This window comes from Gopherus evgoodei, chromosome 5, assembly GCF_007399415.2.
Source record: "Gopherus evgoodei ecotype Sinaloan lineage chromosome 5, rGopEvg1_v1.p, whole genome shotgun sequence".
Classification (NCBI taxonomy): domain Eukaryota; kingdom Metazoa; phylum Chordata; order Testudines; family Testudinidae; genus Gopherus; species Gopherus evgoodei.
The window spans coordinates 144,681,210-144,825,388 of record NC_044326.1 but is presented as its reverse complement, the minus strand read 5'-3'; the positions used below and the strand labels follow the sequence as shown (position 1 = coordinate 144,825,388).

Below are 144,179 nucleotides of genomic sequence, written 5' to 3'. Positions count from 1 at the left end.
ATGGCACACGAGCCAATTTTTAATGGCACACGGCTGCTTGCTGGGAGTCCACGTGCCATTAAAAATCCTGCCCGGCACGGCAAGCCGCGGGGTCCGCGATCCAGGGCTGGAGCACCAGGCCAAGTGCAGTAAGCTGCCGGTCCCTCTCCCGCCTTCTCCCCTCCTCTGGAGCCCTGCTGTCGCACACACAGAGCTCTGGGGGCCAGGGCTGCACGCTCCTGCGGGGCAGCGTTTGGCTCTGCGGGGAGGAAAAGATGTTCCCCGCTCACCCGGAGCCTGGTTGCCACTCACGCAGTGCTCTGAGGGGCAGGGCTGTGCACTCCCGTGGGCTAGTGTATCTGGCTCTGCTTGGAGCCTCATGGTAAGGGGTCCGGGGCTGGGGGGGTGGATATGGGGTGGGGGCAGTCAGGGGACAGGGAGCAGTGTGAGTTGGATAGGGGGTGGGATCCCTGGGGGGAGGTGGCTAGGGGCAGGGGTCTCTGGAGAGGGGAAGTCAGGGAGCGGGGGGCGCGGTGGATGAGGCATGGGAGTTCCGGGGTCTGTTAGGGGACAGGGGGTGGATAGGAGGCAGGGCAGTCAGGGGACTGGGAGCAAGGACGGTCCTGGGTAGGCAGTTAGGGTGGGTGGGGTCTCTGGAGGGGATGATCAGGGGACAATGAGCTGAGGGGGTTGGATGAGTCGGAAGTTCGGAGGGGGGGCTGTCAGGAGGCAGGGGTGTGGAGAGGGGTTGTGGCAGGCAGGGAGTAGGAGAAGGGTTGTATGGGTTGGGAGTTCTGGGGGTCCTGTCAGGGGGCAGGGAGCGGTTGCATGGGGCATGGGAGTCCCAGGAGTCAGCCTGGGGGTGGAGGTGTGGATAAGAGTTGGGACAGTCAGGGAACAGGTAGGGGGTAGTGTCCTAGGGAGGCAGTCTGGGGACAAGGAGTGAGGGTGTTGGAGGTTCTGAGGGGGGCAGTCACCCAGCCCTCTGCCCTGAGTCCTGACCCCCCACACACACACCCCAGGCCCCTGCCCTTGGCCCTGTACCTCCCTCATACACACCCAGACCTCTGCTTGACTTCTTCACACACCCCCCACGACCCCAGCCCTGACTCTGGCACCGCCACCCATACCTAGCCCCCGCTCTGCCCTGACGCCTGCACCCCCCCCACATCCCCAGCCTCCCCACACCCGATGCACCCCCCACATCCCCACCCTCATCCTGAGCACCAAATGGGAGCTTCTGCACTCCCCCCCCACATTCCCACATGCACCCCTCGCATCAAATGAGAGCTGCCCAAGTAAGTGCCCCACACCCAAACCTCCTGCCCCAACGCTGAGCCCCCTCCCTCATTCTAGCTCCTGGCCAGACCCTTCACCCCCAGCCCTGTGCTCAGTGCCCTCCCACCCTCAGCTCAGTGCAAAGAGAGGAAGAGAATGGGCCCGAACCAGGGAGAAGGTAGGTACCCACTGTATGTGGGCAGCGCCCGGACCACAGACTGGCAGCGGGCTGAGCTGGTCCGGCAGCTGGGATCCCGGCTGGCAGGAGCCGGCAGATGGAACTGCTGAGCGACAGCAGGCTGAGCCACTCAGCCCACTGCTGGTCTGGGGTCCCGGCCGCTGGCCCCACACAGCCCACTGCCTGTCTGCGGTTCTGGCTGCTGGACCCTTGCCAGCCAGGGTCCCGGCCACAGGCCCTGCTCAGTCCGCTGCCGGTCTAGATGAACAGAACACCAGACCAGCAGTGGGCTGAGCGGGCCGGTGGTGTAAGATCAAGATTTTAATTTAATTTTAAATGAAGCTTCTTAAACATTTTGAAAACCTTGTTTATTTTACAATACAACACTAGTTTAGTTAATAATATATAAACTTATAGAGAGAGACCTTCTAAAAAATATTAAAATGTATTACCGGCGCGCGAAACCTTAAATTAGAGTGAATAAATGAAGACTCGGCACACCACTTGTGAAAAGTTGCTGACCCCTGATCTATACAGACATAAGGGTTTTCCAGCTGTGTCTATTGATAAGTGAGTTCTTGCCAGACAGGATGCGATCAAACTAAGTTTCCTTTTACATCTTCTAGGCTCTTCCCTTTCTCTGGAGGTGATGGGAATATCAGGACAGGATTGTATTCCTAATAGCCCAATAGCACCTTATTTCAATGTGACTAGTTTGGAATGTGAGGATGTGACCATGCACTTCCCAGCTTATGGCTGCCTAACTACATCTTAGCTGAAGGCCTTAGCCTGTCACAGTAAGAGAAGGCCATTACACAGAAAGTGATTTTGATTCTTTCTTTTATACCTCTATAACTAGCTAAGTGATAAGAATACACCTAAATTCTTAAAGTATAGGCCTTTGCAGACAGACCTGAATATCTATATCCTAACACATGTCTACTCTTCGGCTCAGAGCTTCAAAGCATCTGCTGTTGCCCATATCCCATTGAAGGTCCATAGAAATTAGGTACTTAACTACCTTAGGCTCCTTTGAAAATCCCAATCCAACTGACACAAAAATTGGGGGAGTGGTCAATTATATAGAGCTCCAGTCACTGATACAGAGTGATCTGAATTGCTTGGATGCAAACATTTTAAAATGTGTTTTAAAATGTAAATGTGTACATCCAGGAACAAAGAATGTAGGTCATGCTTACAGGATGGGGACTCTATCGTGGGAGCAGTGACTCTGAAAAAGATTGGGGATCATAGTGGGTAATCAGCTGAACATGAGCTCCCAGTGTGATCCTGTGACCAAAAAGTCTAATGCAATCATTGGATGCATAAACACAGGAATCTTGAGTAGAAAGGGAGATTATTTTTCCTCTGTGATTGGCACTGGTATGACTGCTGCTGAAATACCGTGTCCAATTCCATTGTTCATTATTTAAGAAGGATTAGAAGAATGTTGATGAATTGGAGAGGGTTCAGAGAAGAGTCTCAATAATGATTAAAGGATAGAAAACCTGCCTTATTGTGTTAGATTCAAGAAGCTCAATCTAATTACCTTAAAAAGAAGAAGTTTAATTGGTGACTTGATCACAGTCTGTAAGAACCTACATGGGGAACAACTATTTAATAATGGGCTCTTCAATCTAGCGGAGAGAGATATAGCACAATCTATCCAATTGCATTAAATTGAAGCTAGACAAATTCAGCCTGGAAATAAGGTGTACATTTTTAACAGTGAGAGTAATTAACCATTGGTAGAATTTAGCAAGAATCATGGAGGATTCTCCATCACTGATGATTTTAAAATCAAGACTGGATTTTAAAAAAACAAACAAACAAAGATTTGCTCTAGGAATTATTTGGTGCTGTGCAGGAGGTCTGACTAGATGATCACAATGGTCCCTTCTGGCCTTAGAATCTGTGAAGTTTAGATACAGCTCCATTTAAGCCATTAGGCTTTAAAAAACATTCTAGCTGAACCAAGTTCCACTATTCACAATCTGTCCTCACCCTGTCTCACTAATAATGTCTGGTTCCATGTCTGAGGCACAGGATGTTTGCATGTGTAGATGTGCTCGTTGTGTGTCCAATGGTGCGTGGGGAGTTCACTTGCCCAGGGTTTACCTGAACCCCTGGCAGCATTGGGGCTGTGCTGAAGAGAGGGCAACGACTGCCCTCCGTGAGCTCTGTGCTACATCAGAGCAACACTTTGTCTGTCGTGTGTGTGTTTGTCTATACAAAAGGCAAATCTGGCTTAGCCACTGCCCAGTTCAGAGTACACTCCTTTGGTTTGTGGTCACTGACAAAATGCAATTACTTAGTATGGATGGATTAGGTGGTCAGCATTTCTGACTTGTTCGTGACATCACTATAAGGGCTGAACTGAGGTCTCTAGCAGTGAATTTCCAAACTGTCAAATGTTTGGGTTTCTTATTCAGGTAAATGTGATTCAGAAACTCCTGGATTTTTATGGTTGTTTATTTACTAATTACATCATTCTTGTGAAGAATTTTGCCCTTTAGTTACTGAAACATAATCTCAACTTTAACTACACTTTAACACAGTGTTTGGTGCAAGATGATCTCTGTGTCTGCAAAATCATTTCTGAGACATATTAGAAATGGAATATGGCTTTCATCATGTCTGCTCTCAAATATCCAAGTAAATGGGAAATGAGACATCCAGCTTCACCAGGCCTCTTCCCATTCATTGCTCATCAGACATTCTTGCAGTGAGAGGGGATGACGGATGAAACCAGGAAATAATTTCTGCAGTTCAGAGGATGATTGTGATGCGTTCCCTGGGGTGCAACCTGGAACTGGAGTACTGCTGAGCCCTCTGGCTTACCAACCTGGGCTCCCTCTCACATTGTGATGCTGTGACAGCTGCAAACTTCTCCAGATACTGCACTTACATAGACATCCACAGGCAGGGATACACCCCACTGAGTTACATGAATGCTTCTTCCAGCCCCTCATGAACCAACGATAGAGAGACTGCAACTGATTCCCACCATCTCCCCAGCCTAGGACCCCAGAGCTGTACTGTCCTGTCCTGGTCAGAAGCCTGAGCAGTGTAAGTTTATTACTCAGTCTGCCATGTCTACAAGGGAAAGTGGATGTGCACCAGCATTTGTACTCTAAGCAGATTTCCCAAGAACTTCAAGCAACACACTGTTTTAGGTAAAATATAAAACAGAAAAATAGATTTTAAGTGATTATAAGCAGTAAGCATAGAGATCAAATTTGGTTACCTAAGAAGTAAAAAATAAGATCACAATCTGAGTTCTATAAACTAGGCAGTGTTTGAATCAAGCAATGTCTCAACCTAGTAGACAATACAAGCAGGTTACAGATGTTCCAAGTAGATTTCCTTAATAAACAGGTTGGGAATCTCCTTTCCAGCCTGGAAGCACTTCCCCAGTTCAGTCTTTGTTCTCCAGACACATATCAAGGTTTTAAGATGTGGGGACAGTTAGGTCAAATGATGATGTTGCTTCCCCTCCTTTATAGATTCCTCCAGATTTCTGAAAAAATCTTTTGCTATGATGAGAGTCAAACAGTGTCCATAGTCTACGTTCTCCCTCTGAGAAGCCTTCATTGTATACAGATCCCGTGATAGTCATTGTTAGTGTGGCTTCCCCTTAATGGGCCATCCATGCTATCTTGCTTCTCCATTGTTGTACCTGAAAGGCTGCTTGTGGGTGTTCCCAAACTCACAACATCTTTCAGTAACACATATAGCAGTGCTTCACATACAGCGACAGCACATACAGTCCAACAGGATATTAATGTTCATCATCAAGCCTTGTAAAATGATACCTCAGAAGGTGGTGAAGCAGTGGAATGGGTTACCTAGAGAGGTGGTGGAATCTCCTTCCTTAGAGGTTTTTAAGGTCAGGCTTGACAAAGCCCTGGCTGGGATGATTTAGTTGGGGGTTGGTCCTGCTTTGAGCAGGGGGTTGGACTCGATGACCTCTGAGATCTCTTCCAACCCTAATTGTCTATGATTCTATCATTCTAAGGCACACTTCGTACAAGACATATCGTAATTATATGACAGTGGTAAATATGGGGGTCCCAAGGTGTTGCTTTGGGGGACAAAGCATCATGTTGATACAATCCCCAGATCATCCGGTAGAACAATCTTATGGAATGGAATCTAAATGTTGTTTTTCTTTCTGTTTCCCATCCAGGTGGATGTGACATCCCTCAGGAGCAGGTGGGTTTGTGAATTGCGCTGCAATGTGCTGGGGAACTCTGGGGAAAGCTCCCTACCCCCTGTGCATCACAACGTGAAGAGCTGTGGACAGGGTTGAAGAGTCCCAGATACTAGATCATCTCCCACACTGTTCCCTACTGACATAGGGGTGTTTAGTTTTTCAATTGAGCCATTTCAATCCATTAGGGAAGGTGGAGAATAAAATAAAGGAAAGGGATGTGTTAGATGTGCCTGTGCCATTTGGAGTTGCCTTCCACACTAATTCTTATGTCCCCATATAATCACTGGATCAGGAGTTCCAGGATCCTCTGTTTCCCCTTGGTGATGTTTGATGTCCATGTGCAGAAGGCAGTGAGTGATCACAGTACATATTATGTTTAGATTTGTAAATCCAATGTCTCCAAACACATCAGTGGACTATGGAGGAAGAAGGAAAGACAATATCTCTCCTGGAGGAATGTGGCCTCCCAGACTGAGTTATGGGGATGTGAAGGTAAAGAAAGGGGCCCCTGCCCCTCTGAGAATGTATCATTGTAGTTAGTTTAGTCTATAGTTTAATTAAGGACTGACCATTTGGTAGCACTTGGCAGTGTAACTGAGCCAGCCCAGCTCTTGCTGTGCCCACTGTGGGAAATGCTATTCAGTGGCCTTGTTAATCATGTCCCCACTTCTGATTCTTTCTCCCAGAGTGTTGTTCAGGCTTCTTCTCTCCAAGTAGCCCCAGCAGTTAGCATCCTACTAAACCTTCTGTACATCCTGCTCAGGGATTCTTAAGGTAACACACATTTTGTGGGTGGAGAAACTACAGAGCAGACTCCACACAGGGAAGGTGTCAGACAGCAGGACATGGACTTCCCCATCGCTCTGAGAAGGGCCTCTAAGCAGGCCGTGAAGCTTAGTGATGGCATCTGAGTTAGGCAGAAAGTTTCCCTACATATGAGATGGCCTTTGTCTCTCCAGCAGGCAGTCTGTCAGTCACCTATTCCGAGGTGGGATGGTGGGGCTCAGGGATCTCCAGATACTCAGATCCCAAGGATGAACATAGTCTAAGGATCTGAACAGGAAGGAATGTAATATCTCTGCCTTGTTACCTGCATCCCACTTTCCTGTACCATAACTTTAAAGCACCAAAGCCTAGATGTATCACTAGATGTATTTTCTATCACTGACACCAAGACCAGGAGGGCACTGAGTGGGTGAAATCCAATTCAACTTGTCAAAAGGGGTGGATGGCTCAGAACACCTCCTGTGTGCTTAAACAGACATTTCTATGTTTGAAAAAGCAGCAAGAATAGGGTTAATATCTTCATGGACTAATATTTGAGACCCATGGTCTTCTTAATTTGAATGAACACAACATTGCCTGCTATGTTCAAACAGGAAGTTTGGACTAAGATGTCATATAAACCCTGTGGGCGGGTTCCATTAAGGTATGTGTGGTATGGAATTTATTTTTTTAGCAGAACATTTTATTGGAATGTTTACATGAGATGTTTAATAGGGTTCATTTTAATGAAATCAGAAGTGGGACAGTACTTGACATTACTGTGTCTCACTCTGGAGTTTGCCATGTAAGCTCTAGTTAACTTCCTGTTGTTGAAATGACCAAATCTTTGCCCATGCTCTGACTGTAAAAACTGATTTTCTCTCTCACCCCAGAGGATGTGACGCTGGATCCAGCCACAGCCCAACCCTGACTCGTCCTGTCTGAAGATCGGAAAAGTGTGAGATGTGGAGAAACGTGGCAGGATTTGCCAAACAATCCTGTGCGATTTGATGTTTCTGTTTTTGTCCTAGGATCTGAGGGTTTCGCCTCAGAGAGCATTACTGGGACATGGAGATGGGGGAAACCGGTGACTGGGCTATTGGGGTTGCCAGATATTCTGTGAGGAGGAAGGGAGGGATCCCCCTTAAACCTGAGGAGGGGATGTGGGTTCTTACCTCCTCTAAGGTATTACAGTGGCTGCATAAGACACCCAGGAAACTCGAAGTATATTTGAACTATGTAAGTAATGAGATGACATTTTACAATGCAGAGAACATGGCTCCGATTTACTCTGTCACTGCTGAATTTACTGAGAAAGTTTCCCCTTTTTTCCACCTCTGGTCTACAGGATCCTATATCAAGGTGTGCCCCTGCCAGAGTTTAATATTTCTCTTTATCCACTGAACAGTTTAGAACAGAAATACTGACTTCAACTGATCATTCACCAAATAAGAAAAAAAAGTTTTGATTCCGGGGGTAACTCATCACAGTTGTTATCTGAGCTCTAACTTTGTGTTTTACTCTTCATGCAGAGGGGGGTCGGGGTGCAGGGAACGGGGTTCTGTGCAAATACATTACTGTTTGCCAAGAAGATCAATAGTTGTATGTAAATTCAAAATATAACCAAAGTTTCCTGACTGTTATCCACATCCTGAATGTCAGCACAGTTGTGGCCTGGTCTACACTTAAAATTTAGGTTAACATTGTTATGGTGACTAATTCACATCGCAGGCACTATATTTAAGACAACCTAATCACCATTGTGGATGTGGCTAAGTTGACAGAAGAATGCTTCCATTGACCTAGCTGCCATTGCTTTGGGCAGTGGATTATCTACATTGGTGGGGAAAAAACAGCAACTTTCTATCACAGTAGAAGGCGTCCATCTATGGTGCTACAGCTATGTAAGTGTGGTGCTCTAGCTGTGCCATTGTAGCACTTGTAGTGTAGACATGGCCTCAGGCTCCCTCATGTCTGCCTGAGCACTGCTGTCACCACACTGCCGCATTCTGGGAGCTGGGCACGAGGATCCAGCCTGGGTTTCTGGTATAGTTTGTATATAGTTTTTTGTTTCTATTTTAGAATGCTGGTTATCTCATTTCTTGTATTCTCTAAGGTGCCACAAGTACTCCTGTTCTTATTACTATGGTGGAAGTCATGAGGTGGCGCAGTTATACATGCTCTTCTACTTTCTTTTCCTTTGTAAATAAGTAAATGCCCCATCTCTGAAGAAATATTGTTATTGGTTATGTGACGTGACTTCTTTGTGGGGAAGCTTTACAAACAGAAAGGTTTCCTCTCTCCTCTAATCACTTTTAGTGCAGAATTGTGTTGCAGATGCTGAGATTTCTGACAGAGTTTTCCGGGAGCAGGTTGTGACCTCTGTTCAGTGACTGATGTGTGTAGTGTAAATAAGCAAATTAAACTAAGAAAATACCCAGACTCCACATCACTGGTTTCTCCTGCAATGGGAAACCAACCTGGAGAACCTTGGAATCTGCTACTGCTCAGCAGAGCAGTGACATTGATGTAAAAAAAAAATCAATGCTAGTGTCAAAGGGGTGACTCTCCCTAGTTTAAACTCACTATAACAATTTTGCCTCCCCTACCTTTTCCTAATAAATGTCCCTTTTTGCTTGAGACACAGGATAGATCTACACTGCAAGGTGGACTCAAGACAGGCTCAGTCCCAAAGCCCCTTTCTGTCTACACACAATTATAGTAATAGGAGATACACCAATCTCCTAGAACTGGAAGGGACTTTGAAAGGTCATTGAGACCAGTACCCTGCCTTTACTAGCAGGACCATTTTTTTACCCTAATTCCTAAAAGTGCCCCCCTCAGGGATTGAACTCACAACCCTGGGTTTAGTAGGCTATGTTCAAACCACTGAGCTATCCCTCCCCCCAGTTATGTCTGACTCAGGCCCCAGAACTCCAGTAGTGGAGGGTTCAAGTGTGGATCTGTGTGGGAGTTGGGCTCAAACTTCATCATTTTGTAGCATGGACACAGTTTGCTCCTGGCGCCCCTGGAATTGGGCCCTGGGAGTCCTCTAGCACTATCCCACAATTCCTGTGACTAATGTTCTTTGTGCTGTCTGTCCCAAGAGCAGCCTCATAATTCCCAGGAAATGGAAGCAACCACATTTGTTCACGAGTGCAGCTGCTGGGTATTTAACCCTCCCATTTTATTCTGGCCTCTGTGTTTCAAACGTAGTGAACATTCTCCTGCATTGGCAGTGGTCACCAGGCAGAAGAAGTCCTTCTCCAAGTGTGCTGCTTCCTGGCCAGGGGAACACAGGCAGATTTTGGTGAATCTCTGGTGTGTGCAGTGCTTAATTTGTGCCAGGGCTTGCCAGGTGAGCATCAGCACTGATAGACTTGGCAATTCATAGCCCTGGCACCTCTGGCCTTGCCACAACAGTTATGAAAGGAAAAAAACACTGCCTGAGCCCCAGCACCTCTTTTGTTACAAACTAAATACTGGGTGTGTGGTGAGCAAATAGTCTGACTTTAGCAAGAGCTCCAGCAGTGACCACATGTACCAGCTAATAGTGAAGACACTGGCAATGCTGGGGATGCAGCACAAACTGTTGACCAATTCCAGGGAGCAGATTAAGTGGCTCACGCATGACTACCAGAAAGCCAGGGATAGGAGCCACACCTCTGGGAACTCACCCTCTTTCTGTCCCTTTTACGAGACGTTTGAGTGGGTCCTGGGTACTGAGCAAACACTGAGCTGGCAGTGGTTCACCATGATGCGGTCAAACAGGGTGGCAGCCTGATGACCCCAGAGTCAGGTATTAGAATGAAGAGGAGCCAGTGGGTGCTGGATCAGGCCACTAAGAGACTCTGGTGAGTACACCAGTCCCTGAGGAAGTTTTGCCACTGAAACAGCAACAGCACATCCTGGAGACGTACTCAGAGGAGCTTTTCAATGCCCCTCTGGAGGAGCAGCCCCTGTGGAACCAGTGGTAGAAATGGGAGAGGAAGAACTTACCCTGGAGCCTAGTAATTTTTTGGCTCCGTTTGTTTATTAATATAGGAATTGGAAGGATTTCCATTTTACAAACCAATGCAAAAGTTGGGGGGATAGCTCAGTGGTTTGAGCCTTAGCCTGCTAAACCCAGGGTTGTGAGTTCAATCCTTGAGGGGGCCATTTGGGGATTGGTCCTGTTTTGAACAGGGGGTTGGACTAGATGATCTCCTGAGATTCCTTCCAACCCTAATAATCTACAATTATTACAAGAGCCACAAGCAGCATGTATCCACTAACAATGGTTTGTCTGCCAGCACTTTGGCTTCCCCCTGCCATGTGGAATTCAAAATGGAGATGTGGCATCAACCAGTGAAACAAGTTTTTAAAATTTAAGTTTTGCTGGAAACTCATACATTCATGGGAAGATGTGCTGGGGTTTAAAATAAGAACCTTATATTTCCTTCCCATGGCTATGGGATAACTATCTACCAGTAAAATGTGCAGTGTGGGGAAGGTTGAAATGTCATCCATTTACAAATGCAGAACATTTAAGCTAATGTAGCCCATGTAGTCCACAGATGAGGAAATCATGTGTCCAAGATATAGTTAGCAGGGTGTAGGCAGTCTAGAAATACATTGGGGGAAGGGGTGCATGTGTATGCATGCAGTCATAACAGGCTGTGTTGGCTACTGTAAGGAGGCAGTAATCCAAGTGGATGCTAACACAGCAAACTGTTGATTTCCCCAGAATTTGCTAATAGCAACAAACTTCCTGTAGCAAGAACTCCAGAGAGATAGTCACATTTTGGGGGAATGGCATATTTTCTGGGTCCACTTGGTAGAAGATCAGTCCACTCCACTTCTTGGTGTGCTATTCAGTCACCATACGTTTGAAAATTTCTGTGATAAATGGCTGGCTTTCCACTGGTAGCTTGGAATAAAATATCTCTTTGCCATTTGGCACCACAAGAATTGTTATGTCCTCCAAAATGTGGAATGCCTGAAATGACAGAGAAGCATTATGGAGTAGTAAGCCGTTCCCACCCTGTTGCTTTTTCCCAGAGCCCAAGGTGGTCTGCAGCTTGAAAACAAACAAAAAAGAGTTGTGGTTTTTAACTTATCACTGCCTGTTTTGGCCGTGAGATTCAACAAGGCATTTTTCTCTGGTTGGGCAGTACCCCACTTTTGAATGACACAGTAACTTACTGTTTTATATCTGGTTGCAGGCCCATCAGCCTCTACTGCTCCCGATACCTCTACAGTTCACACTCACTCCAGAACAAGAGGAAGTGTTTCTGTGATAATTTATGCTGGGCCGTGGTGTGATACCAAAGGGAGACAGGTTCATGGCAAGTGGAAAGGCAAATTGAGAGTCAAGCAGAAAGGCAAAGGCAGGTTGCAAAGCTTGAGGACAGAATTGCAACTTGTGAGCAGACACTGGCATTGCAGTTCCTGGAAAAGGAATGTCATTTGAGGGAAGAAGACAGAGTTCAAGGGAAAGACCTATCCAAGTGGCTGCTTTCACTAATGGCTACAAGAATGAGGGCTCTCACACCACAGCTTGAGTCCCCTTCACAGTACCATGCGCTACATACCAGGAACATGTTGGACAATTCCATGATTGGGTGCTCCATGCAACCAGGCCTTAGCAGCTGGACAGGGCACATCTATCTCCTGAAGTCCCCCCCCTCTGTGCTGGCTCCCTTCACCTTCCAGTTCACAATTCTCCCTCCCTGTCCCAGCAGGCACCTGTTTGGGAGCAGCAAGTTCATGCTAAATGCACAAGAAAGGGAAATGAAAACATGCTAGGGGACTGACAAAATTAGGTTGCTTTTTTAATGGCCCTGTTTGCACTGTTCAGTGTTTGGTTTATGCACTTTGTTGTATTACTGATTGTAATGGTGGTTTATTAGGGTTCTTTCCATCTTTGAGGCATAAACCACAGTATGGAGCACTGCTACATGGTTTTGACTTAGCACAGCTTTCATTCCCCTTTCTGTAATTGCCAGCTACGGCACAAATGGCTGTCACACTCAGGATACGTCTATACTATGGGATTATTCCGATTTTACATAAACCGGTTTTGTAAAACAGATTGTATAAAGTCGAGTGCACGTGGCCACACTAAGCACATTAATTCGGCGGTGTGCTTCCATGGTCCGAGGCTAGCGTCGATTTCTGGAGCATTGCACTGTGGGTAGCTATTCCATAGCTATCCCATTGTTCCTGCAGTCTTCTCCGCCCCTTGCTATTCTGGGTTGAGATCCCAGTGCCTGATGGGGCAAAAATCATTGTCGCGGGTGGTTCTGGGTAACTGTCGTCAGTCATTCCTTCCTCCGGGAAAGCAACGGCAGACAATCATTTCATGCCTTTTTCCCTGGATTGCCCTGGCAGACGCCATAGCATGGCAACCATGGAGCCTGTTTTGCCTTTTGTCACTGTCACCGTATGTGTACTGGATGCTGCTGACAGAGGTGGTACTGCAGTGCTACACAGCAGCATTCATTTGCCTTTGCATGACAGCAGATATGGTTATCAGTCGCTCTGCACCGTCTGCTGTGCCATTGTAAGTTAGCAATGAGATGATGGTTATCTGTTGTTCTGTACTGTCTGCTGCTGTCCTGGGTGCCCCCCGGTTGAGATCAGCCAGGGGCGCAAAGACAAAAATGGGAATGACTCCCCGGGTCATTCCCTCCTTTATGTTGTGTCTAAAAATAGAGTCAGTCCTGCCTAGAATATGGGGCAAGTGTGCTAGAGAACCAGAGAGCACAGCTGCTCCATGTCAGATCCCGCAGAAATGATGAACTACCTGCCATTCTAGGGGGTGCCCCTGCAACAACCCCACCTGTTGCTTCCCTGCTTCCCCAACCCTCCTGGGCTACCATGGCAGTGTCCCCCCATTTGTGTGATGAAGTAATAAAGAATGCAGGAATAAGAAATACTGACTTGTTAGTGAGATAAAATGAGGTGGAGGCAGCCTCCAGCTGCTATTAGTCCAGGCAGAACATTAAGCGGTGCGGGGAAGAGGAGCCCAGCATCCCGCTGCTATGATAGTCCAGGCAGTACAGAATCTTTTCTTTACACAGGAAAGGGAGGGGGTTGATGGAGCTCATCCCCCAGTTGCTATGATGAAGATGGTTACCAGCCGTTCTGTACCATCTACTGGGAATGACCGGGAATCATTCCTATTTTTACCCAGGCGCCCCCGGCCTGCCTCACCTGAGGCCAGCCAGGAGCACTCATGGGCTGATGATGATGACGGATATCAGTCATATTGTACCGTCTGCCACTGGGGAGGGGAGGGGAGAGGATACTTCTCTTCACTGCTGCAGCATCACGTCCACCAGCAGCATTCAGTAGACAGGGTGACACTGAAAAAAGTCAAGAAAGGATTTTTTCCCCTTTTCTTTCATGGGGGGGCGGGGGTAAATTGACGAGATATACCCTGAACCACCCCAGACAATGTGTTTGACCCTACAGGCATTGGGAGCTCAGCCAAGAATGCAAATACTTTTTGGAGACTACAGGGACTGTGGGATAGCTGGAGTCCTCAGTACCTCCTCCCTCCCTCCCTCCATGAGCGTCCATTTGATTCTTTGGCTTTCCATTACGCTTGTCACACAGCACTGTGCTGTGGCCTCTGTCTATCATAGCCTGGAGATTTTTTCAAATGCTTTGTCATTTGGTCTTCTGTAACGGAGCTGTGATAGAACAGATTTGTCTCCCCATACAGCGATCAGATCCAGTATCTCCCGTACGGTCCATGCTGGAGCTGTTTTTGGATTTGGGACTGCATGGCCACCCGTGCTGATCAGAGCTCCACGCTGGGCAAACAGGAAATGAAATTCAAAAGTTCACGGGGCTTTTCCTGTCTACCTGACCAGTGCATCCGAGTTCGGATTGCTGTCTAGAGTGATCACAATGGTGCACTGTGGGATACCACCTGGAGGCCAATACCATCGATTTGCAGCCACACTAACTCTGATCCGATATGGTAATACCGATTTTAGCGCTACTCCTCTCATTGGGGAGGAGTACAGAAACCAATTTAAAGAGCCCATGAAGGTCACTTAAAGTCTATGAATCTCTGAGAAAGCCAGCAAACAGAGGAGAAGCCATTGTCAGTGTGGTCTTGACCAATAGCAAATGCACAGAGCTCACAGGCAGCTGGAGAAGCAGACTTGGGACTAGTGAAAAGGAACTGCAGGAAGTTGTTTGTCCCTCTCATGTTCAGGGGAACATGACTTTGTATCCATTTTTGTAAACACAGAGGACTGCACCAAAGAAACACCTGATTTGTATCATCCAATTCTCATCCTAATGAAAACAACCATTTTTCCCTTGGATGCAAACAACCCAGGCTAGCAGTTTAAGCCTAAAGGACCATGATGTTATCAGATTGGGTCACACTTTATAGTTCTGATTTGCATTTTGAAGCAAGAATATATTACATTTGTGTCATCAAGGGACCTTCCTCCAGGCCCTATGATAAGATCCTTCAAATACAAATGATGTTAGAGACCAGTCAAGGTAATCTTAGGCCTCATCCCATTGATCTAAAACCATACAAGCAAGGAATTTCCAAGAAAAGGGAAACTCTCCATTCTGCCCCTGCATGCTTACTTATCCCATTGGCCAGTGTCCCTGACAGACTCAGGACCTCCAGAGTGAACCCCCTCCTCCAAAGGAGAAAGCAACACACAACCCACAAGCTACCTCACACTGCAATGCAGAATCTTAACTTTGACCATGATGGTCAAGTGTTGTGCTGCTTTATGTGACATTATATGTAAATAATGTAATATATTAATTTGCATATATGCATATAATTTAATGTGGTCTAAAAATTCTCTGTGGTTTGCACACCCTGCTCAGAGCAGTGGGTGGGGATGTTCCTAGCAATCCCGATGTCCTACACAGCTGTCCCTCTCTGGTCTGAGAGGAGGAAGGCTGCACTTAAGGAGTGTGAGGCTCTTAGCCAGGCAGGGAGATAGCAGGGGTGGTGCCCGCCCCCGCACTCATTGGTGGTGGCAGGAAGCAGAACCACCCAGCCCTAGCCCACTCCATTCCTCCAGCTCCCAGCCACATAGCTCAGGGGAGGCAGTTTGGGGGAATGGGTGGGAACAATCCCCACACTCATCAGCAGCAGGAAATGGAGTGATGCTACTGGGAGCCAGTGAAGCAGAGCGGGCTGGGTCTGGGATGTTATTCTTCCCACCGCCGCCGGTGAAGCAGTCCCCCGCAAGTATACCCCAAATTAAAAAACATAGTAAAAAAACCAAAGAGGAGTCACCGTGGCTAAACAGCAAAGTTAAAGAAGCAGTGAGAGGCAAAAAGGCATTTTTTAAAAAGTGGAAGTTAAATTCTAGTAAGGAAAATAGAAAGGAGCATAAACACTGTCAAATGAAGTGTAAAAACACAAGTAGGAAGGCCAAAAAAGAATTTGAGGCACAGTTAGCCAAAGACTCAAAAAGTAATAGCAAAAATGTTTTCAAGTACATCAGAAGCAGGAAGCCTGCTACACAACCAGTGGGGCCACTGGACAATCGAGGTGCTAAAGGAGCACTCAAGGACGATACGGCCATTGCGGAGAAACTAAATGAATTCTTTGCATCGGTCTTCACAGCTGAGGATGTGAGGGAGATTCTCAAGCCTGAGCCATTCTTTTTACAGATCTGAGGAACTGTCGCAGAATGAGGTATCATTAGAGGAGGTTTTGGAACAAATTGATAAATTAAACAGCAGTAAGTCACCAGGACCAGATGGTATCACCCAAGAGTTCTGAAGGAACTCAAAAGTGAAATTGCAGAACTACTAACTGTGGTTTGTAACCTATCATTTAAATCAGCTTCTGTACCAGATGACTGGACGAGAACTAAAGTGATGCCAATTTTTTAAAAGGGCTCCCTTTATATTAGAAGGAGAAATTTGTTTTTTTTCCTTACATTTTTATGAGCAAAGATAAGTAATGTTCCCTACCCAGTACTCTTGGACAGCATCTTCCCTGGGAACCACCGTGTGAGTGCGGTGAGCCTGGGCTCTCTCGCACACCATGCACACAGGGGTCTGATCCTCTTTGCAGTAGAATTTCAAAGGGTCTCCATGTCTCTCACATATATTTTCTTCTATAGGTTTTCTGTCTTTCTGAACTTAATAACTGGGGTATTGAGTCCACAATATTCTTCAGCTCCCTGTTTGGCCTTAAGATGCTCTTTTGAAACCTCTTTCTGCACTGCAGACAGACAATGTTAAACTCCTTTTCCGAGCAGTGCTGAGCAGTGCATTCTGTGCAGAAGCTGTGTCCACACTCAGTAGTCACAGGGTCTCTAAACAAATCTGAACAGATGCAACAAGTCTTTAATGTTTTTTGCAGGATCTGTAGCTGCCATGGTTCTTTGTATGAGAGAGAATAAACAAGTTCCTTGTCACCATCACGTACTCTGCAGTGTGTCCATCTTACAGCAGAAAGGTGCCTCGCCCCTCAGAAATCGGGTCAGTCCAAAGGTCCGGGCAGCAGTTTTATTGGTCAAATTCCGTGGAGCTGCTCCCTGGAGGCTGAACAAACACCATTACTCCCTCAGGAACACAGATAAGCCTATCCACACGTCACTGAGAGAACCTCCATCCAGGGAAAATGGGAGGGACACAGTGGCCCAATCTGCTAGGAAAATTATCCATTGTTTGACAATAGCTTTCAACAAGTGATTCATCTCATCCTTGAACTGTTTCTGAAAACAGCATATCTGCCCATGTAAATGAGATACAAATCATTTCAGCCACACTTGAGACAGTGTGATTGGGGGCTGTCCACCCTAGACAACCTCAAGTATTTTTCTCTTTCAGCAGGCCTACACTGAGGGGGGCCAGTAAGCATCTGCAGTGTGTGCAGGTCTGTATCCAGGCCCTCAGCTAACTAAGCTGAAGGGGAGTAGGTCTGTGAAGCTGAGCTGAGGCAAAAAACTTGGAGCACTTCAACCATAGTGTCCTAAATGCCACAACAGAGACACATGGAGACACACAGAACGTTCACCTACGAAAATCTGAGTTAAACTGGAGTTCAGACAGCTGCTGTACTGCGGGGGCTTCTGCTCTGTGTGACATTTGGGATTCAGTATCTCAGGCTACATCTACACTAGAAACTTCAAATCACTGCCACAGGAACGCTTTGATGCGCATGGGTGGTTGTGCCCAGGGGGAATAGCTCTGAACATTGGGAGCTGAGCCTGTCTACATTAGTACTTTAACGCACTCAAACTTGCTGCGCTGAGGGGGTTGAAATGTAAATGTAAACATAGACAAGCCCTCAGACACCACCATTAGAAAGCAGGAAATGCTCAGTTCAAGGTGTCTCCACCTGACCCCAAAGTAAATGTCAGTGTGACGAGCAAAAACAAACATACACTTATGAGCACCAGGAAATGCAGTTACAGGTGCTGCTTCACACCCAGAACCTGCACGTACCTAAGCACAGTCCTTTTCTCCCCTACCTATCAACAGTGTGCCCACCCCATGATTTCATTCTTATCTGGAACCTCCTGAGTATTCTGATTGCTACCCTAGCTACTTGGACTTCTCCCCCACAGGGACCTTTGCTCTTTTCCTTTTGGAAATAATTTTGGAGATAATTTTTCTTTCAGACAGTGAAGAAAGCTGCTAGGGAAGAGGCTGTTCTAGATTTGATTTTGACAAATAGGAAGGAACTGGCTGAGAATTTGAAAGTGGAAGGCAGCTGGGGGGAAGTGATCATGAAATCATACAGTTCTTGATTCTAAGGAATGGGAAGAGGGAGAACAGTAAAATAAAGTTAATGGATTTCCAGAAAACAGAGTTTAGCAAACTCAGGGAATTTCTAGGTAACATCCCATTGGAAGCAAGTCTAAGAGGAAAAACAATAGAAGACAGTTGGCAGTTTTTCAAAGAGACATTACTAAGGGCAAAAGAACAAACTATTCGACCGCATAGAAAAGATGGGAAGGATGGCAAACAGCCACCCTGGCTTAACCAGGAGATCTTCAATGATCTGAAACTCAAAAAAAGAGTCCTACAAAAATTATGAAGACTTTATATAAACAGAACAACACAAGTATGTAGGGACAAAATTAGAAAGGCCAAGGCTCAAAATGAGTTTAAATTGTCTAGAGACATAAAGGGTACCAAGAAAATATTATATTATCTCAGTACATTAGAGACAAGAGGAAGACCAAGGACAGGGTAGGCCTGCTACTCAGTAAGGGAGAGGACAATAACAGAAAATGTGGAAATGACAGGAGTGCTAGATGACTTTTTGTTTTTCAGTTTTCATCAAAAAGTTTAGTATCAATTTGATATCTAACAGAGTGAATGCCAGTGAAGATTAGGTAGGATGTACTGGCACTAGAAAAGGTTCAGAGAAGGGCAACTACAAAGATTAAGGGTTTGGAACGGGTCCCATATGAGGAGAGATTAAAGAGAATAGACTTCTTCAACTTGGAAAAGAGGAGACTAAGGGGGAACATGATAGAGGTCTATAAAATCATGAGTGATGTGGTGAAAGTGAATAAGGAAAAGTTATTTACTTGTTTCCATAATACAAGAACTAGGGGTCACCAAATGAAATTAATGGGCAGTGGGTTTAAAACAAATGAAAGGAAGATCTTCATGCAGCACACAGTCAGCTTGTGGAACTCCTTACCTGAGGAGGGTGTGAAGGCTGGACTATAACAGGGTTTAAAAGAGAACTGGATAAATTCATGGTGCTCAAGTCCGTTAATGGCTTTTAGCCAGGATGGGTAAGGAATGGTGTCCCAAGCCTCTGTTTGTCAAGAGGGTGGAGATGGATAGCAGGAGAGAGATTACGTGATCATCAGGGGCGGCTCTAGGCATTTTGCTGCCCCAAGCAGGGCAGGCAGGCTGCCTTTGGTGGCTTGCCTGCGGAGGGTCTGCTGGTCTTGCGGCTTCAACGGACCTCCTGCAGGCACGCCTGTGGGAGGTCCACCGAAGCAGCGGGACCAGCGGACCCTCCGCAGGCAAGCCGCCGAAGGCAGCCTGCCTGCCGCTCTCTCGGCAACCAGCAGAGCATCCCCAGTGGCTTGCTGCCCCAAGCATGTGCTTGGCGTGCTGGGGCCTGGAGCCGCCCTTGTTGATCATTACCTGTTAGGTTCACTCCCTCTGGGGCACCTGGCATTAGCCACTGTCAGTAGACAGGATACTGGGCTAGTGGGGCAACTAATTCAAGTGGGAGGGATAGTTCAGTGGTTTGTGCATTGACTTGCTAAATCCACAGCTGTGAGTTCAATCCTCAAGTGAGCCACTTAGGAAGTGGGTGCAAAATCAGTACTTTATCCTGCTAGTTCAACAAGGACAAGCGCAGAGTCCTCCACTTAGGGAAGAAGAGTCCCATTCATTCTTACAGACTAGGGACTGAATGGCTAGGTAGCAGTTCTGCAGAAAAAGACCTAGGGGTTACAGTGGACAATAAGCTGGATATGAGTTGACAGTGTGCCCTTGTTGCCAAGAAGGTTAAGACCATTTTGGGCTGTATAAGTAGGGGCATTGCCAGGAGATCGAGGGATGTGATCATTCCCCTCTATTCGACATTGGTGAGGCCTCATCTGGAGTACTGTGTCCAGTTTTGGGCCCCACACTACAAGAAGGATGTGGAAAAAGTGGAAAGAGTCCAGCTGAGGGCAACAGAAATGATTAGGGGTTTGGAGCACATGACTTATGAGGAGCTGCTGAATGAACTGGGATTGTTTAGTCTGCAGAAGAGAAGAATGAGGAGGGATTTGATAGCTGCTTTCAACTATCTGAAAGGGGTTTCCAAAGAGGATGGATCAAGATTGTTCTCAGTGGTATCTGATGACAGAACAAGGAGTAATGGTCTCAAGTTGCAGTGGGGGAGGTCTAGGTTGGATATTAGTAAAAACTTTTTCACTGGGATGGTGGTGAAGCACTGGAATGGGTTACCTAGGGAGGTGGTGGAATCTCCTTCCTTTGAAGTTTTTAAGGTCAGGTTTGACAAAGCCCTGGGTGGGATGATTTAGTTGAGGATTGATCCTGCTTTGAGCAGGGGGTTGGACTAGATGACCTTCTTCCAACCCAGATATTCTACGATTCTATGATTCTATGAACCTTTGGTCTGACCCAGCCTTAGTTTAAACTACGAGTTTAGATTGATTTTAGTAGCATTACATCACTTTAACTCTGCACCTGTTCACACGACGAAGATGTTTTTTGGACTTAAAGGGCTTTTTAAAATCAATTTCTGTACTCCTCCCCCGACAAGGGGATTAGTGCTGAAATTGACCTTGTATGGTCAAATTTGGGGTAATGTGGTCGCAATGAGACAGTATTGGCTTCCGGGAGCTATCCTAGAGTGCTCCATTGTGACCACTCTGGACAGCGCTCTAAATTCAGATGCACTGGCCAGGTAGACAGGAAAAGGCCCACGAACTTTTGAATCCTGCTTGGCCAGCATGGCAATATGCAAGTGAGTGCAGATCTCATCAGCAGAGGTGACCATGATGGAGTCCCAGACTCTTAAAAGAGCTCCAGCATGGACTGAACAGGAAGTACGAGATCTGACTGCTGTATGGGGAGATGAATCCGTGCTATCAGAACTCCTTTTCGAAAGACAAAATGCCCAAGCATTTGAAGAAATCTCCAAGGACATGAAGGACAAGCCATAACAGGGCCCGTATCAGTGCCTCGTGAAACTTAAGGAGCTGAGGCAAGCCTACCAAAAAGCCAGGGAGGCAAACGGTGGCTCTCAGTCAGAGCCCCAGCCATGCTGCTTGCATGATGAGCTGCATGCCATTCTAGGAGGTGCAGCACAGCCGTATCCAACCCTGTGCTTTGATTCCGTCAATGGAGCAGCACGCAACAGGGATGAGGGTTTTGGGGATGAGGAAGATGAGGACGAGGAGGTTGAAGATAGTTCACAGCAAGCAAGTGGAGAAGCCATTTTCCCTGACAGCCAGGAACTGTTTCTCACCCTGGACCTGGAGTCAGTTACTGCCCCCGCCTCAAACTCGCCCAAGGCTGCCTCCTGGACCTGCCAGGTGAAGAAGGGACCCCTGGTGAGTGTACATTTGTAAATATTATACATGATTTAAAAGCAAGTGTGTTTAATGATTAATTTGCCCTGGCATTCATGGCCAGTAGAGCTACTGGAAAAGTCTGTTAACTTGTCTGGGGATGGAGCGGAAATCCTCCAGGGACAACCAAGTGAAGCTCTCCTAGATGTACTCCCAAAGCCTTTGCAAATGGTTTCTGAGGAGGGCAGCCTTATTCCGTCCTCCATGGTAGGACACTTTACCACACCAGGTCAGTAGCACGTAGTCTGGAATCATTGCATAACACAGCGTATGGTCCTGGTGTTTGCTGGCATTCAAACAACATCCGTTCTTTATCTCTCTGTGTTATCCTCAGGAGAGTGATATCATTCATGGTCACCTAGTTGAAATAGGGTGATTTTATTAAGTGGACATTCAGAGATGTCCATTTCTGCTGGGCTGTTTGCCTGTGGCTGAACAGAAATGTTCCCCGCTGTTAGCCACATGGTGGGAGGAGGGGTGAAAAGATCATCCCAGAGAATTGGCTGTGTGTGTGTGTGAGGTTAGCTGGGTTTGTGCTGCACATTAACTTGAAAACCACAGCCCTTCCTTTAAAATTGTCAGCCTATTATAAATGGATAATCCAATGGCTGGTTGGTATGGGAAATGAGGGTGCTGTTGTATGATACCATTCCCACATGTTATTAAAGTTAAAGAAGACAAAAGACTGTGTCTTACCATGGCTGCCTGCAAGCTGAATTCTGTTGCCCAGCCCTGCGTATGTGATCTCTCACACCAAACCGGCATACCCTCAATAAGAGGCAAAATGCGACTTTGTATTGAAAGCACATGTGCTATGTAATGTTAACAGCAAGGTTTACAATGAAAGAGTTTACCCATTGTTCTATAAAATGTGTCTTTTTAACTACCATTCTCCCTTTTTTTTCCTCCACCAGCTGCAAAAGTTTCAATGCTCACACTATCTTCTCCATCCCAGAGGCTACCAAAAATTAGAAGGCCAAAAAAAATGCACTCGTGATGAAATGTTCTCTGAGCTCATGCAGTCCTCCCACACTGAAAGAGCCCAGCAGGATGTGTGGAGGCAGATAATGTCAGAGTCCAGGAAAGCACAATATGAACGCAAGGACAGGCGGCAGGCTGAAGATAATAAGTGGCGAGCTGAAGATGATAGGTGGTGTCAGTTTGCTGACAGAAGGCAATGCTAAGGCTACTGGAGGAATAAACTGATATGCTCCGGCATACGGCTGATGTTCAGGAAAGGCAGCTTGAGCACAGACTGCCACTGCAACCCCAATGTAACCAACCGCCCTCCTCCCCAAGTTCCATAGCCTCCTCACCCAGATGCCCAAGAACGCAGTGGGGGGGCCTCTGGGCACCCAACCGCTCCACCCCAGAGGACTGCCCAGTTGACAGAAAGCTTTCATTCAATAAGTTTTAAAGTGCAGTGTGACTTTGTCTTTCCCTCCTCTCCCACCCTTCCCAGGCTACGTTGGCAGGCATCCCCCTATTTGTGTGATGAATTAATAAAGAATGCATGAATGTGAAGCAACCATGACTTTATTGCCTCTGCGAGTGGTGATCGAAGGAGGGAGCTGAAAGTGGTTAGCTTACAGGGAAGTAGAGTGAACCAAGCTTGGGAAAAGCGGTTATCAAAGAGAAACAAACAAAGCTTTCACACCGTAGCCTGGCCAGTCATGAAACTGGTTTTCAAAGCTTCTCTGATGTGCAGCGCGCACTCCTGTACTCTTATAACAGCCCTGATGTCTGGCTGCACGTAATCAGTGGCCAGGTGATTTGCCTCAACCTCCCACTCAGCCATAAATATCTCCCCCTTACTCTCACAGAGACTGTGGAGCGCACAGCAATCAGCAATAACAATGGGAATATTGGTTTCACTGAGGACTATCCGAGTCAGTAAACTGCACCAGCGTGTTTTTAAATGTCCAAATGCACATTCTACCACCATTCTGCACTTGCTCAGCCTATAGTTGAACAGTTCCTGACTACTGTCCAGGCTGCCTGTGTACGGCTTCATGAGCCATGGCATCAAGGGGTAGGCTGTGTCCCCCAGGATAACTATAGGCATTGCAACATCCCCAATGGTTATTTTCTGGTCTGGAAAGAAAGTCCCTTGCTGTGGCTTTTGAAACAGATCAGAGTTCCCGAAGATGCAAGCGTCATGTACCTTTCCTGGCCATCCCACATTGATGTTGGTGAAACATTCCTTGTGATCCACCAGTGCTTGCAGCACCATTGAAAGGTACCCCTTTCAGGTTATGCATTCACTGCCTTGGTGCTCCGGTGCCAAGATAGGGATATGGGTTCCATCTATCGCCCCACCACAGTTAGGGAATCCCATTGCAGCAAAGCCATCCACTATGACCTGCACATCACTACCCTTGATATCAGCAGTTCTTTGATTGTGTTGGCTACGTGGATCACAGCAGCCCCCAGAGTAGATTTGCCCACTCCAAATTGATGGCTGACTGACCGGTAGCTATCTGATTTTGCAAGCTTACAGACCACTATCGCCAGTCACTTGTGAACTGTGAGGGCTGCTCTCATCTCGGTATTCTTGCGCTTCAGGGCAGGGGAAAGCAAGTCATAAAGTTCCATGAAAGTGCCCTTACTCATGTGAAAGTTTTGCAGCCAGTGGGAATCATTCGAGACCTGCAACACTATGGAGTCCCACCAGTGTGTGCTTGTTTCCCGGGCCCAGAATCGGCGTCCACTGCTATAACCTGCCCCATTAACAGCATGATGTTCACATTGTCAGGACCCATACTTTGAGACAAGTCTGTCCATGTCTATGTTCTCATCACTCTCGTCACCGCTCTTCTGTCGCCTACTCACCGGATTTTGCTTTTGCAGGTTCTGGTTCTGCATATACTGCAGGATAATATGCATGGTGTTTACAGTGCTCATAATTGCCGTGGTGATCTGAACAGGCTCCAGGCTTGCCGTGCTATGGCTTCTGCGCTGAAAAAAAGGTGTGAAACAATTGTCTGCTGTTGCTCTGATGGAGGGAGGGGTGACAGAAGACATGACTTACATGGAATTAAAATCAATAAATGGAGGGGTTGTATTAAGGAGAAACACACACAATGGCACCCTCAAGGATTGAACTCAAAACTCCTTAATTGGCAGGCCAATATTCAAACCACTGAGCTATTCCTCCTAGAAGCAGGGTGAGGGGAACAAAGGAATACAAAATAAATCTGGTCTCTTTCTTGTTTTGATCCACTCCATCTCTTTTATATATCTGAGGCTGGCAGCAGATGGTGCAGTACGACCGCTAGCCATCCTCGTCTCCTGGCTGCTCACCAGAAGACAGTGCAGTACGACTGCAGGCAGGACTGAATCTCCATGAGAAGAAACTTAAAAAGAGAATGACCTGGAGTCACTTCCATTTACTTCCAGGTGCCCCTGACTGACCTCTTCAAGGTCTGCCAGCAGCACCCATGTCTGCCCAGTTGCCCTTGACACCTCACCGAGGTCGGCTAAAATAGCACCCAGGAGACGATGACGATGGCTACCAGTCATAATGCACAGTCTGCTATCAAAAGGCAACAAGCTGCTGCTGTGTAACAATGCAGTCCCAGATCTGCCAGCACCCAGGAGACATATGGTGACAATGAGCTGAGTGGGCTTCATGTTGGCCGTGGTATGACATCTGCAGGGGTAACCCAGGAAAAAAGATGTGAAACAATTGTCTGCCGTTGCTTTCAGGGAGAGAGAGAGCAGGGGGTGGATGACATGTATCCAGAACCTCCTGCGACAATGTTTTTGACCCATCAGGCACTGGGATCTCAACCCAGAATTCCAATTGGTGGTGGGAGACTGCGGAAACTGTGGGATAGCTACCCACAGTGCAACTCTCTGGAGGTCGACGCTAGCCTTGGTACTGTGGCCGCACTCTGCCAAATTAATGGTCTTAATGGTCTTAAGTGGGGACACACACAATCAACTGTATAAAGTCGAATTCTAAAAGTTTAACTTCTATAAATTCAACCTAATTGCATAGTGTATACATACCCCCAATACTGCCATTCTTATATTCTAGGATCTGAGGCTAAACTACAGAGAGAACAAATTAAAAGTAATTAATGATACAAGTTGAATGTCTTCAGTTTGGCAGTGCCTGGTGAAATACATCCTAGAATACTCAAAGAGATGATGAGGAGATATCTGAGCCACTAGCTATTGTCTTTGAGAAGTCACGAAAGATGGGAGAAATACTTGCTACAGAAACAGAAGAGATTTTTCTATTGCTGTTGTTCATTTACTTTCTCAAGAAGTGATAGCCAGGTCAATGGATGAATTCTTCCAATGACTTAAGCTTTGTTCTACAATAAAAGTTAGGTCAACCCAGCTACATTGCTCAGAGGTATGAAAAGTCCACATATTTAGATCTATGTACTGCAAGGTCTTCACTGTGGTAAGTCCACAGCTGATGCTCTCCTGCCTGCACCTCTCATTCTGGTGGAGTACCAGAGTTAACGGGAGAGTGCTCGATGATCGATTTATCGCAACTATACTAGATGCGATAAATTGACCCCAGCTGGATCGATTGCTAGGTGGGCTGGTACCAGAATTGGAATATGCATGTCCTCTGTTGCCCAACCACAGTTAGAGAAACCCATTCCTGCAAAGCCAGCCACAATATCATGTATGTTACTCAGAGGCATGGTTCTTCTGAGCAGGATGTGATTAATGGCCCTGCAAACTTGCATCAACACGATTCCAACAGTCAACTTTCCTGCACCAAACTGGTTAGCGACCAATCAGTAGCGGTTTGGAATTGTCAGCTTCCAGATTGCAATAGCCACCCGCTTCTCCCACGGTATTCTTGCCAGCAAGTTAAAGAAGTATTGGCTGGATGAATGGATTATAAGGTGGATAGAAAGCTGGCTAGATCGTCGGGCTCAACAGTTAGTGATCAATGGCTCCCTGTCTAGTTGGCAGCCGGTTTCAAGCGGAGTGCCCCAGGGGTCGGTCCTGGGACCAGTTTTGTTCAATATCTTCATTAATGATCTGGAGGACTGCGTGGACTGCACTCTCAGCAAGTTTGCAGATGACATTAAACTGGGAGGAGTGGTAGATACACTGGAGGGTAGGGATAGGATACAGAGGGACCTAGACAAATTAAAGGATTGGGCCAAAAGAAATCTGATGAGGTTCAACAAGGACAAGTGCAGAATCCTCCACTTAGGATGGAAGAATCCCATTCACTGTTACAGACTAGGGATGGAATGGCTAGGAAGCAGTTCTGCAGAAAAAGACCTAGGGGTTACAGTAGACGAGAAGCTGGATATGAGTCGATAGTGTGCCCTTGTTGCCAAGAAGGCTAATGCTATTTTGGTCTGTATAAGTAGGGGCATTGCCAGCAGATCGAGGGACGTGATCATTCCCCTCTATTCAACATTTGTGAGGCCTTATCTGGAGTACTGTGTCCAGTTTTGGGCCCCACACTACAAGAAGGATGTGGAAAAATTGGAAAGAGTCCAGCAGAGGGCAACAAAAGTGATTAGGGGGCTGGAGCACATGACTTATGAGGAGAGGCTGAGGGAACTGGGATTGTTTAGTCTGCAGAAGAGAAGAATGAGGGGGGATTTGATAGCTGCTTTCAACTACCTGAAAGGGGGTTCCAAAGAGGATGGATCTAGACTGTTCTCAGTGGTACTGATGACAGAACAAGAAGTAATGGTCTCAAATTGCAGTGGAGGAGGTTTAGGTTGGATCTTAGGAAAATCTTTTTCACTGGGAGGATGGTGAAGCAGTAGAATGGGTTACCTAGAGAGGTGGTGGAAACTCCTTCCTTAGAGGTTTTTAAGGCCCAGCTTGACAAAGCCCTGGCTGGGATGATTTAGTTGGGAATTGGTCCTGCTTTGAGCAGAGGGTTGGACTAGATGACCTGCTGAGGTCCCTTCCAACCCCGATATTCTATGATTCTCTGATTCTCCACCGGCAGGGCAGCTTTCAATCTCATATCCTTGTGCCTCAGGGGGCGAGCTCCTCACACAGTCGTATGAATGTGGCTTTCCTCATCTGAAAGTTCTGCAGCCACTGCTTGTCATCCCAGACTTGCAGGACAATGTGATCCCACCACTCAGTTCCTGGTTTTCAATCTCAAAACCGGTGTTTAACAATGGTGAGCATGTCCGTAAATGCCACAAGCTATCTCGTTTTGTAAGCGGTATGCAAATCGGTATCATTGTCAACATCTCACTGTCACTTTGTAGCTTAAGGAGTAACTCAACTGCCAAACATGACATGCTAGTGAGACGCCAGCATGTTCCTCAGCATTTTGGGCTCCATTCCCACAGACCAAAAGGGAAGACAGATCACGCTGCACAAAAACCATTGAAAGATGGCGCCAAATGTGGACAGAAACACAGGGATTGGTGGGATGTGAATCGATGCATCACAGGACATTGGGACAGGACCCAGAATGCCCTGCACCCCCCTGCCCCTCTTCCCACAAGCCACTGCACCAAAATGGGAAGATGAGCTCTGTGGGATAGCTGGTCATAATGCACTGCTCCCAATGCCACTGCAAATACTGCAAATGTGGCCATGACAGTGTAAACACACAACAGTGTTTTCCCTACTGCACTCTCCAAAAGCTGGTTTAACTCACAATGCTCTACATCTGCAAGTGTAGCTGTGCCCTTAACTATGCTGAGCAAACTGGAATGAGACATCCACGAGTCCTGTTCATCCACCCAGCGGAAACTCTAAGCCATGCTCTCATCACCTCGTATCTCAATCACAGCAGAATCCTTCCCTTTGGCCTTGACTAATGCAACTTTACCCTGCTCAGATCCAGTCCTCTGCACAGACAGAGACAGGCCAAGAGCAGAGGTAGAACTGTAAGCAAGTACCTCTGCCTTTATCACAGACCCTTGGGTCACTGCTGGGAGAGAACTGGGCAATGCCTGGGGAAGGGGAACAGTTTCCACCAGGTGGTCATTCGGCGGCGGGGGGCCCCGCTGCAAATCTTTGGGGCACTTCGGCAGCAGGTCCCAGAATGGAAGGATCCCCCGCCGCTGAATTACCGCCGAAGCAGGGCTCCCCGCCGCCAAAGACCCCAGGTCCACTGAATCCTCTGAGTGGCAGTGGTGGGGACTTGTGATGAAAGGCCTTGAAAATGAAGACACACAACTTATGTTTGATGTAATAGAGGAGGGGGAGCAAATAGATGGATTAAAAGAGATGAGGTGACATGGTCAAAGCAACAGGTAGGAACTGATCTTCTCAGCATCATTCTGAATGGATCTGAGCAGGGCAGGGTTGCATTAGTCAAGGCCAGAGAGAAGGATGCTGCCAAGATTGAGACACAGGATGATGAGAGACTGGCTGAGAGTTTCAGCTGGGTGAGTGAAGAGGACAGGCTGACAGGCAGTGTTAGCAGAAGCCTGGTCACTGATGTTCCTGCAGCATGGAGAAGGCTACAGGCCCAGCCAGCAGGAGCTAAATGCTTTCCAATATGAACACCTGTGAGACAATCACTGGGCTAACAATGTAACTGGAAGTGGAAGGAACAGGAAGCCAAAGGAGGCTCAGAAGAGAAGCTCCGAAGGGGAGCCAAGGCTGAGCAATGAAGTTTGTGGGGAACCCCCCCACTCCCGCTATCAGCCTGCATTGCCCTGTGGGGCTTTGTAAGGAAAGAATGAACACAGGTGAAGGGGTAACAACCTGGGATGTGTTTGTGACTGTGACACCACACGAACTGGCCAGGCGGGGACATGCACTGGGTAGTGACAGAAGCGCCCTGTGGCAGGCTATATTTAGGGATGTTAAACAGAAAGAATCAGCAGCATTTAGCCCACAGCCTGGTTTTGAGGACCTAGAGAGAGGAGTGAGTTGAAGATGATGCCTAGGTTACAGACCTGAGTTCCAGGCAGGATGGGGGTATTGTGCCCAGCGATTGAGAAAGGATGTAATGGTGAGATGTTTGGGCGAGGGCTAGGTTATGAGCTCTATCTTAGCCATGCTGAGTGAACTGCTGTTGAGACATCCAGGAGTCCTATTTGTTCACCAAGCAGAAACTCTCAGACAGATTCTTGTCATCTTGTGTGTCAATCACAGCAGCATCCTGCTCTCTTGCCTTGACTAATGCAACTTTTCCCTGTTCAGATCCATTCCTCTGGACAGAAGGAGACAGGCCGAGAGAGGAGGTAGATCTGTGAGTCAACAGCACAGACTTGGGGCAGAAAAAGTGCCTCTGTCTTTAACACAGACCCTGGGTAACTGCTGGGAAAGAGCTGTGCAATGCCTGGGCAAGGAGAGCAGCTTCCAACGGGGAGCCGTTACTGGGTGTCTAAGAGTGTCAATGGAGGGGCTCATTTAGCCCTGTCAACTTCTAATGGGGTAAGAGGGTGTGAGGGATGGGGGGATATTGGTAATATATATATGAACTATATGTATGACTCTGTACCCATCCATTTGGTATCACTGCCAATGGGAAAAGGGCTGATTTCCTCCCTGGCATGAGGGAGGTAAGGGACAGGTGTCTGTGTTACATGTTTGCTGAGCTGGAACCAGACAAACTCTGCATGGACTATGGATGAGCTAGGGACCAGACCGTTAATGCTTAGCTAAGGGTGTATCTCAGCTGGGCCACCGCAGAGCAGACACTTTCCCCAGAGTCCCTGGTCAGAGACATTACAGTCAGAGGGGACCATTCTGAGCACACAGAGCCCCGTGAAGAGGGCGAGGGGTGGCAAGTGAGACTCTGGGGACATGATCAGGCTTTTAACCATTTTTTTGGCCAATTTGTCCACTCAGAAAAAATGCCCAGGAAATTCACCTGTCCTGTGATGTGCTGTTGTGCCAGAACTGCAGTCTCTGTGTAATGATCACACTATATAAAGAGGCAGGTCAGTCCTGCTTCTTGTGCATTTCTCAGTGCACAGCTAAGTACAGACTGGTGACTAATGACCCCAGAGACACTAGCTGGAGGATATTTCTCTCAGGAGGTTGCTGCTGCCCCCTGCTGGCTCCAGGACTCTTCACACTCACTGCCAGTGATCATGATCCCTCTGCCGACAGAATTTTCATTTACCGTTTGTAGCACTAACAGCCACCAGTGACGGATTATCTGGTCCTCCTGGTTCTGGCAGAAAGTTCTTCGTCAGGCTCTATTAAGCTGTTTTCGGTTTTGTCTACACTTACCACGGCAGAACTTTAATGCGACAGTGTGGCCGTGTGCCAGCGCTGCTGAGAGAGCTCTCCCAGCACTCTAAGAAAACCACCTGCACGAGGGGTGTTACTCCCAGTGCTGAAACTTGCTGCACTTGGGTGGGTGAATTTTCACACCCCTGAGTGAGAAAGTTTCAGTGCATAGAATCATAGAATCATAGACTTTTAGGGTTGGAAGGGACCTCAGGAGGTATCTAGTCCAACCCTCTGCTCAAAGCAGGACCGATCCCCAACTAAATCATCCCAGCCAGGGCTTTGTCAGGCCTGACCTTAAAAACCTCTAAGGAAGGAGATTCCACCACCTCCCTAGGTAACCCATTCTACTGCTTCACCACCCTCCTAGTGAAAATGTTTTTCCTAATATCCAACCTAAACCTCTCCCACTGCAACTTGAGACCATTGCTTCTTGTTCTGTCATCTGCTACCACTGAGAACAGTCTAGATCCATCCTCTTTGGAACCCCCTTTCAGGTAGTTAAAAGCAGCTATCAAATCCCCCCTCATTCTTCTCTTCTGCAGACTAAACAATCCCAGTTCCCTCAGCCTCTCCTCATAAGTCATGTGCTCCAGCCCCCTAATCATTTTTGTTGACCTCCACTGGACTCTTTCCAATTTTTCCACATCCTTCTTGTAGTGTGGGATCCAAAACTGGACACAGTACTCCAGATGAGGCCTCACCAATGTTGAATAGAGGGGAATGATTGCTTCCTTGATCTGCTGGCAATGCCCCTACTTATACAGACCAAAATGGCGTTAGCCTTCTTGGCAACAAGGGCACACTGTCGACTCATATCCAGCTTCTCATCCACTGTAACCCCTAGGTCCTTTTCTGCAGAACTGCTTCCTAGCCATTCCATCCCTAGTCTGTAACAGTGAATGGGATTCTTCCGTCTTAAGTGCAGGACTGTGCACTTGTCCTTGTTGAACTTCATCAGGTTTCTTTTTGCCCAGTCCTCTAATTTGTCTAGGTCCCTCTGTATCCTATCCCTACCCTCCAGCATATCTACCACTCCTCCCAGTTTAATGTCATCTGCAAACTTGCTGAGAATACAGTCCACGCCATCCTCCAGATCATTAACGAAGATACTGAACAAAACCGGCCCCAGCACTGACCCTTGGCCATTCTGCTTGATACTAGCTGCCAACTAGGCATGGAGCCATTGATTACTACCCATTGAGCCAGACAATCTAGCCAGCTTTCTATCCACCTTACAGTCCATTCATCCAGCCGATGCTTCGCTAACTTGCTGGCAAGAATCCTGTGGGAGACCTCACTATTTAGCCATCTGACCAGCTTCCCTGGGAATGTGGTGGATTTTCCATCATTTGGATTCTTTAAATTGAGATTGGCCAACGGTTTGTAAAAGATCTGCTCAACCACAAGTCACTGAGCTGGATGCAATAGTCATCGGGTGAAATTATTTGTCCTTAACATGAATACTAGAAGCTATAAAACAAAAAAAGCTCTGGGCTAGGGAAACCTCTCCTCAAGGGCTTGTAATATGGACTGGATAAAACACTGGAGAATGGAGCATAGGCAACAATCACACACTAGCCCCTAGGTGATGGACGGAATGGGATCTAATAGGGCTTTCCCATCTCTGCAGCTTAATCTTCAGAGGCAGATGATGTCGCAAAGGTTACACCCATAGACACATGTATTCATCCCTTCCTCCAGCAAACACATAGTTGCGTCACTGTCAGATCTGCATGTAGAATAAGAGCAAACGCATGATTCTGTGGATTTAGGGCCGGGACATTCTGAAACCATCTGTGATTTGAAAGAGAGAAGGGGTGTCTCACTTGTTGTAAAACACTTATTGTCAGGTTCCATGGGCTCAGAATTCCCCTTTATCAGAAGAAACTAGGATTATAAATACATTAAACAACCGAAAATGTATTTATTCCAGTAAGTGTTGATTATGTGAAAAGTTCCTGTTACAACTCCAGAACTGCATGGGGATATGTGGTAATGCAGGTGTCTTCAACTTACCTGAACTTCCAAATGCCACATTAACCTACCACACTGAGACTCTGCACTGTCACAAGGAAACCCACTTCACTGCTAAAGAAACAGAATGTATGCCCCAAATGCTCTAAGGCCTGGTAAATAGACAAGGTTCATACTGATTCAACGACACTGGCTTAGAAACCAATATTGTTAACTCCGTGCAAAATATAGACCAGGCACACTTCACACAGTAATACAAAATGCTGGTGCCTACCTCAGACTCTGTTAATGCACATATAACACACTGTTGTGGAGTGGATTAATCCTTGTTATTCTTGGGTGAGCACACTGCCACCTGACATCCAGGGTAAATGTATAGCAGTGGAGCTGGAAAATTTTTAGAGTGGTGGCTGCTGAAAGCCAGCCCCTTTACCCCTGTCCACCTCCCACTCCCATAGCAACAAAATCCCACCCCTCCAGACATGAAGGGCAGCAGCCAGGACCTCAGGTGGTGGGGGGGCGGTAGCAGAGCCTCAGGAGCACGGGGCTGGCAGCCAGGACCCCAGATGCTGGGCTGAGAGCCCGAAGCCAGCACCTGTACTTCCTGCAGCTATGATGTGGAGAAGTGTGCTAAGTAATAGCAGTAACACCCAAGCCACAGGCACATGGAAAAACATGAGTAGAAGCTGAATCATGTGGCCCAAGAGGTTTCACATGCAGAGCTCAGGGCTTGGATTGGTGGAGCTCTGTGTGGATGGGTGTTTAAGAGAAAAAGAAACAGAAAAGAAACCATAGCATTTGGGGGGGGCTCTAGTCATGAACCAGGACCCCATGGTGCTGGGCACTGTGGAAACACATGCAGGATCTTACTGTCTAAGTATAAGATGAGACCACAGATGGAGAAAGACAGACAATTTATTTGGTATATACAAGCCTGTCAAGCCAAGTCACAGCTTTCTTATCTTATGTTTAAGGCATGAATACTTCCAGGAAGTCGAGTCATTTTGCAGACTTCAGCAATATGTGCCATGGTTTGTGGCTGCCCACACTGACATAGTGACTGTCTCTATAACAGTGCTGAAGTTGCTCTGCAGCACAAACTCCACATCTGGTACGGACTGGTTCACAAGGCACCATTCCCTTTGTGGTAATTCAAACCTGAGTTGATGATGAGTGGGGTCCGACATAAGATCATGATTTGTTATTTTCTCTGATGACTATGAAATTTGCCACATATCCTCTACTGTAAATCCCTTACCTGGTAAATTTATCCCCAGTGGGTGATGTGAAGCAGACGACCAGGAGTGCAAGGAAATAATGAGACAGTGTTGGTCAGCACGACAGGCCGTGGTCTCAGCTCACCAGCAGCCTCATTAATAGTCAAGCTTTTTGGAGACATCTTGTAAAAAAAAGAGTTTTCAGGAGGAATGTGGAGGAGGATCATAGATTCATAGACTTTAAGGTCAGAAGGGACGATTATGATCATCTAGTCTGACCTCCTGAAGAGGTCCTGAAGAGGTCTCCTGATCTGCCTGAAGAGGCTGCAGCAGACTGCCCCCAGCTGAAAGCAGAGATCCTGGCCAGATCTGGGGTATTGACCGCAGTGCGGGCCCAGCTATGTCAAGAGTGGAGGTACCAGGAAAATAAAACTCCGCGGTCAAAATTGTATAACCTCATCCATCTTGCAGGAAAGTGGTTGGGAACGGAGTCCCGGGTCCAGAAGAGATACTAGAGGTTCTGGTCATCCACCGATACATGAGGGGACTACCGCCAGACCTTCGTGCCTGGGTAAGCCAGAACGAACCCTCCACCTATGATGAGCTTTTGCACTGGTAGAGAGGCGAAGGATGGCGAGGGAGCTGACCCGACCAGTTAAGGAAGAGGCACCCCGGGTTAAACTAGCAGCACTAAGCCCTAGAGCTCGAGTGACGGGGCCACCAGGAGAGCCCAGGTGGAAAAAGAGAGGGGCTGAAGGCTCACCAGAAGCCACAAAGAGTCAGAGCACCGAGAGAGAAGAGGATCGAGATGTTAGACTGCCCAAACCAAGAGACTGGGGAATGCCGAAGGCCCCATACAGATGTTATGCCTGCTGGGAATGGGGATATATAGCTGCACAGTGTCCCAATGCTGAGGAGCCTATGCAGTGTAATCTGGGGAACTGGGCAGACCCATGCTCCCTAATCCACCTTGTGGGGGTCTCACTAACCCTACATATGTACACCAGACCAGTAAAGCTAAATGGCATAGAGACCACAGCACTGGTTGATTCGGGGAGTGTTATCACGCTTGTCTTGGGGAAGCTTGTGAAGTGTAGTCAGCTGCTGCGGGCTAAGTATACAGGGATAACATGTGTCCATGGGACAGTTGGTTATTACCCCACCATCCCAGTAAAACTCGAAATTCAGGGGAACACTACTGAGGTAGCAGCAAGTGTAGTCCCTAAACTCCCATACCCAGTGCTCATAGGGAGGGACTTCCCAGAGTTTGGAGACTTACTCCCAGTAGGAGGATTGGAGGAAAAGGGGAACCCTGAAGTTAGTGAGGCCTCCATAGTAGACTGTCAACTCCCAGTTTTCTCTGAAATATCCCCAGATTTATTTTCCATCCCCAGACATGGTAGAAAGTAGAAAAGGGAAAGGAGGGCAGCTAAGGCCTTAGGAACCTGAATACTGACTCAAAGCCAGAAGGTCGCTCTCGTAGGCAGGCGGACCCAAGCAGCTGAAAAGAAGGCCACCGAGGAGGGAGAAGCACCCGAGTCTGACCCCCAACCTAACGCCTCTGAACCAGTAGAAGCAACAGAGACTGGGCCCCTAGGTCTTGGGCAGATTAGTTCCGGAAGAAGAAATTTTGGACAAGACCAGGCCGAAGTCCCAAGGTACGACAACATTTGGAAGGAGGTGACTGAAATAGATGGGGTTCCCGTGGAAGGGAAAACCCAGGGACCAGGATCCTACTTCATAATGAAGAAGAATCTCTTATAGCGGGTTGCACCAGTACAGAGGCAGAAGGTACAGCAAGCAGATCCTAGTGCCTAAAAACACGAGAATGCTGTATTGTCTTGCTCATAGTCATCTTTTTGGGGGGCATTTGGGGGTAGAGAAGACCCTGGCATGAGTCCTACGATGGTTCTTCTGGCCCGGAGTACACGAAGAAGTGCGGAGATACTGTGCGTCCTGCCCAGAGTGTCAGCTGCACAGTCCCCATCCCCACCTGAGGGCACCTTTAGTACCCCTTCCCATGACAGAGGTGCCCTAGGAGCAAATAGCCAGGGACCTAGTGGGACCCCTGGAGAAGACGGCTCGGGGCCACCAATATATAATTGTTGTTTTGGACTATGCTACTCGCTCCCCAGAAGCCGTCCCCCTGTGGAACACGGCCTCTAAAATGATAGCCAAAGAGCTGGTGGGGATCTTTGCCTGAGTAGGGCTACCAAAGGAGATATTAACACACCAAGGAACCCTATTTATGTCAAAACTAATGAAGGACCTCTGTACGCTGCTCCATATACATACCCTGAGAACTTCAGTCTACCATCCGCAGACTGATGGATTGGTAGAAAGGTTTAACCGAACTCTCAAGGCTATGATAAGGAAGGTGGTAAGTCAGGATGGGAAGGATTGGGAAGCCCTACTACCCTACCTTAAGTTCGCTATCCGGGAGGTACCTCAGGCCTCAACTGGGTTTTTCCCCTTCGAGTTATTATACGGGCGTCACCCCCGTGGCATACTAGACATCGCCAAAGAGATCTGGGAAGAGGAACCCAATGAGGGGAGAAACATAATAGAACATGTAATACAGATGCGAGACCGGATAGCCCGTGTCACCCCTATTGTACGGGAACATTTGGAAAAGGCCCAGGAGGCCCAGAGAATCTATTTCAATCGCCAGGCAAAAGTCCGACAGTTCCAACCAGGGAATCGGGTGATGGTGTTGGTACCCACTGCAGAAAGCAAGCTTCTGGCCCAATGGCAGGGGCCCTACGAGGTGGTTGAACCCGTGGGAGAAGTAACCTACAAGATGCAGCAGCCAGGATGCCGAAAACAAGAACAGATTTATCACATCAACCTTCTGAAACCCTGGCATGCACCAGAGACATGCATAACTGTCCAAAAAGACCTAACCCAGGAAAACAAGCCTTCCAAACAGGTGAGAGTGTCTCCCGATTTAACACCAGACCAAAAGAATGAGGTATCTGAGATGATTCTCCAGAATCAAGATGTGTTCTCGACAAAACCGTGTCGAACAACCGAGACGTATAACCACATTATCACGAACCCTGGGGCCAGAATAACAATGAGGTCCTATCGGGTACCAACAGCCAAAAGAGAGAAAATAAAAGCAGAAGTAAAAAAAAATGTTGGAGTTGGGGATCATCAAAGAATCCCACAGTCAGTGGTCCAGTCCAATTGTGCTGGTGCCCAAATCTGACGGCACCACAAGGTTTTGCAACGACTTCCGGCGACTAAATGAAGTATCCCAGTTTGACGCGTACCCCATACCTCGCATAGATGAGCTAGTGGACCGTCTGGGTAATGCCCGGTACTTGACTACTCTAGACTTGACAAAGGGGTACTGGCAGATTCCCCTTGCGGAAGACGGAAAGGAAAAGACTGCCTTCTCTGCACCAGAGGATCTTTTTCAATATACTGTCCTCCCTTTCGGACTACATGGGGCCCCAGCTACTTTCCAGCACCTCATGGACAAGCTATTACGCCCGCATAACAGTTATGCTGCTGCCTACTTGGACGATGTGGTCATTCATACCCCAGACTGGGAAACTCACCTAGAGAAGATGGAGGCAGTCCTTGGCCTGGTCTACACTACGCTGTTAAACCGATTTTAACAGCGTTAAATAGATTTAACGCTGCACCCGTCCACTCTACACTGCTCTTTATATCGATTTAAAGAGCCCTGTACTCCTACAGAACGAGAGGAGTAATGCTAAAATGGATATTACTATATTGGATTAGGGTTAGTGTGGACGCAAATCAAAGTTATTGGCCTCATTATTTTACAGTAGCTACCCACAGTGCACCGCTCCAGAAATCGACGTTCGCCTTGGACCATGGACGCACACCATCAAATTAATGTGCCTAGTGTGGACGCGCACAATCGACTTTATAATATCTGTTTTATAAAATCGGTTTAAGCTAATTCGAATTTATCTTGTAGTGTAGACGTAGCACTTGATACCTTCGGGTGAGCTGGCCTTACAGCAAACCCTGCCAAGTGTGCTGTAGGGTTTATGGAGGCCAAATATCTTGGCTACATTGTGGGAAACGGTCTGGTAAAACCCCAAGTGAACAAGTTGGAGGCCATCCAAAATTGGCCGCGACCATGTAGCAAGAAACAAGTCCGGGCATTCCTAGGTGTAGTGGAGTATTACCGATGATTTATCCCCCACTTAGCCACAAGGGCAAGCCCCCGACAGACCTAGTGAAAGCCCGTGGACCTGATCTGGTAAGGTGGTCTGACGCAGCAGAGGAAGCATTCACAGACCTAAGGACTGCCCTCTGCAGTAACCCTGTACCGATAGCCCCTGATTTCACCAAGGAATTTATCCTGCAGATGGATGCATCAGAAGTAGGGTTGGGGGCCATTCTATCTCAGATGGTCGGGGAGGAGGAACACCCAATTCTCTACCTCAGTAGGAAACTCCTTCCAAGGGAATAAAAATATGCAGTGGTGGAAAGGGAGTGCCTCGCCGTAAAATGGGCCATGGAAGCATTGCGCTACTACTTGCTCAGGTGCAGATTTGTCCTCATGACCGACCATGCCCCTCTCCAATGGATGCAGCGGAACAAGGAGAAGAACACAAGGGTGACCAGGTGGTTCTTATCTCTCCTACCTTTCCAGTTCCGTGTGCAACACAGAGCAGGGAGCCGTAACGGCAATGCCGATGGCTTGTCACATGTGCACTGTCTGGCTTTCCAAGCTGCCCAACCCCTTGGTGTTGAGCAGGGGGGAGGGATATGTGACAGACCCAGGCCAGTGGGGTGCAGGAGTCTGGTAGAGGGCAAATATACTGGTAACTGGGTGAGTAGTTTTCTGTTCCCTGAGTGACCAAAGCAGGGGCTGCACTAGGGTAATCAGGAACCTGCTAGAACCAATTAAGGCAGACAAGCTGATTAGAACACCTGTAGCCAATCAAGGCAGGCTAATCAGGGCACCTGGGCTTAAAAAGGAGCTCACTCCAGTCAGTTCTGAGAGGAGCTAGAGGAGAGGAAGTGCATGTGAGGAGCTGGGAGCAAGAGGCACAAGGAGCTGAGAGAGAGAGTCTGTGCTACTGGAGGACTAAAGAGTACAAGTGTTATCAGACACCAGGAGGAAGGTCCTGTGGTGAGGATAAGGAAGGTGTTTGGAGGAGGCCATGGGGAAGTAGCCCAGGGAGTTGTAGATGTCATGCAGCTGTTATTATAGACAGCTGCAATCCACAGGGCCCTGGCCTGGAACTTGGAGTAGAGGGCGGGCCTGGGTTCCCCCTAAACCTCCCAACTCCTGATCAGACACAGGAGGAGTTGAACCAGATTGTGGGGAAGATCCAATAAGCGCAGGACCCACCAAGGTAAAGGAGGAACTTTGTCACAATGTGCTGATAGTCAGGGGATGCAGTTAGCACATACCGCTTAGCCATGTTATTGTGGGGAGCCACCTTTTACACATTGCAATGGATTACTCATTTTTAGAGGCAGCCTTTTTAAAGGCCTGGTTGGATTTTTATAGTGGAGGCTCACACTTTTTTTATGAGACTAAGGGCTGTGAAGGAGCAGGCTGTGCCTGTGCATTTTTAGTTTGTGAGCCTTTAGGAATAGTGAAAAAGCCTTTGCTTTTGGGGGATTTTTGAGTGGGAATGGATTTTTCCAGGCCAGGCTTAATGGAGCACATATTTTTGGATGCTACGGATTTGTTGGGTTAAAAACTTTTGGAGCTGAGAGCACACCGAATTCCACACTAGTTGGTTTTCAGCCTTGATTATGGTTTTAATTAGTTTCCACTGGGTGTTTCGTGTGTAGAGGGCCAATTTAGCAGTGTGTTTGAGGGCGGAGGTGACCACTGTAAGGTGGGTGAGATTTGCACTTGTGACCAGCCCCATGGCCTTTTTTATTGTTTTAAGCATTTGTTTTTTATGGCCCCTTGCTGAATATTTTAAATATTTGCTTCCGTATCGGCCCCATTTTACAAGGAGCTTACCAAGGTTTGCCTTTTGGGGTGGGGGGGTGCAGCGGGCAAGGACAACGTTTGCCTTAGGAGGGCAAGTTGGAGGGTGGCCCCCTCTTCCCCCCGTTCAATTGGGAAGGAAGGAAGGCAGGGACCTGAAAGTGTTAGGGGCAGGTAAACATTTAAAGTTTTTAAGGTGGTATTAAGGAGGATTTAGCGTTGAGTGAGTGCTTTTAATTTGATCGCAAGTAACATCGGCCACCACTGCTGGTGGGGGGAGATGGGGAGGTACTTTGTTAGAATTATTTCCTGAAGAATAGGGGCTAAGCGGAAGAGGCTACAATTTAAAAGGGATGCTGGAAATTGTTTGGGGCATTTAATATTTACCTTTTTATACTGGTTGGACGTGTGTGTGGATGAGGCTGATATATCAACATTTGGAACTGTGGGGGTTAGGTTGAACCCTACACCATTCGGGGACCAATACTGCGACCACATTTTGATGCCAGCTGTTAATGTGGAGTATTGACTTGGATGGTATATTGAACTTTTTCGTGACATTAAAAACCTTTTTATATATCCTGTCATTGGTGGTTTACTTAAGCCATTGTCTTCAGATTTTTCTTTCCCAGTGAAACCATAAGCGCTGGCAGTATGGCTGGAGATTTTTCTTTTTTAAAGGTAGGGGCCATTGGTTTTAAATGGACACAAACTTTTTGGGAGGGGGCTTTGGACGGCGATGGGATGTAGTGTTGTTTTATGTGGTGTTGTCTGACAGAGTAAGGAGCCCTTTTTGAGTAATCCTGTTTGGGATTTAATTGGGGAGGGATACGCAGGGCCAGGGGGCCGCCCCTGGGAATAACCCAGGAATACATGGTGCCACATTCCCATGATGACATGCCATAATTGCCTCTCTGCCAATGGATAATTGACCTTTTTTTTTAACCATGGCCAATTTTGAACGGTGGTAAAATTAACAAAGGAGGACAAAACCCAAGGAGTCCCATAAAAATATGCCACTATACATACATTGTATTACAGTGAAGGATTTTGAAGGCTTGAAGTAGCAAGCACTGTTTTACCACTTTTGTTTGAGGTGTTTCTGGGCTTCCACTATTACTGCCTGTTCTGTTAACAAAGCAAAAGGGAAAGACAAAAAACAATGTAAATGCACCTATTGGGGAACCTGAGGCATGTACAAACTTGTTCAATTAATAGTTGTTCCGTTACAGCCCTTTCTGGCTTTCGTTATGGATGTTTGCCTGGTTTAGGTGGTTACCACAACAATATTGTGTTTAGGGATTAGGGACTGCTGTTGCTTGCCAAAGGGCCTTTTATTTTGCTTCAGGCCACCACATGAGGAACAGGGTTTGTTTCTCTGGGTTTAGGGAAGGTTTGGGACCACTCACCAGGTATTTTGCTGGGGCCCTACGGGGTCTATCTGGATTATACATTGTCCCCAAGGCATTTCCCCTTCAACCTTTTGCCACACTGTGGCTCGGGGCCCATTCACAGCTTGAGCCAGGGAGAGCCGTTGGAGGTATTTTTCCTTTTTATAATTGTAATTATCCAGATAATCCCATGGACAGATGGAAACCTGGATGGTTTAGGCAGGTAGTTGGTTCACAGCTGAGGCCCATGTCTCCATTACCAGAAAACCCTAAGTTTTTACCCTTCTGCCTTTTATACTCGGCATAGAGGTTTAACAAATCCTGCCAAATATGCACGCTTCTCTGAAGCTCCACCACGGGACCCCAGGGATTGTATCCCATCTTAGTGAGACCTGTACCCTTTTGTTTTCTAAACAATTCGTTAGTATAACTTCTTAGATTTTTTTCAGTTACTTGAAATTTTATGCTGCCCACGCCAGCACTGGGGCTTACAATGTTCACCCCCTTGGGCTGGAGGGAAAGACGCTAAGGCTCCCTCTGTATTACTTGGCTTCTACCACTGAGGGTTCATACACCAAACTCCAACCCCCCCGAGACAGAGAGAGAAATCCTAAGTTCTCCTTTGCTGCTTAGTTATGCTATGGCTGAGGGTATATGCACCAAGGATTTGTTCTTTTGCTCGGACTCAGGATTTTTAAGTCCTCCTCCTATTGTCTGGCACTTTTATGGCCAGGGGTAGACCCACCTGCACCCTTCCCCTGTTGACCAGGGTGGAGAGAGGAACACTAAACCTCTCTCTGGTTCTCAGCCATACTACGACTGAGGGTGGGGCACACCTTTAATTATAAAATCCTTAACTTGAAATACCAATCGTGCTGGGCAGAGCAAACATGAAATACCAAGGGCAGACCAGTTGGTGCGCTCTGCAGGCCCCCCCCCCGGCAGTTGTCCACCAAAACTGTGACAGATTTATGTTACCAATTTGCCTGGAGCGTCAGGTGATCATGCTGAGGCCGCAGGATTGTTATGGGAGGAGATGAAGAAGCACACCAAGTATTTAAGTTTTAAAGCTTTATTAATAAAACAATTGTGGTGAGTGTGGGGTACTTCCCACGTCACTTCGAGGAAGAAAGAAAGCATTAGTGCCTGTGCCCTAACCCACTTTTATACTCACACACACACACAACCCAAGGCTGGGCAAGCCTGGATGTAACATAAGAAGAAGGGGAAAGGTGGACAAGAGTTTTGTCCTGTGCACAGGCAGTTTAGGGTTTGCTTTAGCTTTTAGGAGGGTTTTAAGTTTGGGCGTTTCTTGGGGGCATTTTGTTTAGGGACCTTTGTTTTCCATGCTCTTTGTACCAGTTTGAACTGACTTTTTGTGACTTTTTTAGCGTTTCCAAAGCATACCGGCTTCAGAGATGCGAAAACTGTTGTTTTCCCCTTGCTGGCCTTTACTAGTTTTCACAGGCCTTGCAGTTCTGTTTAGCTGAATTTTTCTTTTTTACAGATGATCGGGGTTAAAATTCAGGCCCCTTCTTTTCTGGTAGGCAGACAAAAGTTGGTTGTGTGCTGTGGCCTTGGGCTAAAGTTACTTTTATTTTTAAACCTATCTAAAATGTCAAGTTAACCCATTTCCTTCGCCCTTACTCCTAAGGGAGGGGGCCATTGGGTTGTAACATTACCATGTTAGAGACTTATTTTCTGTTCCCTACTCTTTGCAGGAGCTGTCTGTTAACTGAGTGATAAGGGGGCTACAGCTGCTCATTTGTAACTGTTTCCGTGTTTGGGATCATGGCCTTTCTCACTAGTAAGGGAGGTGAATTGCAGGGGATCTAAACCACAGCTTATATGAACTCATGATGACAAATTCCCAGCTCAGGGAACTTTCCCCTGCACTGTAAGAAAACTAGGTTGCATGGCCTGTTTGTCACCAATGGCTCTGTGATTTGGAGCACTCAAGAAAATTGTAGGGGCCAGACTTAAGAGGAGAACTTGCAGAAGGACTGAAAGCAAACGACAGTGAAAAAGAAAGAGATAAGCCAAGGTGGCAGTAAGATTGGTAAATGCTAGAGAAAGTGACAGTGTCATTAACTGCATAGTCCATCCATTTCAGGCATTAGTTTAGGAAAAGTGGAATAATTTTAGTGCCTTAACAAAATCGTTGTTAGCACCTGTTTCTACTCTGGTTACTAAATGGTCACACTCAGAGCAGAGCCGCTGAAACCTTCACAATGATGGCAAATAAAACATTCCCAGTTTCAAGGTTTTATCCATTTTAATATTTTTCTTGATCCTGTTTTTGTGGAAGGAGCAGACAGGACCAGGGATTTGATTCCCCCTGGACCAAAACACCAGTAGAGTGAGAGGCTGCAAGTTAATAGGAGAGATTCAAGGAAATAGGTCTTTTTCACACTTAAAAACAGGGGTGGCTCTAGGCACCAGCAAAGCAAGCACCTGCTTGGGGCAGCCCATTTGCAGGGGCGACATGGGAGCTGAGAACCAACAGAGGCCTCTGGGAGCTGTAGTTCCCTGGTTAGCTCCCTGCCTATAGAGCCAGCCCTGGAGCAGGGAAAGAACTACATTTCCCAGCATTCCCTTGGCCACTACCAACTGGAAAGGAAGGAGGGGGAACCTCATGTGGCAGCTTGCTGTGAATGGTAGATACCATATTTTAACATTCAAAAAACAGGACACTTTACGGGGGGAGGAAAGCCCCACCCTGCCCCCATCCACTCCCTCCTGCCCCCCACAGAAACCCCAACCCATCCAAACCCCCCTTCTCCCCATCCCCTGATCACCCCCTCCCGGGACCCCTGCCCCTAACTGCCCCCCAGGACCCCACCTCCTATCTAAGCACCACTAGTCCTTGTCCCCTGATTGCCCCCTCCCGGGACCCCTGCCCCTAAGTGCCCCCCAGGATCCCACCCCCTATAGAACATGACCTATGAAGGAAGGCTGAAGGAATTGGGTTTGTTTAGTTTGGAAAAGAGAAGACTGAGAGGGGACATGATAGCAGTTTTCAGGTATCTAAGGAGTGTCATCAGGAGGAGGGAGAAAACTTTTTCACCTTCACCTCTAAGGATAGAACAAGAAGAGGTGGACTTGAACTGCAGCAAGGGAGATTTAGGTTGGACATTGGGGAAAAAGTTCCTAACTGTCAGGGTGGTTGGACACTGGAATAAATGGCCTAGGGAGGTTGTGGAATCTCCATCTCTGGAGATATTTAAGAGTAGGTTAGATAAATGTCTATCAGGGATGGTCTAGACAGTATTTGGTCCTGCCATGAGGGCAGGGGACTGGACTCAATGACCTCTTGAGGTCCCTTCCAGTTCTAGAGTCTATAAATCTATGAAACTATTTCGTAGGGCCCTTGCCACTGGGCCAACAGCTTACTTTCGGCTGTGGCTACCAGTACCAGTACTTGGTCACCGGGCTGAAACTGATGAAAGTTTGCTGGACCTCTTGGGCCTTCTCTAGGTGCTCCCTCACTATAGGAGTGACCAGGGCCTATCTGGTCCCTCATCTATAGTACATGTTCTATTATGTTCTTCCTCTCACTGGGTTTCTGCTGCCAAATTTCCTTGGCTATGTCCAGGATGCCTCAGGGGTTGTGTCCATACAACAGCTCAAAGGGGGAGAATCCAGTTGAGACCTGAGGTACCTCCCGGATAGCGAACATAAGGTAAGGTAGCAGAATGTCCCAGTCCTTCCCGTCCCAACTTACCACCTTATCCGACTTACCACTTACCCGACTTATCATTGCCTTGAGGGTTCAGTTAAACCTTTTTATCAACCCATCAGTCTGCGGATGATACATTGAAGTTCTCAGAGTATGTATATAGAGCAGCATACAGAGGTCCTTCATTAGCTTCGACATAAATGGGGTTCCTTGGTCTGTTAATATCTCCTTCGGTAGCCCCACTCGGACAAAGTTCCCTACCAACTTTTTGGCTATCGTTTTAGAGGCCGTGTTTCGCAGGGGGACGGCTTCTGGGGAGCGAGTAGCATAGTCCAAAAAAACAACTATATATTGGTGGCCCTGAGCTGTCTTCTCCAGGGGTCCCACTAGGTCCCTGACTATTTGCTCCTAGGGCACCTCTGTCATGGGAAGGGGTACTAAAGGTGCCCTCAGATGGGGATGGGAACTGTGCAGCTGACACTCTGGGCAGGACGCACAGTACCTCTGCACTTCTTCATGTACTCTGGGCCAGAAGAACCATCATAGGACCCATGCCAGGGTCTTCTCTAACCCCAAAAATGCCCCCCCAAAAGATGACTATGGGCAAGACTTAATACAGCGTTCTGGGGTTTTTGAGGTACTAGGATTTGATATACCTCCTGCCCCTGTACTGGTGCAACCTGGTATAAGAGATCCTTCTTCATTATGAAGTAGGGTCCTGGCCCCTGGGTTTCCCTTCCACAGGGACCCCATCTATTTCGGTCATCTCCTTCCTGATGTTGTCATACCTTGAGTCTTCTGTCTGGTCCTGTCCAAAATTTCCTCTCCTGGGGCTAATCTGCCTGAGATCTAGGGGCCCAGTCTCTGTTGCTTCTACTGGTTCAGAGGCGTTAGGTTGGGGGTCAGAGTCGGGTGCTTCTCCCTCCTGAGCGGCCTCCTTTTCAGCTGCTCAGGTCCGCCTACCTACAAGAGTGACCCTCTGGCTTTGGGTCAGTATTTGGGTTCCCAAGGTCTTAGCTGCCCTTCTTTCTCTTTTTGTCTTTCTACCCTGTCTGTGAGTGGAGAACAAATCTGGGGATATTTCAGAGAAGATTTGGGGGTTGATTCTCTGCTGTGGATGGCTCACTTTTTCAGGGTTCCCATTTTTCTTAAATCCCCCTACTGGGAGTAAGTCTCCAAACCCTGGGAAGTCCTTCCCTATGAGCACCGGGTATGCGAGCTTAGAGACTACACCTGCTGCTACTTCAATAGTGTTCCCTTGGATCTCAATTTTTACTGGGATGGTGGGGTAATAACTAACTGTCCCATGGACGTATGTTATCCCCGTACGCTTAGCCCCCAGCAGCTGACTACACTTCACAAGCTTCCCTGAGATAAGCGTGATAGCACTCCCCGAATCAACCAGTGCTGTGGTCTCTACCCCATTTAGCTTTACTGGTCTGGTGTACATATGTGGGGTTAGTGAGACCTCAACAAGGTTGATTAGGGAGCATGGGTCTGCCCAGTTCCCCAGGTTACACTGCATAGGCTCCTCAGCATTGGGACACTGTGCAGCTATATGTCCCCATTCCCCGCAGACATAACTTCTGTATGGAGCCCTAGGCATTCCCTGGTCTCTTGGTTTGGGCAGTCTAACATCACGATCCTCTTCTCCCTCAGTGCTCCGACTCTTTGTGGCTTCTGGTGAGCTTTCAGCCCCTCTCTTTTTCCACCTGGGCTCTCCTGGTGGCCCAGTCATCCGAGCTCTAGGGCTTGGTGCTGCTAGTTTAACCCAGGATGCCTCTTCCTTCACTGGTCGGGTCAGTTCCCTCGCCGTCCTTCACTTCCCTACCAGGGCAACAACCTCATCCCAGGTGGAGGGTTCATTCTGGCTTACCCAGGCACGAAGATCTGGCAGTAGTCCCCTCATGTATCAGTCGATGACCAGAACCTCTAGTATCTCTTCTGGACTCCGGGACTCTGTTTGCAATCACTTTTGTGCGAGATGAATGGGGTCATACAATTAAGACTGTGGTGTTTTGTTTTCCTGGTACCTCCACTCGTGATGCCGCTGGACCCGCACTGCTGTCATTACCCCAGATCTGGCCAGGATCTCTGCTTTCAGCTGGGAGTAGTCTGCCATTGCCTCTTCAGACAGATCATAATAGGCCTTCTGGGCCTCCCCACACAGGAATGGGGCAAGGATATCAGACCACTGATCTCGAGGCCAGGCCTCCTGTAGGGCTGTCCTCTCAAAGGCCAGAAGGTATGCCTCTACATCATCCTCCCGCGTCATTTTCTGCAACCAATGGCTGGCCCGTATGAGCTGCGTCTCATCATGGCTGCGGTTCAGCTCTGTAAGGGTCTTTATCAGTTCCCGCAACTTAGTTCGGTCTTGAGCAGCCTGGTCCGTCAGCAGGTGTTTAGTCTCTTGCTGCAGCCGCGCTGCTTCTTGTTGGGCAGCTGCCTGGACACGGGTAGCCTCCTGCTGGGCCACCATAGCATGTATCAATGCCTGTACTAAGTCATCCATTGTGGTGGGAAAAAAATAAACTCTCTCCTTTTTTCTTTTTTTTTTAAATCACCCTCTTTCTTCCGCCATGCTATGCACACCAAATCCCGCTTTTGACACCAGTTGTGACAAAGTTCCTCCAATACCTTGGTGGGTCCTGCACTTATTGGCGGATTTGCTTGCCTCAGCGATCCTTCCCTCTGGTGGAACACACAGTCCAGGTCAATTCCTCCTGTGTCTGATCAGGAGTTGCGAGATTTGGGGGGAACCCAGGCCCATCCTCTACTCCAGGTTCCAGCCCAGGGCCCTGTGGATTGCAGCAGTCTATAGTACCTCTTGCAACAGCTGCATGACAGCTACAACTCCCTGGGCTACTTTCCCATGGCCTCCTCCAAACACCTTCTTTATCCTCACCGCAGGACCTTCCTCCTGGTGTCTGATAACGCTTGTACTCCTTAGCCCTCCAGCAGCACAGCCTCTCACTCTCAGCTGCTTGCGTCTCTTGTTCCCAGCTCCTCACATGCACTTCCTCTCCTCTGGCTCCCTGGCTCCCCTTGGCCTGACTGGAGTGAGCCCTTTTATAGCATCAGAGGGACCTAATTAGAGTCAGGTGCTTAACAGTCTCACTTGACTCTTAGCAGGTTAATTGGAGTCCGGTGTTCTCATTAGCCTGGAGCAGCACCTGTTCTGGTCATGCAGGGAACAGAAAACTGCTTATCCAGTGGCCAGTATATCCCCCTTCTACTACTCTGCTGTTCCCAACTGGCCTGAGTTTATCACAAGGTATTAACACCCCAAACCTGCCAGTGGCTCCATATGAGTACAGGGGTCTGTCCATGGGGCAGGTCCTTGGAGAATCAGGAGACAGAGCCCAGCGGGGAGTTCCCAGGTGCTGGGAGCGGCAGCAGGATAAATGTGGCTGAGAGATGACTACAGTCACACACAATGCGTTCACCGAAACACCAGTGATCCTGGAGGTAGCTAATTTACAGCAGTGTGTCTAGTTCAGGCTGTATCAGTGCAACAATGTGCCCATTCCCAATATGCTTCGTGACTAGCTGTATCTACAGAAACATCTCTAATCACTAATCACTTCCTCTTTTGGCTCTGGGGGGGCTCTACCCGGAGTCTGGCAAACCACCATTGCAGGGCTAGACAGGGCCAAGCCAAAGACCAAGCATTAGCTGAGGGAAGCAATGGAGACCATTTGAATGAGACAGCCAGTCTTCCAGGAGAGCAGTGAATGCAGATAGAAATTCCCCATCATGCCTAACAAGGGGTCAAATAGCCTAGTGATCCAGGTTAAGCTCTGGTCTGATCTGGATGGCCCTGGCCACTGATCAGACAAGACCCACCTGAAGAGACAAGACTTCGCTCACAATGAACACAAGACCTGGATCAGCACAGATCCCCACAGAGGCACTGCTTCTCATTCTGGCTGGGCAACAGGAATTTGGGCCCCTCCATATCAAATTGCAGCATCTCCACATCTTCCCGCAGCAGAACTTTGTCGTAGCTGAGATTCTGGCCTATTATCCTGAGTGTTTGTGGTGGAAAGGACTCCCCACCGCGTCAGTCCGTTCTGATCGGATCTTATTCTTTAAGTGCTTTTGTCTCATTCCCCCCATAACTTGCTCTACAGCATTTAACAAAACAATAATCTTTGCAGTTCTGGGCGGAGCCTCAGCGGGTGGAAATGTCAGAGTCCAACAGTGCTGCTGGGAACTGCACCAGCAAGTTTACAGTGCATTTAATGCTGGTTTTGTTCAATATCTTCATTAATGATCTGGAGGATGGCATGAACAGCACTCCCAGCAAGTTTGCAGATGACACCAAACTGGGAGGAGTGGTAGATACGCTGGAGGGTAGGGATAGGATACAGAGGGACCTAGACAAATTAGAGGACTCGGCCAAAAGAAACCTGATGAGGTTCAATAAGGACAAGTGTGGAGTCTTGCACTGAGGACGGAAGAGTCCCAGGCACTGCTCCAGACTAGGGACCGAATGGCTAGGAAGCAGTTCTGCAGAAAAGGACCTAGGGGTTACAGTGGACGAGAAGCTGGATATGAGTCAGCAGTGTGCCCTTGTTGCCAAGAAGGCTAAGAGCATTTTGGGCTGTATAAGTAGGGGCATTGCTAGCAGATCGAGGGACATGATCTTTCCCCTCTATTCGACACTGGTGAGGCCTCATCTGGAGTACTGTGTCCAGTTTTGGGCCCCACACTAGAAGAAGGATGTGGAAAAAGTAGAAATAGTCCAGCAGAGGGCAACAAAATGATTAGGGGACTGGAGCACATGACTTATGAGGCAAGACTGAGGGAATTGGGATTATTTAGTCTGCAGAAGAATAGAATGAGGTGGGATTTGATAGCTGCTTTCAACTACCTGAAAGGGGGTTCCAAAGAAGACAGATCTAGACTGTTCTGAGTGGTAGCGGATGACAGAACAAGGAGCAATGGTCTCAAGTTGCAGTGGGGGAGGTTTAGGTTGGATATTAGGAAAAACATTTTCACTAGGAGGGTGGTGAAGCACTGGAATGGGTTACCTAGGGAGGTGGTGGAATCTCCATCCTTGGAGGTTTTTAAGGTCAGGCTTGACAAAACCCTGGCTGGGATGATTTAGTTGGGAATTTGAGCAGGGGCTTGGACTAGATGACCTCTTGAGGTCCCTTCCAATCCTGATAGTCTAAGGCCATGGCTACACTGGCGCTTTAAGCACTGCAACTTTCGCGCTCAGGGGTGTGAAAAAAACACCCCCCTGAGCGCTGCAAAATACAGCGCTGTAAAGCCTCAGTGTAATCAGTGCCGCAGCGCTGCAAGCTACACCCGTAAGGGATGTGGTTTACGTGCAGCGCTGGGAGAGCTCTGACCACACTCACACTTCAAAGCGCTGCCGCGGCAGCGCTTTGAAATGTCAAGTGTAGCCATACCCTAAGATTCTTCCCCAACAGAGCTATGTAATCTCAAGCACAAGAGCTAGAACTGCGTAAGGAGGAGCTGTAACGTTAGAGGAAGGAATGTTCTGTGGCTGGGGGTTTACGCTGAGACTGGAGATCAGGGTTATATTCTTTGCACTGCCCCAGCCACCCTGTGTGGCCTTAGGCCTGCTGCCAAAAGGGGGATATGACGTCCCTTTCTAACAGTGGTGACTGAGTTTGCTGCTGGGGAATTAACAAAAGCTTTTGTAGATTTTGCTTTGGGAGAGGAGCAGGGGAGGATTTTCCCCACAAGGAGGAGGATGAAAGTCTTGGTTTGGGAATACAGTATTGCCAGCCCCAAATGTTCAAAAAGCATGTCATGCACGGCAGTGGTGTAGACTTTTAGAGAAGGTGTCTGTTCGGAAATACAGTCCACCAGGGAAATATTGGAGTTACTTTCCTGGCTGCACCTCTAATTGACACTCCTGTTCATCCCTCTTGGTATTGCCGATATCCAGTGATGTGTTCTGTGTGAACGTCCCTCGACTACCTGATGGCATCTGACACCATGAGTGGCCACATCAGCCAAGCATAGTGTTGACTGACTCCACATTCTCTCAACACTTGCTCATTGCTGTGATGATCAACATGTGGGTTTGGACCTTGTAGCCCCTAGCTCTCAAGGTGTCGGCCAGAGGGGCATACTTCTCCAGATTTCAGGATCTAGCATCGTGGAAGGCTGGTGTCCTGTTCTCAAAGGGCACTATGACATCCACCATAATGATCCTCATTCATGATGATGATGTCTGGACGCAGTTGGCCATCCATTCCAGGGATTGCAGAGTTCACGGCAACCTTCCCCACGGGTGCTGGGATGGCTCTGATAAGGTAATTCTGGATGGAGTTGTGTCGTAGCTGGCAGGCTCTGGAGTGGGGCTTGCAGCTACACAGGGAGTGGGATAGCATTTCATTGGCATAGCTGCATTTTCTGCAGTGCTTGTCCCGATTCCCGTGGTGGATGGCTCCATTCAGTGGAATGCAGCTGAGCCCGGATCGGTGGATGAACCACCAGTTTGTAAATCAGGTGAAAGAAGTGTTTGCTGGCATCTCACTTGCAGGTCACCACAAAGGCCTTACATAAGAACATGTCTCATAAAAAAAGTTTGGTTGTCTGTAATTTTTTTTTCTATACTGTCTATAAAAAATATTTTCAGCAGTTGGCAACCACATGGGAACAGGGAGATCCTGTTGCAGAGGTTTCTTGTGAGAGCAGATCTGGGAAGATGGACATGACTCACCCCATATTTGTTAACTTTTCTTCACAGAGTTTGTGCTGAAAGGCTCCTTGTCTCTGCAGGAAGGAATTGTTGTAACCTTCAGACTTTACAGCAATAAATAATATAGGTAACACCATAAAACGTTCCCATATCAGTTTAACGGTTGCCTGATGGAAAGCGGCACATTAACTTTCTGGCTATTGGGAAGTTTCATTCTTAAGAAGAGAAGGAAGAAAAGTTAGAAAACTTCATTTAAAACTGAATGATGAAATAATAGTGGCAGATACTGGCTCACACAGGAGACAGGAATAATGGTACAGAACCCCTCAAGGGGCAAACTCTCACCCTACCCCAATTGCCCCCTCCTGATGGCACCTCTACCTCTCCACTGCCACTCACCTCCCCATATTCCTCCTCCCAGTGTCCTCCCACTCCTTTCATCTTAGCTTGTTCCCTTCTGTCCTTGTCAGATCCAGCTTCATAATAATTTCCCTAGTCTATGTATGATCATGTCAGCATTTTATATATATGTTAAGGAGATGGTTTCCAAGAATATCTAACATTTTGCAGACATGAAGGCGCTCTAGAGTTATTAAATACAGCATAATGAATAAATTCCTGAATGTGCTTACACATTGGTCAAGATCAGTGTTCTGGGTCTTAGACTTCAGGCATACTCTTTGCAGAAGATAAAGATTTTAAGTTAATACATATACATGAATCAAATATACAGAAAGAAAGAAAGAATTAAAGGTATTACTAATTACTAACAAGTACTGACAGAGGGGGCTGAGAGCTCTGGGCTCTGGACTATTCCTATGGAAGTTGCTAACTTTCTGTTCTCTATTTTAACTAAGTGTTTTCTACGCTGTGTTCCAGGCATCTGATAAACCCTTCTGCTTTTACTGTACTGGCTGAGAGTCACAGGAGCCGACTAGTGCTTCCGCCGGTGGGTACTCGACCCCCCTCTACTATTTGGCAGCAGCTGGATGGGAAGTGCTTGGAAGTAAGTGGAGAAGTGAGGGCACGGTGCTCTGGAGGTGGGACGGGGATGCGGGGAGCTTGGCTGCCAGTGGGTGCTGAGCACCCATTAATTTTTCCACGTGGGTGCACCAGCCCCGGAGCACCCACAGAGTTGGCGCCTATGCTGAGAGTCATCCAGTCGGGAAGTGGGGGCTGCATTGCTCCCTTTGGGTGTGTAAGTCTTCCCCGGCTGTCCAATCCTGGCAGACACACTGAAGGGAGCTCACGGCATGAACCAGGGCGGGGTGCTGAAGCTCTGAAGTTTGGTCCCAAGAGGCAGTGAAGCCAAGAGGCTTACTCCAGGGAAAGACTGTGTTCCTAAGGGGAGTGACACACTAAAGGGTCATCCCATCCCACGGACTGTTCCAGAGCCCCGGACCTGTGGATCCATGACCAATAGTGACTCCTCCATGCTGCTGGCTCCCGTTGCTGGGAGCACACAGACCAAAATGGTGGCTCAGCAGACTGTGTTGATGGGCTGCTCAAACTTCCTGTGGTGCATGGCGGCGCACAGCCAAGTATTCATAGAGTCACAGACTGTCAGGGTTGGAAGGGACCTCAGGAGGTCATCTAGTCCAACCCCCTGCTCAAAGCAGGACCAATTCCCACCTAAATCATCCCAGCCAGGGATTTGTCAAGCCTGACCTTAAAAACCTCTAAGGAAGGAGATTCCACCACCTCCCTAGGTAACCCATTCCAGTGCTTCACCACCCTCCTAGTGAAATAGTGTTTCCTAATATCCAGCCTAAACCTCCCCCACTGCAACTTGAGACCATTACTCCTTGTTTTGTCATCTGCTACCATTGAGAACAGTCTAGATCCATCCTCTTTGGAACCCCCTTTCAGGTAGTTGAAAGCAGCTATCAAATCCCCCCTCATTCTTCTCTTCTGCAGACTGAACAATCCCAGTTCCCTCAGCCTCTCCTCATAAGTCATGTGCTCCAGCCCCCCAATCATTTTCATTGCCCTCTACTGGACTTTTTCCAATTTGTCCACATCCTATTTGTAGTGGGGGTAGGGGCGGCTCCAGGCAGCAGCGCAGCAAGCGTGTGCCTGGGGAGGCAAGCCGCAGTGTGTGGCCTGCCAGTTGCTGTGAGGGCGGCAGTCAGGTGGCCTTTGGTGGCGTGCCTGCGGGAGATCTACTGGTCCTGCGGCTTTGGCGGCAATTCAGCAGCGGGTACAGTGAAGCCGCAGGACTGGCAAATCACCCACAGAAATGCCACCGAATGCACATGACTGTGGATCACCCACAGGCATGCCACTGAAGCCTGCCTGATTGCCATGATTGGGGCGGCGAAAAACATAGAGCTGCCCCTTAGTGGGGGGCCCTAAACTGGATATAATCCTCCGGGTGAGGCCTCACTTGTGCTGAATAGAGGGGAATAATCACTTCCCTCGATCTGCTGGCAATGCCCCTACTTATACAGCCCAAAATACCATTAGCCTTCTTGGCAACAAGGGCACACTGCTGACTCATATCCAGCTTCTCGTCCACTGTAACCCCTAGGTCCTTTTCTGCCACATTTCACCACAAACAAAGGACAATAGAGTGGTCACATTTCAGGAGGACACTAGGAAATATGCTATATAGTTGTTCAGACTCAGGCCTGCGTACTGTGGTGTGGATGCTGGTGATCAGGATTGGGGCCTGGGTTCAGAAATTCTCAGCCTAGGGTCTTCAATCAGTGTAGATGCTCATGCGGTGCATTCTCAAACCCAGGGTTCATTTACTTGAGTTGCACTTGTCCTGGGCTTACATTGCCACATGTAGGCATACCCCTATAGAGCCCTTTGCATCTCTGCACATGGCCTTGATGATGTTGATGACTTTAGCTGATTCTGTAGGACTGGAAAATATTCCACAATATGTGTCTGCGCAGACTGTCAAGTGCCTTTCAAAATCAATGAAACTGATGAAAAGGGAAGCGAGCCATTCTGTACATTCCTCTGTGATGGTCCTCAGTGTGAATATTTGAGAGCCTGTTCTGCAAACTTTGCATCCACTGATTCTTTCATCCTGTGTACTATCACCTTGCAGCCAAGGCCGGATCCAACTTTTTTGCTGCCCCAAGTGGCAAAGCGAAAAAAAAAAAAGATAAAGCCAATCGACGGTACTTCAGCAGCAGCTCAATCGCACCGCTGCATTCTTCTGCGGCAATTGGGCAGTAGGTCCTTCGTTCCCTGTCTTCGTCTTCAGCAGCACTTCGGTGGCAGCTCAAAGAGCAAGAGAGAGACTGAGGGACCTGCTGCCAAATTACTGCCAAAGACCCGGACATGCCGCCCCTTTTCACTGGCCACTCCAAGCACCTGCTTCCTTCGCTGGTGCCTGGAGCTGGCCCTGCTTGCAGCAAGTTTTCCCTGCAACAGAGAGTATGGTGACTCCTTCCCATTTGTTACAATCATATGCAGATAATTCCCAGTGAATCGCCAGCTCCAGGGGAGCCAAGTTAAAGTTGTGTGGGCATTTACCATAACACTGTATTTCCTGGTTTTCAGAAGTTTGAGTTTTGCTGAACTTGACATGCTAGAAGAGCGTGAGCTATCACTATTTGCAATAATGAAGTTTTTTTGCCATTTAATTCAATAATACTTTTTATTCTCAAAGCTACTGATTCAGATTTTTGACACTCAAGATACAACTAACTAGTTCACTGGTAGTTCTGTTGAGAAGCTATTTGGATGAATGAATAAATTGTTTATTAAACTAACAAGGCAGCAAATGTGTCAATAGAAATGTCGTGAATGTGGGGTTTTTTTTGCTCTATACTTGTGCGTTAATGATACATTGTTTAAAATCACTTCATAATGGACAATCAGCAATTCCAAAACTTTTGCCGTACGTATCTATTTGTGAAAATAAAGCTAGTTTATCACTTGCTTTCATACAAAATACAGACATGGCCTCACTGTACTCCATTGTTAAGAAAAAAAGGAAAACAGTGTTAGAAAATTAATTTTTATGTAAAAAACCACAGTTCAGATATTTGCATAGAAATAAAGTTCCCTGAATAAGAAATAAAACAACAAAAATATATTTTAAATTATTCCACCAGTAAAATATTTCAAATCTACACCAAGAAATAGGATACAGCCTTTTTAGTCCCATTTCCATGGAAATCCGTATAACTACTCCTACTACCACCCCCACCCCCACCAACAATAACAATAACAAAACCGATAGGCTACACATAACATTGTATTGCACAGAAGGTGGTATGGTGTTAGAAGTTGGTTTTGACAAGTGGCAAAATGACTCTGTGTTATATAAACCTACACATTTATTATTATTCTTCCTTCAATTTAGGTGTATGAAGTTCCAGATATACTGAATCAATAATACACAAATGTATTGACTGGAATGGAGAATGAAAGGTTGTATCAATCATTATGTTCAGCAGTATTACATCGTTCTCAGTTAGTTGTATTATGTGTATCATTTTGGTCCCCTGGACCACTTTGGAACCAACTGCTCCAGGTCCTTATTGGTGTTGGTGTTAAAATGGTTTGGGGCCAGAACAAATTAATAACTGTGTGTTAAGCCATTGGTTTTGATTCCTAAAACATTCTTCTCAAGGTAATGTGTTTATGTTTATAAATGTAATCCCCTGGGAGGATACCTGGGGTGGGAGGGCAGACAGGGTCTGGGCTGGAATGGGTTAATGACATTATGCTACTAATCTGTTCTCATTAGTAAAATATTGTCCTCAAAGTAATGAACTAGATATATACATTTGATCTCCTGAACCACTTTGGAACTGTGTGTTACAGGTAGGGATGCCAATCCTCCAGGATTGGCCTGAAGTCTCCAGGCTATGAAGATCAATCTTTAATTAAAGATTAGTGTTGTGTGATGAAACCTCCAGGCCACATACGTCCAGCCGCAACTGGCAACCCTAGTTACGGATCCCTATTAGTGTTAAAGTGATTCTGAGATAGGACAGGTTAATGACAGTTTGCTACTAATTGGTTCTCATTGCTGAAATATAGTCCTCAAGGTAATGTACTACATGTATAAATGTCCTCGCCTCAGCCACTGTGCAAGTGTGCATTCTGGCTCCTTTTTGGGGTTAAAAATTGTTCATTGCTGGAATGGCTTAAGGACAGTGTGACATCAGAGCTCATTCATCAAACATTGTCTTGAAGGTAATGTGCATGGGAGGCAGGCAGAGCCCCCCTTTGGGGAAGCTAGCCCCTGGCTCCACCCCTTCCACCTGCCCCCCTGCTTCTCCCCCACGGCTGGAGCCACAAGCAGGGGGGCACCTACCCAAAGAAGCCCAGGCCAGCTGCAGCTGCACGGCACCTCCCCTCTCCAGACCCCAAGCTGCACCAGGGAAAAGCATCTCTTCCTTAAGAAGCTTTTGCTATGTCCCATGCAGGTTCTGGGACAGCTGAGGAGGTGGTGTGTGCTACTCAGCTTCCTGGCTTCATCAATAATCTCTCTGAAGTCTAGGGAGGGCACTGATGAACCCAGGAAGCTGAAGAGCACTTACAGCCTCCTCTGTTACCCAGGAACCTGCATGGGGCATAATAAAGCAAAATGTTCCCTGCCAAACCCTGCAACCGGGAGTCTGGCGGCAGTAACGTGCTGGATGTGTAAGGGAACTGTTGGCCCCTCACTAAAACTCAGTGGAGGTGTTTTGGTTAGCTAGCTCCCATTACAAAAAAGAAGGGGAAGAGTCGATGAGACACCAGGATCCTGAGACTGATAATCCCCAGGAGCAATGGGTAGAGGCCAATGCTCCAGGTCAGCCTGATTGACAGGGCAGGCAGGCTAATGAGGGAGTCAGAGGGTCCCATCCTCCATGTGAGATGGAACTGCCTGGATCAGATAGCGTGCGGCTGAGCTGAGGAGAGAGCCAGGGACCCGGGCTGAGCTGGGGATCAGAGCTGGGCCAGCCAGAGGGAACCACAGAAGCAGCCCAGGGAGCCGAAGGCAGAGCAGCAGAGAGTGAAACTGGGGCTGGAGCTGTCCAGAGCTGGATGCGGTGAGCAACTGGGACCAGTGAGGGGAAGACTCTGGGCAAAGGGCCCAGAGCAGAGAGATACCACTAGCCAAGAGGCCTTGCAGGATAGACTTGGAGGGGATCGTAACCCTGATTGGGGGCTGGTGCTGGGAAGTAGGGTTCTGCCACCTGAAGGTGAGTGGCCACCGCCAGAGCAAATGTCCAACCTGCAGCATCCCTGCAGCACAGCCAGGGTGTGAGGAGGAGGCCTGGGACATGTGAGGAGCAGACTGTGAACTGCCCTTATACTCCAGAGACTGTTGTTTTTGATGTCCCTGTGCCACAGAGTGGGGTGATGGGTTTTCCTTTAACTTTTCCTATTTTTTTCCCTTATTCTTTTTTTAATTGGTTGCTGTTTAATAAATTGTATGTGCTTTGAACTGTATGCAATGGTCCCTGGGTCAGGGAAGTGTTCAGTGCAGAGAAGGAACCCTGAAGTGGGGACACCCCAGCCCCTGTCCTAAGTGACCATAACAAGGCTGGGGGTTGAGCCCCCCAGGAGTCCTGGGCCCAACCTTGTTGGGATTACTAGGACTCTGCCACGTGGGAGAGGAGCCCTCAAGTTCAGGCAGAGCTCTGGACAAAGGCAGTGGGAGTGAGGACTCGGATCCTTCCGCTAGCCCATTTCGCCGGATCAGTGTGTAAGCCAGGAAAGATCCCCACCCTATGGGGACCATTCCCCTGCTTACATATGTATAAATCAAGGCCCCTGAGGCACTTCAGAACTGTGTGTTATGGGTACTTTTTGGTGTGAAAATATTTCTGGTCTAGTGTGAGGTGGCCGGGTAGGCTTAGTAACTCCACAGGCTGCACCGGGAGGGAGAACTGGGGAGCAGGGAATTGATTGCAAGCAGGCTCAGCTCTGCAGGAATAGGCAGGGCCTATAAAGCCAGGAAGCTGGCAACAGCCAGGAGCTACTGGTGGCAAAGGGCAGTCCGACTCCTCCCTGGGAAGAGGGAGGAGAGTTTAGAGCTGATACACGCAGAGCAAGGCATGGAGCCAGGAAATGCAGGAAGAGTCCAGGGAAGGAGCAGTGAGGGGAAAGCCCGGATTGGCTGAATTGAGGGTCCTTGGACTGGAACCTGGAATAGGGGGCAGGCCTGGGTTCCCCTAGCAGTCACTGAGTGCGTGGTGTAGACCTGTGGGGCAGTGAAGGGGAGGACTGCCTGGGTCACTGGGGAGAACAGAGAACAGAAGGACTTTACCCTGGAAGCATGGAGAAGGCTGCATGACCAGACTGGAGGGCTGAGTCACAAAGTGGATGCTGTGGTTCCTGGGACGAGAGAACACCTACGGAGATGGTGCAGCTGCGTGCAAACTGTGGCAGCAGTGGGGTTGACCTTGGGAAATAATCCCCACAGTGACCAGGAGGGGGTGCCAGACTTGTGGTGAGTAGAGCACCCCATGGGCTCTGGAATGAGCGAATAACCCTGTGCTACTAATCAGTTCTCATTGCTGAAATATTGTCCTCAAGGTGGTGTAACATAGGTTTCATTCAGTTCCCTGAGGCACTTTGAAACCAAGTGTTCTGGATCCTTTTTGCTGTGAAAAGGTGGTTCTGGGCTGGAATGGGTTAATGCTGTGTGCTACTAATTGTTCTAAAATCTGAAATATTGTCCTCAAGGTAATGTGCTGGGTGCATAAAAAAATTTTCCTGGTTACTTTGGAACTGGCTGTTCCAGGCCCTTGTTAGGGTTAAAGAAATGGTTCTGGGCTGGAACAGGTTAATAAGTGTGCTATTAGGTGGTTCTCATTCCTAAAATATTTTTCTTAAGTTTCTTTATTGCACTGTTTATTTAAACAGTTTTATTTATTCAAATGCCATTCTGGGCTGCTCCGCCTTTATACCATCCTGATTTACAATGGGTGAGTGACAGGGGAATCTGCCCCAGAGTCTCCAGTGGGTAACTCCTGATTTACACCAGGGTCCTGTGTGTTTCCGCCCCCTCCCCCATGGCATGTAACTCTAGTTCTCTGGTTTCCTTGTCTGGTTCAGTGTTTAAGCCGTTCCTGCTGCTGGTCTCTCAGCCGCAAGGCAGGTCCCTGGCTCCTGCCCAACCCTCCCAGGCCAGAGCCTCCTGGTGCTGCCCCAGGCCTGAGACTTACTTAGTGCTGATGCTCCATCGAGACATTGATCTTTTCCCTGTGGGTTTGCCAGTGTTAGGCCTAAATAAAAATATAGCAGACAAAACCAGGTATGCCAACCTGACCAAAGTCAGGCTAACAGAGGTTTGTGGGTAATCCCTGAGTGGAAAACACTGAGAAGCAGCAGCATGTCTCACAAGCGCTGAAAAAAAGTAAAATAAAAAAAAAGCTGCATTCCTGGCATAGTACCAAATATGCTGTGTTAAAAGCAGCTCGTTCAAAAAACTAATAAAAGCCCTAGTTTCCCAGCCTCCTTGTCTTCACTCCCTGGTTTTGTTCGTTGTTTGTTTTTAACTCCCCTACATTTCCAACTTTAGGCATGCATGTATACTAAAGGTGTCTAGTTTCTAGTTGTTAAAAGAAGGGGGTGGGTCGCTCCAGTAAATAATTTATAACGCAACAAAACTGTCCATAGAGGCTTATACTAAAATGTAAAAAGCGGGCTGGTTCTCTCGAAAAACAAGCTGCTCTCTATTGATGCGTGCACTTGTCAATAAAAAGCTTTTAATCGGACCTTGCTGGTGTTGCCTGTCTCTCTCGCGGTCAGACAACGAACTTTGCCGTCTGGGTTAAAGTCCCGGACACAAGGCTGTTCCTGGCAGCTCCTGTTTCAGCTGTTTCCTTCCCCACTCTCCCTGCTCAGACCCACACCAATGGAGAGCTGTCCCCCCAACTGCCCACAAATCCTCCCTCGCCCCATATGAAATATGGAGTGATAAGTGCATGAGCTGACAAGGGCCTGCTCCCGTAAATCCTCCCCGGAGAACCATCCTATTGGTGTCAGTGGGCTGCTGCTGTGATGGAGGGGGCAGGGCTCATTGGGGAGAGTAGACAATGGCAGGGGGAGGGGCAAAGGTGGGGGTGGATGGGGAGAGGGGTAAAGGTGCTGGGGGGTCTCTGGCTGGGAGCATCTGCATGAGCAGCTGAGACACTGCACCATGTGGACTACTTGCTCCCTCTCCTGCTCCCTGTTGTGGAGGGAGCTGGGGTGGGGGGGAGGGGTTCATGGGACTGGTTAGAATCCGGCCCATTGGCTCAGCCCCAGGGATCCCACAGGCATGCCCTGCCCCCGATCCCCGCTCTGAGTGTGTCGTACCATGGTGCCGACCCAGACACAACCAGCAATGCACCAGCCCTGAGCAGAGACAGCCCCCCACACGCCATCTCTGCTCTCCCATGGCTGAATCAGGCGCCCCAATATTCTGTAGCTCTGACCCTGCGTGACCCTGAGCCTCCCACCATTGTGCAAGTTAAACCACTGGTAGGGGGCAGAGCCTTGAGCCCAGACAGTCTGTGCTCACCAGTAACAATAATTGACCCTTCTCTGGTGTCTCTCCCCAGAGGATCTCAGCTCTCCCCAGGTGTGCACGTAACCCGTGCTTGCTTGGTGTGGGTGCTCTGTTCGCGTTGAGTGGCACCTAGCCAAGTTAGAATGAGTCTGCTACAGCCTTGGCTGTGAGCCATGTGCTTTTAGCTCATGCAGTGGATAGCGGCTCATGAACGAAGGCTTTGTCTACACTACCAACGTTAAAGTGCTGCTGGGCTGTGTAGTCGTGGCACCAGGGCTGGAGAGAGCTCTCCACGTGCTGTAAAGAAACCACACCTGTGAGGGGAGTAGCTACCAGCTCTGGGAGCACGACTCCAGGTCTGTAGCACTATCTCCACTGCCGATTTACAGCGCAGAAACGTGCATCACTCAGGAGGGTGTTTTTTCACCCCCCCAGGCGAGACAGTTTCAGTGCTGTAAACTGGCAGTGTAGATAAGGCCTACGTTTCAGAGATCCCAGGTTCAATCCCACCTGCTGATGACCAGGATCTGTTAGCTTTGTACGCGTGCACGCACACACACTCCACACAGTCGCTCCCTCCCCTCTGAGGTGCATGCTGTGCCAGGATGATTGTGGCAGCTGTTTCACAGCTGGCTCCCAATAAATAGGGTTGCCAACATTGTTAAGGTGTATTTTTATCACTTCCTCCCAATATTATGATGATGATGATTTTATTATAAATAAGCAGCACTCACCTATGTTCACCAGGGGGATTTCATTTTGCTTTTTGCCTATCTCGCCATCCCCACGAGCCAGACTTTTATCGGTGGTCACTTACCCCAAAAATCACATCACCTAAGGTTGCTTCCAGTTCCAAGAAACCAGTCACTTCCCACAGATCAGTTGGTACCCTAGATCTTACACCAAAGACAACAACTGTAACCCATCCTGTAACAAGACATCTAAAGGTTTATTAACTAGGGAAGAGGAATAAGAATTATTTACAGGTTAAAACAAGCAAACATATATACATAAATGAGTTACCATCTAAATCCTAAGAGTGACAAAGTTGTAGTGAACTGTCAAGTTCAGGTATCTTTCAGGATGACCCAGGAGGCAGTCCCTAGGGATCTCTGGCTTCAGTTTAGTGTTTCTGTCACTGGGAGTTCAAACAGCAAAGAGATGGAAATATTACCTCCCTGTTTTGTTTTTACACCCCTTCACTGAGGGCTTGTCTACACTGGCAAGTTTCTGCACTGAAACTTTCTTGCTCAAGGGTGTGAAAAAAACCCGGGTCCCTTAGGGACAGCTCTGGCCGTGGCCAATAGGAGCCAGGCACCCAGCTGCCAGTGTGCTGACCCCATGGCAGGAGGAGAGCTGACCAACCCTGAGTGGGTTGGATTCTTTTCCCACCCGACCTGACCCTGACATGATGCTCATAGTTGGGTGGGGCCCCAGGGCTTTAATGCACAATAACACCATAGGCAGGCCACACTCCTCACACTCAAGTTGTAACACAAAACCTTAACTCTTATCTCTGTAACATCATCTTGTCATACACGTGTGATAGGCGCCCACGAATTGCTAAGCTGTATGATGTCTTGTTTTCCCTGGGGACGTAGGAGGTCAGGGCTGAGTTCTGTGTTGTAGTGATAGAAGTCCCCACAGTATTTCAGAGTCTGACTGAATTTGCACACTTTGTAAAATGTACAATTAATGGCTTTAAAACAGATTTCTCCTTACAAGATGGTGCAGTTTGTCCCCATTGTAATCTTGCCTCCAACTGTTTTCTCCCCTGTTTCTCATCTCAGAATATGCCCAAAGATGGAAATTCTCCTGGTCCTTCCCAGCCCAACAGAAAACTTCTGTCTCTGCATTTTCTGTGCATCGTGTTCTCCCCTGTCCTCCATATTGTGCCCTCAGACTCAGGTAAGAATCCCTGTATCGCACGCAGGGCAATGCAGTGTTGTCGTGTACTGTATGGATTTATGCTTTGGTGCCACTAAGAGCAGAGGCACTTTACACAATTCTGAGAAATCAGCTTTAGTGGGGGTCTTGAAAGGGACCTACAGGATCAATGGGATTTCGGCACCTAAGTCTTTTGAAAATCCCAGCCTCAAAACTCTTTGCTCCTTTCCTGTGTTGACAACAGTGCAAATTGGTGTAATGTCACCATCAGAGAAGCAGTAGGAGAACATAGGGTACATTACAGGTACTTTAATGCTAACTCCTGGTTTCAGTCAAATGGACTTTTCTAAGGCAGTTTCTCCCTGGCTAAAACATCCCAGGATTCCCCTTAGACCAGAGATTAATTGCTGTGTGAAATCAGCTCTTTAAGATCCTGTGATCAAAATTTGGTCTTAACATCCTGAATAATGTTTTGAAATATTTAATAGCACAAATGCTGATTCTTTCCTGCCATAGGGCTGTGCCAGCAGCATAAAGCAGCCATAAAATCATAGAATATCAGGGTTGGAAGAGACCTCAGGAGGTCATCTAGTCCAACCCCCTGCTCAAAGCAGGACCAACCCCAACTAAATCATCCCAGCCAGGGCTTTGTTGTCAAACCTGACCTTAAAAACCTCTAAGGAAGGAGATTCCACCACCTCCCTAGGTAACCCATTCCAGTGCGTCACCACCCTCCTAGTGAAAAAGGTTTTCCTAATATCCAACCTAAACCTCCCCCACTGCAACTTGAGACAATTGCTCCTTGTTCTGTCATCTACTGCCACTGAGAACAGTCTAGACCCATCCTCTTTGGAGCCCCCTTTCCAAAAGTGAGTGCATGCTATTGTAGGTGGGAAGAAACCTGTCTTAGCTTCCTGCACAGCCAGGGGACACAGTCTAGCAACCGGCTGGGTTCAGCACAGAACTTTTGGCATTCTACCCCTCTCAATCAGTTATTGGCCATCTGTGAACCAACATCATCTGTGAGAGTGAAGCCAGTGGAGACGGCATTTAGGGGCTATTTTATCGATAGTGTAGGGCAAAATTTTACCAAGCCATCACTTGAAGGCTGAGTCAGAAGAATATATTTAGAAGACTGAATTGCTGCATCACATATATTTTCTATGTGCTGATTGTTTATTATTATTTCCTATGCCTCTATAGGTAATAATAAACAATCACCAGAGAGGATCAGACAAGACATCCATCTAGTCCAGTATCCTTTCCTGACATGGGACAGCACCAGATGGCTCAGAGGAAGGTGAAATAAATCTTGTAATGGACATATATGGAATAACCTGCCAATATGGGACATTTCCTCTTAGTTTCCCATCAGTTAGAGCAGAGATTCCCCAATTTTTTCTTATTGCATATTCCTTCCCAGATCTACCTGCTGCCCATGCACCTTTGCCAGAAAACAGGCTTTATATTTTAACTCTTTTAATACCAAAGCATTGTACAAAATGTACAAATTATAATACACATGAACATAGGACTGTAACGGCAATAATACATATCATTTACAGTTTTAGTTTTAATGTACACTTACTTTTGCCCAATTTAAGCAATGGGTTATTAATACTGCTCATGATTAAAGTGATGAAGGAGGTTGTTCGAGCACAGTGCATAATGTTTGGAGAGGTAGCTGAAAATTTGAGCTATAAGTGGTTTTCTACCCAAAGATGCTGACGATACTTTGATTTCATTCCAGTAAGTGATTGGAAAATCCATTTTCACACAGGTAAATTGTAACAAACTGCATCAAAACCTTTACAGCCCTGTCTGACAAGGGGAACTTTGTGTTTCACTTCAAAACTCTTTTGTTGGAACTCCAGCCTGAGTCTACCATGAGTGGAGATGTCCAGAAGATTCTCTTGTTCTTTTATGGACAAATCTTGTGGTGTGTTTTAGAGGGTTTATCCCTTCACCCTCTCACTCCCTGGTTCTTCTCACATAAACAGGGAGCCACAATACCAGAAGTCCGAAGTTGCAGACAATTCGATGTTTATTGGGATTAACATCCAGCAAGCAACGATTCCAATTTCCTTTTTTCCCAAATTACTTCCTGTTTGCCCCTAATTTATATAGTAATATACTCAGCTATATCTCAGCCAATCATTTTAATGAAATTTAACTAACCAATCCTAACATATTGTAACATGATTATCTAACCAATTATATCCCACCACCTTAATTGGTTTACACCCTGCAAAATTAATTAAACAGCAGACAGAAACAGTCGAAGAACCAGACAGAGACCATACAGATTATCAATAGAGAAGTGGGGACCATAAAGACAAAAATAACAAGAAGCGAAGGTTTCACAATCACAACTATTGATAGGTGAGTTCTTGCCAGACAGGATACTATGAAACTACGTTTTCTTTAAATCTTCCAGGCTCTTCCCTTTCTCAAGGCGACAGATTGGATTGTCTAACAGCCCAAAATTGCCTTATTTCAATGTGTCTGAGGACGTGACCATATGCTTCCTAGTTTATGGCTGCCCCTGCTGCTTAGCCAAAGGCCTAGATGAAGAACAAGGCCTTAGATTATCCTAGTGTGAGAAGGCCTAAAAACAGGCAGACTGTGATTTTGACTCTTGTTTTGTACCTCTATAACTAGCGAAGTGATAAGATTACACCTAAATCCTTCAAGTACAGGTCATTACAGACAAGCCTGAACATCTATATCCTAACAGTGTGGTTGTGATGGAATTCCCCAGGGTGCAGCCTGGGACTGTGGAACTGCTGTGCCCCCTGAACTCTCTCCAGCCTGGGCCGTCTCTCACAATGCCTTGCTAGGGACCAGCAGCAACCCCTCCAGGTGCTGTTATCGCTCAGCAAAACCACATGTGGAGCCCTACTCCCAGTTAGATCGCATGAATGCTCCCAGAGCCACTCCTGAATCACACAGAGAAAGGCACCAACCAGATCCTTCCTAGCATTGTACCTCGGGAATATGCCATCTAATGTATTAATTGGTTCACAACGTCATCAATGGAAAGTGGATATAGAGCAGCCTTTGATAACTGAGCAATTTACCATTCACTTCAGGCAAACTCACTGGTGACGATAAACAGTTAAACAAGTTTATTGACTATAAAAGGTAGATTTTTAAGAGGTATTAAGTGATAGTCAAAAAGTGAGAGTTAGTTACCAAAAGAAATAAAACATAATCATGCAGTCTAAAGTCTCAACCCTGTTAGACTGGGCAACAACTAGACTGAGCAACAGGCACAAGTGCAGAGTGCTGCACTTAGGACGGAAGAATCCCATGTACCGCTACAGGCTGGGGACTGACTGGCTAAGCAGCAGTTCTGCAGAAAAGGACCTGGGGATTACAGTGGATGAGAAGCTGGACATGAGTCAGCAGTGTGCCCTTGTTGCCAAGAAGGCCAATGGTATATTGGGCTGTATTAGTAGGGGCATTGCCAGCAGATCGAGGGAAGTGATTATTCCCCTCTGTTCAGCACTGATGAGGCCACACCTGGAGTATTGTGTCCAGTTTTGGGCCCCCCACTACAGAAAGGATGTGGATAAATTTGAGAGAGTCCAACAGAGGGCAATGAAAATGATTAGGGGGCTGGAGCACATGACTTACGAGGAGAGGCTGAGGGAACTGGGCTTATTTAGTCTGCAGAAGAGAAGAGTGAGGGGGGATTTGATAGCTGCTTTCAACTACCTGAAGGGGTTCCAGAGAGGATGGATCTAGACTGTTCTCAGTGGTGGCAGATGACAAGTTGGTAGGTGAGCTTTTGGCAGCAAGTGCTTCCCTATGTATACTTCAATGCACTGACATAGCATTGGGAATGACTGCTCTGATGTATGTCACTACTCCACTATGCCTACCAGCCATTGGCTTTGCTCTAGCACTGCAGAGACCAATACATCATGGCCAAATGATATCACATTAATTTATGAACCTGTCAAGCAACTGGGAAATTTTCCCAGCTGTTGTTCTGGCAGGCAGCAACTAGCAAACAAAATGTCCTCCTGTACTGCACCTTTGTAAATGTACCGCGTGTACACTAGAAGGTGAACTTCGCAACTGACCCCACACTTTAGGGTGATTGGAGGTGGGAATTTGTTATATAAAATATGGTAGTTAGTTTACTTCCAGATGTACCAATGAACACAGATATACAGAGATGCTAATGTACAGAGCCCTCATTTCCGATCACCGTACAGCGTGGGTTCAGTTGTCCACCAACTGTCCAGTCTAATGGAGCTCAGCACTTAGGTTTTTTTTTTCTCAATTGTATAGGTTGCACTGTAACTATCTGCATATAACAGTGAACTATGGACAAATGGCTAAAGACAGATAGTGTTAAAAATATCTCATGAGGCATCAGTGATGAGATGTTTGGTTTTTCTTCCCCTTTACTCAGTTTCTTCCCCTTTCAGATTCAGTGAGTGACCTTGTGTTCTGTTCCAATCCATTAGATCATAGAAGAAACCTCAGGAGGTCATCTAGTCCAACCCCTGCTCAATGCAGGACCAATCCCCAGGCAGATTTTTACCCTAGTTCCCCAAATGGCCCCCTCAAGGATTGAACTCACAACCCTGGGTTTAATAGGCTAATGCTCAAACCACTGAGTTATCCATCCCCCGCAGCACCAAGGTATCAAAGCACCCTCTGATATCTGAATGCCTTGTGCTTGCATTAGAGAGGATAAAAAGAAGCACTTGGTTTCTCATGTCCTCTTTTATTCATCGCCTCTCTATACCAAACCATCCCAGTCTTTTCATTTCCTTCTTTTATATCTCTGCTAATTGTTAGTCACAATTATGTAGACAGCACCCATCTAGAAATGGCAGCTCCTTGCTCCAGGGAGCTTACAATTAACCCTCACAATGTCCATGGGATAAGGGAAGAGAGAGGGATTAAGGTCATGAAGTGAGTCAATGGTGGAACAGAGACTAGAGCCCCCTTGCTTCTGGCTTCCAGCCCCACATACAGTCTGTGGGACTCATCCTGCCACCCAGAATATATACTGTGGCCTGTTTTATCAGTTCTTTTTTGCCTATAATTTTCTGTGTCCTGTTTCTTTAACAGTGAATTTCAAAGTGGTCAGCCCTGCTCAACCCCTGATGGTGTCTGTGGGTGAAGATGCCGTGTTGCCCTGCCATCTCAGCCCCAGGATGAATGCTGAGAACATGGAGGTGAGGTGGTTCCGGTACAGCTTCCCTGAAGTGATCCATTTGTATCAGGATGGGAAAGACCAGCCTGAGCAGCAGATCCTGGAATACCAGGGGAGGACAGAGCTGCTGAGAGACAACATCACTGAGGGAAGTGTTGTCCTGAGAATACATAGCATTAGACCTGCTGACGAAGGACAATACAACTGCTTCTTCCAGTCTAGCACCTTCTATGGAGCAGCCTTGTTGGAGCTGAAGGTGGCAGGTCAGTAGTTGGGACTGATCTGTGAATTCTCCCAATCAGGGTTGCCACATTTTAGAAAATAATTGATGATGTTTAGTTGCTGTCAGGTGAAGATTCATAGATTCTAGGACTGGAAGGAACCTCCAGAGGTCATCGAGTCCAGTTCCCTTCCCTCATGGCAGGACCAAATACTGTCTAGACCATCCCTGATAGACATTTATCTAATCTATTCTTAAATATCTCCAGAGATGGAGATTCCACAACCTCTCTAGGCAATTTATTCCAGCGTTTAACCACCCTGACAGTTAGGAACTTTTTCCTAATGTCCAACCTAAACCTCCCTTGCTGCAGTTTAAGCCCATTGCTTCTTGTTCTATCCTTAGAGGCTAAGGTGAACAAGTTTTCTCCCTCCTCCTGATGACACCCTTTTAGATACCTGAAAACTGCTATCATGTCCCCTCTCAGTCTTCTCTTTTCCAAACTAAACAAACCCAGTTCTTTCAGCCTTCCTTCATAGGTCATGTTCTCAAGACGTTTAATCATTCTTGATGCTCTTCTCTGGACCCTCTCCAGTTTATCCACATCTTTCTTGAAATGCGGTGCCCAGAACTGGACACAAGACTCCAGTTGAGGCTTAACCAGAGTAGAGCGGAAGAATGACTTCTTGTGTCTTGCTCACAAAACACCTGTTAATGCATCCCAGAATCACGTTTGCTTTTTTTGTAACAGAATCACACTGTTGACTCATATTTAGCTTGTGGTCCACTATAACCCCCAGATCCCTTTCTGCCATACTCCTTCCTAGACAGTCTCTTCCCATTCTGTATGTGTGAAACTGATTTTTCCTTCCTAAGTGGATCACTTTGAATTTATCTTTGTTAAACTTCATCCTGTTTACCTCAGACCATTTCTCCAACTTGTCCAGATCATTTTGATTTATGACCGTGTCCTCCAAAGCAGTTGCAATCCCTCCCAGTTTGGTATCATCTGCAAACTTAATAAGCATACTTTCTAGGCCAAAATCTAAGTTGTTGGTGAAGATACTGAACAGAGCCGGTCCCAAAATAGACCCCTGCGGAACCCCACTTGTTATACCTTTCCAGCAGGATTGGGAGACATTAATAACTACTCTTTGAGTACGGTTATCCAGCCAGTTATGCACCCACCTTATAGTAGCCCCATCTAAGTTGTATTTGCCTAGTTTATCTATAAGAATATCATGCGAGACCATATCAAATGCTTTATTAAAGTCTAGGTATACCACATCCACTGCTTCTCCCTTATTCACAAGACTCATTATCCTATCAAAGAAAGCTATCAGATTGATTTGACACTATTTGTTCTTTACAAATCCATGGTGGCTATTCCCTATCACCTTACCACCTTCCAAGTGTTCGCCTTTTTCCTTAATTAGTTGCTCCATTATCTTCCCTGGCACAGAAGTTAAACTAACTGGTCTGTAGTTTCCTGGGTTGTTTTTATTTCTCTTTTTATAGATGGGCACTATATTTGCCTTTTCCCAGTCTTCTGGAATCTCCCCCGTCTCCCATGATTTTCCAAAGATAATAGCTAGAGGCTCAGACACCTCCTTGAGTATTCTAGGATGCATTTCATCAGGCCCTGGTGACTTGCAGGCATCTAACTTTTCTAAGTGATTTTTAACTTTTTCTTTTTTAATTTTATCTTCTAAACCTACCCCCTTCCCATTAGTATTCACTATGTTAGGCATTCCTTCAGACTTCTCAGTGAAGACTGAAACAAAGAAGTCATTAAGCATCTCTGCCATTTCCAAGTTTCCTGTTACTGTTTCTCCCTCCTCACTGAGCAGTGGGCCTACCCTGTCCTTGGTCTTCCTCTTGCTTCTAATGTATTGATAAAAAGTCTTCTTGTTTCCTTTTATTCCCATAGCTAGTTTGAGCTCATTTTGTGCCTTTGCCTTTCTAATCTTGCCCCTGCATTCCTGTGTTGTTTGTCTATATTCATCCTTTGTAATCTGTCCTAGTTTCCATTTTTATATGAATCCTTTTTATTTTTTGATCATGCAATATCTCATGGTTAAGCCAAGGTGGTCTTTTGCAGGTCATTTCCATTCAAGGTGTTATGACAGGTGTATTCCAGTTCTGTTTCTGGATATCTCAGTGGGTTTCCTAAGGCCAGGTCTAGACTAGAAAGTTAAATTGATACAAATTGTCTTGCATCAGCCTAGTAATGCATGTGTCTACATTTACTATGGTCTCCTTCTGATGTAAACAGTCCGTTACATCAACAGACTAATACCACCTCCCCAAAAGGAGCCAGGAGCAATCTAGTAAGGTAAATGAAGTGCAAGTGCAGATACCACATTGCCTACATCAACCCTCAAAGTCCTCCAGGAACCTTCTCACAATGCCGACACTGGCCACTCTATCCGCAGTTGTGAACTCCAGTGCCCAGGGGTCACAAAGACTGGGAACCACGCCCCTTTAAAAGGCATTTTTTAAATGTCTTTTCCTGATTTCTCAGCTTGGCAAGCACACCAACTGTCCTTTCTTGTGTGCAACTGCCCAACCAACTAGGGCAGTTACACACTCTGGACACACGCCTGTCTGGAGTAAACTGGAGGCATTGGATCTCCTGGGCCTATTGGGAGAAGAAGCTATGCAGGCACAGCTACGGAGCAATCATAGAAATGTGGACATTGACAACCAGATTGCCTGGGGGTTTCAGGAGAAGGAGTATGATAGAGATCAGCAGCAGTGCCACGTGAAAGTAAGGGAACTGCCGCAAGCATAACAAAGTCAAGGAGGCCAACTGGCAGTCTGGAGCCAAGCTGCAGACCTGTCACTTTTGCAACAAGCTACATGCCATATGTGGCAGAGACCCTGCTGAACACCACAGATAACCTCCAAGGATCCTGAAACACAGCCCCCAACAGTGTGAACAGTGGAGGACCAAGAAGAGGAAGAGATTGGGAGATCTGTGGCAGGGGGACCCAGCTATGCTGTGAGCCAGGATCTTTTTGAGACTCTGCCGAAGTACAGCCAGTCCCCTCAGATGAGCATGCAGGAGCACATGAAGGAACATCAGGTAAGACGCATTTTTTTTCATTACAATTTGTAAATGGAGCCATTGCCACCTGCCCCAATCCCAAGTCTGAAGGACAGAAGTATTGACTTTTAATTGTTTCTTTCTTTTCCTAGTCTTACAGCTAGAGATTGAATGGTATCTACTTTCCAGGCTCTTATATGCACAGTTATGTGGGGAGGTGGAAAGGACATGAGGAGCAGATCATTTATGTACAGAGGAATTGTATTGTACAGGGGTATCTCAAGGAAACTTTCAAAGGAGATACTCTGTAATTCTGTTCTGAAGGTTTCTAGGGTGACAGTCTTAATTTTTCCTCCATGGTAGGACACTTTCCCACACCAGTCCATGATGACTTCAGGAGACACCATTACAGCAAACAAGCTAACAGCACAGCACTCTGGGCACCTACAGGATACCAGCAGCAGCTGTTCTTTCAGTGCCTCCTAGAATCATAGAATATCAGGGTTGGAAGGGACATCAGGAGATCATCTAGTCCAACCCCCTGCTCAAAGCAGAACCAATCCCCAACTAAACCATCCCAGCCAGGGCTTTGTTAAGCCTGACCTTAAAAACCTCTAAGGGAGGAGAGTCCACTACGTCTGTAGGTAACCCATTCCAGTGCTCCACCACCCTCCTAGTGAAAAAGCTTTTCCTAATATCCAACCTAAACCTCCACCACTGCAACTTGAGACCATTACTCCTTGTTCTGTCATCTGATACAGCTGAGAACAGTCTAGATCCATCCTCTTTGGAACCCCCTTTCAGGTAGTTGAAAGCAGCTATCAAATCCCCCGTCACTCTTCTCTTCTGCAGACTAAACAATCCCAGTTCCCTCAGCCTCTCCTCATAAGTCATGTGCTCCAGCCCCCTAATCATTTTTGTTGCCTGCCGCTGGACTCTTTCCAATTTTTCTATGTCCGTCTTGTAGTGTGGAGCCCAAAACTCAACATAGTCTCCAGATGAGGCCTTACAAATGTCGAATAGAAAGGAATGATCACGTCATTAAATCTGCTGGCAATGCCCCTACTTTTAGAGCCCAAAATGCCGTTAGCCTTCTTGGCAACAAGGGCACACTGTTGACTCATATCCAGCTTCTCGTCCACTGTAACCCCTAGATCCTTTTCTGCAGAACTGCTTCCTAGCCATTCGGTCCCTAGTCTGTAACAGTGAATGGGATTCTTCCATCCTAAGTGCAGGACTCTGCACTTGTCCTTGTTGAACCTCATCAGGTTTCTTTTGGCACAATCCTCTAATTTGTCTAGGTCCCTCTGTATCCTATCCCTACCCTCCAGCGTAAATACCACTCCTCCCAGTTTAGTGTGATCTGCAAACTTGCTGAGAGTGCAGTCAACACCATCCTCCAGATCATTAACGAAGATATTGAACAAAACCGGCCCCAGGACCGACCCTTGGGGCACTCCGCTTGAAACCAGCTGCCAACTAGATGTGGAGCTGTTGATCACTACCCGTTGAGCCTGACAATCTAGCCAGCTTACTGTCCACCTTATAATGCATTCATCTAGTCCATACTTCTTTAACTTGACAGGAAGAATACTGTGGGAGACAGTATAAAAAACTTTGCTAAAGTCAAGGAATAACAAGTTCACTGCTTTCCCCTCATCCACAGACCCAGTTATCTCATCATAGAAGGCAGTTAGGTTGGTCAGGCATGATTTGCCCTTGGTGAATCCATGCTGAGTGTTCCTGATCACTTTCCTCTCCTCTAAGTGCTTCAGAATTGATTCCTTGAGGACCTGCTCCGTGACTTTTCCAGGGACTGAGGTGAGGCTGACTGGCCCGTAGTTCCCTGGATCCTCCTACTTCTCTTTTTTTAAGATGGGCACTACCTTAGCCTTTTTCCAGTTTTCCGGGACCTCCCCCGATCGCCATGAGTTTTCAAAGATAATAGCCAATGGCTCTGCAATGACATCCGCCAACTCCTTTAGCACCCTCGGATGCAGCGCACTCAGCCCCATGGACTTGTGCTCATCCAGTTTTTCTAAATAGTCCCAGACCACTTCTTTGTCCACAGAGGCCTGGTCACCTCCTCCCCATGCTGTGCTGTCCAGTGCAGCAGCCTGGGAGCTGATCTTGTTTGTGAAGACAGAGGCAAAAAAAGCATTGAGTACATTAGCTTTTTCCACATCCTCTGTCACTAGTTTGCCTCCCTCATTCAGTAAGGGGCCCACACTTTCCTTGACTTCTTCTTGTTGCTAACATACCTGAAGAAACCCTTCTTGTTACCCTTCACATTCCTTGCTAGCTGCCTTCCTGATTTCACTCCTGCATGCCTGAGCAATATTTTGATACTCCTCCCTGGTCGTTTGTCCAATCTTCCACTTCTTGTAAGCTTCTTCTTTGCATTTAAGATCAGCAAGAATTTCACTGTAAGCCAAGCTGGTCACCTGCAGGGGCTGCTCTAGGCACCAGCAAAGCAAGCACCTGCTTGGGGCAGCCCATTTGCAAGGGCGGCATGTGAGCTGAGAACCAACAGGGGGCTCTGGGAGCTGTAGTTCCCTGGTTAGCTCCCTGCCTATAGAGCCAGCCCTGGAGCAGGGAAAGAACTACATTTCCCAGCATTCCCTTGCCCACTACCAACTGGAAAGGAAGGAGGGGGACCTCATGCGGCAGCGTGCTGTGAGTGGAGAGTGGCAGGGAGACCATATTGTAACATTCAAAAAAACAGGACACTCCAGGGGGAGGAAAGCCCCACCCTGTCCCCATCTACTCCCTCCTGCCCCCTACAGAAACCCCAACCCATCCAACCCCCCCTTCTCCCTGTCCCCTGATCACCCCCTCCCGGGACCCCTGCCCCTAAGTGCCCCCCAGGACCCCACCCCCTATCTAAGCACCACTGGTCCTTGTTCCCTGATTGCCCCCTCCTGAGACGCCTGCCCCTAACTGCCCGTTGGGACACCACCCCCTATCTAAGCCTCCTTTCTCCTTGTCCCCAACTGCCCCTTCCTGAGACCCCCCCAAATCCCCCCTAGGACCCCACCCCCTACCTGTCCCCTGACCAACCCCTGGGACTCCCATGCCTATCCAAGTGCTGCCAGTCCCCTGACCCATCTAACCGCCCCCTTCTCCCTGCCCCTGAGTGCCCCTCTGAACTTCTGATCCATCCAACCCCCCTTGCTCCCTGTCCCTTGACTGCCCCCCGGAACCCCCTACCCCTTCTCCAACCCCCCAGCCCCCTTACCGTGCCACTCAGACCAGTGTGTCTAGCTCCGCGCAGCTCCAGACACGCTGCTGCATACATGCTGCTGTGCTCCCCCTCGGTGCCCACAGCCCCCCCCCCCAGCCCCAGCACCTGCCTTCCAGATTTGAACACCTCAAAATTCAGGAGTGCTCAAGCTCAGTTTGGGCAGCTGTTACTTCATTTCTCCCAAATCAAATATACTGATCCACTGTAGAAAAAGTAGGATAAAATTGAGCAAGAAATGCTTCCCAGTGGTTATTAGGACTGGAATTGCTATTTTCAACAGCCAGGGCCTTTTCTGAGTTTTATTTGTTGAAAAGGAAGACAGTTATATTGCATTGTCAAATTCCCCATAGAAAGAAAGAGTGGAACAAAAAAATAATAAAGGCACCTCAACTTTTCCTCATTTATGGAGGACAGTCTTATAATATACATCCAGAGATCCTCCAATCACACAAGCTGAAAATTGTTCTTTTTACTGCAACTCTGTAACCATATGGGAACCAATCCTGTCTGTGTTCTGTGCACATCCAAAATTCCTGCCGAATGACCCGCCCTGGGAGCGAGTTACCAGTGACTCAGGGCTGTGGCGGAAGGAGGGTGCAGGTGGGGAGGGGAGAGCCCAGGGCTGGGGTGGCAAGAAGTGTGTGTGGAGGGAACTGGTGGGGGGGAAGAGGGGATCCTAGGGCTAGGGCAGCAGCAGGGTGGGGAGAGGGCACTGGTTGCGGGGGAAAGGGGGAAGCCCAGCGCTGGGGCGACAAGGGGTGTGGGGGGGAGAGCCCAGGGCTGGGGCAGCAGGGGGGTGCACGGAGGAGCCCAGGGCTAGGATGGGGGGCAGCCAAAAATTTTTTTGCTTGGGGCGGCAAAAAACCTAAAGCTGGCCCTGGTCGGCTGCCATATTTACTATTCTTTCTACACATCAGAATGCTTTTATCCTGCAACCTCAATAAGGATTCCCTCAGCCTCTCCTCATAAGTCACGTGCCCCGGCCCCCTAATCATTTTCGTTGCCCTCTGCTGGACTCTCTCAAATTTGTCCACATCCTTTCTGTAGTGGGGGGCCCAAAACTGGATGCAATACTCGAGGTGTGGCCTCATCAGTGCTGAATAGAGGGGAACAATCACTTCCCTCGATCTGCTGGCAATGCTCCTACTAATGCAGTCCAATATGCCGTTAATCTTCTTGGCAACAAGGGCACACTGTTGATTCGTGTCCACTGTAATCCCCAGGTCCTTTTCTGCAGAACTGCTGCTTAGCCAGTCAATCCCCAGCCTGTAGCAGTGCATGGGATTCTTCCTTCCTAAGTGCAGGACTCTGCACTTATCCTTGTTGAATCTCATCAGATTTCTTTTGGCCCAATCCTCCAATTGTCTAGGTCACTCTGGACCCTATCCCTACCCTCCAGCATATCTACCTCTCCCCCCAGTTTAGTGTCAAATGCCAACTTGCTGTGGGCACAATCCATCTCATCATCCCAATCATTAATGAAGTTATTGAACAAAACTGGTCCCAGGACCGACCCTTGGGGCACTCCACTTGATACTGGCTGCCAGCTAGACATGGAGCCGTTGATCACTACCCGTTGAGCCTGACGATCTAGCCAGCTTTCTATCCACCTTATAGTCCATTCATCCAGCCCATACATCTTTAATTTGCTGGCAAGAATACTGTGGGAGACCGTATCAAAAGCTTTGCTAAAGTCAAGGAATAGCACATCCACTGTTTTCCCCTCACCCACAGAGCCAGTTATCTCCTCATAGAAGGCAATTAGGTTAGTCAATTAGGTTTAAAATACAGCCAGCTTTCCTGTTCTCCTTTCGCCCTCATATTAGCCTCTCAGGGGATCATGTCCATCAGTTCTCCGAGGGAGTCAAGGTCTGCTTTTCTGAAGTCCAGGGTCCATATTCTGCTGCTCTCCTTTCTTCCTTGTGTCAGGATCCTGAACTCGACCATCTCATGGTCACTGCTGCTCAGGTTGCCACCACTGCTACTTCCCATACCAATTTTTCCTTGTTGGTGAGCAGGTCAAGAGGAGCATGGACCCTAGTTGGTTCTTCCAGGACTTGTATCAGGAAATTGTCCTCACCACTCTCCAAAAACTTCCTGGATTGTCTGTGCCACATCCACCACATCTGGGACTGGAAAGCAGTGCAGTGCCATTCCAAAGCTGAAGTATCAATAACCATGTCTTCTTTTACTCCTGGGGGAATTCTGCAATAAGTTAAAAATTCTGTGCACAATATTTTAAAATTTTGCATATTTGTCAAAATAACACTATAATGATTTTGGGAATTTATTTCAAAATACCTGTCAGTAAGTATGTCTGTAACAATACAGAGAAAGGAAAAAAAAACAGGAAATTTTTTTTGACAAACAGATTTCTTATTAGCCATATTAATACAGAATCTGAGCAATAATTCATATAAACTACAATACAGGACCGTGTTTCCCACCCCCCTCAGAAGCAGTGCAAAGGCTTGGGGGAGTCAGGGTAATGGAGTTGCTGCGGGGAGAGGGAAGTGACTTCTGGGAAGGAGCCTGGGTGTGGGTGAGAGAAGTATGATGTGACAGATTGTACCCCTTGGGATGTCCCCTCGGGTGCTGGGACATGACCGAGACAGATTCTTCTGCCAGCCTGTGCCCTCCTTTTCCTGGATTTGCTGTGCTAGGCTCACTCCAGCCAAGAACACACAGGCAGGGCCACTCCCAGCTGCACAGAGACCGAGACCCATTCTGAGAAGACTCAGCTAAAGAGACTTGCCACAGCACCCAGATATCCACCCTCCTCCCCTCTCTCTTGGAGTACAAAGCCAAAGTTATATGAAATTTTCCTCTTCCCTCAGTGTGGAAGAGTGTTCAGAGTTTCTTGCTCCCCTCCAGTTAGAAATCACATAAACTGGGTTATATTATAAACCAGAAAGAAATGTGTGAACTATAACTGGTGTATTTTAAGTAGTTAAGGAGGTGGCAGATGACTAAAAAAATAAAACAGAGCATGCAAAATAAGCTTAATCTACTAAAGAAACTTGTTGCATGTGAGTTCTCACCCTAAATATTGTTCTAAGAATCTTCCCAGGCCAAATGCGCTTCCAGCCTGGGCCCAGTTCTTTCCCTCTGTTCAGTCTTAGTTGTTTCCAGCAGTCATCTTGGGTGGGGTAGCCAGGGAGAACTGATGACCAGGACTCTCCACCCTTAAATAGTATTTGCATAAGGCGGAAGTCCCTTGTTCCCTAGTATGAAACAACCCCCCTCCCCCAGCTTCTCGTGGAAAACTACAGAATTCAAGATGGGTTCCAGTATCAGGTGACATGATCACATGCCTCTGCAAGCCCCTGTGGCCATTCTTCACAGGCTGACCAGGGCTGTCCTTACCCACACACAAAGTATGCGTCTGCGTAGGGCACCAGGAAATGTGGGGCACCAAATTTCCTGGTGCCCTGTGCAGCTACGTTCTGCTCCAGCCCCTGCTCTGCCTCATCTCCATAGCCCCTGCTCCATCCCAGCCCCCACCCCCACTCCACCTCTTCCCCAAAGCCCCTACCATGCTCTGCCCCGGCCCTGCCCCCACTTCCTGAGGACTGCAGCAGGAGTCGGGCCTGCACTCACCGGCGGCGGGAAGTGCAGGGATTCAGTCCCAGCCTGCTCCGCTCCGCCGGTGAGTGCTGGGGGGCAGTTCCCCTCTGCTCCCCAAGCCAGCCACCCCCCACGCAGAGGCCTGGGGCCAACTCCTCCCCTCCATGGGGGCGCTGCGTAGGGCCCCAGAATAGCTAGGGATGGCCCTGAGGCTGACCCCCACATCCACAGGAAGACAAAGCTCCTCTACAGTTGTAACCCTTCTGCCAGGTCAAATGGATAGCAGCAAGGGCCGGGTTCAGTACATAGGGGTCCCTTCCCTACAATGTAATGCAAAACCAGCTCGAGCCCCCACCCAGTGACCTGGGAAAATCTTACACACACCCCTGGGTGTCTCAAAGAGGCAATACTTCCCCTCTCACAAGCACAGAGTCTTGGTATAGCAGAAAATGTTTAATAACATGAGATAAACAACATCAGTATTAAATTGGGAAAACACCTCAACTAGAACAAGAGTACTTGTGGCACCTTAGAAACTAACAAATTTATTTCAGCATGAGCTTTCCTGAGCTACAGCTCACTTCTTCGGATGCGTAGAATGGAACACACAGACAGGAGATATTTATACATACAGAGAACATGGAAAGGTGGAAGTATGCATACCAACAGGAAGAGTCTAATCAATTGAGATGAGCTATCATCAGCAGGAGAAAAAAAACTTTTGAAGTGATAATCGAGGTGACCCATAGAAGGTGTGAGGAGAACTTAACATAAGGAAATAGATTCAATTAGTGTAATAACCCAACCATTCCCAGTCTCCGTTTAAACCTAAGGTAATTCTATCTAATTTGCATATTAATTCGAGTTCAGCAGTCTCTCTTTGAAGTCTGTTTTTGTAGCAAAAAAACTTCAAAAACAAACTCCAAAGAGAGACTGCTGAACTCGAATTAATATGCAAATTAGATACAATTAACTTAGGTTTAAACAGAGACTGGGAATGGTTGGGTCATTACACTAATTGAATCTATTTCCCTATGTCAAATTGTCCTCACACCTTTTATGGGTCATTTCAATTATCACTTCAAAGGTTTTTTTTCTCCTGCTGATGATAGTTCATCTCAATTGATCGGACTCTTCCAGTTGGTATGCATACTTCCACCTTTCCATGTTCTCTGTATGTATAAATATCTCCTGTCTGTGTGTTCCATTCTATGCATCCGAAGAAGTGAGCTGTAGCTCATGAAAGCTTATGCTGAAATAAATTTGTTAGTCTCTAAGGTGCCACAAGTACTCCTGTTCTTTTTGCAGATACAGACTAACACGGCTGCTACTCTGAAACCTCAGCTAGAGTTCATAGACCAAGCCATGAGCAAAGACCCACCCCAGGAAATTGGGCCGTGTCCTTCTCCCTTGACTCCTGAGTCCAGCAACCCCAAAATCACCCCAAGACTCCAAAGTCCAATACCCCAAATGTCCGTAGAGTCCAGCAACCCAAAAACCACCCACAGTCCCAAAAGTCCCGCAATCTAAAAGTCTCTGTCCCGGGTCAGTGCAGCCCCCGAGTTCAAGAGTCTATCTGCAGGGTTCCCCCCTCCCCACAGCCTGGGTAGAAAGGGGCACCTTACGTGGTCCGGGGCCAACTGCCTTGCCTCTCCATGGGGTTCTGCTTCTGCCTTCACCACAAACTGCTCTGCTCTACCAGCCACTCCACTCTGCTCCTCCCACCATCCCCACAAACTGCTCAGCTCTACTCTGCTCCACCAGCTGCTCTGCTCCACCAGACATCCCATGATCCGCTCCAGCCGTCCCCACAAACCGCTCGTCTCTGCTCATGCCGTGGGCTGCTCCAACCATCCCACAAACTGCTCCACTCTGCCAGCTGCTCCGCTCCACAATATAGCTTCAGGCTCCCCCACAGCACTCAGTGATCTCAGCTCAGTAATTTTAGCTCTTTAGTGATTTCAGCTCATAGCAGGAGACCCAGTGCTGGTGCATCATTAGCCCCAAGTGAGTTCAGCTCAGCAGCCTGTAACTAGATTCTTAATAGAATCAAAAATCAGCTCTGACATTCAACAGTGGAGAGAGAGGGGAGAAGGTACAATTGGTGCTTCTGAGTCACACAAAGGGCCCGGCCCAGCCAGGTACACATACCTAACCCTGGTCTCTCTCAATTCACTGGGTTTTGGAACCCATGTCCCTTGTCTAGCAAGTGCTACTTAGTAGATGGTGAGACCCTCTGTCATAAAACAGGTTCATAGTTTTTCATTCACATAATCAGGGTAACAACACTTTATTCCTCCTGCCCCAATAACAGAGAAATTGGGGATCCCACAGCTGTCAAAGTGACCATTTTAGGCAGCCGTAGGCTATGCTAGGCGAGGTGCGTGTGCCTATGCAAACAAGATCAGCCCCTGAAATTCTTTTCCACACTCGCCATAATTCACCACCAGATGTCAGGGTAGAGCTCATCCTGACTCTGTTTACACAGTTCATTGTCAGCGCTGATGGGCCATCAACACTGTCTGGCTTTTCCACTGTTGTACCTGAAGTGTTATCAGGGGTGTCACCCAAAGTAGCCACAGAACTCCTAGATGCAGCACAGCATAATAATTATCAATGTACAGCAAGCTCTGCGTAACTCAGAGTTGCATAAACAAACAGTGTTATAATGATAAATCATATGGACACCAAGCACTACAAAATATGTGAAATCCCCAAAATGTCAGGACAACATACATTCTGGTGTCCCTGTGGGCTGAGCTTGGCCTTTTGCATCCAAAAGTTCTGCAGCCACTGCTCATCATCACAAACCTGCGTTATGATGCACTCTCACCAGTCGGTGCTTGTTTCTTAGACCCAGAAGCAGTGCAGATGTTCCATGAACACCAGCACTAACCTTGAATTTTTTTTTGCTATGTCATACAGGAATCCACTAAATTCTCATGTTGCCCATTTCTGTGGGTCTTCTTTTGGCTCTGCAAGTACCAGAGGATTGTTGCTCCTGTGTTTGCAATGCTCAGTGACAATAGTGCAGAGCTTTGCAGGTGCCATGCATGGTGGGCTGTGAAAAATGCCATGCAGATTTGTGCTATTTTAAAAAAGTGAAAATGATGATATGGATGGCATGATGTGATGGGAAAAGTAGCATAAGGGGAACTTGATCCCTTGATCCTAAGTATCCCCACATAGTTAATTTCTGTCCTACTATGAATTGTCAAAATTTCCCCCAAGACTCTGCACTGGATGATACATGAGGATACCTACTCATGGTGCACAGCACTATGCATTGGCACAAGGACTTCTGGTGAGTACATGCACCACCAACGCAAGAAGCCCAGTATGCACGCACATGAGTGACATACCAACAATGGCGCGGCTACACTGGTGTAACATGCGTCAACCTAACTTAGTAGCATAGATAAGGCCAAGATTCCAAAAAAGCAGAGTTCATATGGTGTTTACTTTTGATAAAAGTGTAGGTGTTACCAGACAGGGAAGGCTCTTGGGGGCCAGCCAGTGGCCAGCCAGTTGTTCCTCTTATATCTTTCTTCAGTGCGAAATAAAGCAGACTTATTTTATCCCCTTTCTGATGGATAAGGGTATGGCTATACTTAGAGCTGTACAGCGCTGGGAGTTACAGCTGTCTTCGTACAGCTGTGTAGGGAAAGCGCTGCAGTGTGGCCACACTGACAGCTACCAGTGCTGCAGTGTGGCCACATTTGCAGCATTTGCAGCGCTGTTGGGAGTGGTGCATTATGGGCAGCTATCCCACAGAGCACCTCGTCCCATTTTGGTGCCGTGGGTTGTGGGAAGGGGACCGAAGGGTGCAGGTCATTCCGCTTCCTGTCCCAACGCCCCGTGATGCATCGCTTCACATCCCAGCAGTCACTGTTTTTCCATCCACGTTTGGCACCATTGTGAGTCTCCCAACGGTTTCTGTGCAGCGCGATTTCTGTGGGAAATGGAGCCCGAGCTGCTGAGGACTTTGCTGATGAGCGTCGCCAGCACATCACGTTTGGCAGTGGAGCTATTCCTTCAGCTCCAAAGTGACAGTGAGGAGTCCGACGATGATAGCGAGTCACCTGACGCGTATGACACTAAATTGCTTGTGTCAGTAACGGAAATGCTCAGCACCATGGAACGCCGCTTTTGGGCTCGGGAACCAAGCACGGAGTGGTGGGATCACATCGTCATGGAAGTCTGGGATGACGAGCAGTGGCTGCAGAACTTTCGGATGAGAAAAGCCACTTTCATGGGACTGTGTGCTGAGCTCGCCCCCACCCTGCGGCGCAAGGACACGCGATTGAGAGCTGCCTTGGCAGTGGAGAAGCGGGTGGCTATTGCAATCTGGAAGCTGGCAACTCCAGACAGCAACCGATCGGTCGTGAACCAGTTTGGAGTGGGAAAGTCGACCATTGGAATCGTGTTGATGTGAGTTTGCAGGGCCATTAATCGCATCCTGCTAAGAAGAACCATGACTATGGGGAACGTGCAGGACATTCTGGATGGCTTTGCACAAATGGGTTTCCCTAACTGTGGAAGGGCGATAGATGGGACGCATATTCCTATTCTGGCACCATCCCACCTAGCATCTGAGTACATTAATCGGAAGGGGTATTTCTCTATGGTTCTCCAGGCGCTTGTGGATCACCGTGGGCGTTTCATTGACATTAACACAGGCTGGCCTGGAAAGGTGCATGATGCACGCATCTTTCGGAACAGTGGTCTGTTCAGGAAGATGCAGGCTGGGACTTTTTTCCCAGACTGGAAGAACACAGTAGGGGACGTCAAAATGCCCATTGTGATCCTTGGAGATCCCGCTTACCCGTTAATGCCTTGGCTCATGAAACCGTATACAGGGAAGCTTGACAGCAGCAAGGACCGGTTCAACTACAGGCTGAGCCGGTGCAGAATGACTGTGGAGTGTGCTTTTGGCCGTTTAAAAGGCCGCTGGAGATCTCTGTATAGGAAGCTGGACTTGGAAGAAAGCAGCATCCCCGCGATTATATCCACATGCTGTACCCTCCATAATATTTGTGAAGGGAAGGGTGAAACATTCAGTCAGGATTGGACCTCCGAGGTTCAATGCCTGGAGGCTGAATTTGCACAGCCAGAGAGCAGGGCTACTAGAGAGGCCCAGCACAGGGCTACAAGGATTAGGGATGCCTTGAGGGAGGAATTTGAGGCTGAAAACCAACAGTAATGCTTGGTGCCTTGCACGGGAGTGAAGTGCAGTGGTTACAGTGTTAGTAGGAATCTGTTTTTCCTGAAATGATTTGCAGTGCCTGTTTCTTTCCTGGGCTAAAGTATCTTTGACTTTCTGCAATAATAAAGACTGTTTTCAAAGCCAAGAATTCATTTATTGAAAAGAAAATAACTTTCTTGACAGACACACAACATTTTGGGAACCTGAAAGGGCAGGGGGGTGGGTGGTGAACTGTACAGTCAGAGGTTTGAATATGTCCTGTCTGGAGTGCTGTGCAATGACTGCTGCACTTCAGGATTAAAATACTGCATGGTTGAGTGCAGAGGGTAAGGGCTGTAGTTCTCTGGGCTGGTTGGTGAACGTACAGGTGTTGGAGGCAGCTGGTGGTGGTAAGAACCTGGATGCTGGGGAAGGGGGTTTGGAGCTGACATTGGGGAACAAGGGAAAGAGCTTTGGGATGGGGCGGGGTCAGCACGGTAGTGCTCTGCCTGCATGGCTACGAGTGACTGGATAGAGTCTGCTCGGCGCGCCAGGATGCTTATCAGCTGTTTTGTGCTTTTCTTCTTAGCCGCTGCGTTTCTCTGGCGGAGCCTGCTTTCCCTTTCACTCCAGTCCTGCAGTTTTTTACTCTCTCTGGCAGAGAATTCCATAACTGCTTTCAGCATGTCTTCTTTGCTTTTTTGCGGCTTCTTCCTGAGGTTTTGTAGCCTCTGAGCAGTGGATGATACGGACAGTCGAGTAGTCAAGGACACTTTTCTAAAGGCAAAAATGGCAACAGTTAACAGAGGCTGCATTGTTTATAATCTCTCCCAGACAGTTATTCCCACACGTGAAGGAATTTACAGTCTTCACTTTAGCATACTTTTCCCATACCCAACAGAACGCACATAACCCACAGGAGCCACGAAATGGTGAGTAAGGGGGACTGATTGCTTCAGGGATGTGCAGGGGTTTCTGGCATTGGGGAAAGCAAACTGCTGCAGGGGGCATCTACACTGAACAGTCTCCCAACATTTTCCATAGGAGTTAATCCTGGAAGATATCTCGCTGCTGCGGGTCACCTGGGAAGAGCGGGAGGGTCTTCTACAGCAATGCAGATTCCGCCCTGGCCCCTATGCAGCTTGTCTGTGTGCAGCAATGGTCCCCCCACCCCTCGCGGCACAGTGGCGCGGACGCATTAGGCTGACTGGGACAAGGACCACAGTGGCTCTCCCTATAAACTTGCACAAGTGCATTGCCCACGCTCTGGCTGAAACTTTTGAAGAGATTACTGGGGTCGATTACTGCGATGTGATAGACCACATCAATGGGCTATTCCACATCTAGGCATGCATGCATGCAGCCCTAACCCTCCCTCCTCTCCCAAAACATTTCCATCCTGAAAACACAAGCTGCTTACCAGGAACCCGCTCCTCTGTTTGTCCTTCACCAAGTACCAGCTGCTGCGACTGGCTACCTTCCTCCTGGCTTGAGAAGAGCTCCCGGCTGCATGCCTCCTGGGACTCTGGGGTGTCTCCCCCCACCCCAGTACCCTCACTCTGTTTCCTCCTCCTCCTCCTCCCCCTCTCCCTCCTCTCCCCCTCCCCCCCCCGCTCTGAAGTGTCCATCGTGGTCGTCAGATTGGCAGTGGGGTCACCCCCAAGTATCGTGTCCAGCTCCTTGTAAAAACGGCAGGTCGTGGGGGCAGCACCAGAGCGCCGGTTTCCCTCATGGGCTTTGCAATAGGCATTCCACAGCTCCTTCACTTTAATCCTGCACTGCACTGCGTCACGACCATGGCCCCTTTCCAGCAGGGCCCTTGAGATCTGCCCATAGGTATCGTAATTCCTACGGCTGGAGCGCAGCTGGGACTGCACAGCTTCCTCCCCCCAAACACTGACGAGGTCCAGCAACTCGCCATTGCTCCATGTTGGGGCTCGTTTGGCGCGTGGAGGCATGGTCACCTGGGAAGATTCACTGATTGCACTCCACACCTGGCTGAGCAAACAGGAAGGGGATTTTTAAAATTCCCGGGGCATTTAAAGGGTGGGTCACCTGAGGCCAGGGCAGTAGAGTTCGAACTGATGAGCAGAGTGGCTGAGCAGGCATTCTGGGATACTTCTGAATGCCTCTGGAGGCCAATAACAGCACTTTTGGTGGCCACACTGGCGGAGCAGCGCTGCATCACCAGCGCTGCAGTTGTTATTCCCCAGGCAGAGGTAGAGTACAACCAGCGCGGTATCCAGGGAGATACAGCGCTGTATGTGCCTTGCAAGTGTGGACGGTGAGTAAGTTGCAGCGCTGTAAAGCCACCACCAGTGCTGCCACTCTCCAGTGTAGCCATACCCTAAGATATTCTGAGGAAAAATTTGAAGTGTCCCAACAAGAATACAAGTTGTGCCTTAGGTCATCTTCAGACTACATAGTGAGAAAACAAAACCTCTCCGTTGCTTTTTTATTTTTAACTCTTGCAGTTGTTTATAATTTCTCAGTCTTTCAAATCTATATCTTCATTTGCAAAATATCTCAGACCATATCAGTTCTGCAATTGCGGTAAATGTTGTTTAGGCCGTCCTGGTTGAGGATGTGATCAGGGTTTTGCCTTCAACGGGTATATTCTGTTCACCTCTTTTGAGTCTTCTCCTTTGGCTAGGTCTGCATGTCTCCATTTATCCTCCAAGTCACAGCTTCTCTTTTCAGCACCTGTTAAGGGGCTTCACTGTGAAAATCCACTTTAATGTTCACAGACTTTATATGGAGAGTCTTTGGTTCTATACTTGTTCAGTAGCTCATTATGCAGTAATATAAAGTCACTTAAGAAAATGTTGGCCTGACACCAATAAGATGTAACAGTTAATGAAACAGTAGGACAAGATATCTGTTCATATCCTTTTCTGAGTTCCTGGTTATTATTCCATTGACTACATTTGTAGGTTTCATTATTTGTATATACTAAGTGCTCTCTCGTTAACTGATGTTCAGCAGTTAAGCATTTCTTGTGGTCATTTAGACCTCATAACAAGTTGGTTCACTTTAAAGATGCACTTCACCTTGGCTTTCCAGCATGCATTTAAGGGTATATTGTACTTTTAAAAATCATTAGCTAGGTATATGTTCTTACTTCTTACATTCTTTATTTTAAATAGAGAGCATTGCCCAAAAAACTTATCAGCCATGGTTATGGTTACCCTGGCAATGAAACTCCATAAACTGCAGGGTTCTTCTTATAGACTGTTAGCTTAAATCTCTGTCTAGTTTTTTTAAAATACCTTTACCTGCTAATGAAAGATTCTGCATCACCACAATACTGTATTAAATAACAACTTGATATATACACTGTATTATTCATTGACCAAAATCTTCATTAACACAGAGTTAAAGTTGCTCAGTGGTATAGAATTCTCTTCCACAATCCTCAGTTCAGCCAAACTTTTGAAAAAACCCATACATGTAGAGTTCAGGTACGTGGCCATACAAGCTTAACTCAGCCCCCCCACCCCACACCACCCCACCCCACCCCCAGGTCTGGCAATAGCCACTGGGAGTTATCTGCATGTACTCCAGGTGAATTCATTGTTCGGTCTCACTGTACTGAATGATGGCGGCATTAGATGGCCCAGCCTGGAAGAGCTGTGATTGTGTATGTGGTGATCTGGAGGGCTCTGGCTTTCTGGGGGTGTATGTGAGCCCCTTTCCCTGATTACTATGCATGTGATCAAAGGGAAGACAACCAAAGTACCTTTGGGAGATTCTGTAAGCCTCATTTCAGCACTGAGTTGTGTAGGTTGTGCCATTAGAGGAGCACGGGGGTCTTTTCGCCATGGGGACTATCATTAGCTAAGTGGGAGATGAGTGAGGTCTGGAGGTCAGGAAGGGTAAGTGGTAATACAGCGTTAGGTGGCATCGTGTGCAGGAGGATGAAGGCGTTGTAAGAGGAGCTGAAGGGAGATGCAGTGTTCGTTTTGTGGAGCAGGCGAAGTATCTGAATGCAGGGCAGGTGGAGGTCGCTCCAGTTGAGTACAGTGCAAAGTCTGAGTGTGAGTATGTGTTATGGGTGTATTGGGGCTCAAAGAGGGCAGAATTAAGGTTGGTGAGTATATACCTTAACTCTGTATCCCCCTCCGGTCCCCCGCCAAACCAACACATTAGACAGCAGCTCATCTCTGGGCTAAAAGCATTCCTGGGATATGTTAGCCAGGGAGTAACTGCCTGAAAAAACAACAAGGAGTCCGGTGGCATCTTAAAGGCTAACCGATTTATTTGGGCATAAGCTTTTGTGGGTAAAAAGCCACTTCTTCAGATGCATGGAGTGAAAGTTACAGCTGCAGGCATTATGTAATGACACATGAAGAGACGGGAGTTACCTCACAAGGGGAGAACCAGTGCTGACAGGGCCAATTAGATCAGGGTGGATGTGGTGCACTCCTAATAATAGATGAGGAGGTGTCAATTCCAGGAGAGGAAAAGCTGCTTTTGTAATGAGCCAGCCACTCCCAGTCCCTGTTCAAGCCCAGATTAATGGTGTTAAATTTGCAAATGAATTTTAGTTCTGCAGTTTCTCTTTGAAGTCTGTTTCTGAAGTTTTTTTTGTTCAAGAATAGTGACTTTTAAATCTGTTATAGAACGTGCAGGAAGATTGAAATGTTTTCCTACTGGCTTTTGTATGTTACCATTCCTGATGTCAGATTTGTGTCCATTTATTCTTTTACGTAGAGACTGTCCGGTTTGGCCAACGTACATGGCAGAGGGGCATTGCTGGCACATGATGGCTTGTATAACATTAGTAGATGTGCAGGTGAATGAGCCCCTGATGGTGTGGCTGATCTGGTTGGGTCCTCTGATGGTGGGGACAGATTAGGCAATGGGGTTTGTTGCAGGAATTGGTTCCTGGGTTAGTGTTTCTGTGGTATGGTGTGTAGTTGCTGATAAGTATTTGCTTCACGTTGAAGGGCTGTCTGTAAGCGAGGACTCATCTGCCTCCCAAGGTCTGTGAGAGTGAGAGATCATATTCCAAGATAGGCTGTAGATCATTAATGATGTGCTGGAGGGGTTTTAGCTGGGGGCTGTACATGATGGCCAGTGCTGTTCTTTTATTTTCCTTGTTGAGCCTGTCCTGTAGTAGGTGACTTCTGGGTACCCGTTTCACTCTGTCAGTGTGTTTACTCACTTCCTCAGGTGGGTATTGTAGTTTTAAGAATGTTTGATAAAGATCTTGTAGGTGTTTGTCTCTGTCTGAGGGATTGGAGCAAATTTGGTTGTATCTTAGGGCTTCCCTAGATCCCCCACATCCCTAGATAAGTTGTTCCAATTGTCAGTTACCCTCACTGTTAAAAATGTGTGCCTTATTTTTTTGGTCTAATGTTCCCACCATTGCATCTTGTTATGTCTTGGGAGATTAGAGGACCCTGTACAATCAGAAACCTCCTCCCTATGGTAGTGAATATAGACTGTGATAAAGTCACCTCTTAATTGTTCTAAGATTGAGCTCCTTAAATCTTTTGCTGTAAAATAGGTTTTCCAGAACTTAAATCGTAACTGTACCCCTTTCCAATTTGTCCACATCCTTCCTGAAATGAGGAATTAAATCTCATTGTGAACAGTGTGTTTCAAATAAAATTGTCCTTTAGAATTTCCACAATCTTGGCAAATGTTTTGTCTGCTGGTTTAGTAAGAGTTGTTAGGCTGTGCGGCAGGTTGTAAGTGTTAGCCTGTGACTGAGGTCAAAAGGGGGCCCCACAGATTGCTAAATCAGGGCAATCTGCAAAGAATGGGGCAGATGATCCCCCAAACTGGAGGTTATGTCTAATACACCTCTACCCTGATATAACGCGACCCGATATAACACGAATTGGGATATAACGTGGTAAAGCAGTGCTCCAGGCGGGCTACGCACTCTGGCGGATCAAAGCAAGTTCAATATAACACGGTTTCACCTATAATGCGGTAAGATTTTTTGGCTCCCAAGGACAGCGTTATATCGAGGTAGAGGTGTACTTAGATTCACCAAGCCAGCAACAATGCATCTTCTACAATACCTTACCATTTACCTAGAAGCCAAACACAGCTCCCTTAAGGCAGCCTAGCCTCGGGTTTCCACCCAGACAGCCAAATCAAATATGATGAAGTTTACTGAAAATCTTCTTCCTCATATAAAAAGTTCTAGCAATCCCAAAGTATCAGACACATTGCCCACCAGATCAATAAATATTTCAGATCTCACCCAAGCATATGTTTACAGCTAATTTTTCTTAACTAAACTAAGATTTATTACAAAAGAAAAGAGTATAAGTTAAAAGATTATTATACATACAAATATGAATAAATTCTTAGGTCAGTTTAATCTTAGAGATGGTGAGCTTTAGAGTTGCAAATGTTCTTTCAGAATTAGTCCATAGGTTACAGTCCAAAGTCAGGATGATCCAGATGGGACAGGAAACCTCAGTTTTGTGACGCAAACTTCCCTTGAGGTTTAAGCAGATCTGAGATAATAGGATCAGAGTCTAAGAGTTCTCTCTAGCAGCCTCTTGACAGTAGGTGAATAATAGGTGAAGTATTGTGGCTTTGAAGTAGACCTCCTGTCATAAACAGATAGCTAAGGGTTAATGTCTCTTTCACCTGAAGCACCTGACCAGAGGACCAATCAGGAAACCGGATTTTTTCAACTTTGGGTGGAGGGAATTTTGTGTCTGAGTCTTTTGTCTGTCTGCCTGCTTTCTCTGAGCTTTGGAGAAGTAGTTTCTACTTTCTAGTCTTCTGTTTCTAAAGTAAGGACAAAGAGATCAGATAGTAAGTTATATGGTTTCTTTTCTTTGGTATTTGCATGAATATAAGTGCTGGAGTGCTTTGATTTGTATTCTTTTTTAATAAGGCTGTTTATTCATATTTCTTCTAAGCAATCGACCCTGTATTTTGTCACCTTAATACAGAGAGACCATTTGTATGTATTTTTTCTTTCTTTTTATATAAAGCTTTCTTTTAAGACCTGCTGGAGTTTTTCTTTACTTCAGGGAAATTGAGTCTGTACTCACCAGGGAATTGGTGGGAGGAAGAAATCAGGGGGAGATCTGTGTGTGTTGAATTTGCTAGCCTGATTTTGCATTCCCTCTGGGTGAAGAGGAAAGTACTTTTTGTTTCCAGGACTGGGAACAGAGAGGGGGAGTCACTCTGTTTGGATTCACAGAGCTTGTGTCTGTGTGTCTCTCCAGGAGCACCTGGAGGGGAGAAGGGAAAAAGGATTATTTCCGTTTGTTGTGAGACTCAAGGGATTTGGGTCTTGGGGTCCCCAGGGAAGGTTTTTCAGGGGGACCAGAGTGCCCCAAAACACTCTAATTTTTTGGGTGGTGGCAGCAAGTACCAGGTCCAAGCTGGTAACTAAGCTTGGAGGTTTTCATGCTAACCCCCATATTTTGGACGCTAAGGTCCAAATCTGGGACTAAGGTTATGATACCTCCTATTTCCTGAGCATCACTGGTAATTGGCTATTTGGATTAGCATAAGGCAATTGCCCATCTCCCACCATTTACAGGGTTTTTTTATTGCAGACTTCAAAGAGAAATGAAGACAATATTACCACATTCAGAGTTCGACTACTGTTAATATTCCCTTTTGATCTCTGAATCAATAGAACATAGTGACAGACAGGAACCGTCTGGTTACACTGTTAACCTCTAACAAGATATAGTTAAACATACGCTACTACAGTCACTATCTTCTTCCTATTCTTTAACAATAAAAAGTCTACATTTCAAAGCTCTAGTCTATCTGACATGGCTGTGATAGCTCTTGGTAAGGAATAGCCCTAATTACTATTTACGTACCTTCTTAATATGTGTTTAAAGGTAGAATTTGGGTCATTTAGCCGGCAAGTTGCTTACCCCTTTCTGACTTACTGTCACATAGCCACCACTACTTTTTCTCCTCAGTTAGACCATTAGCTATTACAGGGGTCGGCGACCTTTCAGCAGTGCTGTGCCGAGGCTTCAATTATTCACTCTAATGTAAAGTTTCACATGTCAGTCATACATTTTAACATTTTTAGAAGGTCTCTTTCTATAAGTCTATAATATATAACTAAACTACTGTTGTATATAAAGTAAATAAGGTTTTTAAAATGTTTAAGAAGCTTCATTTAAAATTAAATTAAAATGTAGAGCTGGGACCCGAACAGCGTGAGTGCCACCAAAAATTAGCTCTCATGTTTGGTTTTTTTTAATTTTTACACTTTTTTGTGATTTTTAGCACAACTATTAATTTAAAACCTTTATTTTTATTCAATGTTGTATTTTTGATTTTAGCTTATATGGTACAACCTTTTGGGGTTGTGGAGGAAAAATGGTCTGGGGCCTAAACTTTGGTCAGGTGAACTGTATGTGTGGCCTGGAGGAAGGAGAAAAGTGAGGGGAGGTAAAAGGAGAAGGGTAGACAAAAATCATAAAAGCAAAACTAACCGTAGAAATTATAAAAGTAGAATTAACCTTTGTAACAGACTGTGATTAATAGATGCCCCGTGACAGAGCAAGAAACCACAAAGGGCAGAACTAAGAGAAACAGGAAGGCTTGCTTTGCTTTATTCCTTATATGGATGTAAAACTTTAAGGAAGTATATGTAATTTTTGTGGTGTTATCCTATATAAGCTCTTGCATTTTATCTGTCGGGGGGGAGTGGGGGGTTGGCTGCCTTGGCTGACTCCCCCATGCATCCATGTTTGATTGATCAATGAAGGAGCCTCAGGCTGTCTGATCCAAAATCAACTGTGTGGTCAGTTTTCCACAACAGGGTTTAATTAAATACAATAACAAAGCATGGTTAGAATGAACAAGCTTCTACTGAGCTATCAAACACATCCATTTTCCCCAAACAACCAGATGTTTTACCACTCACACTCCCCCCTCCCCCGCACAATTAAATGAGCAGTTTTGTGACAGTCCCAGTGATTGCAGGCTGCAATTTCCTTTTTGGTCTTTGGCTGGCTTCCATCTCCTTTTGCTTTTCATCCTCTCTTTTCTCTGTTCTTTTCTTATTTTTCTTGAGACTTCTCTTTTGACCTTCACTGACAGGAATTGCAACCTGTGAAGGGCCAATTCAACACAGTGAGTGTGACAGAGGTGGCAATTTCCTGCAATATTCTGGCCAACCTTATTGAATTAAGTGGAAGTATTTTAGGCATTGAAATTCAAAGGCGGTTGTGTTATTTTGGGATTGTATGTAATTTCTCTGGAGGGTAGATGTGACTACTGTAAACCCTAGGAAGTGATGTGAACTTCAAAGGACAATTTGAAACAATTGGCTAGCCAAGAATGAACTTTTAGTTAAATGGGTTTCTCAGGAAATCTCTAAGGGGGAGTACAAAGGTATCCCTTCTGATAATGCAAGAACTGAGCCTTTTAAAGCTCCACCCTGAAGAGGGGACCTTTGTCTGCTGATCACCAGTTACATGAGGACAAGATCAGAGGCCCAGACTGTATAAAGGAGTGACTCGGAGAGTCATGGGATGGTTGTTCTGCACTAGCAGCGGTGATGAACTTGAGATCACAGAAAACCCCCTTGGTGGGAATTGAAGGACTAAACCCTACCAGAACCCTTGCTGGAGTTGGGTGATTCCTGACAAGCTATTTGCCTGCATGTAGGTTCTTTTAATGTTTTAATAATCTCTGCAAAGTTTTCACCTTAGGAATTAACATGCTTGCTTAGAAAGAGCTGTGTGGTACCTTATAACTTTGGGCAAATATACTGGTTTTAGCCTCTGAGGAGAAAAGCAAAGCAGGCCTGTGCAGGCAGTCTGACTTGCTGGGGAAATCACAGTGTACGGAGAGAACTATATAGCCTGGGAATCCCGTTTTCCAGAGGGAATGAGTATGTGTTTCCACCCAAAAGATGTAATTGCTAAGGAGCTGGAAGCCTGAGAGTGGGTGTCCTTGGTGGAGCATACAGGGGAAATTCGGTGCAGTTGCCCTGTACTGTGAGAGTGGGCAACAACAGGTGCTATAATAGTGTGAAGTTTTGTATAACGAGATCAGTGATTTCTGTGCTCAGCTTGCCTTCATAGCTATTGTATGAAACAGAAGAAGAAGAAAAGTGGACCAAAGAATGGAACCTCAGAATTTTTTCATGAGTAAGAGACTGAACATGTGGTTTAGTTCTTGATATATGGCTTAATAGGGCCTATTTCATAAAGCTGAAAACAATTATGAGCTAGATGAGCTGGGAGGAAGAATTTAATCAGAAAAATGTAATAATTGGGAACCATTCGAGAACACCTTAGTAGATGCCCCATGTAAGGGGGCGCAGACGCACCACCGCAGCGCCTCCTGCTGGTTACTCTGGGAATTAGCTTAGTCCAGCTCCGGCACACACTCTGTGGGTGGTGTCTCACCCATTGCTGCTCTCTCTGCTGTCTCCACCTTCCTTGGGACCCACGTTGCTCTTGGACCATGGCGTCCTCTTCAGAGTACAGCCCTCCAGCTGTGCCCCCAACTCAGTCCTCCCCCCTTCCGGGCGGGGTATCTGCAGTCCTCAGTCCGCACCTGCTGCCATGGTCAACTGCAGCCCCAAAGTCTAGCCCCTTGCCTCAGGGGCCAGCCACAGTCTGCACAGGGCCAGGCTTCTCCATGCCAGGTGCAGTGCAAGGGAGGAGGGGGAGACCCAGGCCCACCCACTACTCGGGATCCCAACCCAGGGACCCTCTGGCAGCAGCCAGGTCCTGCCCTCCTGCTCTCACCTCTACTGCTCACGCTCCCTGGGCCACTTCCCGTCGTACCTTCTTGGCTCTTTTTATCAGGGGCCTCAGCCTGGAGCTTACCCTCTGCTCCCCTGAGCCTGACCAGTGCTGCTATCCCTGAGAGCCAATCCTCTGCCCTTGCTTGTGAGGAAATGACTCTCCTCTGCTCTTCTGGGCAGCCCCTTATATCTGGGCTGCCCCCGCAGCTGCTTCCTGTCTGGCTCCTCACGAGCCTCCCCTAATTGGCTGAAGGTTTGCACAGTCTCCCTGCCTGCTTCTGCCCTTTCCCTTGCTGGAGTGGGCCACCTATACCACTACACCCCCAAAAGTAAAAAAAAAACCATGCTGATTAAGAAATGATAGTTTTAAAGGGTAAGTGAAGGCAGCTAGAAAAAGATGGAAGAAAGGGGAAAGTGGTAATAATTCATTCAGATCTGAAGTTTGGAATTGTAGAAAATTGATAAGGGAAGACAAGGGCATAAGAAGAAAGCTATGGCCAGCAGATTTTTAAATATATTAGGAACAAAATTACTTCTGAGAATGGTATTGATCCATTATTACATGGAAATAGTAGAATTATAAGTAGTAATGCAGAATAAGTAGAAGAGTTCAATAAATTTTTCTGTTCTGTATCCATGGAAACAGATGAAATAGTCCTATTTTATTGTCATGATAACACTCTTTCTGTTCTACTAGTATCTCTGGAGAATATTAAACAGAAGCTTCTAAAGTCAGACCCTTTTAAATCAGCAGGTCCAGATAATTTCATAGAATCTTAGAATATCAGGGTTGGAAGAGACCTCAGGAGGTCATCTAGTCCAACCCCCTGCTCAAAGCAGGACCAACCCCAACTAAATCATCCCAGCCAGGGCTTTGTCAAGCCTGACCTTAAAAACCTCTAAGGAAGGAGATTCCACCACCTCCCTAGGTAACCCATTCCAGTGCTTCACCACCCTCTTAGTGAAAAAGTTTTTTTCTAATATCCAACCTAAACCTCCCCCACTGCAACTTGAGACCATTACTCCTTGTTTTGTCATCTGCTACCACTGAGAAAAGTCTAGATCCATCCTCTTTGGAACCCCCTTTCAGGTACTTGAAAGCAGCTATCAAATCCCCCCTCATTCTTCTCTTCTGCAGACTAAACAATCCCAGTTCCCTCAGCCTCTCCTCATAAGTCATGTGCTCCAGCCCCCTAATCATTTTTTGTTGCCCTCCACTGGACTCTTTCCAATTTTTTCACATCCTTCTTGTAGTGTGGGGCCCAAAACTGGACACAGTACTCCAGATGAGGCCTCACTAATGTCGAACAGAGGGGAATGATCACATCCTTCGATCAGCTGGCAGTTTATACAGCCCAAAATACTGTTACCCTTCTTGGCAACAAGGGCACACTGTTAACTCATATCCAGCTTCTTGTCCACTGTAACCTCTAGGTCCTTTTCTGCAGAACTGCTTCCTAGCCATTCGGTCCCTAGTCTGTTACAGTGCATGGGATTCTTCCATCCTAAGTGCAGGACTCTGCACCTGTCCTTGCTGAACCTCATCAGGTTTCTTTTGGCCCAGTCCTCTAATTTGTCTAGGTCCCTCTGTATCCTGTCCCTACCCTCCAGCGTATCTATCACTCCTTCTGTGTCATCTGCAAACTTGCTGAGAGTGTAGTCCACGCCATCCTCCAGATCATTAATGAAGATATTGAACAAAACTGGTCCCAGGACCGACCCCTGGGGCACTCCGCTTGAAACCGGCTGCCAGCTAGACATGGAGCTGTTGATCACTACTCGTTGAGCCTGACGATCTAGCCAGCTTTCTATCCACCTTATAGTCCATTCATCCAGCCCATACTTCTTTAACTTGCTGGCAAGAATAGTGTGGTAAAGTCAAGGAATAACATGTTCACTGCTTTCTCCTCATCCACAGAGCCAATTATCTCGTCATAGAAAGCAATTAGGTTAGTCAGGCATGACTTGCCTTTGGTGAATCCATGCTGACTGTTCCTGATCACTTTCCTCTCCTCTAAGTGCTTCAGAATTGGTTCCTTTGCATCCAAGAGTTCCTTTTCATACAAAAGTTGTAAAAGAGCTCCATGAGGAGTTCTCTGAAACAATGTTGATTTTTCAACAAGTCTTGGAACATTAAGGAAGTTCCACAAGACTGGAAGAATGCTAGTGGGGTACCATTTTTTTAAAAGTATAAATGTGGTTGTCCTGGGTATTTATAGGCCCGTCAATCTAATACCAATCCTCAACAAGAGAATGGAGCAGCTGATATGGAACTTGATTAACAAAGAATTAAAGATAATTATCAGAGTGGTAGCCGTGTTAGTCTGTATCAGCAAAAAGAACAGGAATACTTGTGGCACTTTAGAAACTAACAAATTTAGTTGAGCATAAGCTTTCATGGGTTAAAGCCCACTTCATTGGATGCATGTAGTGGAAAATACAGTAGGAAGATATATATTGTGGCAAATTGCCGGTACTGTTATGCTGGGTCTCGCGCTTTCTCTTCTTTGGGGAAGGTTCAGGGCGCCATTGCTTGCCTCTGAACCAGTATTTTAATTACCCCACTAGTGTCCTTGAGGAGGGGAGTGGAGAGGGAGGGACTTGGGCCCGCCCTCTTCTCCAGGTCCCAATCCAGGGGCCCTGAGGTTTGTGGTGAACCACTTGAACTAGCGGTTCCTTGCCCTGGGCTACTTCTCTCTCCTGCCCTTCAGCTTGGGAAGGGGCTTCTTGCCCTCCTTCTACACAAGCCAGGTGCCCCTTACCTAGGGTTTCTTTTGGATTTCTCAGCCCACCCCAGCACTCCTCCAAACTTTCCTTTTTTCTCTCTTCAGAACTGTTCTCTTCTCCAACTCCTTCAAACTGCTCTCTGCTCCAACCAAACCTTCCTGCTCCAACTCCCACACTGTCTGACTGAAGCAGGGGGGTTTTATCACACGACTGACTGCTGGTGCTCTAATTGGCTTCAGGTGCTCTAATTGGCTTCAGGTGCTCTGGTTAATCTATAGCAAACCTTCCTCCCCTTGCAGGGAATAAGGCTCCCTGCTAACACTCTCCTGCTGCCCTCTGGCCATGCTGTATCACAATATATACAGAGAACATGAAAAAATGGGTGTTGCCATACCAGCGGTAACAAGAGTAATCAGTTAAGGTGGGCTATTAGAACCACCTGATCAACATCCTAAACAGCAAACAGGGAAAGCACCCTATCTACATTTAGCTCTTAACACTGGATACTCTCATAAAAAATCAACCTTCCACACAAACTTCCTAGTGGCTGGACTTTACAAAAACTAGATAAGCCATTTATTAGCAAAGCCATTTACTAGCAAAGCCACACACTTTACTTCTCTACAACGGAAAAAGGACACTAAACTATCTAAACTACTACATACCACAAGGAGCCACAACAGTGGCTCCCTTTGTTAGGATACAGATATTCAGGCCTGTCTGCAAAGGCCTATACTTTAAGAATTTAAGTGTATTCTTATCACTTAGCTAGTTATAGAGATATAAAAGAAAGAATAAAAAATCACCGTCTGTCTGTGTTAGGGCCTTCTCTTACTGTGACAGTCTGAGGCCCTGTTTAGTCATGTTGAAATAAGACAATCAGGGGCTGTTAGGAAGGTGATCCGATCTATCACCTCCAGAGAAAGGGAAGAGCCTAGAAGATGTAAAAGGAAATTTAGTTTGTTAGAGTCCTGTCTGGTAGGAACTCACTTATCAATAGACACAGCTGGAAAACCCTTATGTCTGTATAATTGTAGTTTAGAAATCCTCACTTCTGTATTGTTTTGTATGTTTGTTTGCATGGTCTTTGTCTGGTTCTGTGATAGCTTCTGTCTTCTGTATAATTAATTTTGCTGAGTGTAAACTAATTAAGGTGGTGGGATACAATTGGTTAAATAACCATGTTACAATATGTTAGGATTGGTTAGTTAAATTTCAGTAAAATGATTGGTTAAGGTATAGCTAAGCAGAATTCAAGTTTTACTATATAGTCTGCAGTCAGTCAGGAAGTGGGGGGGGGAAATGGGAACAGAGACTGAGGATGGGGGAATTGGGATCATGTTTTGTTAAAGGGAGAAATGGGATCAGGGGATGGGAACAGAAACAGGAACACAGGCAAGGCTCTGTGGTGTCAAAGCTGGGAAGGGGGACACCGAGGAAGGAAACTGGAATCATGCTTGCTGGAAGTTCACCCCAATGAACATCGAATTGTTTGCACCTTTGGACTTCGGGTATTGTTGCTCTCTGTTCATGTGAGAAGGACCAGGGAAGTGAGAGGGTGAAGGAATAAGCCCCCTAACATCCTTTACCCACCCAACAATATTGTTAATCTATCCAACTATAGTCTTAGCCCAGCAGAAGAATCTGTCCTATCTCGGGGCCTCTCCTTCTGCCCCTCCACCCCCAAGAACATAATACAGTTCTGTGCTGACCTAGAATCCTACTTTTGACGTCTCTGACTCAAGGAATATTTCCAACACACCTCTGAACAGCATACTAATCCACAGAGACCTTCCTAGCAACACTACAAAAAGAAAGATTCTGGGTGGACTCCCCCTGAAGGCTGAAACATTACTGGACTTCTACATAGAGTGCTTCCACCGATGTGCACGGGCTGAAATTGTGGAGAAACAGTATCACCTGCCCCATAACCTCAGCCGTGCAGAACACAGCGCCATCCACAGCCTCAGGAACAACTCTGACATCATAATCAAAAAGGCTGGCAAAGGAGGTGCTGTCATCATCATGAATAGGTCGGAATATAAACGAGAGCCTGCCAGCCATTACCCTCTGATCCCACTGAGGGTTACCAAAAGAAACGACACCATCTACTCAAGAAACTCTCTGAAAAAGCACAAGAACAAATCTGCACAGACACACCCCTGAATCCCCGACCAGGAGTATTCTATCTGCTACCCAAGATCCATAAACCTGGAAATCCTGGATGCCTCATCATCTCAGGCATTGGCACCCTGACAGCAGGATTGTCTGGCTATGTAAACTCTCTCCTCAGGCCCTACACTACCAGCACTCCTAGCTGTCGGAGAAAAACTCAGTTCTCGCTTTTTGTTTGGGTGCAGCAGAGTCAGATACTTTATTCTGTTTAGCAACTACAACAGGAAGAGAGTGCACTAGAACATAGGGTCTCCACTTCCTAGACAGGTCTCTCCACAGGTAAACAATTACAGCAAGCATTTATACTTTTGTTACAGATAATAATAAGCAAGAGCTGCATTTTGTTTATACATAGGTCATCCTGATATCTTGTTTTTCTCACTTAAGAGATGCCTGTCTACATATTGTATTATCTACACAAGGTTGAAAAACAACTTCTCACACAGTTCTTTTCCACTCGCCTCACACAATCCTTGCTTGTACAAATCTTGTGTTATTAGGGTTAAAGTTAGCCTAACTCTTGCTAACAGAGACTGTCATGCGTGAAGATCCCCTACAAATCCATGTCAGTTCTTTCTGTACTTCCACATAGCTATCTTCGAGACACCACTGACTTCCTAAGGAAACTACACTCCATTGGTGATCTTCCAGAAAACACCATCCTAGTCACTATGGATGTAGAAGCCCTCTACACCAACATTCCACACAAAGATGGACTACAAGCCATCAGGAACAGTATCCCCAATAATGTCATGGCAAACCTGATGGCTGAACTTTGTAACTTTGTCCTTACCCATAACTATTTCACATTTGGGAACAATATATACCTTCAAGTCAGCGGCACTGCTATGGGTACCCGCATGGCCCCACTGTATGCCAACACCTTTATGGCTAACTTAGAACAACGCTTCCTCAGCTCTCGTCCCCTAACACCCCTACTCTGCTTGTGTTACTTTGATGACATAAATTTGTTAGTCTCTAAGGTGCCACGAGTACTTCTCATTCTTTTTAAAGATAATTATGTAATTAGTACAAATCAACATTGGTTTATGGAAAATAGATCCTGTCAAACTAACAATATCTTTGTTGACACGATAACAAGTTTGGTTGAGAAGAAATATGGGCTGGATGAATGGACTATAAGGTGGATAGAAAGCTGGCTAGATCGTCGGGCTCAACGGGTAGTGCTCAATGGCTCCATGTCTAGTTGGCAACCAGTTTCAAGCAGAGTGCCCCAAGGGTCGGTCCTGGGGCCGGTTTTGTTCAATATCTTCATTAATGATCTGGAGGATGACGTGAACTGCACTCTCAGCAAGTTTGCAGATGACACTAAACTGGGAAGAGTGGTAGATATGCTGGAGGGTAGGGACAGGATTCAGAGAGACCTAGACAAATTAGAGGACTGGGCAAAAAGAAACCTGATGAGGTTAAACAAAGACAAGTGCAGAGTCCTGCACTTAGGACGGAAGAATCTCATTCACTGTTACAGACTAGGGACCGAATGGCTAGGAAGCAGTTCTGCAGAAAAGGACCTAGGGGTTACAGTGGACGAGAAGCTGGAAATGAGTCAACAGTGTGCCCTTGTTGCCAAGGAGGCTAATGGCATTTTGGGCTGTATAAATAGGGGCATTGCCAGCAGATCAAGGGACATGATCATTCCGTTCTATTCGGCATTGGTAAGGCCTCATCTGGAGTACTGTGTCCAGTTTTGGGCCCCATACTACAAGAAGGATATGGAAAAATTGGAAAAAGTCCAGCAGAGGGCAACAAAATGATTAGGGGGGGGCTGGAGCACATGACTTATGAGGCGAGACTGAGGGAACTGCATTTATTTAGTCTGCAAAAGAGAAGAATGAGGGGGAATTTGATAGCTGCTTTCAACTACCTGAAAGAGGATTCCAAAGAGGATGAATCTAGAATGTTTTCAGTGGTAGCAGATGACAGAACAAGGAGTAATGGTCTCAAGTTGCAGTGGGGGAGGTTTAGGTTGGATATTAGGAAAAACTTTTTCACTAAGAAGGTGGTGAAGCACTGGAATGGGTTCTCTAGGGAGGTGATGGAATCTCATTCCTTAGAGGTTTTTAAGGCCCAGTTTGACAAAGCCCTGGCTGGGATGATTTAGTTGGGGATTGGTCCTGCTTTGAGCAGAGGGTTGGACTAGATGACCTCCTGAGGTCCCTTCCAACCCTGATATTCTATGATTCTATGGTAATAATGTTGACATAATATACTTAGACATCTGTAAGGTGTTAGACTTTGTACCACACAACATTTTGACTAAAAAATGATTATATAAAATTAACATGGCACGCGTTAAATAAATTAAAAACTGGCTAACTGATAAGTCTCAAAATATAATTATAAATGGGGAATCATCATCAGATGTGTATTTCCAGTGGAGCCCTGCAGGGATCAGTTTTTGGCCTTGTGCCATCTAGCATTTTTATCAGTGACCTGGAAGAAAACAAAATCACCACTGATAAATTTTGCAAATGACACAAAAAATGGGGGAATGGTCAATAATGAAGAGAACTGATCACTGATTCGGAGTGATCTGCATTGCTTGGTAAACCGGACACAAGTGAAAAATAGGCTAAATGTATATGTCTAGGACCAAAGAATGCAGGCCATGCTTACAGGATGGGGACTCTGTCCTGGGAAGCTGTGACTCTAAAACAAGATTTGGGGGTCATGGTGAATAATCAGCTAAATGTAAGTTGTTCCCAAAAGACCTAATGTGACCCTGGGATGCATAAACGGGGCGATCTCAAGTTGGAGGTGAGAGACTGTCTGGCACTGGTGCAACTGCTGCTGGAATAGCGTGCCCAGTTCTGATGCCCACCATGAAAGAGGGATGTTGATAAATTGGGGAGGATTCAGGGAAGAATTATGAGAATGATTAAATGATTAGAAAACCTGCCTGGATTAAAAAAGCTCAGTCAATTTAGCTTCACAAAGATAAGGTTAATGGCTGACTTTATTACAGTCTATAAGTATCTTAGGGGGAGCAAATATTTGATAGAGATTTGATATTTGAGTAAGATCTGATGTAGGAATTATTTTGGAGCAGTTCGGTGTCCTGCATTATACAGGAGGTCAGACTAGATGATCACAATGGTCCCTTCTCACCTTGGATTCTGTGCACGTAGTGATAATACCATTGATTCTCTCCTGGAGTCTTCTTATCCTCGGACCTGCACGTCTTCATTTCCCATTACATTAGCTTTTTTGTTAAAGAACCATCAGGGCGCATTTTTGGTGCCCCATGGAATGTTACTTCTGCACAGAGGTAACAAAATAAGGGATTGTCAATCCTGTGCTTTGGGTTGTTTTGTTTTTTGTTTTGTTTTGTTTTTTGGCAAGGCCTGCTACAAGATCTACATAGGCTTGATTTACTCCATCATTAATGAGGATGGAGTGTTTATCTTCTTTTTCCCCAGTAATGTAAAATACGGCAATGAATAATGTGTAACCCTTCTGCCCCTCTGAGTTGGCAGCAACAAGGGCCGGGTTCAGTATCCAGGGGTTCCATTTCAATAACACAATGCAAAATCGTCTCGAGCCCCCACCCAGTGACCTGGGACAATTACATACCACCCCCCCGGGCGCCTCTAGGAGGCAATACTTCCCCACTCGCAAGCACAGAGTCCAAGTGTAGCAAAATCCTTTTAATAAAGGAGGGAAACAATGTGGCATCACGTTGGAGAAACACCACAAACAGGATTATAACACAAACCATAAGCAAAAACCCACCTCCAAGTACGTTTGGCAATGTCCTTTCCCCCTTAGGGTCTTAAGTCCAATCACCCCAAAGTCCAACAACCCAAAAGCCTCTGTTTCTGGTCAGTGCCACCCCAGAGTTCAAAAGTTTATCTGCAAAGTTTCTCCCCCTGCCCCAGCCTGGGAGGAAATGGGGGGGGAGCGTACACAGGGTGTTAAGGGACACCTTACGTGGGCCAGGGGCCAACTACTCCGCCTCTCCATGGAGTTCTGCTGCAGCCTTCACCACAACCAGCTCCACTCCACCAGCTGTGCCTCTCCTCAAGCCGACCCGTGAGCCACTCCAGCCGTCCCCACAAACTGCTCCACTCCACTCACTGTTCCATAGGCTGCTCCACCATGCTGCAAACTGCTCCACTCTGCCAGCCACTTAGCAATAGAGCTTCAGGCTCCCCCACTAGTTAACACAGCACTCAGTGATCTCAGCTCAGTAAGCTCAACTCTTTTAGTGATTTCAGCTTGTAGTAGGGGAGCCCTAGTACTGCTGCACCATTGGCCCAACATGAATTCAGCTCAGCAGTCTCTAGAGGGACTCCTAATGGATTCAAAATTAGCTCTGCTCTTCAACAGTAGAGAGAGGAAAACATGCAATTGGCATTCCAGATCCTCAAAAGGAGCCCATACCATCAAGTGCACACCAATCCCCAACCTCTTTTTCCCCCATTCACTGGGTTTTGGCACCCATGTCCCTTGTCTAGCAAGCACCACCCACCTGATGGTGAGACATTTCTGTCACAAAGCAGTCCCACAGTTCCTCATCCACGCAACCAGGGCAACAACACTCCACTCCTCCAGCCCCAACAACAAAGAAACTGGGGATCCCAGAGCTGTCAAAACAACCATCCCAGGCTGCTGCGGGCCACGCCAGGCGGGGTGGGTGTGTCAATTCAAATTACTGAAATTCCCTTCCACACTCCCAACAATTCACCACCAGATGTCAGAGCAGAGCGCACCCTGACTCTGCTTACAATGGAAATGTAGAAAAAATTAAGTTCTCTTGTGGGGCAATAGGAACCAGTTTGGCACTCCACCTCATTATGAATGGAAAAGAAATATATTACAGTGGGGGACAGCAAAGTTCTCCAGCCAGCAAAGCAGACACAGAAGCAGCCAGGGCAAGTTCTGCAGCAAGGACTGATGGGTACTGATGATGTCATCAGGGTACTGACTACAGTATTCACTCTGGATATTATCTCCCCTGTTCTCATTGGCTGTTTGCTGCAGCCCCTCATCAGTCTTCTTACCTCAACCTCACGCCATCTGCTGCCATATTCTCCCACCATCCTCCCCTCCCTCTTCTTCCTTGCCCTGACTGTCTCTCCCCTGCCTTCTACAACCCTCTTCTTTCCTTTGTCTCCTGGTTCAGCTCCTCCCCTCCTCTCAAAAACCAACCAAAAATTAAAAAGAAATCCCATCCCTCCACCTAAAAGTCATGGTATTATCCCCCCATTTGGAGCCCATCATTCTGCTCATATTATATCCCTTCCCCTTAACCCATTTAAACTGTAAACTCTTCAAACCAAGGATTGTCTACTGCTCTATGTTTCTACAATGACTAACATGGTAAGGCTCTGATCCTGGATAGTTCCTAGGTGCTACCATAATACTTACTATTATTATTCTACTTCAGGTGCAAACTCTCACTCTCTGCTGAATATTTACAGAAATGAAGATGGAGGATTAATAGATGTTTCTTCTATTCTCTTCCAGGTTTGGGCTCTGGGCCCCACATCTCTATTGCTGACTATGAGGCTGGTGGGATCCGTGTGCTGTGTACATCGGGTGGGTGGTACCCAGAGCCTGAAATGCTGTGGAGGGATTCTAGTGGGCAGCTTGTACCATCACTGTCCCAAACGAAATCCCAACAGGAAAATGGCCTGTTTGAAGCTCAGATTTCTTTTGTTATAAAAGAAAGGACACATCCTGGTTTGAATTGTTACATAAGGAATCCCCGCCTCAACCAAGAAAAAGAATCAACAATTTACATAGCAGGTCAGTTCTCATCACAGCCAGAGCAAGTAATTGCCAACAAACCTTACTAATGATAAGCTAATATTAAAGTTATACTGTATATGCGTCCAGGGCTGCTCAAAGAGTATTCCATGTGCGTCTCCTGACAAGGGGTGTGCAAACTGCTCGTACACACTAGTGCAACCAGGGACATCTGCTGGTGAGCCCGGTGCCCATCCCATTGGGTGGGGCTGGGGGCAGTACAGCCGCCGGAGGAAGTGCCGTGTTGTTTTTGTGTGTAATCCTGGTCGCTCCATCTCAGAAAGGATATAGTGTAACTGGAAAAGGTTCAGAGAAGGGTAGCAAAAATGATCAAGGGGTATGGACCAGCTTCCATATGTGGACAGACTAAAAAGATTATACCTGTTCAATTTAGAAAAGAGATGACTCAGGCAGGTATGATAGAGGTCTATAACATCATTAATAATATTGAAAAAGTAATACAGAAGTGTTATTTACCCCTTCATATATCAGAAGAACCAGAAATCACTTGATGAAATTAATAGGCCACAGGTTTAATACAAACAAGAGGCAATACTTCTTCATACAACACAATGAACCTGTGGAACTCATTGCCATAGGCAGTTGTGATGACCAAAAATATAACTGGGTTCAAAAAAGAACTAGATAAATTCATGGCAGACATGTCCATCAATGACTGCTGGCCAAGATGTTGGTGACCCTTAATCGCTCACTATCAGAGGCAAGGAGGGAATGGCAAGGGTGGATGTCTCCAAAATTACCCTGTTCTGCACACTCTGCCTGAAACTCTGGTACTTGCCACTTTCAGCAGACAGGATACTGGGCTAGATAGATCATTGATCTGACCTAGTCTGGCTGTTCTTATGAGAACTGGGTGCAGATTCATTGAAAGAAAGGGGAAGGCAAATTCTAAGGATGCTCACATGTCTCTGTTCCCAAGGGATGCAGAGGTGGATACGGAGGTACCCCAACAGGTCCCTGTGATGGGAGATTGGTTGTGGAGGAGCAATTGCCAGGGTGTACTCGGGGCTCCATCACACTGTAGTCTCAACAGACAGTCTGGCCATAACAAATAGACCTAACCTAAAAAAACTTGAGAAGGCAGACAAACATGGAAACCTCCAGAGATGGCAAACTACCTGAACTATTAGGAAATAATGTTTTAAATTATTATTCCACTAGAGAGAGGAATGTTTTGGTGATGGATGTAGACAGCACTTCCACCAATAGATGGAGCTGTATCTTTATCATAGCATTAAGTAGGTGTATTGTACGTTATTATGTTGTTTTTGATCTGCAGGGTCTGTCAGGAAGTTCAGTCCTGGCTGTGATGCTGGAGTTGTTACTTGCAGTGTTCCAGTGAACCCCTATGATTCTAAGCATTGCATTATGTCATGTGTGAAGGAGCATTAAGGCTATGTTGCAAGTGAAGAAGCAAATCAACAAAGTGGTTTTGTTTTTTTGAGTGACTAGTTTCTGCCTATGTAGGGCCAATCTACAGAGCAAAGACAGAAATGCCAGGGACTTGCCTGCAATATGGTTGACCCCTGTCTTGGTTACCATGAAATTCCTTCTCATCATGTAGGTAGGCCCTAACTGTGTTCTGTAACAGGTCAAAGCTTGCACTTCTATTGGCTTCAGAGTGAAATGTGAAGGAACCTTATCTCAGTAGAGAATTTATTTGGAGTCTCAGGAAAGTTTCTCCCGCCCAATCACATTATGTTACTTTTGTGTGCAGAAGTCCTGCTGGAGGCATGATTCTCTCACTATTTCCAGCTTAATTAGGCTTTCTCTTCCAGACCCGTTTTTCCCAAGGACTTCCCTCTGGATGGTGGCTCTGGCTGTGGTCCTGAGTGTCCTGGGTTTTCTCATTTCCCCAGCCATTTACTATTGTTGGATGCAGCACAGAGAGAAAGGTAAAGTAATAGTAGGAGATTCCTTAGGTGAAACTGTTTCAGTGGAGAGAAATGCAGCAAATGGAGCTATTCTTTACATCTCACTAATGAATCCAAACCTATTTTTAGTGTCAGATAAAAACTACATTAAACTGTAAGTCAGGTTGGGAGTATGTATCTCTAACTCAAAGGTGAATGTTTTATGTATCCCAGAAGCAAACATCACATTAATTCAGCATAAAAAATCCCCAACAAGCTAAGGTCTGGAAGCACACAGTAACACCATCCAAACGGTTTTAATTCTGCCATTTAGTGTTAACTATACAATTACTGTTACTGCATGATAGAGACTAGATTAAAGTAGACACGTTAGATTTTTTTTCAGTTTTTCCAATGTGTCGGGGGCCACCATCTTCCCTTCAGAGAAACCTGGCTCTATTCCATTTGCACAACCAGGAGGAGGGAAGGTGTGTGTATGTGACTCCAGCGTTTACTGTACAATCAGTGATGTAAAATTTAGCAAATCTCTATTGGGTAGTGCAATGGGTTATACCTCTCTAGCACCCCCTTAGGGTGAGAGGAGCACCACCTCCCATCTTTGCTTTCGTTTCCTGGATGGCAGAGTTACTGTAGTCGGGGTTCCAGATTTAGGGTACAGCCCTCCATCTGTACCTCTTAGAGACCCTCACCCTTTCTGGAGAGGAGGGGGTTAAGCAGCCCCCCAAAAAAGGACAGACTGCCTCCAGAGCCCAAAAAAGGGCTGTGTCTGCTCAGTCTCAGACAGTGTAGAGATCAAGAGTCTCTGGGAAGAGATCTGGTCTCTTGTATGTCCAAACAACCAAGGCTGGGTCCCAGTGCTCCATACAGAAAAGTCAGTCCCTCTACTTCCTCAGAGGGCCTGGCTGGCTGATGTTCTCAGGAGTGTAACCAGGAAACAACCCTTATGCCCTGGGACTAGGGAGCTCTTGCTCTGTTTACTCCAGAATGATCTGGGATCCTCCATTGTAAGGACCTGCCCTTCTCCAGGGTTGGCATGTCTCACAAGTGTACTGGGTTGGGGCTGATTGTGCCCAGAGAAGCTCGTTAACCCCTTCATGGCTGGTGCAGGGCACTTCCCAGCCACAGGTGGACAGTGGCCAAGGATATAGTGGCTGGGAAAAAGCCAGTGATGGAAACTTCATTAGGAATGTCCAGGCATTCAGACATTTAAGGGTTGGTTATTTTTTTACAGCTGTTTTTTGGGAATAACATTAAGTTAAGGTTAATAAAAGGGTTTAGTTTATGATAATTGTCTAGGCAATGGGGATTCATATAATAAAGAATCCTGTAAAGGGCTAGTTTCTATAACACGAGCTCTAGTAACATGTCCGTTTTTCTTTGTTTGTTTTAGGGAAACTCTTGGCTGAACTTCGTAAGTTCTGTTTTTTCATAATTAAAACGTAGTTAGAAATTGTGCCTTCTTCAGACTGTGTTCATCTCTGTGTCTGTGCTTGGTTTCAGAGTGGAGAAGAGCCCAAGTATATGCAGGTAAATCAAGCTGACATTTCATTTATGTCAAAATTCCTTTGCTTCTTTTTACTAATCACACATAACAAGAAGGAAAAAGTCAGTTAAAACATTTAAAACTTAAAGTTAAGTAAGGCCTCATTTTAACAATTTCCTATATTCCATTTCCCTTTAGTGTATGTTTTGATAAACTTTTTTCTATGAATTCAACGTTTTTAACGTAGTTTCATTTAATTAAAGGAAAACGTTGTGGATTTTAATTGAATTTTAATTTCCATCCATTTGCTTGAAGCATAGGCATCTAGAGAACTTGAATCACAAGTAAAAATGAAGTTTTTAAATAAGAAATCCAACATTCACTATTTTCTAACATAACAAAAGAAGAAAAAATTAAGCATCTTAATAAATGTAAATTACGCTATGTCGCTGATTAATTAAATATATGATATGAGCCCAGATCCTCAAAGATTTTAGGCATCGAACTCTCATTGATTTCAATGGACGTTAGGAGCCTAAATACCTTTAGAGTCTGGGCCACAGGGTATCCTCCTGGTTAGCAAAAAGAAGCACCAGGTGTAGTATAATTGTGAAATGATATGTTTTAATGGTTACCAGCTAATAAGAATCAATCTTTCTTTAGAAAAATAACTAAAAAGTCCAAATGCAAAACATGATGAAAATCAATGCTTTGAATCAAGGTTTCCTGCTTGCTTATTTAAATCATGATTAAAATCACTTATTTAAATCTCTTAAATGAATCCATCCTGCACCACCCCATAACCAGAAAGAGTTGGCAGCCTCATTTCCTTAAAATAAATGAAAGCACATCTAGCAGCTCACTTTATACTCCCTGATCTGGATGCTCAAAACAAGTTAATAGAATCATAGGGTCAGAAGGGACCTCAGGAGGTCATCTAGTCCAACCCCCTGCTCAAAGCAGGACCAATCTCCAACTAAATCATCCCAGCCAGGGCTTTGTCAAGCCTGACCTTAAAAACCTCTAAGAATGGAGATTCCACCACCTCCCTAGATAACCCATTCCAGTGCTTCACCACCCCCTAGTGAAAAAGTTTTTCCTAATATCCAACCTAAACCTCTCCCACTGCAACTTGAGACCATTACTCCTTGTTCTGTCATCTGCCACCACTGAGAACAGTCTAGATCCATCCTCTTTGGAACCCCCTTTCAGGTAGTTGAAAGCAGCTATCAAAATCCCCCCTCACTCTTCTCTTCTGCAGACTAAGCAAGCCTAGTTCCCTCAGCCTCTCCGCATAAGTCCTGTGTTCATAAGTTAGGTGCTTAAATCCCAGTTTTGGGCCAGATGCCCAAAACTCCTGCCTCAGCCCTGTAGGTGCCTAAACTATCAGGATAAAAGTTTGCTAGATGTCTGTTTCGGCCTCTGGGCATGTGCACCACTGCCTCCTTTGGGCGTCCAAGCACCTATCTCCCACCTCAACCCCAGAGATTCCCAAACCAGGCAAAGACAGGAATTTAGCCACCTAAATCACATGTGGGGCCGAATCTGACTGGCATTGTTAGAGGCCACCTGCTGGATCAAGTCACATTCAAAATGTGGTGGTAGGGCCCACCTTATCCCTTGCAGCCCAGTGACTGTCACTTACTTGGGATGCAAGAGACCCAGGTTTATTTTCCGTCTCTGCCTGATGCGGAGAAAAGGTTTGAATGATGGGGGTGTCTCCCACCTCTCATGAGAGGACCCTGGGTAGATCCAAACATTGGACCAGAGAGAATAAGAATGACTCTGGAGTGTAATTAGGTACCAGCTGGGAGACCTGGGCCCCCGCTTCAATCCCTCTTTCCTTACTTAATCACAGTGAAAGAGTTTCAGCAGGAGTCATAGATCAGAACAGCCCACAGCCCAGTGACTAGAGCCTCTCTTGAGAGGTGGGAGATGCCTGCACTGATACTTTCTCCCCCTCTTGCAGAGAGGGGAAAATTAAACCTGTTTCACCGACATCCTGGGTAAATGCCCTGGCCTCTGGGCTAAAGGTTATAAGGTGGACAACCCTCTCCTCCATGCTAAAACGACATCGGCGCCTAGCTCTGCAGAGGGGTCCCAGCTTCAAACTCACAAGCTGACATGTGAGTGTCCAGACATGTCTCTGAGAGAGGGTGGGCCCTCCCCGCCCCCTGCCATGGGCTGGCTCAAGTGGCTCTGCCTAGCATGATGGCTTTTGGAAGTCACAGGGAGCTTTAGAGAATGCCTGGCTCAGGCTTTGGGAGTTGCAGCAATTTCTCCAGGCACCTATAATTAAGCTGAGCATCACAGTGTCTAACTCCTCTGGAGCCTTCAGCCCATCCTAGTAACCTCGGGGGGGTGGACACTTGTAAAGTGAGTTTAGTTGACTATAAGTTACAGCAAACCAGATCTCATGGGTTGAGCAGAGCCCCTCAAGGCTGGTCCCAGGCAGACTGCAGCCCTCACTGGCAGAGGTGAAAATAAGCCGGTACGGGCCGGTACGGAGGACTGTAAGAAAAGGTGCAGTAGCATATTGGCAAGAAAATGAAGCATTCTCTCCCTCTCTGATGACTCCTCCTGGCTCCAGCAATACTGAAGGTCCAGGGGCCCGGCTCCACAAATGTTCGGGGCTGGGTCTCCCACCTGGCCCCACCTGCTGCCCCCCTACACCTCTCTGGAGTTTGCCCCAGCCCCCCTTTGCTGCCCCCATGCACCTCCCTGGGTCCGACCGGAGCACTGAGTAGGCCCACTGCTCAGTGAGGAGGGGGAAACAGTAACGGGAGACTTGGAAATGTCAGAGATGCTTAATGACTTCTTTGTTTCGGTCTTCACTGAGAAGTCTGAAGGAATGTCTAGTATAGTGAATGCTTACGGGAAGAGGGTAGGTTTAGAAGATAAAATAAAAAAAGAGCAAGTAAAAAATCACTTAGAAAAGATAGATGCCTGCAAGTCACCAGGGCCTGATGAAATGCATCCTAGAATACTCAAGGAGTTAATAGAGGAGGTATCTGAGCCTCTAGCTATTATCTTTGGGAAATCATGGGAGACGGGGGAGATTCCAGAAGACTGGAAGGGGGCAAATATAGTGCCCATCTATAAAAAGGGAAATAAAAACAACCCAGGAAACTACAGACCAGTTAGTTTAACTTCTGTGCCAGGGAAGATAATGGAGCAGATAATTAAAGAAATCATCTGCAAACACTTGGAAGGTGGTAAGGTGATAGGGAATAGCCAGCATGGATTTGTAAAGAACAAATCATGTCAAACTAATCTGATAGCATTCTTTGATAGGATAACGAGCCTTGTGGATAAGGGAGAAGTGGTGGATGTGATATACCTAGACTTTAGTAAGGCATTTGATACGGTCTCGCATGATATTCTTGTAAAAAAACTAGGATAGTATAATTTAGATGGGGCTACTATAAGGTGGGTGCATAACTGGCTGGATAACCGTACTCAGAGAGTAGTTATTAATGGCTCCCAATCCTGCTGGAAAGGTATAACAAGTGGGGTTCCACAGGGGTCTGTTTTGGGACCGGCTCTGTTCAATATCTTCATCAACGATTTAGATGTTGGCATAGAAAGTACGCTTATTAAGTTTGCAGACGATACCAAACTGGGAGGGATTGCAACTGCTTTGGAGGACAGGGTCAAAATTCAAAATGATCTGGACAAATTGGAGAAATGGTCTGAGGTAAACAGGATGAAGTTCAATAAAGATAAATGCAAAGTGCTCCACTTAGGAAGGAACAATCAGTTTCACACATACAGAATGGGAAGAGACTGTCTAGGAAGGAGTATGGCAGAAAGAGATCTAGGGGTCATAGTGGACCACAAGCTTAATATGAGTCAACAGTGTGATACTGTTGCAAAAAAAGCGAACGTGATTCTGGGATGCATTAACAGGTGTGTTGTAAACAAGACACAAGAAGTCATTCTTCCGCTTTACTCTGCGCTGGTTAGGCCTCAACTGGAGTATTGTGTCCAGTTCTGGGCACCGCATTTCAAGAAAGATGTGGATAAACTGGAGAGGGTCCAGAGAAGAGCAACAAGAATGATTAAAGGTCTTGAGAACATGACCTATGAAGGAAGGCTGAAGGAATTGGGTTTGTTTAGTTTGGAAAAGAGAAGACTGAGAGGGGACATGATAGCAGTTTTCAGGTATCTAAAAGGGTGTCATCAGGAGGAGGGAGAAAACTTGTTCACCTTAGCCTCCAATGATAGAACAAGAAGCAATGGGCTTAAACTGCAGCAAGGGAGATTTAGGTTGGACATTAGGAAAAAGTTCCTAACTGTCAGGGTAGTTAAACACTGGAATAGATTGCCTAGGGAAGTTGTGGAATCTCCATCTCTGGAGATATTTAAGAGTAGGTTAGATAAGTGTCTATTAGGGATGGTCTAGACAGTATTTGGTCCCGCCATGAGGGCAGGGGACTGGACTCGATGACCTCTCGAGGTCCCTTCCAGTCCTAGAGTCTATGAGTCTATGAGTCTCTCCCCTGAAGCTCCATGCTGCCTGCCTGCATTAACTGCCACCACAGGGTCCTATTGCCCCCCTCCACTACTGCCAGGGCAGGCTGCACTTCCCTCTCAGACCCTTTCATTTTGTGGTGGGACCCTCCACCAGTACAGCCGCCCCCCGATCTTCAGTCACTGCTCTTGCCCCACACTGGGCAAGGGGCAGCCCCAGTGAGCAGGGCTGGTGCAAGGATGTTTCACACCTTAGGCGAAACTTCCACCTTGCGCCCAACTCCGTCTCCGAGCCCCCGCCCTGAGGCACCCCCACGCAGCAGCTCCCGCCCTCCGCCCTGAGGCGCCCCCCTGCGGCAGCTCCCCACCCCCCACCCTCCACCTTGAGGCACCCCCTGCCCCTGCTCCGCCTCCTCCCCGAGCACACTGTGGCTACTTCACTTCTCCCACCTCCCAGGCTTGCGGTGCCTATGCTGATTGACGCCAGAAGCCTGGGATTTGGGAGGCGCCATTTTCTTCAGCAACGACTGCAGCGGCCGGATCTTCTGCCACCCCGGTCGCCACTGGCATTTAGGTGGAGGGAGCTGGGGCAGAGGGGTGCAGGGAGGACCTCCTGCAGCAAGTAAGGGGGAGGTGGCACACAGGGGAACTCCCCCCCTCAGCTCACCCCTGCCCTGCCTCCTCCCCGAGCACACCGTTGCTGCTTCACTTCTCACACCTCACAGGCTTGTGGCGCCAATCAGCTTGGGTGCTGCAAGCCTGGGAGGTGGGAGAAGTGAAGCAGCCACGGCGTGCTTCGGGGGAGGTGGAGCAGGGGTGAGCTGGGGCAGGGAGTTCCCCTGTGTGCCGCCCCCCTTACTTTCTGCAGGTGGCCCTCCCCGCGCTCCCCTGCTCCAGCTCCCTCCACCTAAATGCCAGTGGCGACCGGGGTGGCCAAAGATCTGGCCGCCGTGGTCGCTGCCAAAGAAATTGCCACCCACCAAATCCTTGCGCCCTAGATGACTTCCTAGGTCACCTAAATGGTTGCACTGGCCCTGCCAGTGAGGCTACAGTGAGGGGCAGCAGCTGGGGAGGAGGCACACATGTGATGGCAGCCCCCCCAAGCATGGCACTCACCACAGGGGAGGCGAGGGGGATTCCTGGACCTGAGAGGGGCCCTCAGAGCATGTGCAGTGACAGTGATGGGGATGAGTGTGCTGCCGGGGGGGGAAAGGAGGTCCCTACCCCAGATCTCGCTGCTGTCAGCAGGGAGAGGGCTGGGGGGAGTCCTCCTCTCTGGCTCCAGTCCCAGGGCAGCCTGCCTGCACCCCAAACTCATCCCCAGCCCTGCTCCACCCCAGAGCCCACACCCCCAGCCAGAGCCCTCACCCCCAAGCACCCCAACCCTCTCTCCAACACCCCAAACCCCTCATCTCTAGCCCCAGCCAGAGCCATCATCCCCATGCACCCTAACCCTCTGCCTCAGCCCTGAGTCCCCTCCCATACCCCAAACTCGTCATCCCCAGCCACATCCCAAATCCATCCCCAGCCTCACCCCACAGCCCTCACCCCTGTACCCCCTCCCTCCACACCCCCTCCCATCCCTAAACTGCCTCGCAGAGCCTGCACCCCAGTCCCCTGCCCCAGCCCAGGGCCTGCATCCCAAACTGCCTCCCCAACCCAAACTCCCTCCCAGAGCCTGGGGCAGCTGGGGGGGTGGAGTTTGGGGGGGCAGAGTTTGGGCAGGGGCAGGTTCTGGGCACCACCAAAATTTCTACAAACCTGCCACTCCTGCTGGCAAGAGCTGGTGCCCCATTCCGGGGTGGACCGGCTTCCTGAAGCAGCAATTTAAAGGGCTGGAGCCCAGAGCCCCGCTGCCAGAGCCCTGGGGTAGCGGCAGTGGGGCTTGGGTGGCGATTTAAAGGGCCCAGGGCTCCTCCTGCCGCTACTGCCCCAGGCCCTTTAAATCGCTGTTGGAGCCCCACTGCCACTACCCCAGGGCTCCGGGGACAATTTAAAGGGCTTGGCCCTTTAAATAGCCCCCGTTTCCCGCCGGAGCCCTGGGGTAGCAGTGGCAGGGCTCTGGTGGCTATTGAAAGGGTTCGGGGCTCCCGCTGCCTCTACCACCCCGGGCCCTTTAAACAGCCACCGGAGACCTGCCGCCGCTACCCCAGGGCTCCAGCAGCAGGGCTCCAGAGACGATTTAAAGGGCTCTGGAGGGTAGTGGCAGCCAGAGCCCCGGACCCTGCTGCTGGAGCCCTGGGGCTCTGCCTGCAATTTAAAGGGCCTGGGGCTCCGGTGCAGTAGCAGCAGCTAGTGCCCCAGGCCCTTTAAATCACCCCCTTTAAATCGCTCCTGAACCCCAGGGCTCCCAGACACCTCTGCAGCTGGGAGCTCAGGGGGTGATTTAAAGGGCTTGGGGCTCCCAGCTGCTGCTACCACAGCCCTAGCCCCGGGCCCTTTAAATCCTGATTTAAAATGCCTGGGGATTTAAAGGCCCCGCCTCTTCTGGTGGAGACCACGCCCCTCCTCAGGACTGCGGAGTACTGGCAAGTCCTTTAAGTTACTTTCACCCCTGCTTGCCGGACAGGTTTGCCATCAGGTCCCTGTCCCCTTGTGGCTGTCAACACCCCCTGGTCTCCCAGATCTGAGTGCCAAGTGGCTGTGAGGTGCTTGGGGCCAGCTGTCTCTCTGTCTCACTCTCGGCCATGCTCAGCAGCTGGATACCAAAGGAAGCTTACAAGAAGTGGAAACGTGAACAGATGACTAGGGAGGAGTATAAAAATATTGCTCGAGCATGCAGGGGTGTAATCAGGAAGGCCAAGGCACAACTGGAGTTGCAGCTGGCAAGGGATGTGAAGGGTAAAAAGAAGGGTTTCTACAGATATGTTAGTAACGAGGTGGTGGTCAGGGAAAATATGGGGCCCTTACCCCTGATTGCAGCGATTAGCACCTTTCAGCCTATCAGTGTACATGCTTCTGCGCATACGATCTATTTCCTCACACTTGAGTCCTGCTCAGATACCAAGCAACTTTGAGAGACAGACGCCATAAGACCCCAGGGATAGGGTATTTTGTGTTTATTTTGCACTAAATCAACTCCTCTGTCTCCTTCCCCATGGAATAAACAGGTCTGGTGTGAAAGTCTCACTGCCTCTTGGGGGGAAGGGGTATTTAATATTTTCCCTCAATTTCCCCCTCTAGGAGAGTGATTTTATAATTAGGGATTAAAGAGGGTTAATTTCCCTTTGCTCCCAGTGACCGGCCCCTGCCCCAGCACTGACTCTGTGACTCTCTCCCCAGTGAATGTGACTCTGGATCCAGCCACAGCTCAGTCCAACCTCATCCTGTCTGAGGATCGGAAGAGTGTGAGACATGGAGATGAACGGCAGGATCTTCCTGACACCCCTGGGAGATTTGAACCTTATGTCATTGTTCTGGGCGCTGAAGAGTTCATGGGCGGGAGGCATTACTGGGAGGTGGAGGTGGGAAAGAAGCCTGAGTGGACTCTGGGGGTTTGTAGGGAATCTGTGAGTAGGAAGGGGAGTATTAATGTCACATCTGAGAATGGATACTTTGTGGTGTGTTTGAGAGATGGAGAAAAATACTGGGCCCGCACTTCCCCCCTAACTCCTCTTCCCGTGAGAGTCAGGCCCAGCCGGGTGGGGATTTTCCTGGACTATGAGGGGGGCGAGGTCTCCTTTTACAATGTGACTGACAGGTCCCATCTCTTCACTTTCGCTGACACCTTCTCTGAGATGCTCCGCCCTTATTTCAGTCCTTGTCTCAATGAAGGGGGTAAAAATGCAGATCCCCTGATAATCTGCCCAGTCCCAGAGAAAGCCTGAGGGAATCTCTGTCCCTCACAGTAACACCTGCAGCAGAGACTGTCCCTTCCCACCACTGATGAGCCCCCAGGCCTGTTCCCATGGGGATGGTGTAAAAGGCATCAGCTGCCTGCCCCCTGTTACCCCCTCCCCTCTCAGCTCTCAGCTGTCAGCACCAGGCCTGTGAGCTGCAGGAAGAGGAGAGAGGCAGAGAAGGGGTGGGGAGAGACAGCTGTGGGGTGAGGTGAGGTCAGGCTGCTTGGAAGTGGGGATGCAGGGGCAGAGGGAGGTGCAGGTTCCTGGGCATATAAAGGTGAAAATGTGGGTCTCATGCTGCAGGCATTTCAAAGACAATTATTTGCACAATGAGCGTGAATAACAGTGAGAGAAATGCTCCTACCTGGCCTAGTCTGACAGCAGAGAGCCATGAGCAGTTAGGGGAGTCCCACGGCTCTGGGGAGGGCACTGGCCTGATTCAGCTGCAGCACAGAGCCCTGCTGACACAGGAGGATGTATCAGTACACAGGCAAGGGGTGGAGGGGGGCTGGTTGGCTTAGGGGATGAAGTTGCTGCCCCTGACTGGACAGTGTTTCTCTGGGGGAGCACTAGGCAGCTCAGCCCCTGATTCCCTACAGCCCCTCAACATGTGCTTGAGGCCCATCGAATTGAATTCACCCCCCATTAAACACGGGGTATGTCTACACTACGAAATTAGGTCAATTTTACAGAAGTTGATTTTTAGAAACCGATTATATACAGTTGATTGTGTATGTCCACACTAAGCACATTAAGTCGGCGGAGTGCGTCCTCACTACCGTGGCTAGCATTGACTTACGGAGCGTTGCACTGTGGGTAGCTATCCCACCGTTCCCACAGTCTCTGCTGCCCATTGGAATTCTGGGTTAAGCTCCTAATGCCTGATGGGGCGAAAACATTGTCGCGGGTGGTTTTGGGTACATGTCATCAGGCCCCCCTCCCTCCCTTCTTCCATGAAAGCAATGGGCAGACAATTGTTTCGCGCCTTTTTTCCCGGGTTACCTATGCAGAGAACATACCATGGCAAGCATAGAGCCTGCTCAGTTCACCATCAATGTATGTCTCCTGGGTGCTGCTGGCAGATGCGGTACTGCATTGGGACACAGCAGCAGCTCCTTGCCTTCACGGCAGATGGTGCAGTAAGACTGATAGCTGTCGTACATCTCCTGGGGGCTCCTGGCAGACCTCGGTGAGGTCTATCAGGGGCTCCTGGACAGACATGTCTATTCTCCTCTTAGAGCGCCAAATGGGAGCCAGAGACTCCAGATCATTCTCTTCTCTAAGTTTCGTCTCATGGAGATTCAGTCCTGCCTGGAATATCATGCGAGCTGAAGGCTTCTGCCTCAGGCCGCTCTCCCAGCCGGCAGCACCATGCGGTTGCACCGACCCCAGCCTACCCCTTGCTCCCATGGTTCATGAAGCCTGGACAGTAGTAAGGAGCAGTTCAACTATAGACTGAGCAAGTGCAGAAAGGTGGTAGAACGTGCCTTTAGACTTTTAAAAACTCACTAGCGCTGTTTGCTGACTAAGTCAGACCTCAGTGCAATCAACATTCCCATTGTTATTGCTCCTTGCTGTGTGCTCCATAATATCTGTGAGAGTAAGGGGGAGACATTAATGGCGGGGTGGGAGGTTGAGGCAAATCACCTGGCATCTGATTTTGAGCAGCCAGACACCAGGGCAATTAGAAGAGCATAGCAAGGCACGCTGCGCATCAGAGAGGCTTTGAAAACCAGTTTCATAACTAGCCAGGCTTTGGTATGACAGTTGTGTGTGTTTCTCCTTGATGAAAACCCACCCCCTTGTTGATTTTAATTCCCTGTAAGCCAATCACCCTCCCCCTTCAAAATAAAGTAACTATTGTTTTAAAACCATGCATTCTTTCTTTATTAATTTTTTTAAAAAATGAGATAATGGACAAGATAGCCTGGGTGGGGTGTGGGAGGAGGGAAGGACAAGGCCACATTGCTTATTGTAGCCACACTAAAAATCAAACTGTTTAAATGACAGCCTTCTGTTGCTTGGGCCATCCTCTAGAGTGGAGTGGCTGGGTGCCTGGAGCCTCCCCCCACGTTCTTGGGCATCTGGGTGAGGAGAATATGGAACTTGGGGAGGAGGGCAGGCAGTTGTACATTGTTTGCAGCAGGGGTCTGTGCTCTTGTTGGTTTTCCTGCAGCTCCTTCATCATGTCCGTTTGCTCCCCCATTAGCCTCAGCATCACGTCCTGCCTCCGCTCTTCACACTGACTTAATTCTTTCCTGTTCTCTGCCACTGAATGCCTCCATGCATTAAGTTGTGCCCTATCATTGCGGGAGGACTGCATGAACTCAGAAAACATGTCATCATGAGTGCCTTATTTTCACCTTCTAATCTGCGATAACCTCAGGGATGGAGATGATAGGGGAAGTGTAGAAACAATCTCCACACTACGATTCTGGGGGGACTGCACGGTCACCTGTGCTGCTGATTTCACCACGCTGACCAAACAGGAAATGAAATTCAAATGTTCCCAGGGCTTTTCCTGTGTGCCTGGCTAGTGCATCAGAGTTCAAGGTACTGTCAAGAACAATCACAATGAAGCAGTTGAGGGGGAAGGATAGCTCAGTGGTTTGAGCATTGCTCTACTAAACAGAGGGTTGTCAGTTCAGTCCTTAAGGGGCCCTTTTAGGGTTCTGGGACAAAAAACTGTATGAGGATTAGTTCTGCTTTGAGCAGGGGGTTAGACTAGATGGCCTCCTGATACTCTTTGATAGCTCCTAGAGGCCAATATCAATATGCATCTACACTACCCCAAATTCAATCCAGTAAAGTCAATTTTAGCACTACTCCCCTCATCAGGGAGGAGTACACAAGTCAATTTTAAGAGCCCTTTAGGTCAACAGAACAGGGTTGGTTGTGTGGATGCAGTCATTTTTAAATCCACCTAACGCAGCTAAATTTGACCTAGCCCCATAGTGTAGACAAGGGCACAGTGACCCGAGTGACAGAGACCTTTTTCTGCCCAAGATAGGACCCCACCCAGCATTACCTGGCCAGGGTGGGAGTCTGTTTCCATGCAGCAGGGGGAGGGGGTTCAGTGGGTTCCCAGGTTCCCCCAAGACCTTTAACTGCTTTATCTGAATCCCAGAGAAAAGCCAGCTCCAGGAGCTGAGTGAGTGTAACAGGTCCAATGAGTGACAGGGAATGTCCCAGCTTTTACTGTCCTGGGAGGTCTCCTACAGGTCTGTTCCACCATGGCCGCAAGGCTCCCCACCACCCCATGTCCTTATTGTCTCTGCCTGGAACCTGATCCCAGTGTGATGGAGGGCAGGGGATGGGGAATGGGGACAGCTGGGGAAGGAGGATCAGGCCAAAGTATGGGGATTGAGAGCCCAGCCCCAGGGCTGTGTGAGTGATGGGCTCAGGCTGCGTGAATGGGACCTGCTCATGGGAAGAGCCCAGGAACTTTTCTCCTTCTTCCTCAATGAGTTTGTGCCAATCGGCCACATAGCCCCACTGCCACACTCTTCTCTTCTGCATGGAGCCTGCTTCAGTGCCTCAACCCTCCCTTCTCCTTCCTGTCCCTCTTCAAAACTCTCTTCCCAGGGAGTCCTGAAACCACCTCCTGTCCCAGCAGGGATCATTGAAACATAGGTCAGTCTTGGGTCTGTGCAGAATGTGAGCTTCCTGAGCAGGGCCCAGGTCTGGGAGGGTTCAGAGGTGAAAGTAAGCTGGTACGGTCCAGTACAGAGTACCAGCAAGAGCTGGTATGCTGTGCCGGACTGGACCGGCTTTCCTGGCAGTGAATTAAAGGGCCCAGGGCTCCAGCCACTGCAGGGATCCCCGGGCCCTTTGAATCACCGCCAGAGCTCTGGCAGCTGGGCTTGGGTGGGGATTTAAAGGCCCAGAACTCCAGCTGCTGTGGGAAGCCCCAGGCCCTTCAGAGCAGAGCCGCTGAAGCTCTGGCAGCAGGGCTTGGGCAGTGCCATAAAGGGCCTGGGGCTCCCCACAGCGGCTGGAGCCTCTGGCCCTTTAAATCCCCACTGGGGCCCAGCAGCCAGGCTCGGGTGCGGATTTTTCTCCTGATTTGGGAAGCCCCAGGCCCTTTAAATCCCCACCGGAGCTCCAGCAGCGGGGCTTGGGTGGGAATGTAAAGGGCCCAGTTCTCCTGCCGCTGCGGGGAGCCCTGGGCCTTTAAATCACTGCTGGAGCTCTTGCAGTGGGGCTTGGGCAGCGCTTTAAAGACTCATAGATTCATAGATTCTAGGGTCAGAAGGGACCAATGTGATCATCTAGTCCGACCCCCTGCACAAAGCAGGCCACAGAACCCTACCCATCCACTTCTATAAAAAACCCCTAACCTATGCTTGAGTTATTGAAGTCTTCAAATTGTGGTTTGAAGACCTCAAGCTGCAGAGAATCCACCAGCAAGTGACCCATGCCCCACGCTGCAGGGGAAGGCGAAAAAACTCCAGGGCCTCTGCCAATCTGCCCCAGAGGAAAATTCCTTCCCGACCCCAAATATGGCGATCAGCTAAACCGTGAGCATGTGGTCAAGACTCACCAGCCAGCACTCAGGAAAGAATTCTCTGCAGTAACTCAGATCCCATCCCATCCACATCCCATCACTAACCACTGGGCATACTTATCTGCTGATAATCAAAGATCAGTTGCCTGAATTAGGCTCTCCCATCATACCATTCCTTCCATAAACTTATCAAGCTTAATCTTAAAGCCAGATATGTCTTTTGCCCCCACTACTCCCCTTGGAAGGCTGTTCCAGAACTTCACTCCTCTAATGGTTAGAAACCTTCATTTAATTTCAAGTCTAAACTTCCTAGTGTCCAGTTTATACCCATTTGTTCTTGTATCTACATTGGTACTAAGCTTAAATAATTCCTCTCCCTCCCTAATATTAATCCCTCTGATATATTTATAAAGAGCAAGCATATCCCCTCTCAGCCTTCTTTTGGTTAGACTAAACAAGCCAAGCTCTTTGAGTCTCCTTTCATATGACAGGTTTTCCATTCCTCGGATCATCCTAGTAGCCTGTCTCTGAACCTGTTCCAGTTTGATTTCATCCTTCTTAAACATGGGAGACCAGAACTGCACACAGTATTCCAGGTGGGGTCTCACCAGCGCCTTATATAACGGTACTAACACCTCCTTATCTTTGCTGGAAATACTTCGCCTGATGCATCCTAAAACTGCATTAGCTTTTTTAATGGCCATATCACATTGGCGGCTCATAGTCATCCTGTGATCTACCAATACTCCAAGGTCCTTCTCCTCCTCTGTTGCTTCCAACGGATGCGTCCCCAATCTATATCGAAAGTTCTTATTATTAATCCCTAAGTGCATGACCTTGCACTTTTCACTATTAAATTTCATCCTATTACTATTACTCTAGTTTACAAGGTCATCCAGATCTTCCTGTATGATATCCTGGTCCTTCTCCGTGTTAGCAATACCTCCCAGCTTCGTGTCATCTGCGAACTTTATTAGCACATTCCTGCTTTTTGTGCCAAGGTCAGTAATAAAAAGGTTAAATAAGATTGGTCCCAAAACCGATCCCTGGGGAACTCCACTAGTAACCTCCTTCCAGCCTGACAGTTCACCCTTCAGTACGACCCGTTGTAGTCTCCCTTTAACAAGTTCCTTATCCATCTTTCAATTCTCATATTGATCCCCATCTTTTCCAATTTGACTAATAATTCCGCATGTGGAACCATGTCAAATACCATACTGAAATCGAGGTAAATTAGGTCTACCACATTTCCTTTGTCTAAATAGTCAGTCACCTTCTCAAAGAAGGAGATCAGGTTGGTTTGGCACGATCTACCTTTACTAAAGCCATGTTGTACTTTGTCCCAATTACCATTGACCTCAATGTCCTTAACTACTTTCTCCTTCAAAATTTTTTCCAAGACCTTAAATACTACAGATGTCAAACTAACAGGCCTATAGTTACTTGGATCACTCTTTCTCCCTTTCTTAAAGATAGGAACTACGTTACCAATTCTCCAGTCGTACGGTACAACCCCCGAGTTTACTGATTCATTAAAAATTCTCGCTAATGGGCTTGCAATTTCATGCGCCAGTTCCTTTAATATTCTCGGATGAAGATTGTCTGGGCCCTCCAATTTTGTCCCGTTAAGCTGTTCAAGTTTGCCGTCTACCTCAGATTTAAAGGGCCCGGGGCTCCCCACAGCAGCCGGAGCTTCTGGCCCTTTAAATCCCCACCGGAGCTCCAGCAGCGTAGCTTGGGCGGCGCTTTAAAGGGCCTGGAGCTCTGTGGTGGCCGGAGCCCTGGGGCTCCCAGCCACCTCTGCAGCTGGTAGCTCCAAGGTGATTTAAAGGCCCTGGGGCTCTGGCTGAGGCCCCAGGGCCTTTAAATCTTTAAAGGCCCCACCTCTTTCTGGTTGAGGCCACGCCTCTTCCAGTTGAGGCCACGCCTCTTCCAGTTGAGGTCACTCAGGACTCCGGTGTACCTATAAGTCCTTTCAGTTACTTTCACCTCTGGGAGGGTTATAGAGATTGTGACCTGGTGCCTGAATGGGCCACGCTGAAGATGCTATACTCAGGGTAGACTGCGAGGAATAGGGCAGACTATCTCCCAGACTGGTGGTTTATTCTATAATTAGAATCACCAAGTCAGTAACAAAATTGTCTCTGTAATACCCTGGTTATCAAAAGTTAAATACAATCCTAGTTAAGCATTCCAGCCCTTGACCCCAATCTATACAGACAATTGTATATAATGAGAGGTTACTGAAAACCTGATTCACCATATGTGAGATTCACCAGTCCCAGAGGACCAGACACTGATCCCCAAGTCAATATGTGTTCCAGATCTTACCCAATAATCACGCAGATGTCAATCCTTTAGTGACTAAAACAAAAGGTTTTAATAATAAAAGGAAAAAAGGAAGAGAGTTGCAGTCGCTAAGAGATCAGGATACATACAGATATGTGAAAACTCTTTAGGTCCCAGTTTCATAGCAGAGATGGCAATGCTGCTGATTTGTAAAAGTCTTTCTGGAATCAATTTGAAAGGTTTTAGTCCAACAGTCAGTCCAGAGGTAGAGTTTGATCAAATTCTTCCATGAGAATTCCAGGGTAAATCCAGAGTAAACCTGGAGACCATAGTCTTGTGGTTTAAACCTTCCCTGCCAAAGTTTAAGCAGACCTGAGATAAAAAAGGATCAAGCCCTGGGACATTTTCTTTATAGTCTTCTAGCAAATTGATAAACTTATTGACAGCAATTATCACAGCAGCATCTTCTCCCAAAGAAGAATAGGCAGTACGGATTGTTGCTTTGAAGCTAATTTTCTATCTCATAGATGAACTAGTTGTGTTCAGTCACATAAGGCAAGTAGCTGGTCGAACTGTCAAGACAGTTCACATGTGGTTTACTGTGTGGAATTACAAGTTTTAAGGAGAAATTAGGATAATTATATTACTGTACCACGAGTCCCATCTAAATAATAATATGCCCTTTTGACCTCTGAATCCATAGAACACAGCATTATGAGACAGGAACAGAATTGGCATCTACAAGCTAATTAGATCACATTGTGAAAAGTCTAACAAGATACTGGTAAACACAGACAAATACACTTAGCATCTACCCGTGATTTCTATTACTACAAATAAATGGGCTGATTGCTGGTCTAGGACATCTCTTTGAAATACACATACAAGTAAATTGTCTTGGTTACATTTCAATGTGTCTTGTTGAGTTATAGGTCATACCCAAGTTGACCATTCTGTGAGCATCACAAACGCACTGTTAAGAAAGATGCTTTCAGCGCCTTTTACAGAACCAACATCATGTTTGTCATTTGAGTATTCTGTTAATTAGATTCTTCTTTCTTTCACTGAAAAAAGTCTCTGCAGTTATCTTTATACTCTAGGTGCTTTGTTGCGATGTGTCATTTCAACTTTGCAGGCTTCATTGCTTCATTTGATAGGATTTGTAAGCATGTGATGCATCGCGGTTGTCAATCACTGAATTCCATAAAACCAAAATCAATATAACTTTCATCAAACTTTCTGTTCTTCGTTTGACTGCATTGTCCATGGCTTCAGCACAACTAGCAGGACTAGTATAAGGTTGTATTAAAAACTTACTCATTTTCAATATAGCTTGCTCACACACTGTAAAAATATATTCCACTTCCACCTGCCAAACATGTCGCAGTCAAAACGGATGTCACTTCTGATTTGCTGTTGCAAAGCAGTGAGATTTTTTACACTGATGCTTATGCAATGTATTACGGCATTGTTCGTGCACTGTGGAATACATTGTGTGAACAAAAATAATTGATTAATCAGCAAGGCAGTGCAGACAGGGGTGATGTGTGATTGTTGATAGTGGAGACGGTGGCACATGACTACCCTACTCATCACTGCTGGATCTAACAGAGGTTTTCAAACTGTGGGCCGAGCCCTGATCTGACAACAAGACGAGGGCCAGCTGTGCTGTGCATAACCCTTGTCTGCCTGCTGCCCATGCTGCTCGGGGAAGAGGCAGAGTGCAGAAGAAGAACAGCCTCTGAGTGACGCCCCCACGTGCCTGGTTCTACAGGCCTGGCTGTCCTCATTGAAATGGACTCAAGCTTTTCCATCAGTGCAAGTTAATCCACCTCTGGGGGCGGCAGTAGCTCCGTTAACAGAAGAATTCTTCCATTGACCTAGCTGTGTCTGCATCAGGGGTTAGATCAGGGGTCTCAAACACGGCCCGTGAAGTTATTTCCTGTGGCCCCCATAGTAGCCAAGCTTCCCTCTGATCACATAAGAAATGGTTACAAGAGTTTATATTTTATTAAAACCCCTCTTCACATTACAGTTTTTAAAAAGTTAATACATTGACTTTTAATAGCATACTATATTACTCTTCATTTTTTTCATTTTTGACTATACTTTCGTATCATTGTACTAGTTCTCAGGTGACCCTCACGGTGATTTGAGTTTGAGATTCCTGGGTTAGATCAACCTCATGAAATATTTCACAGCTCTGTGTGAGGTAGCTAAGTCAACCCAAGTTTTAGGTGTAGGCCTCAGGAAGAATAAGGGTATGCCTACATTACAGCCACTACAGCAGCATAGGTTCAACTCTGTCACTGAAGTGCTGTACTGTAGATGCTTCCTACACTGACAGAAGTGGTTTTTCCATCACTGTAGTTAATCCCTCTTTCTGGGAGGCAGATAGCCAGGTCATGGCAGAATTCCATTGTCTACACTGGGGTTAGATCGATCTAGCTGTGGCACTCAGGAAACACAATTTTTCACAGCCCAGGGTGCTGTAACTAAGGTTGATTATAATTTCAAGTGTAGACCAGGCCTAAGAGGGGTAATCCCGGAGCTAGGTGAAAACACAGGGTCTAAGGGATTGGCAGGTAACTTAGTGTGTGTGAGGCAGTGGTGAGGAGGGATAGGGATAGGTCAGCGGTTTGAGTATTGGGCTGCTAAACCCAGGGCTGTGAGTTTCATCATTAAAGGAGCCATTTAGGAAGCAGGGGCAAAAATAACCTGTCAGGTAAGGTACTTGGTCCTATTGTGAAGGCAGGGACTGGACTGCCTGACTCTTGAAGGTCCCGTCCAGTTTTATGAGATAGGTGTATATCTCTATATTATAAAGAAGGCCAAGAGAAGCAGTCAGATCATGGAAAGACAGAGCTTGCTTCAGGCACTGAATTCCTTGGAAAGGTAGACTTGGATTTCTGGGTAGGGTTGCCAAATTTCTAGACCGGATGCCATTGCCACAAATGGTGTCCAGTCCTTCTGGCCAAGAAAGTTGGCAACCCTATTTCTGAGTAAGATGGCTGCTGTTTGTTTCTAATATTTTCAGGACACAGGAATGTATGGACATTGTTTGTAAATAGGAACAATTGCACCAAAGAATTACCTGACTCCATGCAGTGGGTGTACTAGGCCCTCAGGGTTCTGCCACACCCATCCCAGGAAAGGGGCAGTGGAGAGGTCCTCCAAGCAGCCAAGTGTAGATGTGAGGAAGCAACCAATCACAGGGGCTGCTAGACTGGCCAGTAAGGGGCCAGGAAAGCCATATAAAAGGAGCTGCAGACTACAGTAGTAATTAGTTGCTGTGTGGAGCTGTAGAGGAAAGGACTGTGTGCCTGGTCAGAAGAGCAGCAGGACCAAAGAGTCTGTTAGCAGGGACCAGAGAGCTAGAGGCTGCTGGCTGCTAGGACTATGCCAAAGACAGTTTGCTAGCAGGGATTGGGGGAGGCTGTGGGGACTGCGTAGGGACTGAGTCTGGAGAGGGCCACAGGAAGATAGTGTCTCCAGGGAGGAAGCCTGGAGATACAGCCCCATACCAGGGTAGGGACTACTTACTGAAAGAACACAGACACACCCAAGCATACAGGACACTCATGAGAGGGGCGTGCTGACCCTGTTACTCTCCTATAATCAATTTCTCCTCCCAATGGAAGAACCTAGCAAGGCCCTGAACACTGGCTAAGTGCTCAGGTCAAAGAGAAATGCTACAACCCAAGTGAGAACCTAGACCTGTGGTGGCAAATGCACTGGAAGGGAACCTTTGCAGGGCGTTTTAGCAGCAAGAAACCTATGCAGAGGAGTAGATTGCTCATAACTGTGGACTTCAGCATATTCAGCTTTCTGTGCTGAAAAGTCCTTATTGTTCCCTATCTCTGAGCTGACACACCTCTCCCCACAGTCAGACAAAACCAAAATGAGGATCCCTAGCTTGTATTTCGCCCCAGCAAATCCAGTCCATACAGTTATGATGATCTCAGTCTTGGCCCACGGAGAAAAAATGACAGGAAGGGGGAGGGGAGCTGGTAAGATTGTTACTTTCCCTGCTGTGTGGGGAGTTTTACAAAGTTTAAACTGAAAATCTTCTTTCCAGCTCTCAGCCGGCATTGTGAATGGGCTGGGCTGTATCCTTGTGACGACCTGGGAATGTTCTTAATGTTTTCTCTGAATACTGTGTTGGTGCCTCAGTGTCCCCTAGGCAGTTCTTAAGTATCTGGGTGGTGGAATAAGGGTGTGTGATTGCTGTAGAGCAAAGAGCCAGTGTACATAAATGCCGGACACTCTATCTCCTAGCAACTGTTGACCTGGGCTCCTCTTCTGCAAAGGTGCCAACAGAAGATGTTGGAGACAAAGAGGTCAGGTGACCTCCTGGCCTGGGAAAGGAACTGAACAGAGAAGGAGGAGCTGGAGGGGATTTTCAGTCTGGAGATGGCTGGGGATGAGGAGTGAAGTGCATACGTGGGTGTCTGGATCACTGCCCCCCAAAATGGACCCAGCAGAGGGGTCCGGTTCTCTGTACCTGCAAACTCTGTTTTAGACTGTGTTCCTGTCATCAAATAAACCTCTATTTTACTGGCTGGCTGAGAATCACGTCAGACTGTGAAGTGGGGTTGCAGGACCATGTGGCTTCCCCAGGACCCCGCCTGGGCAGACTCGCTGTGGGAAGTGCATGGAGGGACGTATGCTGAATGCTCCAAGGAGAGACCCAGGAGGTGAAGCCGTGTGAGCTTCTTGCCCTGAACAAGTCTGCTCCAAGGGAGAGGAGGCTCCCCAAAGTCCTGACTGGCTTGGTGGGGAGCAGTTCCAGAGCATCGCCCGAGGTCTCTGTGACAATCCCTTAGACGGCAAAGTCATAAAGCTTTGAGGATTTGCCGTAATTTCACCCTTCAGCTCAAGGGTTGCTCTTGATTAGTTGCTGCTGTTTTCCTGCTGTGTCACTAGCACAGACCAGCTGCCTCTGGCCTTAACCCAGGGAGCCCCTGTAGCCTGGCTGGTCGCAGGCGGGTGCCTGGATGTTCCACAAGACACAGCCCAGCCAAGGCTCCTCTGCACACACATTGTCACTGACATCACTCAGTGGGGTTTAGTTCCCACCTATTGTGTCAGTGCAACTCTGTGTGTGGCTGTGGGTGCCCCCACTGTGAATTAAGAAAATCCTAGTTTGATTGAGGACACATCTACGCAGCACCTGGGAGGTGTGATTCTCAGTTTGGGTAGATGTGCACACGCTGACTCTGCTGGAACGAGCACATTCCTGTGGCAGCAAGAGGGTGGGATGGGCCAGGCACTGGAGTACAATCCACTCCGACCCCTGCCTGGACTGTGTAGACAGACCCAGAGTTTAAACTTTTGTGTTCTTGTTTGTTTGTTTCCTTTCCCCCCTTTGCCTTTCATTCACTTTCTGCTTCTTTACACCCCCCTGCTCCTGTTCCTTGCCTATGTAATTCCTGCGTCCTTGTTTTCTTATCTTTCTCCTGCTCCACCTCCCAGCCTCTCCTTTCTCTTCACTTCATTCTGCACCTATGCAGCTGCTATGAGGTGGGACAGACACCTCCCATTGTCAGCAAAACCATTTCTGATGCAGAGAGAAGAGAAGACCAGAGATCCTAGCAGCCATGGCCTCAGTGATTCCTGTACGGGAAATCCAAGAGGAAACTAAATGCCCCATCTGTCTGCAATATCTGACAGACCCAGTGACCCTACAGTGTGGGCACAACTTCTGCCAAGGCTGCATCACTCAGTACTGTGAGACATAGGCAGAGGGGGACTATGACCCTGTGTGCTGCCCCAGTTGCAGAGCCCAGAACTGGAAAGGAGCTCTCCGGAATAACTATCAAATAGCAAATATAGTGGGAAAAATTAAAAAGATGGATTTCAAACCAGCAGAGCCCTGGATCTGTTCTGTGAGGAGGATGGGGAAGCCATGTGTGAGGTTTTTGAGAGATCCCCTGAGCACAAATCTGTTGGTGCTTCTCATGGAGGAGGCTGAAGAAATACAAGGTAGGAAGCACTGAGGATCTGTGTTAATTCAATCCTTCCTTTTTCAGACTGAGTGTCTCAGAGCCACAGAATCTCCCACTTTTCTGGAGCTTCTCCCTTGATCACTGGCTCCACCTGCAATCTCTCCCCTGCAGGCTCCTTCTTCTGGGAAGGTGCAGGGAGCCCTGGCCACTGATGCTGTCGCAGCCTGTCAACCCTGCACTGTTCATTAAGGAGCTGTGGGCACTGGAGCTCTGTGTGAGGCATTTTCCTCACATGCAGGATTGAAGCAAGATGTGTCCAAGCTGCTGCCAGGCCGGGAGTGGAAGAAATGAGCTGTGCACACCACACCCGACAGCCCAGGCACTGCCAGCCAGGTGTTCACATTCATTGTGAACACAGCAGCCCTTGCTCAGCTGCATGGAACGTACATACAGGTGTGGGTTTAAGCACAGGTACTGTGGACTGTTCCCTAGGTACCAATATCTGGAGTTGCCTGATTAGAACAGACCTCTGGTTTCATCACCAGTCAAAACATAACTTGCCAGCCCTTGTGATTGAAAAGTTTTAAAATGTGACCCAATCATAACAGATACAGTGCCATATGCCTGAGTCTGCAGAGAGCCTGAGCTAATAGCTCTGAGAGGAGGGAACTACCCCATGCATGCCAATGGGTGTTCTCTCTAAGAACTATTGCTCTAGAGTCCTCATTCACCTCTCCCAAGATGGGGGCTCTGTGTGTGGCGGCCAGGAAGAAGACAGTGGACCCAGCTCACCATCCCAAGAAAATACACAATACATAAATCTGAAGGGCAGTTTACATATACTGAAGACCCTGTCCCAAAGAGCTTGCACTGTATAAAGATGAATAGCGACAAACTCCTCCTTTCCTCCAAACAAGCATTAGTACTTTCTTTTCAAACATAGTTTGAGCACCTGCTGAATTTTCTGCTGTACTCAGTTTGCATTTTCCCAAAATTAAAAATAGCCCTTTGAGAGAGGTAGATTGTAACACTACGACCCTTTACACAAACTCTGATTTTTTTGCTCAGGACCATGTTTGACTCAGTGTTTGTGTACTACTCAGGTTAAATGGCTGCACAATTGTCCCTTGAACCTCTGAAGTCTGTGATTATTAGCTAGCTTTCAATCCTGAGCTTCTCTCTCTCCATGTGTATGCGCCAGTGTCATTCTTTGGTGCTTGACCCTGAGCAAACAGCAGAGTCGGAGCCAGAAAGGAAACACCCAGTTGTTTTGCAGGTTGGGTGAATTTAAGTGAACCCTACTCTGTTTCACGGTCCAGAACCCTGTGGCAAGTCTCCAGCATGAAGCTACTTGTCCAAGCTGTGTGGAGTATTTCATGGAACCCATCACTCTGCAGTGTGGGCACAATCTCAGCCAAGCTTGCACCAGTTGGTGCTGGGAGGGATCTGATACAGACGCCTCCTACCCCAAGTAAGGAGAGACTGTGGAAGTAGGTAACATCTGACCAAATAGGCAACTAATGATAGAAGTTGAAACAGCCAAACAGCTGAGTTTCGAGGCACTGAATGGAGCAGGAGAGGAGAGGGTGTGTGAGGAACACTGGAAGCCTCTGAAACTGTTCTGTGAAGAGGTTCAAACTTCTATTTGTTTAGTTTGCTATCTGTCAGCAGCGGCGGCTCCAGGACCAGTGCTCCAAGCGCATGCCTGAGGCGGCAAGCCGCGGGGGGCCACCTGGTGGTCCCTGTGAGGGCGGCAGTCAGGCAGCCTTCAGCAGCATACCTGCGGGAGGTCCGCCGGTCCCGCGGATTCAGCAGCAATTCGGCGGTGGGTACGCTGAAGTCGCGGGACCGGGGATCTCCGGCAGGCAAGCCACTGAAGGCAGCCTACCTGCCGTGCTTGGGGCGGCAAAAAAACTAGGGTCTGTCAGGGACTCACAGGGCTCATACTGTGGTTCCCACAGAGGAGACTGCTTGGAGTACAAGGTAAGGAATTGCTGTTAAGTTGAATGACTTTAGATTTTGGATAACTTAATACATTATTAATCAGAGTAATAACTTTGGATTTTAATTACAGATTAACTCCATAGCAAGTTGCCTATCACAGGTATTGGTGTAACTGCATCGCTGAGATCTATCAACCCTCCATTGCATGAAGCTGGCTATAAAAAAGTCAATTATGCAGCATGAAGACTTGAAAGATATCTGCTGTGGGAAACCTTTCTCTGAGAAGCTGAATTCTTTTCCAAATCATTTCCCACTTGGGGTCCATTGAGCAAGAGGGCCCATGGTTGCAGGGAACCCAGTGTAACTGCATTACTCAGCTCTGTAAAGCCTTCATTGTATGACAGGTGCTTTAAAAAGTGAATGATATGGGAGTGTGGCAAGAAAGGCCCCCCCCCAAGAATTTAAAGATGTCTGATGTGAGAGAATTTTTGTCTGAGAAGCTGAATCCTCTTCAAACCCAGCTCCCACTGGTGACATAAGAGAACTTTCTACAGAAGTAGCTAAATGACCCCTGAGGTATAAAGCGCACGAGTTGCAGACCAGTCTATGTGATAGTGTCACCTTCAGAGTGGAGACTAGCAAGCTACAAGCTGTTATTGTTGCTGATTTGCACCACAGTGTTTATTGTTACTATTTCCATCTCAATAACCCCAACAGACCCCAAATGAGATCTGACCATGATTGTACTAGGCCCTGCACAAAACACAGCAGGGGACAATCCCTGCTCTGGGCAGGTTACAGTCTTAGTAAACAAGACAAAGGGTGGAAGGGAAAACAGAGGCACAGACTTGCCCAGGGTCACTCAGCAGATCAGTGGCAAAGATGGGAATAGCACCCAAGTCTCCCAAGGTCCAGACCAGTGCCCTAACCACTAGGTCATGCTGCCTCCACAGCAGCACTGAGCAGTGATGAAGTGCAGCTGTTAGGAGGGAGACACCTTGATAAAGGTCCCAGACCCAGCAGGGAGAAGAGATTTCTCACTGGGATTCTGAATTCCTGTATTGCTCCATGAGGGATTAAAATCAGATACTGGTCTGCACTAGAGGAGGTCACTGTGCTAAGTCCTGTGTGGACCCTGGACACCCTGAGTCCACACACAAAAGGGATCCAGACAGCACAGGTCCATGCCAAATACCATTGGGATTAGACTTGTTTGGAGCAAAAATAACCACTGTCAGTCTGAACAGGTTTGTTGTGTATGTAACCCTTCTGCCACTTGCAATCCATAGCAGCAAGGTCTGAGTTCAATTTCTAAGGGTTCCTTTTGAATAATACAACAATACAACCCATAACTGGCTCTACTCCCACCCAGTAACTTGGGACAATTACACACCACCCACTGGATGCCTCTAAGAGGCAATACTTCCCCTCTCACAAGCACAGTGTAGGGAAGAAACTTTTACTAAAAAGGGGGAAAGTCACCTGGCATTAACTGGGGAAAGTGCTACAAGCAGGATTCAGTTTGGGGGGTCACATGGCTCCTTGCCCCCAAACAATGCCCATGTTAAAAAGTGAGCAGGTGTTGCGAACCGCGGCCAGTGGGAGCTGCAGTCGGCCGAACCTGTGGACGCTGCAGGTAAGAAAATTGTCTGGGCCAGCCAGCGGCTTTCCCTGCTGGGCCGTGTGCCAAAAGTTGCTGATCCCTGTGGTAGGTGCTTGTTGTTATTAACCTGCAGGGTCACTGAGGTGGGGGAGGTGGGGGCAAAGGGGGCAATTTGTAAGGGCCCCTGTCATAAACAGATAGTTAAGGGTTAATGTCTCTTTTACCTGTAAAGCGTTAACAAACAGGGACCCAAACACCTGACCAGAGGACCAGTCAGGAAACAAGATACTTTCAAATCTAGGTGGAGGGAAGCCTTTGTTTGTGGGTTTGGGGTTTTGCTTTGTTCTCTCTAGGCTCTGAGAGTGACCACACATACCTACAGGCTCTCTAATCTTCTGTTCCAATTTTGTAAGTACAAAAGTAGAAAGACAGTTTAGTCTTTTTAATTGTTTTTCTGTATTTGCAACTGTGTATCTGGCTGGTAGAGTTTTACTGTGTATTTGGGTGAAAGTATTCTAAATTGTATTTCTGCTGGAGAAAGCTTTCTTTCTATTGTCTATAAGCTATAAAAACCCTGTATATTTACCATCTTGATTACAAAGACAAGTTTTATGTTTTTTCTTCTTTTATTAAAGTTTTCCTCTTTTTTAGAATCTAATTGATTTTTTTGGTTATCTTTTGTAAAACTCCAGGGAAGGGAGTCTGCACTCACCAGGGAATTGGTGGGAGAAGGGAAAGGGAGGAGGGAAGAAAAACCTGCTCTCTGCGTTTATCTCTGTATCCCTCTCTGGGGAAGAAGGGAGGAGGAAGAGGTGATTCAAGGAGTTGAATCACGGTGATCTCCTAGTGTACCCAGGGCGAGAAAGAGCTGGGAGGAAGAAAGGAGGGGGGAAGGGAAATGGTTCATTCCTCTTTGTTGTGAGACTCAGGGAATCTGGGTCTTGGGGGTCCCCAGGGAAGGGTTTGGGGAAACCAGAGTCTATCAGGCGCTCTACCTAAGTCCTGATTGGTGGCAGCCTATTAGATCTAAGCTGGTAATTAAGCTTAGGAAAATTCATGCTAGTACCCATATTTTGGACGCTAAGGTTCAGATTTGGGAATTATACTATGACAGGGCCGTGTGCCAAAGGTTGCCAATCCCTGTGGTAGGTGCTTGTTGTTATTAACCTGCAGGGTCACTGGGGAGAGGGGGGGACAAAGGGGGCAATTGGTAAGGGCCCCGGGCGATGTAAAAGGGCTCAGGGCCCCCAGATGCCATTGCCGCCACCTGCATGCAGCAGGGCTCAGGCAGGTTTCCTCTGCGCGCTACTCCCGGAAGCAGCTGGTGGCCCTGCACATCCCTGCCGCCCTGAGGGGGGTGTCTCCACGCACTGCCCTCACCCCAAGCACAGACTCCATAGCTCCCATTGGCCGGGAACTGTGGCCAATGGGAGCTGTGGGGGTGGTGCCTGCAGGGTGGGCAGTGGTGCCTGTTGCCCCCCCACAAGCACAAACCTAGAGCCACCACTAGACTGGTGTGCTGCCTGAGGTAAGTGCCGACCCCGACCCCCTCGTGCACCCCAAACCCCTGCCCCAGCCCAAAGCCAGCATCCCGCACCTAAACTCCCTCCCAGAGCCCGACCCCTCCTCCTTCCCGCACCCAAACTCCCTCCCAGAGCCCAACCCCTCCTCCTTCCCGCACCCAAACTCCCTCCCAGAGCCCGAGCCCTCCTGCATCCAAACTCCCTCCCAGAGCCCGACCCCTCCTGCACCTAAACTCCCTCCCAGAGCCCGATCCCTCCTGCATCCAAACTCCCTCCCAGAGCCCGACCCCTCCCGCACCTAAACTCCCTCCCAGAGCCAGAGCCCTCGTGCATCCAGACTCCCTCCCAGAGCCCGACCCCCACCTCCTTCCTGCACCCAAAATCCCTCCCAGAGCCCGACCCCTCCTGCATCCAAACTCCCTCCCAGAGCCCGACCCCTCCTGCACCTAAACTCCCTCCCAGAGCCCGATCCCTCCTGCATCCAAACTCCCTCCCAGAGCCCGACCCCTCCCGCACCTAAACTCCCTCCCAGAGCCCGACCCCTCTTGCATCCAAACTCCCTCTCAGAGCCCAATCTCTCCCCACTCCTGCACCCAAACTCCCTCCCAGAGCCCGACCCCCTCCTCCTTCCTGCACCCAAACTCCCTCCCAGAGCCCAACCCCTCCTGCATCCAAACTCCCTCCCAGAGCCCGACCCCTCCTCTTTCCTGCACCCAAACTCCCTCCCAGAGCCCGACCCCCTCCTCCTTCCTGCACCCAAACTCCTTCACAGAGCCCAACCCCTCCCCACTCCTGCACCCAAACTCCTTCCCAGAGCCCAACCCCTCCTCCTTCCCGCACCCAAACTCCCTCCCAGAGCCCGACCCCTCCCGCACCTAAACTCCCTCCCAGAGCCCGAGCCCTCGTGCATCCAGACTCCCTCCCAGAGCCCGACCCCCACCTCCTTCCTGCACCCAAAATCACTCCCAGAGCCCGACCCCTCCTGCATCCAAACTCCTTCACAGAGCCCGACCCCTCCTCCTTCCCGCACCCAAACTCCCTCCCAGAGCCCGATCCTTCCTGCATCCAAACTCCCTCCCAGAGCCCGACCCCTCCCGCACCTAAACTCCCTCCCAGAGCCCGACCCCTCCCGCACCTAAACTCCCTCCCAGAGCCCGACCCCTCCCGCACCTAAACTCCCTCCCAGAACCCGATCCTTCCTGCATCCAAACTCCCTCCCAGAGCCCGACCCCTCCTGCACCCAAACTCCCTCCCAGAGCCCGACCCCCTCCTCCTTCCTGCACCCAAACTCCCTCCCAGAGCCCGACCCCCTCCTCCTTCCTGCACCCAAACTCCCTCCCAGAGCCCAACCCCTCCTGCATCCAAACTCCCTCCCAGAGCCTGACCCCCTCCTCCTTCCTGCACCCAAACTCCCTCCCAGAGCCCGACCCCTCCTGCACCCAAACTCCCTCCCAGAGCCCAACCCCTCCTGCATCCAAACTCCCTCCCAGAGCCCGACCCCCTCCTCCTTCCTGCACCCAAACTCCCTCCCAGAGCCCGACCCCTCCCGCACCTAAACTCCCTCCCAGAGCCCGACCCCTCCTCCTTCCCGCACCCAAACTCCCTCCCAGAGCCCGACCCCTCCTGCATCCAAACTCCCTCCCAGAGCCCGACCCCTCCCGCACCTAAACTCCCTCCCAGAGCCCGAGCCCTCGTGCATCCAGACTCCCTCCCAGAGCCCGATCCTTCCTGCACCCAAACTCCCTCCCAGAGCCCGACCCCTCCCGCACCTAAACTCCCTCCCAGAGCCCGACCCCTCCTCCTTCCCGCACCCAAACTCCCTCCCAGAGCCCGACCCCTCCTGCATCCAAACTCCCTCCCAGAGCCCGACCCCTCCCGCACCTAAACTCCCTCCCAGAGCCCGAGCCCTCGTGCATCCAGACTCCCTCCCAGAGCCCGACCCCTCCCGCACCTAAACTCCCTCCCAGAGCCCGACCCCCTCCCGCACCTAAACTCCCTCCCAGAGCCCGATCCCTCCTGCATCCAAACTCCCTCCCAGAGCCCGACCCCTCCCGCACCTAAACTCCCTCCCAGAGCCCGACCCCTCTTGCATCCAAACTCCCTCTCAGAGCCCAATCTCTCCCCACTCCTGCACACAAACTCCCTCCCAGAGCCCGACCCCCTCCTCCTTCCTGCACCCAAACTCCCTCCCAGAGCCCACCCCCTCCTGCATCCAAACTCCCTCCCAGAGCCCGACCCCCTCCTCCTTCCTGCACCCAAACTCCCTCCCAGAGCCCAACCGCTCCTGCACCCAAACTCCTTCCCAGAGCCCAATCCCCTCCTCCTTCCTGCACTCAAACTCCCTCCCAGAGCCCAACTCCTCCTGCATCCAAACTCCCTCCCAGAGCCCGACCCCTACTCCTTCCTGCACCCAAACTCCCTCCCATAGCCTGACCCCTCCTCCTTCCTGCACCTAAACTCCCTCCCAGAGCCCGACCCCTCCTGCATCCAAACTCCTTCACAGAGCCCAACCCCTCCCCACTCCTGCACCCAAACTCCCTCCCAGAGCCCAACTCCTCCCCACTCTTGCATCCAAGCTCCTTCCCAGAGCCTGCAACCTGCACCCAGACCCTGCACCCTACACCCAAACTCCCTTGTGCATGGGGGTCCACTCACTGTTCTTCCCTGGGGCCCAGAATTGCTGTCGGTAGGCCTGTTAAGCTGCAGAGAGTTATAGTGAGAGGTCTGCTAGTAGGTGGATTCCTCTGTGTCCTTGGTGAATGTGGATGTGTGTGTGTTTCTCCATGATCTTAGATTTTCTGTGTTAGATTTGTGTGCAGAAGTCTCTGGAATGATCCACTCAGTGGGAAAGATTAACCTAAAGTTTTTCCTAGAGATGTCACATCCCTAGAGCAGGGGTCCCCAATGCGGTGCCCACGGGCACCATGGAGCCCGCGTCTTGGCCAGCGGTTCAGCATCTGCTGAAATGCTGCCGAATTTCTGCGGCAACGCCTCTCAATGACGCTGCTTGCAGCCGACAAGTGATGTCATCGAGAGGCGTCACAGCCAAAATGCCACAGAAATTCGGTGGATGCTCGACCACCACCACGGTCCTTCATCTGGCGCCCTCCAGATGAAAAGGTTGGAGACCACTGCCCTAGAGGATTGGTTGTTGCAGGACTGTGGGGGGCTGGAATATGGCCCTTTCACTGCTGGGGCACTGGTTACCATTCAGCCCAGGGCAGCAGTGGACAGCACCAGTAGAAAAAGTGGGGCAGGGGCACTGCTAAAAAAGTGGGTGGAGGGCATGGGGACTGCCGGAAAAAATGGGGAGGGGCCCACGGGGGCCGCACCAACACAGGGGGGGTTATGTAACTCTCGTTGCCCCCCTGTACTGGTGCCTCGTGATCAAGAGTCTTTCCCACCTGAGGACAGTTTGGAGACCTGTGTGGTATAAGATGGGGAGGGGGGAGTCGGTGTATCAGGCTAATTCCTAGTGGCCAGATTTCTACAGCATGACACCAAGGACTGAATTGGCCAATTCCCCTTCTGTCCCCAGAGCAGATCTCTCCAGGCTGGAGCTGAAGAACATTAATGTGACCTTTGGGGGGGGGGGGTGGCACTGCCATGACCAATGCTGCACCTGCGGTGAGGCTGGGAGAAGTAGAGAAATTGTAACTCCAGGTAGGGGTGCCGGAACCAGAGGGGATCCAGGGGGCTTTGGCCATACATACACTTTTAAAAGTCAGAGGGCACCACCTGCTCACTTTTTAACATAGGCATGGTTTGGGGGCAGGGAGGCATGTTACCCCCCAAACTGTGAGCCTCGGGCAGGCAAGGAGCAGTGCCAGCAGGGGCCGCACTGCCAAGTGGAGTGATCAGCTTCCCCACCGCGAAGCACAGCCCCCGTCAGCAGGATCAGCCTCTTCCCAGTCGGGAGCAGGGACATGGGTTAGGGGCTGCTCTCGGCCCCTCCCCAGACCGCCCTCCCTCCAAGGCAAGTGGAGAGTCTAGTGTGCCTCACAGTGGCCTAGGCTCCTGGGCAGTTTTTACCATGGCCCAGCTCTGGTTTCTGGCCTAGCCAGGGTAGGGCCTCTGCGGGGAAGAGGAGGAGCAGGGGTCATCAAGGGGGTGGGGCCTTGTGGTCCCCTCGCCCCAACTTCTGCTGAGGTTCTGGCACTGTTCAGGCCAGGCAGCAACTCATTAGCAAGAACTTATAATGAGTCACTAAATAAAATACAATTGTGTGAAATTGTTTCTCTCTATACGTGAGAAGCGGACGTTCCAGCAGCCAGTGCAGATTTCTCCTGAGCTGCAAAAGAGACTCAGTGATTTCTCCCAGAAACCTGTTGCTCAAACAGACTCTGAGGAAGTTCTAAGGTACTGAGAAGGGATCTAGGAGGGTAAATTGGGATGAGCCTTGAGACTGTGCGAGGAGATGGGCTCTGGCCAGTTGCTTCATAATTATATTATCCATTGATTTAATTGTTGGGTGACAATGCCACACAAGACACTCAGGCTAAATAATTTGAACTTTTATTTTAACCAAAGCATGCCTTGCAATTACGATTACTGTTAAAGTAAGAATTGACAAAATTACAAAATGAAGAACTGGCTAGTTACCATCTCCTGGGGGATAGGTGGGTCACGATGTATTTCTCCTATAAAGCTCTGATTATCACTTACAATGTCTGACATATTATACACATCCAAATTACATAAATGTTAGTTCTCTTCCAATCACGTTTGAGTGTTGTGCATAATAAGTATCTTATACAACTCATACAATACACATGCATGGACTTTTCAGTTGACAGGGCTTTTGCTGTCCAAGTTCTTTTCATGTTATTGTTCTCTTTCCTGATTGGTTTATTACCACTGATTATGCATAGGTCAGAGAGAGGCTTAGGGGTTTTCAGACTTTGCTAACTGCTCCTGGGCAGTACATTTTGGATGTCTGTTGTTTTAAGCACATTGTGGGGCCAAAACATCTCTTTGTCCCACATAGCAACTTATGAACACATCTCTTAATATAACAAGGTCACTTAAGGAAACATTTCTTTATGTGAAGCCAAAGCCAAGTCAGTCAGTACAAATGCACAATCTCCGTCTGTCAAAACTTATGCATGAGAAATGACCCATGTACCAATTCTCAATACTTAACATAATAAATAGTGGAGAGTAGACAAATGGAGCAGATGGAGCAAAGGTGCAGGTGTCATGGAGTCTCACATTTAATTAATGACTTTCCATGAGTAACAACATTAAGGCCCAAATTTAGCAAAATGGCCTAATTTGGGACATCTGACTTGCTCTCTCTCAACTAGAGAGCTGCAGGGCAGGTGCTCCAGAGCTGTGTAGCATCCACAGCTGCAGGTGGAGTCAATGGGAGCTGTGGGTGCCCAACCCCTCTACATAGGAGCCTCTTGTGCCTTCTCCCCAGCAGCTGCAGGCCCAAGGCATGTTCTGGAGAGGCCTGGGAATGGAGGGTGGGTGGAAGAGGGAGGGGGTGGATGAGGATATCGGGATGTGAGCAGTGTAGAGCTGGGCCTCTGACACTCTGCGCACTGGCCAAGACACACGGGGGCCATTGTCATAGGGGTGTAACTCTGGCTGGGGTCAGAAAATCCTTAGCCTGTGCAAAGGTCTGCACCGGCCCCTGCAGTCACTAACTGCCGCCCCTCTCTCTGTTAGCCAGGACAGGGGTGAATCTGGCCCATGGAGCCAACCTTCCCCCTGCCTCCATTTCCACATGGATAAAATGATGTTATTGTTATTCCTATTTCTGCCTATGGAGGACAAGGCCCCATCGTGCTGCTCTTTGTAGAGGCACTGAGTGAACAGCCCCAACAGCTCACAATTAGAGCCAGGATTTCACAAACTCTGAACATCCCGTTGGTGTCAAAGGGACCAAAGTGGGTCAAGTTATTTTTCTGCCAAAGTCTTTGCATGACCTGGGTCTAGGCTGTGACAAAAGGCAGTGAGTGAATGAGAGAAGCCAACCAGGGTCTGAAGAGTGGGAGGGGATGATGAGGGGCAAGTAAATTGCACTGATAGATTGTGTGTTCTGGGATGTTTGCAAGACTTCATGGGTGTTGGCTTGATTGCTCGGAGATGCCTGAAAGAGAGAGGAAATAGAAGGCTTGCAGACAACTTTATATTAAATACCTGAGTGTGTCTCCGGGCCTCTCTGTCTGTTTCTCTGCCATGCTGAAAGCACAGCTGTATGAGTTCGGCATGGGGATGCTGTTATAAATAAGAAAGCCTAAATTATCACCTATCTTTTCTCCTTTCTCCCTCCAGACACTCTGCCATCTAAACTGGAGACAAGAAGAGGGGAACTCCTAGGAGCACTCGGTGAGATTGCAGGTGGAGATTAGCTTTAAATTCTGAGAAAAATCCAGAGAAAACAGCTTTATGAGATTGTAGCTAAAGTTACCAACCGAACTGACAGTGGCCATGACACACACAGCCCTAAAAATACACACATTGAACAGTGAGGAGATCCCACGCTGGAGTCATAGAATCACAGAATATCAAGGTTGGAAGGGACCTCAGGAGGTCATCTGGTTCAACCCCCTGCTCAAAGCAGGACCAACCCCCAACTAAATCATCCCAGTCCGGGCTTTGTCAAGCCTGACCTTAAAAATCTCTAAGGAAGGTGATTCCACCACCTCCCTAGGGAACCCATTCCAGTGCTTCATCACCTTCTTAGTGAAAAAGCTTTTCCTAATATCCAACCTAAACCTCCCCCACTGCAACTTGAGACCATTACTCCTTGTTCTGTCATCTGCTACCACTGAGAACAGTCTAGATCCATCCTCTTTGGAACCCCCTTTCAGGTAGTTGAAAGCAGCTATCAAATCCCCCCTCATTCTTCTCTTCTGCAGACTAAACAATCCCAGTTCCCTCAGCCTCTCCTCATAAGTCATGTGCTCCAATCCCCTAATCATTTTTATTGCCCTCCACTGGACACTCTTTCCAATTTTTCAATATCCTTCTTGTAGTGTGGGGCCCAAAACTGAACACAGTACTCCAGATGAGGCCTCACCAATGTCAAATAGAAGGGAATGATCACGTCCCTCGATCTTCTGGCAATGCCCCTACTTATACAGCCCAAAATGCCGCTAGCCTTCCTGGCAACAAGGGCACACTGTTGACTCATATCCAGCTTCTCATACACTGTAACCCCTAGGTCCTTTTCTGCAGAACTGCTTCCTAGCCATTCGGTCCCTAGTCTGTAGCAGTGAATGGGATTCTTCTTTCCTAAGTGCAGGACTCTGCACTTGTCCTTGTTGAACCTCATCAGGTTTCTTTTGGCCCAGTCCTCTAATTTGTCTAGGTCCCTCTGTATCCTATCCCTACCCTCCAGCGTATCTACCACTCCTCCAAGTTTAGTGTCATCTGAAAACTTGCTGAGAGTGCAGTCCACGCCATCCTCCAGATCATTAATGAAGATATTGAACAAAACCGGCCCCAGGACCGACCCTTGGGGCACTCCACTTGAAACCGGCTGCCAGCTAGACATGGAGCTGTTGATCACTACCCATTGAAACTGATGATCTAGCCAGCTTTCTTTCCACCTTATAGTCCATTCATCCAGCCCATACTTCTTTAACTTGCTGGCAAGAATACAGTGGAAGACCTTATCAAAAGCTTTGCTAAAGTCAAGGAATAACACACCCACTGCTTTCCCCTCATCCACAGGCCCAGTTATCTCCTCATAGAAGACAATTAGGTTAGTCAGGCATGACTTGCCCTTGGGGAATCCATGCTGACTGTTCCTGATCACTTTCCTCTCCTCTAAGTGCTTCAGAATTGATTCCTTGAGGACCTGCTCCATAATCTTTCCAGGGACTGAGGTGAGGCTGACTGGCCTGTAGTTCCCTGGATCCTCCTCCTTCCCTTTTTTAAAGATGGTCACTACAATAGCCTTTTTCCAGTCATCCGGGACTTCCCCCGATCGCCATGATTTTTCAAAGATAATGGCCAATGACTCTGCAATGACGTCCACCAACTCCTTTAGCACCCTCAGATGCAGCGCATAGTCCTGAACCCATGGACTTGTGCTCGTCCAGTTTTTCTAAATAGTCCCGAACCACTTCTTTCTCCACGGAGGGCTGGTCACCTCCACCCCATGCTGTGCTGCCCAGTGCAGCAGTCTTGGAGCTGACCTTGTTCATGAAGACAGGCAAAAAAATCATTGAGTACATTGAGTCACACAGACATTCCTGACACCAACCTTGGTGCTGAGTTCATGCCCACACTGATGAGCAGAAACACTCACTGAGCAGCACCTGAACAGAGCTCTCTGCCCTGAGAGCTGATGCATCTCTTTGCTTTACCTCAGTGCAGGGGGTCTCCCCATCGCTCTTCTCCAACATCCTGCCTTTCCTCTGGGCAGGGCTATTCTCTCCCAGTCGAGCTACTCACTGCTTCCTGGATTGGGGAGATGCTCTGCCTCTGGTACTGGCCCCCTTCCCTTCTCTCTGCACTGGGAATGGAGCTACCCCATCAAATGTCACCTCCTACTCTCCGGTCTTAGGTGGCTATTCCCCAGTGCTGTATCTTCCTCTCTGTTCTCTGAGCTGGGAACTTAGAGGCTGCATTTATGGGAGAGAGCTTGACTCAAGGGTATAAAGCTGGTACCTGCCTCCTCTGCTCACTCATCACTAAAATTTTCTCTGCTGTGTCCCTGACGCTGGGAATGGAATGTTCCCTTTCAGGCTCAAGTGAAGCATCTGCAAACAAATGAGAAACTAATTCAGTGGGTCCTGGACTTGCAGTGACATCTCTGCTCAGCCTCAGGTGCCCAGGACAGAGGCAGTTCCCTGGGATCCAGGCCTGTCCCAGCCAGAACAGCTTTGCTGCTGGGGAGTGTGAGAGATGGTCCCAGCCTCCCCCAGGGCTGAGCTCTGCCCCTAATGCTCTGATTCTCTCTCTCTCCAGTGAATGTGACACTGGATCCAGACACGGCTCATCCCCAGCTCATCCTGTTTGAGGATCGAAAAAGTGTGAGGTGGGGACACACATGCCAGGACCTGCCTGGCACTCTTGAGAGATTTGACTCTGAGTCCTGTGTGTTGGGCTGTGAGGGATTCACCTTGGGGAGACATTCCTGGCAGGTGGAGGTGAAAGTGCAGGATGGGGGACATTGAGCTGTGGGTGTAACCAGAGAGTCTGTGAGGAGGAAGGGATGGATCAACCTTAACCCTAAGGAGGCGATCTAGGCTGTGGAGTGGTGTTGGGGTTGGTACTAGGCTCTCACCTCCCCTTTGACCCCCTTGCCCCTGAGCAGGGTCCCCAGCAGGATCCAGGTTTGTCTGGACTGTGAACAGAGGCAAGTGACATTTTTTGATGCTGGTAATGAGGCCCCGATCTTTGCTTTCCCTCTGGGCTTTGTCCCTGGGGAAAGAATCCACCCCTGGCTCTGGGTTGGGGGGATCCCAGCTCAGACTGTGTTCCTGAAACACAGGGGAAGGAGGGAATATTCCTCTGGGGACCCTGAAATCAGCCTCTCTAGCCTCAGGTGTCCTAGTTTCTGACTCTGGAGGACTCCTGTCTTCCTACAGACTTTGTACCCTGCACTCTCTGTGGAGTCTCTGGACTGTCAAACCATAGAGAGCAGGGAATAATGGAGGCAGAGAAGCCAATCTCATTGTCCCAAGGATTTTTTAGCCTGTTTGTCACTGTTCTCTATGGACCAGGATGACTTTGAGCATCCAGGCTCACACTATGTCACTGATAAATGGGCAGGGGGTGAAGGAATAAGAATGAAAAGATGGACTTCTCTCACTACCGTCATTTCATTCTCTGTGACCTTGGAGGACTCCCTAACCAGTCCCCAGCCCCTCATCTCTGTGACCCCTGGAAGCTCCTCCTCTCTCCCTGCCTGCAGCGTCAAGGATGGGGAGCAGGAGGATGGTGAAGAACAAATCTTCTTCTATACCATCACCCCAATTTTTGTGCTTTGTTTTCTGGGTTGAAGGAAGTAGA

The 144,179-nt window shown here is 47.8% G+C and overlaps 1 protein-coding gene across 1 annotated transcript; it reads left to right on the top strand.

Moving 5' to 3' along the window:
• The first annotated feature begins 58,490 nt into the window (after window positions 1-58,490).
• LOC115652948 (butyrophilin subfamily 1 member A1-like) lies at window positions 58,491-117,117 on the top strand. Its single transcript, XM_030565597.1, has 8 exons — window positions 58,491-58,929; window positions 62,766-62,883; window positions 67,957-68,304; window positions 104,416-104,697; window positions 106,497-106,613; window positions 107,983-108,003; window positions 108,093-108,119; window positions 115,831-117,117. The coding sequence occupies exons 2-8, from the start codon at window positions 62,769-62,771 to the stop codon at window positions 116,373-116,375; spliced, it is 1,455 nt and encodes a 484-aa protein (XP_030421457.1). The 5' UTR covers window positions 58,491-58,929; window positions 62,766-62,768; the 3' UTR covers window positions 116,376-117,117.
• The last annotated feature ends 27,062 nt before the right edge of the window (window positions 117,118-144,179 follow it).

What these genes read in the sequence shown, in the direction of transcription:
- LOC115652948 (XM_030565597.1), top strand. Translation starts at nt 62,769, where the DNA reads ATGCCCAAAGATGGAAATTCTCCTGGTCCTTCCCAGCCCAACAGAAAA. An exon ending in ATCAACAATTTACATAGCAG is followed by an intron (nt 104,698 to 106,496) that starts GTCAGTTCTCAT and finishes TTTCTCTTCCAG; the next exon opens with ACCCGTTTTTCCCAAGGACT. An exon ending in GAAACTCTTGGCTGAACTTC is followed by an intron (nt 108,004 to 108,092) that starts GTAAGTTCTGTT and finishes GCTTGGTTTCAG; the next exon opens with AGTGGAGAAGAGCCCAAGTA.